The sequence below is a fragment of the Mustelus asterias genome, chromosome 14 (assembly GCF_964213995.1).
Source record: "Mustelus asterias chromosome 14, sMusAst1.hap1.1, whole genome shotgun sequence".
NCBI lineage: Eukaryota > Metazoa > Chordata > Chondrichthyes > Carcharhiniformes > Triakidae > Mustelus > Mustelus asterias.
This window is the reverse complement of record NC_135814.1, coordinates 40,329,174-40,451,069: the sequence shown is the minus strand read 5'-3', so window position 1 is coordinate 40,451,069 and position 121,896 is coordinate 40,329,174. Positions and strand designations below refer to the sequence as shown.

General features: G+C 42.2%; 2 protein-coding genes across 5 annotated transcripts; one reads left to right on the top strand and one right to left on the bottom strand.

Moving 5' to 3' along the window:
- Window positions 1-1,602: 1,602 nt before the first annotated feature.
- On the top strand, window positions 1,603-58,705 carry galnt3 (UDP-N-acetyl-alpha-D-galactosamine:polypeptide N-acetylgalactosaminyltransferase 3 (GalNAc-T3)). 3 transcript variants are annotated; one of them, XM_078228218.1, is made up of 11 exons: window positions 1,603-2,145; window positions 10,299-10,907; window positions 13,227-13,399; window positions 14,037-14,186; window positions 17,366-17,600; window positions 25,774-25,891; window positions 33,209-33,409; window positions 46,906-47,037; window positions 47,451-47,552; window positions 53,478-53,627; window positions 57,736-58,705. In XM_078228218.1, the coding sequence occupies exons 2-11, from the start codon at window positions 10,411-10,413 to the stop codon at window positions 57,847-57,849; spliced, it is 1,872 nt and encodes a 623-aa protein (XP_078084344.1). In that variant the 5' UTR covers window positions 1,603-2,145; window positions 10,299-10,410; the 3' UTR covers window positions 57,850-58,705. The 3 variants fall into 3 exon arrangements, with proteins under 3 accessions (XP_078084344.1, XP_078084345.1, XP_078084346.1); XM_078228219.1 differs by having other exon boundaries at window positions 1,706-2,003; XM_078228220.1 differs by having other exon boundaries at window positions 2,046-2,145; window positions 10,306-10,907.
- An 18,925-nt stretch (window positions 58,706-77,630) lies between these two features.
- csrnp3 (cysteine-serine-rich nuclear protein 3) lies at window positions 77,631-110,357 on the bottom strand. 2 transcript variants are annotated; one of them, XM_078229177.1, is made up of 5 exons: window positions 110,210-110,357; window positions 84,878-85,137; window positions 79,511-79,807; window positions 78,281-78,883; window positions 77,631-78,217 (listed from the first exon to the last, which is right to left on the bottom strand). In XM_078229177.1, the coding sequence occupies exons 1-5, from the start codon at window positions 110,355-110,357 to the stop codon at window positions 77,792-77,794; spliced, it is 1,734 nt and encodes a 577-aa protein (XP_078085303.1). In that variant the 3' UTR covers window positions 77,631-77,791. The 2 variants fall into 2 exon arrangements, with proteins under 2 accessions (XP_078085303.1, XP_078085302.1); XM_078229176.1 differs by having other exon boundaries at window positions 77,631-78,883.
- Window positions 110,358-121,896: the final 11,539 nt, after the last annotated feature.

The window sequence follows — 121,896 nt, the reverse complement described above, 5'->3', positions numbered from 1 at the left end:
GAAGGAGATCTCCCAGGCCTAGGTAATGGTGTTCCAAGAGCTTAGAAGCCAGCTTCCCCGGTGAGCTCGGGTTCCACTCCCCAGAATCGCATCCTGGCAGTTTTTTTGCACTAAGTGCTATAAGATTGCATTTTCAAACTTGCCCAAAAAGCAGGTGTAAAATTCTCTCATTTTCTCACTCGATCAGCACTTAGAATTGTTTTTGTTAAATCGTGCCTGATGGGTCAAATGGCCTCCTTCTGCCTGTAACAATTCTGTGGATTTGTGTAATGCTTGAAGAAAGCATGTAGCATTGTGACAAAAGAAAATGTTAGTTATTTACTGTAATCTTTATTGTAGATTGATTTACATAAAATACTACTCCGAACAGGAGGCGACTCCCTCACATGGTATTTCAAAACGTTAATGCTATTGCACCATCTTAGTCTGACTAAACACATAGGAATTATTGTCCCCTATTCTCTTTTCATGCAACCCTGTGTAATTCCCCGTGTCCTGCTGCTGGGTTCAGATCCGAGATATACCAGCAGGGGGCTTTTCAACTGGGCTTTTCCTCTGCCTGTTGGATGGCACACCTTTTGGATTTGTATCCGGAATTTTTAAGAGAATGACACCTGTAAGAGTGGAAATGTGGACGTGTTAGAAATATTGCAAACCAGATTCAACAACAATCATGAGCCATTCAGCTGGGATGCAGCCTGTTTTGTTTGGAAATTATCGATGACAAGGGAAAGAAATATGATTTTGATCAAGATAATCAACATTTGATTTGATTTATTGTCACATTTTGATTTGATTTTTTATTTGATTTGATTAGAATACAGTGAAAAGTATTGTTTCTTGCACGCTATACAGAGCATACCGCTCGTAGAGAAGGAAACAAGAGTGCAGAATGTAGTGTTACAGTCATAGCTGGGTGAGAGAGTTTAAAAGATTTAGAATGAAGTTTTAGAAGTATAGAACGAGAGTAAAAGATAGAATTGTAAGGTATGCTGGGCACAGCTTGTAAGAAGTCGCCTCGCTCAGATTTATTATTTGATTTATTATTGCCACGTTTTGAGTTGATTTATTGTCACATGTATGAGTATACAGTGAAAAGTTTTGTTTCTTGCACACTATGCAGACAAAGCATACCATTCATAGAGAAGGAAATGAAAGAGTGCAGAATGTAGTGTTACGGGCATAGCTAGGGTGTAGAGAAAGGGCAACTTAATAGGAGGTAGGTCCATTCAAAAGTCTGATGGCAGCAGGGAAGAAACTGTTCACACAAGCAATGCAAATAAATGGAGAGACATTGTGTGCTCAATAGAAAACTTTGCCACAGACTGTCGGAAGTAATCTGAAAGTTCCTCTCCAACGCTGTGAACTTGAACAAAGGGTTCTCTCTCTGAGCTCTGTGTCTCTCTGCCATTTCCTTTGCAGAAGCTGTTTCAATACCACACGTGGTCCCTTTGTACACGCACGCAGATTGTATCCAGTCCAGCCTGTGCCTGGCTAACTTCACCAAGCAGCTCTCTCCTGTTGGCCCCTTCCACCTGTTCAGTGTGGGGGGCTGGGGGGTGTTGTTGGTAGGGGTGGGGTCTGCTCCGCGGACGTGGGTTTGACAACAGCCAGCCTTCTTTTGGGCATGTGTAAAGGGAGAGTGCGGTGGCGCGGCGCCTTTAAATCTGCAGTGCCCGCGGCCGGCCAGCTCACCTGGCGGCGGGAGGGCGGGGCGCATGCGCGCCCACCTGAGCTGCACACACCTGTTTCCAACGAGGCGGAAGTTGGCGGTGTCCAAGCGGAGAGAGGGCGGCGGGAAGCCCGCTGCAGGAGCCGCTCACTCACTCAGCTCGCTTTGTTGTTCCGGACGAGCCGCCAGTCCCGGGGGCTGATGTCTCACCCTGATTGTACCCAGCACAGGGCGATCCTCCTCTCAGCCCAGCTCTGATAAGGAAGGAGTCACCTCACCTTTATTTGCTTTCATGTTTCCTTTTTGTCAACTTAAAGGAGCAGTCAGCCAGGTATATACAACTTCCCTGCTGATCTCCTGAAGATCTTTTGGAGCTGCAGGTCTTGAGGGTGTTTCTGGGACTCGGAGGTTTTTTTTTTGAGTCATTTCCCCTCTGTAAGTTGTTGAGGCTCTTCCAGAAACAAACACGTGGGGTAAGCCACCTTTTTATTCTGCATTAAGCATTAACATGCATTTTTAAAAAGACTTTAAGTAACAACTTTTACTATCTGTGGCGGGGTAACAGTTAATATCTCGAGTTGACGATGACTCGGACTGATTAGAAGGGTGTGTCTATGATTGCAACTTCCATCTCAACTGTGATGCTAGAATTACAGTAGAATTTGGATCCAGGAAGTGGTGTGGCACACATTAGGTTTGATACTTGTAGAGTGTACCTCAAAACAAAGGAAATGACTCAATTTCTGCACTGGATTTATCTGTTTTATGCTAGAGTACTGATATGACCGAAGCCAAATGGAGTTGCAGTGAACCCCTTTTCTGTAGCTGGTGTCATATCTGAAGCAAAGGATAATGGTTGTGGGAGGCTAGTTACCGCAGCCCCATTTCACTGATTCGCAAGTTCCTCAGTCTAACCATCCCTCTGTTGTAAGTCAGGAGTATGACTTTTGCTGGTGATTCCTACAGGAAATGTCGTGTATTCTGGTGCATGGGTAACATTCAGGTAAAGTTACCATAGTCCCAGATAACCAGAGACTGTTCTCCCCTTTTGAGGGGGAGAGTTAACTGGTGGTGATTTAAACTGAGGATCACCTATGGCAGTCCCTCAGGGTCGAGGATGACTTGCTTCCACTTTAGGGAGATGGGTTCTGTGGTGGCTGCATAGTCCAATCCTGGAGCCGTGGACTCTGCCACAGGTGGTGTTTGACGTGGGACTCAGGTGGGATCACCACACTTCAGGTGAGGAGCAAGGTTGAGCAGGCAGGGCCTTCATGAATAACCTCAGCCAGTAAGGGAATTAGACCAGCACTGGTGCCTTCACTCTGCATCACAAAGCAGCTGACCAGCCAACTGAGCTAAACTGATCTAGGATTGAGATGATAAAGGGTTTTGTTTTTAAAGTTTGTTTATTTATTAGTCACAAGTAGGCTTCCATTAACATTGCAATTAAGTTACTGTGAAAACCCCCTAGTTGCCACACTCCAGTGCCTGTACAGGTACACTGAGGGAGAATTTAGCATGGCCAATGCACCTAACCAGCACATCCTTCAGACTGGAAGGAAACCGGAGCACCCGGAAAAAACTCACGCAGACACTGGGAGAACATGCAAACTCCACACAGACAGTGACCCAAGCTGGGAATCAAACCTGTATCCCCGGTGCTGTGAGGCAGCAGTGCCGGCCACCGTGCTGCCCCATGTAAGATGCCATGCAAATGCCAGATAATGACAATGTCAAATAAGACAAAGCCCAGCCTTTCCCCATGACTTTCAGTAACAACACTGTCATTACATTCTTCAACATCAACATCATGAGGGTCAGATTTAGAATCCCTACAGTGCAGAAGGAGGCCATTTGGCCCATTGAGTCTGCACTGACTCAATGAAAGAGCATCTTGCCCAAGAGGTTTTATGGGGTGATGACTGTAGAATTAAAGCGGACAGTACTTGAGGAAGAGGGACCTGTATCGCTATTGGCTAATGTGATGGTCAGGAAGGAAAGTTGGCAAATCACGGGAGCCATCATAAGTCCCACCATTCACCAAGGTCCTTGATTTCCCATTGACCCCATTGAATTGTTAGCAATTTGTGATACTAATATTAGGTGCTATTCAAGCAAACAGACTACACAAAAGTTATCTGACCCTTTATTCAAATCGTTATAAACATTAATGGAAATGCATAACTCAGAAACAAGCTATTTACAATGGGCCTTCATTGCCATCATTTCAGATGGCACAGTGGTTAGCACTGCTGCCTCAGCGCCAGGGACCCGGGTTCAATTCCCAGCTTGGGCCACTGTCTGTGTGGAGTTTGCACGTTCTCCCTGTGTCTGTGTGGGTTTCCTCCCGCAGTCCAAAAGACATGCTTGTTAGTTGCATGGGCCATGCTAAATTCTCCCTCCGTGTACCAGAACGGGCACCGGAGTGTGGCGACTAGGGGATTTTCACAGTAACTTCAATGCAGTGTTAATGTAAGCCTATTTATGACATTAATAAATAAACTTTTAAAGATCCACAAGGATGCCATCAAGAAAATAATTCCAGATCTCTAATCAGCTGAGCAACAGAGTTCAGTTAATGCAGCTCATAACACTAACTCCCTGTGATTGCATGAGTCAGATTACCTGATCATCCAGATTGGAAAGGAATCTTTTCTTCCGATTTAGTTGTTGTCCAGGCAGTCCACCTAGGTTTCCAGCAGCTGTATGCCTGACACATTTCCCCTTCCTGGTTCTCTAGCCATGGTCTGAGGGTGCAAGCTGCTCTATTCCTGACTCTTCCCACTCTGCAACTCAAGTCCCTCTTCTGCTCCTACTCCTCTCCTCATGGCTTCAGGCTTCCCTGCCTCCTTCAGTTTACAGTAAGAAGCCTCACAACACCAGGTTAAAGTCCAACAGGTTTATTTGGTAGCAAATACCATAAGCTTTTGGAGCACTGCTCCTTCGTCAGATGGAGTGGAAATGTGCTCTCAAACAGAGCTAACAGACACAAAATCAAGTTGCAGAATACTGATAAGAATGCGAATCCTACAGCCAGCCAGGTCTTAAAGGTACAGACAATGTGGGTGGAGGGAACATTAAACACAGGTTAAAGAGATGTGTATTGTCTCCAGACAGAACAGCTAGTGAGATTCTGCAAGCCCAGGAGGCAAGCTGTGGGGGTTACTGATAATGTGACATAAATCCAACATCCCGGTTTAGGCCGTCCTCATGTGTGCGGAACTTGGCTATCAGTTTCTGCTCAGCGACTCTGCGCTGTCGTGTGTCGTGAAGGCCGCCTTGGAGAACGCTTACCTGAAGATCCAAGGCTGAATGCCCGTGACTGCTGAAGTGCTCCCCCACAGGAAGAGAACAGTCTTGCCTGGTGATTGTCGAGCGGTGTTCATTCATCCGTTGTCATAGCGTCTGCATGGTTTCCCCAATGTACTATGCCTCGGGACATCCTTTCCTGCAGCATATCAGGTAGACAATGTTGGCCGAGTTGCAAGAGTAGGTACTGTGTACCTGGTAGATGGTGTTCTCACGTGAGATGATGGCATCCGTGTCGATGATCTGGCATGTCTTGCAGAGGTTGCTGTGGCAGGGTTGTGTGGTGTCGTGGTCACTGTTCTCCTGAAGGCTGGGTAGTTTGCTGCGGACAATGGTCTGTTTGAGGTTGCGTGGTCCTTCAGTTTATACATAGGGCTTCAGGCTCTGCCCCAGCCTGCTGAAGTCTTGCTTCTTGTCCTGAGGGATCCAATAGGGATGGTCACTGCCCTTGCTCGGCAAACTATTAGGGCCATCTGCTGGCAGGGCCCAGTTCTCTTCCCCGACTCCCCAGGAATGCCTCAAAGTGGGCAGGGCCCAGCACAGGTCCATGCTGAAGTTGAGGTGCTGAAGTTCTGCTTCCCCCACTACATAAAATTAATTGGAGCTGAATAGTGAGGGGAAACCAATCATTGCAAGATGCACACTAGCAAATTCTGGGCCATTTCCTTGTCTTCATTTTATGATACTTTAATATTCAAATTAGTTGATATGATTAAAATTTGATATGCTGGGTTACATTGGTCTTGCAGCAATGTTTCAGACAAAACTGGATTTGTATGGATTGTATAATATAAAAATAAACCAATTCATTTGGTCTCAAATTCTCATTACTCAGCATATAATAATTACGTTACTTGGTTTACCCAAGTCAAAATGAGCTCTTGAGAAACTAATTTTTTTTCAAAATATTGAAGCCATTTCTCATTTTTCCCTCATTTTCCCCCCCTTATCTCCCCTCAGTTCCTCAACTGAAAACCCACACCACGGAGTGCGTAAGACCAAAAGACATGAGCAGAATTGGGCCACTTGGCACATTGAGTCTGCTCCGCCATTCAACCATGACTGATATTTTTCTCATCCCCATTCTCCTGTCTTTTTCCCATGATCCCTGATCCCCTTATTAATCAAGAACCTATATATCTCTGTCTTAATGACACTCAATGTCCTGGCCTCCACAGCCTTCTGCGGCACAGATTCACCACTCTCTGGCTGAAGAAATTCCTTCTCATCCCTGTTTTAAAGGATCGTCCCTTTAGTCTGAGGTTGTGCCCTCTGGTTCTAGTGGCAACATCCTCTGAACGTCCACTCTGTCCAGGCCTTGCAGTAACCTGTAAGTTTCAATAAAATCATCTCCTCCCCCCCCCCCCCCCCCCCCCCCCCTCCATCCTTTAAAACTCCGAGTACAGATGCAGCCCTCAACTATTCCTCATACGAGAAGCTCTTCACTTCAGGGATCGTTCTTGTGAACCTCCTCTGGACCCTTTCCAAGGCCAGCACATCCTTCCTTAGATGTGGGGCACAAAACTGCTCTCAGTACTCCAAATGGGGTATGACCAGGGCCTTATACAGCCTCAGAAATACATCCCTGCTCTTGTATTCTAGCCCTCTCGGCATTAATGCTAACATTGCATTTGTCTTCCTAACTGCCAACTAAACCTGCACGTTAACCTTAAGAGAGTCGTGAATTTTGACTCCCAAGCCCCATTGTGTTTTTGGTTTCCTAAGCATTTCCCCATTTAGAAAATAGTCTATGCCTCCATTCCTCCTTCCAAAGTGCATAACCTCACACTTTTCCAGATTGTATTCCATCTGCCACTTCTTTGCCCACTCTCCTAGCCTGTCCAAGTCTTTCCGCAGCCCCCCTGCTTCCTCAATACTAGCTGTCGGTCTACATATCTTTGTATCATCTGCAAACCTAGCAACAATGCCTTCAGTTCCTTCTTCCAAATCATTAATGTATATTGTGAAAAGTAGTGGTCCCAACACTGACCCATGAAGCACATCACTAGTCACCGGCTGCCACCTGAAAAAGACCCCTTTATCCACACTCTCTGCCTCTGCCAGTCAGCCAATCCTCTGTCCATGCCAGGATCTTATCCTTAACACCATGGGCTCTTAACTTTTTTAACAGTCTCCTTGTCTAAATCTAAATAAATCACGTCCACTGGTTCTCCTTTATCTAACTTCCTTGTTACCTCCTCAAAGAACCCTAACAGATTTGTCAGACATGACCTCCCCTTGATGAAGCCTTGCTGACTCAGTCCTATTTTATCATGCACTTCCAAGTACTCCGTGATTTCATCTTTAATAATTGACTCTCAAATCTTGCCAATGATTGAAGTCAGGCTAACCGGCCTATAATTTCCCGTCTGCTGCCTCCCTCTCCCCCCCCCCCCCCCCCCCCCCCCCCCCCCCCCTGCTTAAACAGTGGTGTTACGTTAGTTATTTTCCAGTCCTCTGGTACCCTCCCTGCCTCCAGTGATTCCTGAAAGATCACCACCAATGCCTCCACAATTTCCTCAGCTATCTCTTTTAGAACCCTGGGGTGTAGCCCATCCTTCCAAGTGATTTATCCACCTTTTGACCTTTCAGTTTCCCCAGAACCTTCTCCTTAGTGATGACCACTACACTCACCTGTGCCCCCTGACTCTCCTGGAGCCCTGGCATCCCACTGGTGTCTTCCACCATGAAGACTGATGCAAAGTAACTATTCAGTTCCTCTGCCATTTCATTGTTTCCTATTATTACTTCTCCAGCCTCATTTTCCAATGGTCCAATACCTTTTTTTGCTTCTCTCTTACCTTTTTATATATTGAAAAAAACTCTTCCTATCTTCTCTTGTATTACTATTTACTTCTGCTTTTTTAGTTGTCCTCTGCTTGCTTTTAAAGGTGAGCAGAGGACAACTTGCAATTACCAAGTTAGCTGTTTGGAGTGACTGCAAAGTTCTCTAGAGCTGGGTGTAAAGTTTTCCTACTGAGTCACATATGTTTCACATATACCTTATTTGCAATATGTTCCACTGTTAATTGTGGCAGTACAATTAGGCTTACATTACCTTCAAACATTTTTTTAAACTGAGGTTTACATTATACTGGAGGAAATTTGTTTGAAACTGCACGCCAATTTTGTCACTGTTTTAATTTTAAAGTTTAGTTGGCTGTAGAGAGAAAACAATTGATGGACAAAGGACATTTATATTTCTGAGGCTAGCCCTAACCTGCTATGTCAGATAAGCAATATAGGAATGAAACCTCTAAACTGTTAAGGTTTCAATAGGTGTTTGTTGTTGTTTGCTGTTTTCATGAAATAACAAGTAGATGCAAAATATTTTAATACAGCACAAAAAAGAGCATTGTGCTCCAACTGATCTTGTATTCTTCGTTGTCAGTCCTGAATAGCATTGGTTAGGGATCTAGAGCTTACTGGCTATATTGTGTGGCTATATTATACTGGCTATGTGGCAAGGAAATTGGACGTGCTTATTATATTCATGAAATAAATGACCAATTCTAGCTGGAAATTATAGCCCTTACAAAAATAGTGGCCCAGAATTTACTAGAGCACTTCCATGAGTTAGACTCTCCTCCCATTGGTTCAAAATGTTTGGAATGCAAATTGCTAGTTGAAGGAGGTCCAGTGTGGTTTGATCTCTTGGTTTAGAATATATCCACAGCACAATGCCTCAAAACAAATCACAGGGTGAACAATTAACCTTTATAGTATCAAAAACTCTGTAACTTGCTGCCTATAAGGGAGGTAGAAGCTGCGATGATTTCACAAAAATTAGATGGGCACTTGAGGAAAGTAAACTTGCATGGATATGGGAATAGAGCTGTAGATTGGGACTGACTGGATTGCTCCACAACAACGCCAGTATGGAATCTGGCCAAATGGCCGCCACCTCTACCATTATGACTTGATGACTATGTAAGCAATACACAGTGGATGAACTTCACTGGTTGTGCCAAACTGTCTGTTACCACACTTTGTCCACGTGTATGACATTTTACATAATGTGAATCAGTTCTGGCTTCTCCCTAGTGCTAGCTATATAAACATATGAATTAAAAGCACGAGTAGGTCACTCGGTTCCTTGAGCCTACTCTGCCATTCAATAAGATTATGGCTGATCTGATTGTAACTTCAGCTCCACATTCCTGCCTACCTCTGATAACCTTTCACCCTCTTGTTAATCAAGAATCTAAAAGTTAAAGTTTATTTATTAGCTACAAGTAAGCTTTACATTAACACTGCAATGAAGTTACTGTGAAATTCCACTAGTTGCCACAGTCCGGCGTCTGTTCGGGTCAATGCAGCTAACCAGCACGCCTTTCAGACTGTGGGAGGAAACTGGAGCACCCAGAGGAAACCCACGCAGACACGGGGAGAACGTGCAAACTCCACATACAGTGTCCCAAGCCGGGAATCGAACCCGGGTCCCTGGCATCCAGCTGTGTTTAAAAAATATTCAAAGATTCTGCTTCTACTGCCTTTTGGGGACGAGTTCCAGAGACACTCAATCCCCTGCAAGAAAAAAACCATCCTCATTTCTGTCTTAAATGGATGACTCCTTATTTGTAAGGACCCCTAGTTCTAGATTCTCCCACAAGAGGAAACATGCTTTCCTCATCCACCCTGTCATAATAACCAATATCGTGCAAATTATTTGGCCTGACTCCAAAACGAGCTGATAATTAAAGGAATTTTGCTTCACTCTTAATTTTTGTTCCATTTTGCTCTATTGTCAATAGAAAGCTAATTATGGGTTCACAATGCATTACTTTAAGGTGCACATCTTCCAGCAGTTCAAAACTGCGTCCTTTGAGTAAATAATTTTACAGGATGCACTTCATTCATTTATCTGCATACAGGGTGTGTGACTCAATCAACTGAGTGTCCCAACTCCAAATGCCATTGAAATTAGTGGGAAGAGCTCAAGTATGTTAAATGTTAAGACTGTGTCCAGAGGCACAATGCAGACAAAATCATTAACAAGTTTTATTTGTAATTTTAGAAAGTGAGAAATTTTGTTAAAGTGCATAAAATAGTTGTGTGGTTTCCCTTGCATTTAAGGCAATAATGTAAGCCGTATGGAGTAAGAGCATTTCTAATTAAGGTCTGCTTCTCTGTGTCTCTTGTGACTGCCTCTTTACAAATAGGAATGGATTGATTATGTATTTTTAACATTTATTTTGTTTTTCAAACAGATTTCTAGCAGTCATAGCTTTCATTTCTATCTAGAAAAAAATGATTGAATTGAGTCTGAAGGGGTGCCTAAGGCTTGAATGATATTTATTGACACTTTCCTTTTCAGGTTTAAGATTTTACAACCTCATGAAAGTTTGTGCAAACTTCTTGCTGTGGATAGCCGGATGTTCTTGTAAACTTCACAACAACATTTCTGGAGTGGATTTTTAAGACTAAGCATGCCTGTAATTAGAAGGCTCTTAAGAAGACGTTATTTGCCCTGGAAGCTCATGCTTGTAGCTCTTGTGTTTATCACATTTGTATTTCTGATGCATCGTGAAGTAGTTGGAACCACCACACAAGAGCCATGGCTGAAAGAAATGGCAGTAAAGAAAGACAAAGTGTTGCACATGATGATGGGAGCAGTGAACAATATAAGGGACTCAATTCCAAAAATGCAGATAAGAGCCCCGATCAGACAGCAAGACTCTACAGACATCAAAAAACCCTGTCTGCCGGGATATTATACAGCAGTAGAATTGAAACCTTCCATGGAACGACCACCTGAGGATCCAAATGCCCCTGGAGCTTCAGGGAAGCCATTTCACACTGATGATCTCTCCCCAGTGGAACAAAAGGAAAAAGAACAAGGAAATGAGAAACACTGCTTCAATGCTTTTGCAAGTGATCGAATTTCTTTACACCGAAGTCTTGGACCTGACACGCGACCGCCTGAGTATGTTTACTATTTGCACCTGATTTCAAGTAATCCAGTCATTTTTGTGAATTATGGTTTACTTGTTTAAACTTAATGATAGACTGTTCAATTTGAACTTGATGATGGTATTCACATTTAAATATTTTAATTGAAAGATGAACATGTGTGCATCAAACCTTTTAGAGAATGCATTGATGTTGCAGCTTTAACATCTTTGGCAGTTTAATATTGATTTGCAGTGTAAATCAGGAGGCAGAACCCAACCTAACTCCAGTGATATGGACTAAAATTCCCTGGAAAGGGTAATTTTCCTGGATAGAGTGTAAATCCAATGCAGATTTGAACTTGGGTTAGCCTGAGCACTTTGCAAATCATAATTTAAATTTTAGAATTAAAGAGATTATCTGCTCCCTGTTTTCCATATGTTTACATTCCTATCTTTTTGGAAGACCTCTCTGTCCATGCACGGATCCAGAGGTATGAAGAGCTCTCCCCTAAAGAGTATCTTTAAAGTTCCAGCTGGCATGAGCCACAACTGCGTTCTGGCTGAGTACAAACTGAACTACAGCGACTGCAGTTAAATGCACTCATGTATATCCTTTGAATGTAATTTGATTGTTTTCTGATCTTTAAAGAAAGCAATTAGAATTAATGCAAGTCTTTTGATGAGTAATCCATATATTGCTATTTATGACATATAACGATTTCTCACCAACTCAGTTCAAAGAAATATTTTATTATTGAGTTGCATTTCTAATGTAAACTGTTCAGCATAAGTAATTGATTTTACACATTGCATTAGTGAAGTGTCACAGTTCACAAATCTTATCATAGAATCCCTACACTCAGCCCATCGAGACTGCACTGAACCTCTAACTCTTGCTCAGGCCCCCTCCTTTGCCCTAACCCCGTAATCCCACACATTCACCGTGGCTAATCCATCTAACCTACACATCTTGGGACACTAAGGGGCAATTTAGCATGGCCAATCCTCCAAACCCGGCACATCTTTGGACTCTGGGGGGGGAAAAGGGAACACATGGAGGAGACCCATGCAGACTCTGGGAGAAAGTCCACACAGTTACCTGAGGCTGGAATTGAACCCGGGTCCCTGTCGCTATAAGGCAGCAGTACAAACCACTGTGCCGCCCTTTGTTTTGTTTTAATGTACTTTTTAAATAACTTGCTCATTTAGCAAAATTTTATATTTTGTTCCCTACTGTGAATGCAGCCTAATTATGTATTATAAGGACCTTTTTTATAGCATTGTTATTCTACCTCAATGACGTTTTTTGGCCTGAAAGTTTGCATATAGATTCAATAATATAAATTATGTTTTCTTTCCTTAAAACATCCAAAAATAATGTACTCCTGAATAAATATTATTTTCATTCGTATAAAAGGCCGAGCATTTTTTTGGGCATGAATGGAAAGTCATCCAGTTCTGAGGGCAGCACTGTGGCAGAGTGGTTAGCCCTGCTGCCTCACAGTGCCAGGGACCTGGGTTTGATTCCAGCCTTGGATGACTGTATGTGTGGAGTTTGCACATTCTTCCTGTGTCTGTGTGGGTTCACTTCAAGTGCTGCAGTTTCTTACCCACTGTCCAAAGATGTGCAGGTTAGATGAATTGGCTGTGCTAAATTGCCCCTTAGATTAGGGGGATTGCAGGGATAGAGCCTGGGTAAGATGCTCTGTCGGAGAGTCGATGCAGACTTGATGAGCTGAATGGTCTCCTTCTGCATTGTAGGCATTCCATGAATTGCAGCTGATTCATAACAGAAGTTTGGATGCAGAATAATTTGTTCTGGTTATTAAAGTGGGTAGTGCGACTTAGTATTACATTGAGTTTTACAAATATCAGGAAACGTGTTTATTTCTAATAGTTGTATAGAATGAAAGGCAAAATTCCATTTAATTGAACCTATCCTAAATTGTAAATCTGTTCTGAAAGCCTCCAATGAGAAATTAATGAAGTAAAAATGGAACTTAGTCAGATAGAGGGTTATAGGTAAGCCTAGTAATCGCTAAGGTAGGGACATGTTCGGCACAACTTTGTGGGCTGAAGGGCCTGTATTGTGCTGTAGTTTTTCTATGTTTCTAAATAAACCATCAATTTAATAGCTGCTGCTGTGCAACATTTGAAGAGATTGCCTCAGAAACAGATATACTAATCATAGAATGGAAGTGCTTGATCTTTTCCTGGAGTTGTGCTAGATATTCAAGTGAAAGAGCAAATTAGATAATGGCTCTGTCATAAATACGCAGTGGAAAATAACATTCTGATCTTCATGAAGTTCACTATATCTTCAAAACCCTCATCAAACCTTTTCTGTCTAGATGTATTGAACAGAAATTTAAGCGATGTCCTCCCCTACCTACTACTAGTGTGATTATAGTGTTTCACAATGAAGCTTGGTCTACGCTACTCAGAACTGTTTTCAGTGTAATGCATACTTCGCCCGCTATATTTTTAAAAGAGATAATTATGGTGGATGACGCAAGTACAGATGGTAAGTATAAGCTACGATCAAGAATTTTCTTTCATGAGTGTTTATATGTTGTATTTATTTTTGCATTATTCCATAATTTACAAAGTATGTGTGGTGAAATCGCCAATCTTCTTTAGCTTCAAAAATACTATTCAAATATTATCTTGAAAAATTTTAAACCTACTGTGTGTATCCTGAAAATATGAGTGAATAGTAATCTGAGATGAATGTTCATTATATAGTAATCTGAGATGAGTGTTCATTAGTTTACTTAAAGTATTTGTGACATCAACTGGTCATCAAATATTAATATTTAAACATTAGCACAAGAAGCTTTTATATTTACTTCGTAAGAAAAAATATTGTGAAAATAGATCAGTTTGTATGCAAACCAATTTATGATAAATGTCCTGGCTAACATTCCAATTTAATCATGATCATTTTGTATCTATTCAGACATTGGGTAATCACCAATATATTTTAATATTTTTTACCAAGTCTATACTACTTTCCATTCTTCTTTCACGAAGAAACAACTTTGGATATAGACCAAATGTCTTTGTTCAGTTCTTATGGTTGCGTTCTGGTTTCTTGATTTTTATCGGTTGATGAAATAGCTGCGTTGAAAATGTAAGGTAATTAATATTTCTATCTGCAGATTACTTAAAAGATCAACTAGATAATTATGTGAAGCCTTTTCAAATAGTTAAAGTTGTTCGTCAGCAGGAAAGAAAAGGGTTAATTACTGCAAGATTGCTTGGCGCCTCCATAGCGACAGGAGATGTCCTGACCTTCTTGGATGCCCACTGTGAGTTGACAAGTTTTGATTTTTAAAAATGTTCTTGCTCCATTTTTGAAGTTACAAAGCCAATGTGCAGAGTGGACTGGGCAAACCCGAATCCATCTCCTTGCTTGCTCCAAAAACCAAATTCAAATTGAATCCAATTTATGGTCCTCACAAGAGATACATACAAGATCCAAGCTGACAAGAAAAGGCTTTGCACCCCAACTTAGGCTTGATCTTAGCCAAGAATGTGATTGTAGCAATTTTGTGAATAATAATCATAAGCCTTACTTTTTGATCTGAGAAAGTAAGTTATCCCTTTAAAGTACTGTTTGTTTAGTCTAAGCCTTATTAAAGAGTGCACAACCTTAGATTGGTTCAAACTTAACAAATAGTCTATAGAAACATCTAAATTAAGAGCAGACAGCAATCATTCGGCCCTTTGAGCATGCTCCACCATTCAAATGACCATGACTGATCTGATTTGTAACCTAAACCTCACATTCCTGCCTACTCCTGATAGCGCTTCCCATCCCATAATCAAGGATCTATCTGGCTTTGCTTTAAAAATGTTCAAAGACTCTGCTTCCACTGCCTTTTGAGGAAGAGAATTCCAAAGACTTACAGCCCTCAGAGAGAACATTTTTCCTCATCTCTGCCTTAAGTGAGTAACCCCCCTTATTTTTAAACTATAATCTCTAGTTCTAATTTCTTCCACAAGAGGAAACCTCCTCTCCACTTCCACCTTGTCAAGAACCCTTCAAGATCTTGTATGTTTCAGTCAAATCACTTCTTACTCTTCTAAACTCCACTGGATACAAGCCTAACCTGTCCAAACTTTCCTCAAGACAACTCATCCATTCCTGGTATTAGTCCAGTAATCCTTCTCTGAACTGCTTCTCAAGCATTTGCACTTCTCCTGAAATGAGGCAACACAATCTCAATAATATGGTCTCACCTGTGCCTTGAACAACTGAAGCATAACCTTCCTACTTTTGTATTCAACTCCCCTCACAAACTATAATATTCTATTTGCTTTCCTGATTACTTGCTGTACCTGCATACTAGCCTTTTGTAATTCATGCACAAAGCCACCCAAACCCCTCTGAATCTCAGCTGTGCAATCTCTCACCATTTAGACACTTTTTTCTTGCCAAAATGGACATCACATTTTCTCTCACACTCCATTTGCCAGATCTTTCCCCACTCACTTAACCTATCAATTTCTCTTTGTAGCCTTCTTCTGTCTTCTTTGCAACTTAATTTCCTACCAAATTTAGCGATCAGACCTTCAGTCTGCTGATCCAAGTCACTTATATAAATTGTACAAATTTGAGGCCCCAGCACTGATCTGTGTGGCACACCACCCATTACATCCTGCTAACCACAGACTCATTTCCTGTTAGCAAGCCAATCGTTTATCCATGCCAGTATGTTAGCCCCCAAAACCCATGAGCTTTTATTTTCTGCAATAACTTTTGATGTGGCTCCTTATTAAATGCTTTCTGGAAATCTAGGTACAGTACCACTACACTTTATCCACAAAAAAGAATGCCAATAAATTGGTTAAACACGATTTCCCTTTTGCAATTGATTCTGTCTGATTGCCCTTTTTCCAAGTGTCCTACTATAACATCTTGAATAGTAACTTCTAACATTTTCTCTGTGACAGATGTTAAGCCAACTGGCCTGTAGTTTCCAGCTTTCTATCTCCCTTTTTAAATAAAATAGTTGTATTTGCTATTTTCCAATCCATTGGAGCCTTCCCTGAATCTGAGGAATTTTGGAAAATTAAAACCAACAAATCAACTATCTTACTAGTCACTTCTTTCAAGACCCTAGGATGAGGTAATCGGGACCAGAGGATTTGTCAGCCTACAGCTCCAGCAATTTGTTCAATGCCACGTCCCTGGTGATTGGAGTTCCTGCCTCCCTTCCATTTCTTCATTTATAGCTATGTCTGGGATGTTACATGTATCCTCAATATATCCTCAAAATATGGAATATCATAATATAGTCATTTTGTTTTTGAACTATCCATTCAGGAGACCTCCCCTAATGTTGGGGAGCTGAATTCAAAACCCACCATGGCAACTAGGAAATGTAACTTCAGTTAATTAAATAAGTCTGGAATAAAACGTGGCTAGTGTATATATAATGGTGACAATGGAACTACCGATTGTCATAAAAATCCATCTGGTTCACTAATGTCATTTAGTAAAGGAAATCTGCCATCCTTACAAAATAGCTGATACCAGTCCCACTGCAATTTATTTGACTCAACTGAAACAGTCTAGCAAGCCACTCAATTGTATAGTAATGGGCAATAAATGCAAGTCTTGCCAGCGATGCTCATCTTGTGAATGAATATGAAAACATTGAATTGCCTCCAGGACATTTGGAGCCACATTGGGCTATTACAGTTAAATTTTCTGTCTAGTTGTCATAAACCATGAATTATATTTACTGGCAACTATGACATTCCAAGTTATTCTTTTTGGGGGTTATAGAGCTGCTCCGAGTCCAACAGTACTCTCGAGGGAAGTGAACCTAAATTTTACAATTAAGCAGTGAGAGTAATAAGACAAACTAAATAAATCACTTGAAAATAAGCTGAATTTATGATTTACTTAATTGACCACATTTACTCATAGTTTACATCATTTCTGCTACTTAAAGGTTAGATATCATGCTGAAAGGACACTACCTTTTTGTCGAAACAGTGGGGAAGCTGTCAGAAAAAATCTGATCCATAAGAGATCAAGTGCAACATTTTATTTAATGGGAGATGCCTTGCATATTTTTTGTTTTTGTTAATTTAACCCAGAAGAAGTGTGCGTTATATGAAGAGTTTCCTTCTTTTCTTTCCAAATGTTTCATGCAGTTCATATGCTAATAATTTTTTATTTGTCCTATTTTCCAACTTGTTCGTTTTTCGATGTGTAACACGTGCATACACCATATTATGAAATGGTGAATATTTATAGAGGAAAAACAAACATTTAAACATTTTGCTGTTCATTAAGAAACCTGCAGAGAGCAGTTAAGCTACTTGGGATTGAAAGATAATTTGTTTAAGCAATATTAGAATATTAAAGCAAAATGGAGGTTATGCTTACTCAATTGGAATTATTTGCATTCAGCCAGATGTTTTCCTATAATCAACGCAATCTTTAATATGATCAAAATTTTTTTCCCGTTAGGTGAATGCTTCAGTGGTTGGTTGGAGCCTTTGTTGAACAGAATAGCTGAGAATTATACAGCTGTGGTGAGCCCTGATATCTCCAGCATTGATCTTAATACTTTTGAAGTGGTGAAACCAAATCCATATGGACAAAATCATAACAGGGGTAACTTTGACTGGAGTCTGTCATTTGGATGGGAACTTCTTCCTGACCATGAGAAAAAAAGGAGAAAAGATGAAACTTACCCCATCAAGTAAGTTCACATTTTCAAAATGCTAGTGTAGCATTAATTACATTAACAAGTTATCATGCAAGAGCTATCAAGATAAATATTCTGATATATATTCATCAATCCCTCATTGCATTACCCAAAGGATGTTGAGATTCTTACTGCGGAAACCATAAACCAATAGGTAATAGAAATTTACTACATAATTAAAAACAAACTGAATAAATTGGGAAACATGAATCACAGCAAAAAGGGCATTATTGGTTTTGTTTACCCAGCACAAAGTTCTAAGGGAAATGAAAACGAGAAATGTATAGAACCACAAGAGTGACAACTTATTTAAAAGAAAATGTGGACTTCTTTAGAACACTGTAGAAATAAATTAATACTGACCACCATAAAATAAAATTGATGGTGTTGGGGGGAAAAAAATAGAGCGATGGGTACAACAAAAACTAAAGTTCATTAATGGAACTGCAAATAGCAAGAAAATAATAAATCACCAACAAAGCTACACTTAAATTAACAAATACACAGAATGATGGTCAGTAGTGAATCAAAAACATAATAGATAAAACTAATTCCAGTTAGCTGATGGTGCAAGAATAAGGAAGCACAGACTTGATGTTTTGGGCAAGAGAGGTGTGGAAATGTGAAGAAGAACTTATTTTTACAAAGTGGTAATGACCTGGAACTCTCTGCCAATGAGGGTGGTGTAAGTGTAGATGCTCAATGATTTGCAAAAAAGAGGGAAATAAACTTGCAGGTATAGAGAGAGGTAATAAGAACAAAGAACAGTACAGCACAGGAAACAGGCCCTTCGTCCCTCCAAGCCTGTGCCGCTCCTTGGTCCAACTAGACCAATCGTTTGTATCCCTCCATTCCCAGGCTGCTCATGTGACTATCCAGGTAAGTCTTAAACGATGTCAGCGTGCCTGCCTCCACCACCCTACTTGGCAGCGCATTCCAGGCCCCCACCACCCTCTGTGTAAAAAACATCCCTCTGATATCGGAGTTATACTTCGCCCCTCTCACCTTGAGCCCGTGACCCCTCGTGATCGTCACCTCCGACCTGGGAAAAAGCTTCCCACTGTTCACCCTATCTATACCCTTCATAATCTTGTATACCTCTATTAGATCTCCCCTCATTCTCCGTCTTTCCAAGGAGAACAACCCCAGTCTACCCAATCTCTCCTCATAGCTAAGACCCTCCATAACAGGCAACATCCTGGTAAACCTTCTCTGCACTCTCTCCAATGCCTCCACGTCCTTCTGGTAGTGCGGCGACCAGAACTGGACGCAGTACTCCAAATGTGGCCTAACCAGCGTTCTATACAGCTGCATCATCAGACTCCAGCTTTTATACTCTATACCCCGTCCTATAAAGGCAAGCATACCATATGCCTTCTTCACCACCTTCTCCACCTGTGTTGCCACCTTCAAGGATTTGTGGTCCCTCTGTGTTTCTATACTCCTGATGACTCTGCCATTTATTGTATAACTCCTCCCTACATTATTTCTTCCAAAATGCATCACTTCGCATTTATCCGGATTAAACTCCATCTGCCACCTCTCCGCCCAATTTTCCAGCCTATCTATATCCTGCTGTATTGCCCGACAATGCTCTTCGCTATCCGCAATTCCAGCCATCTTCGTGTCATCCGCAAACTTGCTGATTACACCAGTTACACCTTCTTCCAAATCATTTATATATATCACAAATAGCAGAGGTCCTAGTACAGAGCCCTGCGGAACACCACTGGTCACAGACCTCCAGCCGGAAAAAGACCCTTCGACCACTACCCTCTGTCTCCTATGGCCAAGCCAGTTCTCCACCCATCTAGCCACTTCTCCTTGTATCCCATGAGCCTTAACCTTCTTAACCAACCTGTCATGTGGGACTTTGTCAAATGCCTTACTGAAATCCATATAGATGACATCCACGGCCCTTCCTTCATCAACCGTTTTTGTCACTTCCTCAAAAAACTCCACCAAATTTGTAAGGCACGACCTCCCTCTTACAAAACCATGCTGTCTGTCACTAATGAGATTGTTCCGTTCTAAATGCACATACATCCTGTCTCTAAGAATCCTCTCCAACAACTTCCCTACCACGGACGTCAAGCTCACCGGCCTATAATTTCCTGGGTTATCCCTGCTACCCTTCTTAAACAACGGGACCACATTCGCTATCCTCCAATCCTCAGGGACCCCACCCGTGTCCAAAGAAGCGACAAAGATTTCCGTCAGAGGCCCAGCAATTTCACCTCTCGTCTCCCTGAGCAGTCGAGGATAGATGCCATCAGGCCCTGGGGCTTTGTCAGTTTTAATGTTCCCTAAAAAACCTAACACTTCCTCTCTTGTAATGGAGATTTTCTCTAACGGGTCAACACCTCCCTCCGAGACACTCCCGGTTAACACGCCCCTCTCCTTCGTGACTACCGATGCAAAGTATTCATTTAGGATCTCCCCTATTCCCTTGGGTTCTAAGCATAATTCCCCTCCTTTGTCCCTGAGAGGTCCGATTCTCTCCCTGACAACTCTTTTGTTCCTAACGTATGAATAGAATGCCTTGGGATTCTCCTTAATCCTGCCTGCCAAGAACATCTCGTGACCTCTTTTTGCCCTTCTAACTCCCCATTTGAGATCTTTCCTACTCTCTCTGTATTCCTCCAGAGCTCCATCTGTTTTCAGTTGCCTGGACTTAACGTACGCCTCCCTTTTCATTTTAATCAGATCCTCAATTTCCCTGGTTATCCACGGCTCTCGAATCCTACCTTTCCTATCTTTCCTTTTTACAGGCACATGCCTATCCTGCAGCCTTATCAATAGTTCCTTAAAAGACTCCCACATGCCAGACGCGGACTTGCCCTCGAACATCCTCTCCCAATCAACATCCACCAATTCCTGCCTAATCCGGCTATAGTCAGCCTTCCCCCAATTTAGCACCCTGCCCGTAGGACAGCACTCATCCTTGTCCATTACTATCCTAAAGTTAACAGAGTTGTGGTCACTATTTGCCACATGTTCCCCTACCAAAACTTTGACGACCTGACCGGGCTCATTTCCCAGAACTAGGTCCAGTATAGCCCCTCTCTAGTCGGGCTATCTACATACTGTTCCAAAGAACCTTCCAGTACGCATTTTACAAATTCCTCCCCGTCCGGACCCCCAGCTCTAAGCACTTTCCAGTCTGTGCCAGGGAAATTAAAGTCCCCCACTACAACAACCCTATGTTTTCTGCACCTATCCAGAATCTCCTGACATATCCTTTCCTTCACTTCCCGTGGGCTGTTGGGTGGTCTGTAGTACACCCCCAGCATAGTGACTGCACCCTTCCTGTTTCTGAGTTCCACCCACAGCGACTCAGTACATGACCCCTCTAAGTTGTCTACCCTCTGGACCGCGGTAATATGCTCCTTAACTAATATCGCTACTCCCCCACCTTTTTTAGCCCCTCCTCTGTCTCGCCTAAAACACTTATACCCCGGAATATTCAGCTGCCAGTCCTGTCCTTCTTTTAACCAAGTTTCCGTCACCGCAACCACGTCCAAATTCCGCACAAGCATTAAGGCCCTAAGTTCGTCTGTTTTACCCGTTACACTCCTCGCATTGAAGCAGATGCACTCCAGACCTCCAGGCCCAGTCAGGTCCTCCTCCTCCAGAGTGCTCCTCTTCTTGGCTAGCCTTGCCCTGGCCCCCAGCTCAACCCCAGCCTCAGTATTTACTGACCTCCTGTTTTGTTCCCCACCCCCCTGCCACACTAGTTTAAATCCTGCCGAAACACTCTAGCAAAACTCCCAGCCAGGATATTTGCTCCCTTCCAGTTAAGGTGTAACCCATCCTTTCTGACCAGTTGCCATCCTGACTTGAAGATTTCCCAGTTATCTATGAATTTAAAACCCTCCCTCTTGCACCAGTCCTTTAGCCACGCGTTCAACTGTAGAATCTCCCTGTTCCGAGCCTCACTTGCACTAGACACCGGGAGCAGTCCAGAGATTGCTACCCTGGAGGTCTTACTTTTTAGCCTAGCACCCAACTCCCTGAGGACTAAATGGATAGTTTTACAGGGAACTGGCGTTATACTTGGGCTAAAATAGCTCCTATACTATCATGTGCTGACCCTGTGCTGGAGCCCTCTGGTGGAAACGGAGATGGATCACTTTTGGCTGAAGATAGTTCCAAATGTTTCAGCCTTGCCTTTTGCACTGATGTGCTGGGCTCCCTCATCATTTAAGGATGGGGATGTTTGAGAAGCCACCTCCTCCTCCAGTTTGTTTAATTGTCCACTGCCATTCATGACTGGATGAAGCAGGATACAGAGCTTGTACCTGATTTGTTGGTTGTGGGATTGCTTTGCTTTGTTATTACATGCTGCTTCTAATTAGTTGTTTTGTATGCATTCCTGGGTTGTAGTTTCATCCGGTTGGCACCTCACTTTTGGTAATACATGGTGCTGTTCCTGTCATGCTCTCTGCACTCCACACTGAACCAAGATTAACTCCTCAGCTCATTGATAATGGTCAAGTGAGGGAAATGTCAGGCTGTGAACAATTCTACTGCTGAGACCCATAATGCTTCTTGGATGCCTGGTTTTGAGCATCCTGCCCTGCTCTGAATCTATCCAATTTGACAAGGTGGTAATATTTCATAATATAATGGAGGGTATCCTCTGTGTGAAGATGGGACTTTGTCTCCACATGAACTGTGCAGTGATCATCCCTGCTTGTACTATATTGGACCCAATGAAGCTGAGACAAGTAGATTGGTGAAGAAGCAAACAGGTAGGTTTTACCATCTTGTTCTCTCACCACTTAGCCCATGCTAAGAGTTGGCCAGGTTGGTCAATAGAGCTGCTTCTGCGCCACTCTTTGTGATGGACATTCCCCCACCCATGGACGTTCTCCCACCCAGAGTACAGCCTTTTCTACCCTCAGTGCCTCTTCCAAGTGCTGTTCAATATGAAGTACTGATTCATCAGCTGAGAGACAGCAGTAAGTGGTAATCAGCTGAAGATTTTCTTGCTTATGTTTGACTTGATGCCATGAGATTTCCTGGGGTCCACTGTCAATGTCCAGGAGTTCCAGGGTGGCTCAGCTGTATATCAGTGTGCCACTATCTCAGACATTAGTGAGGAGAATTTTGCAGAGTTGACTGGGGAGGACGTTCCTTTGTTGTTCCCAATGCCTTGATCGATGCTGGGTGGGCTGTTGGCTTTAATTTTATTCATACATCTGTCATGGTTTAATACAACCATGGACCATTTCTGAAGTAGCCACATTGCTTTGGGACTTTGCAAGACAGGTAAGGATAACAGGGACATGTAGAGGGACAGGTAGTATTGGGGAAGCAGGGGGGCTGTGGAAGGGCTTGGACAGGTTAGGAGAGTGGGCAAGGAAGTGGCGGATGGAATACAATGTGGAAAAGTGTGAGGTTATGTGCTTTGGGGGGAGGAATGGAGGCATTGACTATTTTCTAAATGGGGGGGGGATGCTTTGGAGATCGGAGACACAAAGGGACTTGGGAGTCATTGTTCGGGATTCTCTTGGGGTTGACATGTGGGTTCAGTCAGCAGTTAGGAGGGCAAATGCAATCTGGCATTCATGTCGGGAGGGCTGGGGTGCAGGAGCGGGGATGTACTTCTGAGGCTGGATAAGGCACAATCGGACCTCATTTGGAGTGTTGTGAGCAGTTTTGGACCCCATATTTAAGGAAGGATGTGCTGGCCTTGGAGGGGGTCCAGAGGATGTTCACAAGAGTATCTCTGAAATGAAGAGCTTGTCGTGTGGGGAGCTGTTGAGGACTCTGGGTCTGTACTCATTGGAGTTTGGAGGGATGAGGGGGGAATTTTGTTGGAAGCTTGCAGGGTGCTGCGAGGCCTGGATGGAGTGGACGTGGAGAGGATGTTTCCACTGGTGGGAAGGGCTGGAGCCAGAGGGCACAACCTCCAGCTGAGGGGACGATCCTTTAAAACAGATGAGGGAGAGTTTCTTCAGCCAAAGAGTGGTGAATCTGTAGAACTCTTTGCCGCAGAGGGCTGTGGAGGCTAGGTCATTAAGTGTCTTTAAGGCAGAGATAGATAGGTTATTGATTAATAAGGGAATCAGGGGTTATGGGGAGAATGGGGATGAGAAAAAAAATCAGCCATGATTGAATGGCAGAGCAGACTCAATAGGTCGAGTGGCCTAATTCTGCTCCTATTTCTTATGGTCTAATAGATTTCCTTCCCTAAATGGACATTGGTGAATCAAATGGGTTTTTAATGACAATCTGGTCGTTTCATTGTCATTAATGAGGCTAGCATATAATTCTTTATTTTTGTTGATTGATGGAATTCAAATTCCCCCCGCTGCTGTGATGAGATTTGAGCGGTTGTCTCTGGAACGTTAGTCCTGGTCTCTGGAATACTAGTCCAATAACATTATGCTACTGTGCCCTTTAATACCATTTTTTAAACTACTTTATAAAGTGGCTTTGCTCTGAATAAGTGACGGTAGATAATATTTTACCTATTTTGCTTTTTAATGTATCACTATTCGGGGTACTATCACTGAAGTGACTGCTGCAGTTCACAAAGATGTGCCACCTTCTGGCACAAAAATGAAACCTTGTTTTTTTTAAAAAATTATTCATTCATGGGATGTGGGCTTTGCTGGCTAGGCCAGCATTTTATTGCCCTTGAGACGGTGGTAGTAAGCTGCCTTTTTGAACCGCTGCAACCATGTGGTGTAGGTACACATGATGTGGAGACGCCGGCGTTGGACTGGGGTGAGCACAGTAAGAGTTTTTACAACACCAGGTTAAAGTCCAACAGGTTTATTTGGTAGCAAATACCATTAGCTTTCGGAGCGCTGCTCCTTTGTCAGATGGAGTGGAAATGTGCTCTCAAACAGGGCGCTCTGTTTGAGAGCACATTTCCACTCCATCTGACGAAGGAGCAGCGCTCCGAAAGCTAATGGTATTTGCTACCAAATAAACCTGTTGGACTTTAACCTGGTGTTGTTAAAACTCTTACGTAGGTACACCTGCAGGGCTGTTGGGGAGGTGGTTCCAGGAATTTAACCCAACGACTGAAGGAACAGTGATATATTTCCAAGTCAGGATGTTGAGTGGCTTTAAGTGGAGCCTCCAGATGGTGGTGTTCCCATGTGCCTGCTGTCTTGGCCCTTTGTTGGTTTGGAAGGTACTATCTAAGGAGTCTTGGTTCGTTCCAACAGCGCATTTAGAAGAAAGTACACACTTGCCACTATATGCCAGTGGTGGAGGCAATGAATGTTTGTGGCTGGCGTGCCAGTGTAAGTGGGCTGCTTTACACTGGATGGTATCAAGCTTGAGTGTTACTGGCATTACATTTATCAAGTTTAGGAGGGAATATTCTGTCACATTCCTGACTTGTGCCTTGGAGATGGTGGACAGGCTTTGGGGAGGGCTCAGGAGGTGAGTTACTTGCTGCAGGATTCCTAGCTTTGCACCTTCTCTTGTAGCCACACTATCTGGCTAGTCCAGTTCAGTTTCTGGCCAATGGCAACCCAAGATGGTCATTGCCTGACACTTCCATGTGATGTGAATGTTACTTGTCACTTATCAGCCCAAGCCTGCATATTGTCCAAGTCTTGCTGCATTTGCATTATTTCAGCATCTGAGCAGTCACAAATGGTGCTGAATATTGTGCAGTAAACGTCCTACTTCTGACTTTATGGAATGAAGGTCACTGATGAAGCAGCTAAGATGGTTGAGCCTAGGACACTACCCTGAGGACCTTCTGCAGGGACTCTCCTCCAACCTTTTGTGTTAGATATGACATCAACCAGCAGGGGGCGGGGGGGGGGGCGGGGGGGGGGGGGGGGGGGGGGGGAGGGTGGGCTGGTTTCACTCCCTGATTCTCATCATCTCCAGTTTCACTAGGGCTCGTTGATGCCATACTCGGTCAGATGTGGCTTTGGTATCAGAGGCAGTCACTGTTGCCTCACCACTGGAGTTTAGCTGTTCTGTCCCTGTTGAACCAAGGCTGTAATGAGGTCAGGAGCTGAGTCATTGGCTCATAGTCTGCTACATAATAGTTCTAGATTCACAATAGTTAAACTGGATTACCTTTTATTGGTCTTGTCTTTTCAAGTGAGGACTGCCATAATCTCAGCAAGTTAAGCTTCGTAGCTCAGAAAATAATTTCTATTTTGTCTCTAATCTAATTTTGCAGATCTCCAACATTTGCTGGTGGACTATTTGCCATCTCCAAACAATACTTCGAACTCATAGGCAGTTATGATGACCAGATGGAAATTTGGGGTGGTGAAAATATAGAAATGTCTTTCAGGGTAAGCAGTTTTGTTCCAAATACTGCATTTGCAAATTTTCATTCAAATACTGCTAATGCTGTTTGTTTAAAAGCTGCAGCTTTGCCTAATTTTATTCTGCCAACAGATTGTACCTGGTAATGTGCTCTGTCAAGTATTGTCAGGCATGTGCAGAGGATATATAATGCAATGAATGCATTATTCCACTGGTTTTCCATTGCCAATCTGTAACCTATAACTTGTACTTATATAGCATTTTAAGTCCTGCAATGCTACACAAAGAACTTGGATAAATATTTGAAAATAAAATGTGAAGGACATAATGAGGAGGTCAGGAACTGGAAATGGATATCTCTTTGAGAACTGGCATGCTGTGACAGGCCAAATACCAGTTTCAGTGCTTCATAATAACAATGAAAGCAAACACTGAGGGGTTAAGCAAGTCGATCCAAGGTACACTTAAAGAAGAAGGCTTTAATGAGCCTTATGAAGGCACAAAAGGTTTGTAGCAAGGTGGATGGTAGAAAGACCATTCTGGAATGCAAAGATTGATGGCTAAAGCTTTGATACATAGAACATAGAACAGTACAGCACAGAACAGGCCCTTCGGCCCACGATGTTGTGCCGAACTTTATCTGAAACCAAGATCAAGCTATCCCACTCCCTATCATCCTGGTGTGCTCCATGTGCCTATCCAATAACCGCTTAAATGTTCCTAAAGTGTCTGACTCCACTATCACTGCAGGCAGTCCATTCCACACCCCAACCACTCTCTGAGTAAAGAACCTACCTATACTTATAAAGATGTGCAGAGAGGGCAACATGCACAATCATCCAGACTTGGAAAAGCAAAGGGTGCTGTAGCATAAAAGGTCAACATCAGAAGCACATGATGCTGATGTAATGATGATGTAACACCACATGTTTGAAAACCGAGATCTGGAGAGAGCAGAGGTCTCAATATGTACATGGTAGTTGGTTTTAACAAACTACGGTCTTTAAACAGTTTACTTTAGGGAGAATAGACAAACTACAAAGAGCCCCATCTAGAACCCAGACACGCAATGCAACAGACTAAATTTAGAATGGAAGAGTTCTCAAATGTAGGTTGTGAGACCATTGAGAGAATTTCAAAATTGGGCCCTGATGAAGCTCTGACAACGAGTCATCCAGACTTGAAATGTTAGCTCTGTTCACTCTCTGCATATGCTACCAGACCACCTGAGATTTCCTAACATTTTCTGTTGTTGTTAAAATGGGCCAGTTTGTTTTTCATAGAATCCTTACAGTACAGAATAAGTACTGTACATCGAGCCTGCACCAACAACAATCCCACCAAGGCCCTATTCCCCACCCACCCACTACATAACCCCGAGTATTTACCCTGCTAATCCCCTGACCCCTGAAGGGCAATTTTAGCATGGCCAATTCACCTAACCTGCACATCTTTGGACTGTGGGAGGAAGCCGGAGCACCCGGTGGAAACCCACGCAGATAGGGCGGGGGGGAATGTGCAAACTCCACAGTCTTTCGAGGCTGGAATTGAACCTGGGTTCCTGGTGCTGTGATGCAGCAGTGCTAACCACTATGCCGTGTTTTGGGAGCTGGGCAACCATTACAGGTGGGGAGAATAGTATGATGGGGTAAGTTGAATAGGTCAGCTAAGGTAGATGTGGGTGAGCAGCTTTGGAATTGGGTAGCAGAGGTTTGCATAGGATAGAGATTGTGAGAGAAATTTGAACCTGTGTGGAATGAAGGTGTGAATGAGTTTTAGTAGAAATGGAGCCAAGGTGTTGCAGAAAGTGAAAGTTGAGGTGTGGGATTTGAAACTTGCTACCCAGGGTCAGAAAGTATACTGAGGTTGCACAATATCTGGTTCAGTATGGGTGTACAGCTAAAGTTAGAAATGGAATCCTGGCTATATTGTATGGTTTCTGGTGGGATCTGAACAGAGAGCTTTTGGTTCAATAGATGGACAAGTTGAGTTGTACTGATTTTTACCAGATTTGATGTCAAACAAACAAGGCAATTTTTGAAACTGTAGTTTTGTCAATATTTTGTACTTTGTACAATTCTTTTAAACACCTTTAACTTTAATTTAAAGTCGTGTAGATATAATAGTTGAAACTGAAACCAGTGCAGGTACAGTTGTTGAAACTGAAACCAATCATACAACCTGATTCGCAAGTTCTCCCTAGTCCATTAAACAGTGTAGATGTGTACTCGTTATTGCATAACTGGGTACGATATTGTTTCACTTTGGCTTAATGTTTCCATTTGGAGCATATGATTGGTTTAGCTCAATTGGCTGGACAGCTGATTATTGATGCAGACCGACACCAACAGCATGGGTTCAATTCCTGTACCAGCTGAGGTTATTCATGACGGCCTGCTTGCTCAACCTTGTCCTTCACCTGAGGTGTGGTGATCCTCAAGTTAAATCACCACCAATCAGCTCTCCCCCTCAAAAGGGTAGAGCAGCGTATGGTCATCTGGGACTATGGCGACTACCTTTTACTCATTCTCTTGCAAAAGCAATGGGAGTTCTAGCATTAAGCTCAAGCTAAATTGGGCTATGCAAATCCTGAATTAAATCAAAATGGAATAAATGGAAAGGATTTCCATTCTGGTGTGATAAATTTGAGGTTAAACTTCATTCTGTGCTATGATATCCTGAGCTACTTGCTGGATCTGGTTAATGATGCTTGCAATGTCAAAAAGTGTGCTTTGACGACTTGTACCTTTTCAAATGTCTTCAGACAAGGTCTTTGGGTAATTCAAAGTCCTTAGCTCCTGTATGAAGCCGAAATGTGGTCTTCGGCAAATAGTGTATCTTGTTCTTTTTCTGTCCAGAAATATAATCAATCTCAATTTAACATAAGAACTTGGCTCCACTCCTAGGTTAGCAAATGAACTGACTGATCTGGTTACTGAATTACTGGTTACTGAATTACCCTAAACAATTTGATGCATGATTCTTTAACCGGACTGAAAATTCTTTCTCACTTCCATCTAGTTCAGGAAGTTTTTTATGAATGATCCTGTTGTGTTTTTGAAGATATGTTATTTCCACGATGCAGTTGTGAAGAAAGAATCTGAATTATGACAAAGCTTTGAATATGGGATGGTTCTGTCTACAGTTTTGTATATGCTTACGTTGAAACATGAATAAAATTATTGGCTGTTTGTACAGCATTCCGCTGTATGGCCACAATAAATGTCATGCCTGCACAACTGATTTTATGGATCTATTTAGTTCTCTGAAATAAACCTGGAGAATTTAAAGTAATATGTTTTATTGCCTAAATTCGATATATTCATTCCATTTCCAGTAAATTAAATGCTTTCCTATTCATCTTTGTCAGGGGTCTCCAAACTCTTCAGTACGAGGGCCGCATCGGATATTTTACACATTTTCGGGGGCCAAAGAAAAAATAATAATTTTATAAATGAATGAATAAGTTTTATTTGGATCATCTTTGTAATCAACATGATATGATTCAGAACAAAAGAGAAATGTGACAATTACAAAGAAACAATGCCGTGCTTACACTGAGAAATGATATATAATGAGTAAAAATGTCAAACATTAGCAAATGCTCTGACAAAATAATCAATTACTTAACTGCAGATGAGAAAAGCAAGCTATTTGTTTTTTAATTAATTTTATTTACTGAAATTTTACAATTGTTTACTTGAAATGAGAATGTGCCCAATTTTGTGGCACCCAATAAGAAAAATAAACACGCCCCAAGAAAGAACTTCAGTAAAACAAAGCAAAGAAATTCAAAATAAACTTGAACCATTAATAAAGGTCAAACAAAAGTAAATTCAGTCTGCACCTTTCTACACAATTCTGGCAATTGGAGTTTTCAATCATAACCATGAAGATTAATGGGAATGATGGAACTGCTTTTTTAATTTCAAAATATTGCTGAACTGAGGTTTCAAGCTTGAGGAGCCAATTATTAGAATGGACTTCAAATGCTCATCAGATAAATTTGCTAGATATTTGGACTTCACATATTTCATTTTTAAAAATGTTTGTTCACACAGGTACGTTGTACCAAAAACTGATACAAATCCACAAGCAAATCGCTTCAAATTTGGAAACTGCTCAGGCTGCAAAGATTTATAAAATTGGATCAGATTTCCTTCTTTATACTTGTCTTTCAGCATGTCATCTGATTGGAGATCAATAATTTCCATTTGAAACTGACTTGGGAGTGTTTCAGCATTGCAGCCAAATGGATTTTGAAACCGCTTTATTTCATCTGTGTTTCCATCAAGATCAGAAAATTGTTCCTGAAATTGTTTTTGCAAGTCCTTAATGATTTCTGTTGCAAATGAAGAAGGAAATTCTGCTTCACTTTCTTCATGAAATTTTTCACAACATGGAAAATGAACCAAGTTATGAACTTTCAGCTGTCCTTGAAATAGCATCAGTTTTGCCCTGGATGCCTTGACATGCTCGAATAGATCACCACAAATCAAATTTGTTTCACCTTGCAACCTCCGATTCAATTGATTCATATGGCCTGTCACGTCTGCAAAAAATGCCAATTTCCAAAGCCAGTCAGTGTTTGATAAAAGTGGTTCGGGTCAGTTCTTCTCTGTGGGAAAGGAATCAATTTCCTCTCTGAGCTGAAAGAACCGTGATAGAACCTTTCCACGCCTAAGTCATCGAACTGCTGTATAATAAGGCAAGTCACCAAACTCCGAATCAGTTTCTTTCAGAAAATCACAAAACTGGCGATGATTAAGCCCATGAGATTGAATGAAATTCACTGTTGAAACAACAGGTTTCCGAACGCAAAACATATCCACATATTTTCCGCACAATGATTGTTGATGGATAATGCAATGCAGAAACATGGGCTTTGAGAATCCACCAACCTCACAAGCTTTTGTGATTTGTCCAACCAAACCTTTCTTCACCCCAGACATGTTCTTTCCTCCATCAATTGTCACGCATTGCAGTTTATTCCACTCCAGGTTATATTCTAACAGTTTTTTGCAATTCTTTGAAGATGTCTTCTCCAGTTACTGTGCTGTGCATGCTATGCACTGATGCTAATTCTTGTGTCACATTAAATTCACTGTCGACGCCACGGATGACTACTCGGAGTTGTGATGTGTCACACACATCAGTCGATTCATCAAGTGCGAGAGAATACAACTGAAAATTTCTTGCTTTGTCTGCAATTTGATGAAATATATTGCTTCCTATATCCTCAATTCTACGAGCAACAGTATTTGGCGCAAGACTGATGATTTTGAACAGATTTGCTTTTTCTGGGCATAACTCTTCCACTGCTTCCATTATACACTCTTTGATGAGATCTCCATCGGTGAATGGCTTTCCTCTTTTAGCCAACCCATAAGCTAGTTTGTAACTGGCCCTGGTTAAAGCTTCATTTTCAGTTATCTTTTGCGTAAAAAAAGCTTGTTCGGAAAGCAACCTGCTTTGCATTGATTCAATTTATTCCGAACGCTTTGTTCCTGTGAATTGGGAATAACTTGGTTCATGTTTGGTCTCATAGTGCCGACGTACATTGTACTCCTTCAAAACTGCAACAGTTTTGTTGCATATGACACACAAGCCTTTATCACCTGCTTGTACAATGAAGTACTTTACACCCCATTCTTCATTAAACTGGCGGCACTCACTGTCCACTTTTCTTTTCTTTTTTCCTTCCATAACTGAATTGGTCTGAATTGCCGCCATCATTGTCATTGTTCTCGCTCATTTCAGACAGATGGAGCTTACGGATTGGATAAAGCAGCTATCACTCAGTCAATGCAGAGTGGCAATTGGATAACAGATGTCTCAATTGCTGATTCGTTTAATGAACTGTCAGTCACAGGACGGCAGCTCTGATTGGACAATAGGCCGGTAAAGAGGGTGGGGATTCCCATGGGTCCATCAGACACCGCGCGGAACGACAGCAAATGTCCGGCCTGTGGCATCCATCCCCGCATCCGGATCCTGAGTCAGCGGCGGGGTTCCGGACGCGTGAGTGTTTTCGGCAGCGGGAATCCCGTACCGCCCCACTGGCTGCGGGCCGGATGTGGCCGGCTGCGGGCCGGATGTGGCCCGCGGGTCGTAGTTTGGAGACCCCTGATCTTTGTCATCAATAACAGTGAAATTAAAAGAAAACAGCTTCTAAAACTTGAGTAGATGGACTGCAAGAACTCGCCCTCTTCCACTTGTAGAATGCTAAAATATCACCCTTGTTCACATCAGGGTACTAATGCTAATTTTAGATTTGAGTCTTGACATTTGACATTACCATAACCACTCATTTATATGTCTTTTAAGTTGGAAATTATCTCAAGGTACTTCACAGAACTACAATCTGACAATAAAAGTTAAGTTAAAGTTTATTAGTCACAAGTGAGGCTTGCATGAACACTGCAATAAAGTTACTGTGAAATTCCCCTGGTCGCCACACTTTGGCGCACGTTCAGGTCAATGCACCCCCCCCTAACCAGCACGTCTTTCAGACTGTGGGAGGAAGCCACACAGACATGGAGAATGTGCAAACTCCACACACAGTGACCCCAGGTGGGAATCGAACCCAGGTTCCTGGCGCTGTGAGGCAGCAGTGCTAACCACTGTGCCACCAACAGACCTGGGGCTATTAAGTTTTTACTCCATTCTTAAAGTTACAAAGTCAATACTCAAAGAACTAGGCAAGCCCAAATCCATTCCTTGCTTGCTCCAAAAACCAAATTCAAAATCCCATTGAATCCAATTCAAGGTCCTCGTAAGGGAGGCTGACAAGATGAGGCCATCTTGGGCTTGATTTGATGCTTGATCTCCGAGCCTTTGTCAAAGAGATGATTGTTAATCCTGTTTAGACCAAATCAGTTAATACAACTTATCAATTCGGTTTCCTGTGGCTCCTTGTTCCATGTGCATCGTGAACATTGTGCGCAAGAGTTTAGCTCACTCAAACCCATTCAATTACACAGAAATTAAATTTAGCTGAATATCTTCCCAATTTAAAGGGGGTTAGTCTTGAAAGTATTTCAGTTGTGAAGAGGAACTACACATCACTTATTACAATTAACTTGCACTAAAGAGTTACTATTTACTACATGTTTGTGTAACACTGATTTTTTTTTGGCAGAGATTCTCATGTCTGGGCAGGGTTTTTTTGAAAGATATATTTTTTTCAAAAGCATGATTTAAAAAAAAATCAAATTCATTCTCACTTTAATCAGTTAACAGACTGATTAACTGTTCCCAGCTTCTATGTATTAGAGTTAGTTGCACTGAACTGTCACTGCTTTGTTTATTAATATAACAGTGCATTTCCTTTTTACTGACAGGTTTGGCTGTGTGGTGGACAATTGGAAATTTTGCCATGTTCTGTAGTAGGTCATGTTTTCCGCACCAAAAGTCCACATACCTTTCCCAAAGGTACTCAAGTGATAGCTCGCAACTTGGTCCGCTTGGCAGAAGTATGGATGGATGACTACAAACAGATATTTTACAGACGAAATCAACAGGCAATGCAGATGTCTAAAGAGGTAGGTGACATTACTAAAACACATATTTGGGAATTACCTTGGCATTATACCAGTTTATAAAGATTTCCTACCAATTGCATTTAGCTTTCTTCATATTTTTGGGTTTAGAAATTTTGAAGATTTTCAAATGCAATGAGGAACACAAATACTTTTAGTTTCATAAATATTCAATGCAACTGTTCCTGATAGAATTTCTTGTACTTCTTGTTTGACCCTTTGCGAAGAAATCAAACTCAGAACATGTTGTATAAGGTACTGTGGAGAAACAGGTTTATAGCAATAATAGTGTTATAGATCTAGCTTGTCTGCAGGATGCGAATATTCTACCCTTTTATGAGGTTCAAGTAAGTGCATAACTGCAGCTAACTGAATTTGCAGAATACAATAATTCTGTAGAATCTCAACCTTGGTTTATAATTTAATTATATCTTAGTTGCAATCCATTTCAGTTAGAACATTTCAAAAGGACATTTTCTTTTTATGCGGTTATTCATTGTGGTCAGCATTTATTGGCCATCCCTGATTGCTCGAGAAAATGGTTATAATCTGTCAACTTGAATCTGCAGCCTATGTACTATTGGTTCTCCCAAAGTGCTGTTAGGTAGGGAGCTCTAGCATTTTAAGCCAGCAATGATAAAGGAACAATGTGTCACAAATAGAATGTACTTGGTTTTTACTGCCCATTTTCAGTATATTTTTTAATGAAAGGGATGTATATTACTTTTTCATATGTATTATCAATTAAATGGCCTTAAATCATGGTTATTCATTTGAATTTTCCAGAAGCTGCATAGTCTGCGTTGAATAGGAATGGCCACCTGCCCCCTTGACATCCATCTTAATAGTTTATAAATGTCCATTTTCAATAAATAAAAGTTTGTTCCAAAAGCTTCCATATGAGCTCAGTGCATGTGTAAAATTGTGAATATGATACGTCTTTGCTGAGAATGACAGGTAATATATGTCCAGGTCAGACTTGGTGGGGTGGGGAGAATGGAGATAATGGTACTTCGATGTGCCTACTGCTGATGTCCTTCACAATAGAAGTCATAAGTTTGGAAAGTGCTGTCAAACAAAGCAGTGGGTCTGGTAGATGGTACACACTGTGGCTATATCGCCACCACTGGTAGAGAGTGACTGTTTAAGGTGGTGAATGGGATGCCAATCAAACAGGTTGTTTTATTCTAGATAGTGTTGCGTTTCTTCAGTGTTCTTGCGAGGTGCATTCATCTAGGCAAATGGAGAGTATTCCATCACACACCTGATTTGGTCCTTGTAGATGGTGGGCAGGCCTTGGGGAGTAAGGAGGTGAGTTACTCTCACAACCCAAATTCTGATCCGTACTTGTAGCCACAGTATTTACATGGTTGATCAGTTTATGGTCAACATTGATGCCAGAATATGGATAGAGATCAATGAAACAGTGTTGGGATGTTGCTTTAGATGTTTGTTTGGTTAGTGTCCTGTCCCAACCATCTTCAACTGATCCCTTATTGACTTTCATCCAATACAATGTCAGAAATGAGAATTTTTTCTGATTGCACAATTTGCAACTTCTCCAATGCCAAAGCAGTCCATGACTGTCTGCAGCAAGACTTGCATGGCATTCTGGCTTGGGCTGATACGTGGCCTACAATATTTGCCAGGTAATGACCATCTTCAACAAGCAAGAATCTAACCATCTTCCCTTGACACTACCATTGCTGAATCCTTCTTCATCAATATCCCTAGGATTCCATTGATTAGAAACTGAACTGGACGAACCATATCTACTGTGGCAACAGCAGAAGATCAGAGGTCAAGAATTCTGTGACAAGTAACACTCTTTCTCACTCCCCAAAGCTTTTATACCATCGGCCTATGAGAGAAGTGTGATGGAGTGCCCTCCACTTGCCTGGATAAGTGCAGCTCTGAACCATCCAAAACACAGCAGCCAGTTTGATCAGCACTCCATTTACCACCTGAAATACACTCCCTCCACCACTAGTGCACAGTGGCTGTAGTATGTACCACCCACAAGATACATTGTAGCAAATCAAAGCTCCTTCAGCAGCAACTCCAAATTAGTGACCTCCACTATCTAGAAGAACAAGGGCAGCAGATGCATGAAGACCACCACCTGCAAGTTCCCTGCTAGAGAACACATCCTGACTTGAATATCCAGCAATATCAGAATCCTGGGAATATTTAAATTATGTTTTGAAAGGTTCAATGCGCCTTTAGTTGGTGATTTTCTCAAAATGATGTTACAGGCAGGGGGGTTAATTTAAACAGCATTGACTTCTCCTCTTACTATTTGTCCAAACGCAAAGTAGTTTGATTTGTTTCCCTCCTGTTCTAAGTGGTAGCCTATTTCCCAACCCCTCTGTTTTGGTATGATCCAATTTCTATTCGTAACTTCACAGCAGACTCATGATAGGGTGAACTCAAAGGATTCATTTGCATTCAAATGCAGGAGAAGGAAAGCACCATTGTCTACTTTTTGCTTGTATAATAAGAGAGGGATAGAGAAAGAAAGATTTGAAGGACAAAGACTACAGGGAAAACAATTGTTGTTTCATGTGTGTCCAGAGTCCAGAATCGCAAGTCCAATCAAGTATTCCTTCACTGAGGTCAGCATCTGAACTGTACAGCATCAGTTTTCATTTTCCAGTGGAGTTGACTTTACACAAGGTGTGCAGAGATAAGTCAGCCTAGTAGGCGATGGTACAGAAGTTCCAGTAGAAAGTGTAGATGGGGCCAAGTATTCTTTCTGGGCAGCACCCCTTTTCTGTGCTGCTTATAGATGGTAAAATGGCAGATTGAATTTTGCAGAACAGCAAAGCAATATAACTGTTTCCACTAGCAAGACAAATGACTCACCTCCTCACAATGCCTTTGACAAAGGGTGTATATCTCCTGTCTGGGTTCCTGAGGTAGTGTTGTACCTGTGAATTCTCAGATACTTTCAACCAGTTTACTTACTCCAAGGTTTTACCCCGGTGCCCTTATTTGCAAGGTGGACAAAGGACAAACACAAGTAAAGATTCAACAAGTTTATTAATAATAACACTATTAACCCTTAAATTACCCACATAAAACAAGAGGATACCCCAGCAGATTCAAGTATACTACCCGTAAAGATGGCTTGGTTAAACTGCAGGCCCGATTCTCTGAGTCCCCTCTGGTCTGTCGTCACGAAGGTGAGTCTCGATGGCCGCTTCTTCCTTCCTTCCTTGTCTGGTCAGTCTTCCGAATGGACACGGCTGTCTCCCCTGTCGAGTCTTCGCTCCTGTGCCTCTGAGTGTGAACCTTTATCCCCAGCCTGCTTGCCTTTCCAGAAACTTCTCTGGCTTCTGGCCAATGAGGTCCCAGGAGGGGGTTCCAATACCCAGTGGGTTTCTTGATGTCTGCCTGACAGGACACCAGGGTCCGCCCCCCAGGTGTCCATCTCCATGTTGTTAAACTTGTTATCAGGTAAGGTTTCTACAGGATCTCTTGGTGACAGAAAGTCTGGCCCGATCTGGGCTTCTAACAATAGACCGATGCATTTCAATGAGGTGCCATGATCTCCTGCTAAGTCTCAAGTAGAGTGTAACGACCTTTGATGGGTGGTTGATGGGTCAGGCCCAGACACATTTGTGTATTGTACAATTGGCCTGCCTGCGGTTTGACTGTGTTTGATTTCCATGTGCCCAATTCTTTAATTTAGGATATCCAATTTTATCAGCCTTAAAACTAGGCCCTGTTTATATCACCACAGTAGTTAAATGTTCCATCCAATAAGACTCAAAAGGAAGGTTGCATGGTCCTTTGTCCTAGCAAGGAAATAAACTCCAGTTGGCCAGACCTGGCTTATGAATTGCAGATGACCTTTATATCTTTCTCTTTGAATCTGGTCTCTGCAGCCCACAGGAGGTCTTTAGTCTGTTTTTGGAGATTACAAGCTGCAGATTGTCAGATAGCTCCTGTCATCCAAGGATCACAGACAGACATGGCTTCAGCCATTTTAAAAGGATCTTTGTCCAGTTTTTTAAATTTCAGAAATTAGCCATAAGGATATCTTAATATATATGTTTATCATCGAATCCTATAGAATTCCTACAGTGCAGAAGGAGACCATTTGGCCCATAAGTCTGCACTGACCACAATCCCACCCAGGCCCTATTCCTGTAACCCCACACATTTACCCTGCTAATACCCCTGACACTAAGGGACAATTTACCATGGCCAATCAACCTAACCCGCACATCTTTGGACTGTGGGAGGAAACCGGAGCACCCGGAGGAAACCCATGCAGACACGGGGAGAACGTGCAAACCCCACACAGACAATAACCCTGACAATGGTGTAACTTTTCCACTTTCCGAAACAATTTTTCATAGTTCCTTTTGAGTAATATCAATTCAATCCTTTGATCATTATACTGTTTTTTCTGCTACAATACTGACTTTTAAAGGAATTGATAAATATTTGAATCATTTTTATTTTAACTTGCTTTCTGTCTTATTTCTAATTTGTGTTTGAAAGGTACATTCAGCAGCCTTTCAATTATTGGAGCATTTGTTTGCTGCTGCTGCTGCTAGCTAAACTGCATTTGCTTTCTCTCCTAATTGTCTAACTTTTTAAATTCTTCAATCATTTTCTTTGTTTTAGAGAGTTGAAAAGCGTGTTTTTTTTCCCCCCACTCCTCTCCTGCATTTGCTCTCCTGAGTCTTTACTGCACAAACAATTCTATTTGCATGACCAGGGGTACCCTGGTGATCAAATTAGAAGTGTGCAGGCATGGATTGGGCTTAATATGCCTCCAATTAATTGTTCAAATCCTTGCATGATAGTACCTCATCTCTTTTGATTTCCCAAGTGGCTTGTCTTTCCACTCTCCTCATTCCTCAGATCAAGTTTAGGTGCTTAACAACGTAGAAAACTGAATTTGATCCAAGGCTCGATCCTTCTGGAGCCATACCAACAGGAACACTACTGTGTTTAGAATAAATAACGTTATGATTTCTGTTAAACTCCCCCTTTGTTCTCCACATTTCCTCAATCCCCTCTCCCCTGCCCCATCCATTCTTGTCTCCAATGAGTGTTCAAGTTTGTTTTTTTCCTAGCTTTTAATAAGGCAAGGCACATGTCAATTTGAATAGAATGTTTGCTCGTATATTGTCTCTGGCCTCACTCCGCCAGATTGATGGTGTAAATCCCACCCACTCATTTTATTTACTCAGCACAACAATGGCTATTGGACCACCACCTGTTCTCTACTTTTGCCTCGTGTCCATCTTTAAAGGGAGCCCCGATCAGCGCACAAACTGAATAGTCTCCGTCACCCCCTCCCCCAGGTAAACATTAGGAACCGCTCCCCCCGCCACCCTTTACAAATATTGGAAGTCCCCATCACCACCACAGCAGAAGCAACAGGGCTCTTCCTCCCACACACCTGCTTTCCCACAATGTCAACATCGCCCCCCCCCCCCCCCGCCCCCTTCGTAGGCATTAGGGCAATTCTCCCCCCCCACCCCCTCCTCCCCACTACCACCCCGACCACTGCAGTCTTGGGAGCACACTCCTCCTTGCAAGCACCAGGCCTCCACAACACACACAAGGGGAACATCTTCTGTGCGGCAGTCCAGAGTGATCACCCATGGCACTGCCAGGTTGGCACTGCATCAGCATGACCTTCTCCCCTGGGGGCTATACTTGGGGGTGAATTCCTCGACTGAGTCCCTGTCTTGTTGCTGAGGTTTGAATATTCAGTGAGGGGGGATCATTGGGTAGGATGGCTGGCTAATTACTGGGGATTAGCAATGATAATGAAATGGTTAAATGAGGTTCTTGCCCTTTGTGTGTGAATCTCGTGACGCTACCACGAGGGGCATGGAAACGCAATCTCTCTGCAGAAAATTGCATTTCCGATTCCCTCCAGATTCTCTGCTCACAGCAGCGATCCCATAGACTGCTAATGCTGGCTCAAAATCGCCCTCTATGTCAACAGCTCATGTTATCTGTTTATGTGCAAAATGACATGAAAGGCTCTTACTTTGACAGTACTCTTGTGTCTTTTATCTCCCATGGGACCTTCATATGTCCAGCAGGAGGCGGTTCAGTTAGCTGACAAATGAGGTGGTTACCCCCTTTTTAAGATGCACCATCACAGAACTCATGCAAACCATATAGTAGTGCAGTTACCTGTCACACCAAAAAGTGAATGTAAGGATTGAGTTCTCACCTGGTGACTCGCAAGTCACTAGTGGGCATGAGCATCTGATCGAGACATGGACAGTAGTGGAGTGAATGCTTCTGAGGACCCAGGACACTTGAAGCTCTACTCAGCTGGTTGTAAATGCTGAACTTTGGGGGGCTGCTGATGGATTATTCAGAAACAACAGCAGAGAATGCACAACGTACTGGTAAAAGTTCCAGCCACACTGTACTCTTGAAAGGAAATTGGAGGAGTTCATTTCAGGCATAATGGAATTTTCAATAAAATATCCTCAAAGATTTTGTATCCATCAATTCAAATTTCTAATTATTACGTTCTCTTCACCAGGTGAGAACTCAATCCTTATATTCACTTTTTGGTGTGACGGGTAACTGCGCGTTCTCTTCAAAAGAGTTGTTGAACTTCAGAAATTGGAATTTTTCACAGGTTAATAAATACTGCATAATTTCATGAGCAGAATTAGACAATTCAGCCCATCGAGTCTGCTCCACCTTTCGATCATGACTGATGTGCTCCTCATCCCCATTTTCCTGCCTTCGCCCCATAACCCTTCAACCCATTACCAATTAAAAATCTGTCCAACTCAAATTTACGCACTGTTCCAGCATCCACAGCACTTTGGGGTAGCAAATTCCACAGATTCACAACCCTTTGGGAGAAGCAGTTTCTCCTCGACTGTTTTAGATTTGCTACCCCTTATCCTGATACTAAGTGGTTACAATGTGCATTCAGTTTTAAACAGAAGAGTGTCAAATTATAACTATTATAACTATTATTCCCTTGCTGTGAGGTTTAAACAAAATCTGTTGAGCTCAATCTTTTAAATACAGGAGATCCATTGGATATAATTCATTGCCCTTCTGATTGCTACAAAAGATTTCTTGTTTTGCTGGCGCAAGTACAGAGGAATACGTTATAGTTCAATTCTTCTGTTGGTGAGCAGCAGTTTCTTCTGGGTCTTTGGGAGCGGGCTGGGGTGGGGGTGGTGGATCATTTTATCTGTTTTTCCACTGGTCAATTCCGAGGAAAATATAGGTTTGTATAGTTTTAAGTAGAATAAAACAAATTTTCTTTATTCTTTGGCAAAGGATGTGCTGAGGTTTTGTATTCATTTTCAGTCTTGATAGATTGTGGAGCTTGCCACCTGATCTAGTATATAAGATTGCTTCCATGTCTGCAAGGAAGCTAAAGATCAGGACCTTGGAGGAGAAGAAGATGCCAAACAGTGGAGACTAGGAAACTACTGTCTTACTCTATGCTTCAATTTGAAACTATCTCAAGTGGAGCCAGTTTCCAGATCCATATCTGTGGGGATCACAAGCTGACAGTAAACCAAGCTGCAAAACTGGATAGGTAACCCATCCCCAAAATAGAGGGTCTGTATGCGAAGTTGGCTGAGGTTCTGACATATACCAAATTGAGTAAGAAGTTTAACAACACCAGGTTAAAATCCAACAGGTTTATTTGGTAGCAAAAGCCACAAGCTTTCGGAGCCTTAAGCTCCTTCTTCAGGTGAGTGGGAATTCTGTTCACAAACAGGGCATATAAAGACACAAACTCAATTTACAGAATAATGGTTGGAATGTGAATACTTACAGCTAATCAAGTCTTAAAGGCACAAACAATGAGTGGAGAGAGCATTAAGACAGGTTAAAGAGATGTGTATTGTCTCCAGAAAGGACAGCCAGTGAGACTCTGCAAGTCCAGGCAAGCTGTGGGGATTACAGATAGTGTGACATGAGCCCAATATCCCGGTTGAGGCCGTCCTCGTGTGCGGAACTTGGCTATCAGTCTCTGCTCAGCGACTCTGCTGCAGGGTTAGCCCAGAGTCCACGAAGGAGGAACCTTAGACAAATTTGGACAAAGTTTTGCAGAAATTCCGGAAGGTAGGAGTGTGCCTAAAAGAGAAAAATGTACCTTCCAAGCAGATGAGGTGGGTTCTTGGTTATTCAGTTGATGCTTGGGTGTTAACATAGTACCATAGAATTGCTGCAATGCAGCAGGAAGCCAGTTGGCCCATTGGTTCTGCTCTGACTCTCCAAAAGAGCATCTTACCCAGCCCCCACCCTCACCCTATCCCTATAACTCTGCGCATTTATCATAGCTAATCCACCTAACCTACCTATCTTGAGACACTGAGGGGCAATTTAGCAGAGCTAATCCGCCTAACCTGCACATCTTTGGACTGTGTGTGTGGGTGTGTTTGTGGGGGGGGGGGGGGGGAGACTGGATGGATGGTGGGATAAGAGTGCTTCAGAGGAAATTAAGCTTCATCAGCTCAGGAAGCATGAGCTCAGTTGTGGGGATGGTGTCATCCTTTGGGGGAAATGAGAATCGTCATCCTCTTATTAGGAAAAAGGTTATTGCTTGAAGAATTGCATAGTGCCCATCCGGGCATGCCAAAGATGAAAATGCTGACGAGAAGCTATATCTGGTGGCCTGGCATTGATACTGATATAGAAAGACTTGTCAAACAATGTGCCAGTTCCAGCAAAAACTACTAACTGCAGCCTCCCTACACCCATGGGAATGGCCAGTTCGGCCATGAGTAAGAGTTCACATGGATTATGTTGGCCCATTTATGGGTGCGGTGTTCCTTTTGTTAGTGGACACCCATTCGAAATGGATACCAGACTTCTTCAAATGGATTGACCCACGCGCTGTTCAGACTTTCGTGACTAGTATGAAGAAGCAACCCCCTGTGTCATTAGAAATCAAGATAGCACGGTTTCTGTTAGCTATAAAACCACCCCTCGTACCAATACTGGAATAGCTCCAGCTGAGCTGCCGGTGGGTTGATGCTTGAGAACCAGGTTGAGCCTGGTAGTTCCAAATTTGGCAGGGATGATAGCGATAAGGTAGAGTTGTCATAAAAGGACCATGATTCGTCAAAAGTAGAATGAACACCTGAAATAGATGATCCAGTCTTTGTAAAGAATTTTGGAAGCAGACCAAATTTTGTCTTGGGAATTGTGGTGGCCAGGATGGGGCCATGTTTTATGGGGTGAAAGTGCAGGACAAGTTGTGAAGAAACATGAAGATCATTTGAGGTTGCAGGAGCTATCCCAAGGGCCAATGCTACTGCCTGATAAAATCGTGCCAGCAAGTTGTTTGTCCAAAGAACGAAGTGGCTGATCAGCCAGGGGCAGGCCAAAGTGCTGCTTCCAATTAAACTGAGGAAATAGTGGAAACCTGACTGCCCAATGGGGAACAAGCAAAGAGACCTAGAGCTGGAGGTGAGAACATTCATTTAATTAACTGATGGTCACCAAGCCTTGCAATTACTACAGTACTTATCAAGAAGAGGTAGCTTTATTGGCTCAGGTATTTCCACAGAATAGATGATTTCCATATACCTGAGTATTTTCTGTCTGCTAAGATAGCTAGAGCTAACTGATCAAATCGCTACCTCAAGAATGTTTGCAAACGTGACCTAATTACCTTAAACACCAATTATCACACCTGGGAATCTCCAGTTGATGCAAGAGGAACGTGGCAACGCCATCTATGGACTGACATGCCATGACCAGTGGCTACAGCAGCTTGGCAACAGATGCTGACACCAAAAACAACAACCCACAACGAAACTCAAGAACTTCATGTGTGATACTTGTTGGTAGAACGTGCCTCAAGGTTTGGTTACTTTAGACCTCGGGTGCGCCATACGTGAAGGTACCCCACCTGAATGTTTGCTGTTTGTCCATCTTTCATAGATGGAAGAATGCTGGCAACAATCTTTGGCAGAATTTTAGTCTGGAAATGGATTGTGGTTGGCTGCAGTGCCTTAAATACGAAGAGTATTTTGTTTAAAATGTTCACGTGATCATTGAAACCATTAAACTTTGTCAGCTTATTATTGGATCTTTGACCTAAACTGTTTCATTATTTTATGTCAAGGTTTGGCTGTTGAAAACCTAGATCATTGTTTCCATGGGATTACTGTGGAGCTATTTTGAATGATTTGATCCTGATATTAATCTTAAAATGTCTTATTTTCCACATTTCCATGTGGTTTGCTTTTTTTAAAGCAGACCAATTGAGATTTAACAATCAGATTATGAAGTGAAATGATTTATCCTATTGTTTTGAGATGTTAGGGGTTCATATTCTGAGAGCTATTTTTCCATAAGGTTCTATATCCAAAGGGTTCAATGTATAATTTTCAGACTTAATAGCTATTCTTTAAAATCAGTGATGAAGCAGAGCTTAAAAATATGAAAAATGGTTAGAGCCCTCTCAGTTGCATAAAATGCTGGAGCCATTGATTGGCAAATAGCACCTTAGCTAATGTTTTGAATCTGTGAAGCATCTTGTTAAGTAAATCTTAGCAGTATTTTAGCCTTAATAAAGTGGTTTAGTATTTTCCACTATCTGGGTGTGTACCCTACACATTCTCCAGTATGCATCTTGGTCTGATCAAGGTTAACTGTTACACCAGAGCTCAGCTTCTGTTCAGATGCATCCAATATTGGTAACTTACAATGACTCCACACAGTCACTCTTCATAGGAAATTTTGTCTACCTTTGGTCACAATATTTTTAGTTCTTGGAAGACTATAATTGGACAGCAGGAATGTGCCCATCTTTCCTAAACTATGTACTGCTTTAAAAATAGTATCTGATTGAACCAACCATCCATGGAATTTTTCTGCCTTTTTGCCAGTAAATGGCCCTGTGCCATAAAAGGACTATTTCAAGTACAGGTGCTAAAGTATGTGGATTTTTATTTGATCTATCTTTTTGATCTGCATTTGAATCTGAAATTAAAATTCAGTGTCCATGCTTATTTGTGATTTGCACAGGTATTGCTTCCTTTTGCTGCATTTCTTGGAAAATTGAGAAAGCAGAGCTTTTCCCTGTGTTGAATGAAAATTTAATTTTTACTCCTAGCTTGGATATCATTTTTTAAATTGGTTATGTTTGTTTAGTGTCCATACATGACACAGAACTAGAGCTGAGGAGAATACTAACTTTCCTTGTGCTACTTTATAATGGAGGTTGGGTGATAAATTGGCCACCTGACTTGGGTCAAGATTTGTACACATACGAGTTAGGGTGCGGAAGCTTTGGCTGAGAGGCAAATTATGTAGAAAGCATTATGGGACAGGGAAGATCCAAATAAATAGTGGACATCTGCTAATTAACTGATTGTATATCCACGATGCTTCCAGAGTGTTTGACAGCTTTGTATTTGGATTTCTATGAACTGGGATGAATTATAGATATTCCTTGCCTTCAGGACAATTTGCTTGCAAAGTTGAACTAAATGAAATTGATCTGAAGCAATTCTCACTAACAATGGATTATGATTTTTTTTTTGGTATAAAATGTACAATTATACCCAGTATGTACATGTCATCTTCCTTGTAACACCATGAATAAGACACTTATCTTTCAACATGCTCTTGAACTGGGCCATATAATTAGTCAGAGGAAGAGAAAAGTGTTCCTTTATGGCAGAAATTTAAATGTCTTTACTTAGCCCCCAACACACTGGTTGCACATTGTAACCCTGTCTACTCCTCATGATGCTGCAACCCTCCTGGAAATCCAGTCAGTCAAGGAAAGTTGACGTCTTGTTGTCCACTAAGACCTCAACACTACTTGAAGGTGCACAATCCCTTCTAGATCATAGAAATCATAGAAACCCTACAGTACAGAAAGAGGCCATTCAGCCCATCGAGTCTGCACCGACCACAATCCCACCCAGGTCCTATCCCCATATCCCCTACATATTTTACCCGCTGATCCCTCTAATCTACGCATCCCAGGACACTAAGGGGCAATTTTAGCATGGCCAATCAACCTAACCCGCACATCTTTGGACTGTGGGAGGAAACCGGAGCACCTGGAGGAAACCCACGCAGACACGAGGAGAATGTGCAAACTCCACACAGACAGTGACCCAAGCCGGGAATCGAACCCAGGTCCCTGGAGCTGTGAAGCAGCAGTGCTAACCACTGTGTTACCGTGTCGCCCTGTGAGCTTTATGAACAACAATCCAAATTCAACCCTGATGAAACTTGGAACATGGAATAAGGTTTTCCAAGAAGTCACAAACAATTACCTTGACAGCAACCTGCTAGAAAAGACCCATGTCTTTGATCTTCTATTAAGCTAGTGGACATCCATGTATATGATAGCAGATGTTGGACTGGGGTAAGCACAGTAAGAAGTCTCACAACACCAGGTTAAAGTCCAACAGGTTTATTTGGTAGCAAATACCATAAGCTTTCGGTATTTGCTACCAAATAAACCTGTTGGACTTTAACCTGGTGTTGTGAGACTTCTTACTGTGCTTACCCCAGTCCAACGCCGGCATCTCCACATCATGACTACCATCGACGCTGCAAACTGCCGGCTCCAAGTGGAGAGGATCTCCAAAAAGATCGCGCATATCGACTTTGAAGGAGCTGTGCTCCGAAAGCTTATGGTATTTGCTACCAAATAAACCTGTTGGACTTTAACCTGGTGTTGTGAGACTTCTTACTATGATAGCAGATGCAGATACTTGATGCATGAATGAAAAATGTAAAGCTCCTGTGTGGTTTTGCCCTTAGTTATTCCTGAAACAATTACCTGGCTTAATCACCTAAATATAATTTATACTTGCTGCTCTACATCCACATTAACCATAAGAAAAAAATTGTATAGAATAAACTGTCACCAGCAACTGGTGCATTGTCGTTAGCAACTTCTACAAGTCAGAGTCCACTTGACAACCAGTTGGCACAATCCTGTAGTATAAAGTTGTTATTTCTCCTGGCATTGGTATTCTGAAGAAGAGTTATACAAACTTGAAATGTTAATTCTGTTTCTCGTTCCACAGATGCTGCCAGACCTGAGCTTTTCCAGCATTATCTGTTTTATTTAGTATTCATGGCATTCTCCTGATGAATGTATGATGAAAAGCTTTGACAAAATGTCTGTACAACAAAACAACTTTTTTCTTCATTTATTCAGTAAAGTTGTAAATGGTCAACCTGTCATGCACTGAGGAAGAACTGTAGTTTCTAAAAGCATGGCCTTGAATGTAATGTGTCTTCAGGAGACGTAATTAAATGGTATTAAGTGTACTGAGGCCAGTTTAAATGTATTGAGGAAAAGCTGTTTAGGAATTGGATGGGAAATTAAAACCTCCTAATCTTTAGAAGAAAGCATTTTATAAAAGCATATTATTATTAGTCTTTGACCCATAGGCAACTGGTATTTTTAAGTCCTTTCCTTGATTGTGACAGTGTATTGATTCAGTTAGTCAGCATTCCCTTAGTAACTTAGTGCTTCATTTTAACAGAAAGCATATGGAGACATTACTGAAAGGCTAGAGTTGAAACAGCGTCTACATTGTAAAAACTTCACTTGGTATTTGAAGAATGTTTATCCCGAGATATTTATGCCCGATATGTCTCCTGCACGTTATGGTGCGGTAAGTACTATTTTAATATTGCACACTTGTCATGAATTAATTTGCTATTTTAAAAGAATTATTGTCCTGTTTTATGAATACAGGAAATCGATTTTGGTATGTAACATTTCCACATTTGTTTTGATTGTAACCTTGCTTTATTTAACAGTCCATTAGCATTTACATATTTCTAATGTTAGGCTTCAACTGTTAGTTTGTAAATTTGAGATTTTTACATATGGCCAATTATGCACTTTTGCAACTATTTAAATATCTTTAACTTTGAAACAAAATCACACTATAAAATAGTTAATGTTGGTTCTTTCATCAACAAAAAAAGTAAAAGGCAAATTACAAAAAAAGATTTTTAGTTGATCAGGATATAAGATTGCTTCTATGTTTCCAGTGATTTCTTTTCAATCCTTCAATTTTAGATTAAAAGCTTGGGTTCGGAAACTTGCCTTGATGCTGGAGAAAATAATCAGGGTGCAAAACACTTAATAATGTATTCATGCCATGGTCTTGGAGGAAACCAGGTAATAATATAAAGTATTCAATTTAATAATTCCAAGTGACTATAAATACCCGTATATACCAGTCTACCAGACAACCTTTCGGAATCTCATCGGCATGCACAATTTTCCAATTTTGTGTGTGATGGCCTGGGATAGATAACCACAGAGAATCTGGCCAAACAATGCAGCAAAAATGGCCTCCTGCAGCCCTAAAGCACCCTTTGGAGTGGGTAGGTCAACTATAGGTGTGACTACACATTGATTTTTGCGGGTCCATTCGTGGGACCAATGTTCCTGCTCGTAATAGATGTGCACACCCAAGTGGTCGGACATACACAAAATCGAGTCCACAACCTCTTCAGCAATGGTAGAGAAATTGTGACAGCCATTCATCACCCGTGGATTGCCTGTGGTGCTAGCATCTGACAATGGAACTATTTTCACTAACGAAGAGTTCCAGTGTTTCAGGATAACTGGAGGTATTCAACATATTCGAACTGCACCCTATCGCCCTGCTTCAAGTGGACTGGCTAAGAGAACTGTCCAAACGTTCAAAGCCGCCATGTAGCAGTCATCAATCAGCCTCTCTATAAACCAAACTGGCCTACTTCCTGATTACCTATAGAACAACACCTCGTGTCACCACAAGTGTTACACCTGCTCAGTTACTAAGGGGCAGATGTATTAGCACAAGGTTCGATCTGGCATTTCCGAATTTGAGAGTAGCAACTACTGACTGAAACATGGAGTGGGAGAGGGTTGCTTCACCCATGGGTAAACAGACTGCTGGATGGAAATGGTCTGCATGGCTAAGTCGCCCTCGTGGAGCCATATCAAAAAGCTATAAAGGAGTGAGTGGGAATTGGGCATTGGGAAAAGGTGATGTTGAGTGAGTGAGAGGAGGGGGTTTGGGAAGAGTGGCTGCTGAATGAGTGGGGAGGGGATGATTTGTTTGAAAAGAGGTGCTGAGTGAGTGGAAGGGGTGGTTTGAGAATAGGGGCTGCTGAGTGGAGGAGAGGGGATGGTTTGGGAAGAGGGGTAAGTGAGTGGAGGGAAGGGGCTAGTGAGTGAGTGGAGGGGATGGTTTGGGAAGAGGGGCTGCCATGTGAGTGGGGGAAAGGGGTTTCATTTGCTGGGAAATCTAAAACTTGGGGTCACGAGTCAAGCTTCCTCTAAGCTGCACTGAAAACCAACAGTCTCAGCGTGGAGCGGCACAAATCAACCTCAAATCGCTACAGGTGCGCAGTAGTACAAAAAAAATTAAAGGGATACCACTTCAGTTTGTTTATTTATTAGTGTCACAAGTAGGCTTACGTTAACGCTGCAGTGAAATTACAGTGACAATCCCCTAGTTGCCACACTCTGGCGCCTGTTTGGGTACACTGAGGGGGAATTTAGCACGGCCAATGCAGCTAACCAGCACTTCTTCCGGACTGTGGGAGGAAACCGGAGCACCCGGAGGCAACCCACCCAGACATGGGGAGAACATGCAGACTCTGCACAAGAATCAAACCCGGGTCCCTGGAGCTGAGACACAGCAGTGCTAGCCACCGTGCCGCCCTTCAATAAGTCACCTGCAGGCATCACAAACAAAAATAGGAGTAAATGTTGGTCACTGTCTCAGAATAAAGGGTTGGCCACTTTGGACTGAAATTAGAAATTTATTCACTGAAAGGATTGTGAATTTTGGAATCCTCTACCTGAGATTGCTGTGGATGCTCAACATTTGAGTACATTCAAGATGGAGGCCTTTATGGATAATAGAATTAAAGCAAGTGCTTTACACTTGGGACAATGGGCCATATCTTCCAAGCTCCCCTGCGACGTATTTGAGGAGTAGCTCAGAGATGTGCAGCAGAATCCCTCGTGGAACTTCCCAAGTTAGGGTTTGCACGACAATTGTCCAGAAGTGCAAACTTCCTCTGGGTAATTGCCTTGCATTGGTAACTATCCAACAATGCAATTTAAATCAAAATTTGGATTGTTCCGGCTGTGTTGCACAAATAGTTACCCAGAAAAAGTTAGCACTTCTGGATAACTATTGTAATGATCCAGATGTAACTCCCCCCACCCCCCGCAAAGACCTGGTCAGACCCCTTGCTCCAAGGTGTAACCAGCCCCTCCCCCAGCCAAGCCTTTGTTATACTCGAGAAAACCCCAAAACATAAGCCGTTAAGTATTCACTGATTTTGGCTAGCATGTCCTTTTCAAACAAACCTGTTGCAGTCAAACAAGGAGGGTGGGAAGGAGGGGTGGTGGGGGGGTGTAGGGGGGAAGAGGGCAGCCATTCGATCTCTCCTCACTTGGTCATAAGATTATAGATAATTAATACTTCATTAAAATTCTGATAATTGGCTAAGTTGAAAATAAACTTTAAGTTACACTAATACCTAACAACATTACTAGGATTACGTATTGGATATTGTAGTTAGTTTTTGGTTGTTTTACTTAAGTTTGAAGGGCAATCAATATGGCTTCAAATGATGGAAAGTAGCTCGGAGAATCAAATCTGCTTAGAAATAATTGTAGCTAATGTAGCTGAAGGCATTCAATAAATTGGGTGTAGAAGGGTTTATTTGTGAATGGAATAATTAATTGTGGATGGAAGCTACTAGTTAAACATCATTGAATTATTTCTTCACACTAGGGGCACTTGACTTTTGGAATTAAGTGCCACTTAACAAAATGATTGCTGATTCGACTATCAAATCTGTGGCTTAGTACGTTGAGAGGCAAAAAAGCTATTTCAAGATCTGTGCTTTAGTAGCAGGATAGGAGAGAGATGAAAAATAGTTGTGTGAAAGAGGACAGTAAATTGGGAGGGTGAGGTTCTTTTGGAACCTTGTTTAGCTAAAACATCAATAAAAGCCCTGGGATTAAAGGGGCAGCAGTAGCAGAGATATGAAGTTTGCTCAGGTAGAGAAAGCCAAGTAGTGCTGAATGGTTGTTTATGAGACTGGAGAGAACTACATAGTGGTGTCCCTTGGGCACAGTTGCAGGATCATTGCTTTTTTAAATAAATATTAATGACTTGGGCTTGGGTATAGAATGCAAAATTTGTAGATGACACACAGCTTGCAAATGTACAAAACAGTGAAGAGGATAATGGCAGACATCAGGTGACAAGAGACCGGCTGGTGACATGGCTGATGATTTAATGCAGAGAAGTGTGAAGTGCTATAATTTGAGGAAGAAATTATACAATTTTAAAGGGGAGGAAGGAACAAAAAGACCAGAAGGTTTACAAACGCCAAGGTGAGGGCTCAAGTTGGTAAGGCTTCTTATTTTTATTATTTTTAAAAAAGGATCCACAGCTTTATGAATAGAAGCAAGGAAGTTTTTATAAATCACAAGTTGGTCCTCAGAATTGTGTCTGATTATGAATATCATACTTTTGAAGAATATAAAGCACTTTGAGAAGATGCGGAAGTGATTTACTAGGATGGTGTCAGGAATTAGGGACTTCAGTTATGTGGAGAAACTGGGGTTGTTATCTTTTGAGCAATGGTAGTAAAGAGCAGAATTGATAGGGTGTTCAATATCAACAGTAGTTAATAGAACAAAATCATAGAGTAAATAAGTTTAGTCATAGTAAAAAAGGAGGAACTGTTTTTAAAGATTAAAAAAAGACAGACTTGACATGAAACATTTTTCAGCCCATCGAGTCTGCCTTGACTCTCCAAAAGAGCATCTTGTCCAAGCCCACTCCCCATCCTATCTCTGTAACCCCACACATTTACCATGGCTAATCTACCCAATCCACACGTCCATGGCCACTAAGGGGCAATTTAGCATGGCCAATCCACCTAACCTACACATCTTTGGACTGTGGGAGGAAACTGGAGCACCGGAGGAAAACTGCGCAGACACAGAGAGAATGTGCAAACTCTGCACAGTCACCCAAGGTTGGAATCAAACCTGGGTCCATGGCGCTGTGAGAGAGCATTGTTAACCACTGTTGTGATGACAAATAATTTAAAAGTAGCATTCCAATGGAAATTATGCCCTTTTCCCTCCCTAAGCAATGGGAACCTTCCCATGATGACAGTTGGGGTAATTTTAGTGCAGTAAATGTCAGTTGCAAATCAACATCATGGAGAAGACGACTTTGGGTGTATAATAAGCGGCTGATCATCAAACGTTAATTGATGCTTATACTCAACATGAATATTATTGACTATCTCGAGAAGGAAAACATCATGAGTATTTAAGATTGTGTTAGAGGGACAAATGTTGCTAAAAGTCATTGCATTTAGAATATGTTTGCAATATTGATTGAAAATTGTGCTGACATATGAACAATTCATATGCTCTTATTCAATTTAAGATCATTGAGTTAGGAAAACAAAGATAGTTTTAAGGGATTTAATTTTGTATTGGTAAATACAATTGGTATTGGTTTTAAGTGGTTTAATTTAATGCTCTGTGCCTAGATGGATAAAACCTACAGTTAGATTCATGCATATGTAGGGGTTGGTTTCAATTCCAAATGTTTCTATTGTGCTCAGATGCTACAGCATGAGGAGTAAATAAAGTAGCAGTGGCTGCTTAGCAACTGGGGGCTTTGGAAGGTAGAAAAGCTTTGAATTTAGCTTTAAGCTGATTGTTGTTTGCAGTTGGAGATAGGACACTGGCTGGAGATTTTTTTGAGAGGGTTGATGAGAGTAATATTGTTGATGTGGTATGCATGGACTTCTAAAAGGCATTTGATAGACTTGTGAGAAAAGAAAAAGCTCCTGGAATAAAAGGAATAGTAGCAATCTGGAAACAAAATTGGCTGAGTAGTAGGGAACTGCGAGTAATGTTTAATGGGTATATTTTTGGGCTGGAGGTAGGTTTGTAGTGGAGTTCCACAGTGGCTGATATTGGGACCCTTGCTCTTCCTGATCTAAGTCTTGGTGTGCAGGGGACAATTTCAAAGTTTGTAGATGAAATGAAACTTGGAATCATTGCAAACTGTGAGGAGGACAGTGTAGAATTTCAAACGTCATAAACAAGTTGGTGAAATGGCAGATGAAATTCAGTGCAGAGAAGTATGAGGTGATTAATTTTGGTAGGAAAAACATAGTGTAAAATAAAGGGTACAACGTTTTAGGGTGTGCAAGAGTAGAGGGACCTGGGTGTATCTATGCATAAGCCATTAAAGGTAGCAGAGCAAATGTAGGCTTTATCAATAGAGGCATAGAGCAATGAGGTTGTGTTGAACTTGTATAGGACACTAACTAGATCTCAGTTGGTGTATTGTGCACAGTTCTGGATGCCACACCATAGGAAGGATGTGAAGGCATTGGGGAGAGGACAGAAGAGGTTTTTACAAGAATGGTTTGAGGGATGAGAAACTTCAGTTATGAAAATAGATTGGGGAATTTGGGACTGTTCTCCTTGGAGAGTCGAAGGCAAAGAGGAAATTTGACAGATGCTCAAAATCATGAGGGAGCTGGACAGAGTAGACAGGGAGAAAGTTACTGCTCATAAAAGGGTCAAGAAGGAGAGGACACAGTTGTAATGTGATTTTACAAAAGAAGCAAATGTGGTGTGAGAAGAAGCTTTTTCACACAGGTGAGTGGTTCAGATCTGGAATGCACTGCCTGAAAGTGGGGTGGAGCAGGTCCAATTAAGGCATTAGATGATTATTTGAATAGAAACTATGTGCAGGATTATGGGGAAAAGGCAGGAGAATGGCACTTTCAGAATGCTCATTTGAAGTACCAGTGCAGTGATGATGGGCCGAATGACGACCTCTTGCACATACCAATTTTGCGATTCCATATCAATGCAAGTCATGTCATTTTTTTTGAACATAGGATTGATGTTTCATTTTGTATTTCAGCACATTTCTCAAAACTAACTATTACTATAAGGTCAGGTGAATATTGAAGATTTTGCCTGAATTCACGAAGTGCATTTACATTGCAATTTATTGACATGAGCTTGTTTTTTTTCCAGTACTTTGAATATACCTCACTGCACGAAATTCGTCACAACATTAGAAAGGAGTTGTGTATTCATAATTTAAAAGGCGTAGCTTTTCTTGAGGAATGTGCATATAAAGGTCCAAATAGCTTTGCTTCAGAAGAGCAGAAATGGGAATTTCAGGTGATGAATCAATTTTCTCGCTGAGATTTTAAATTGATCTAATTTAACGCGTGATGTTATATTTTGGATCTAGCTTTAAATCTGTTGCAGTTGGTGAAGTATTTATTGAAGTTTATTCTTGCTATGGTAATTATTGAAATTTATTGTTGTAAGACACTTTTTAAATTAATTATAGCTATGTTATTACAAAGTACGTAGTTTGTCTATATCTATTGTTTTGAATACATGATAAATGAGCAGCTGTGGGACATTTTGCCTTGAGGGAGATGCCTCTTCTTGCAATTTAAAATTCTAATCCAAAAGGCCCCCTAATGAGTTAGTGCAGGAATGCAGTAATTTATCATGATGATGAATCATATAGAACAGGAACGTACCCAGTTCTAACCCCATGTCTGTGCTGATTTAGCTGATCATAGCCAGAATGGTAGTAAAGGCTAAATACCTTAATTCCAAAGATGAATGATTGAAGAGCAGAAAGTAGTCAACACATAGGTCTAAACATAATTCAAGATATTCAGGAACCTATTGGGAATAGCTGGTAAACACTAGGGGAAGAAAAGGAGCATGAACATCAGAAGCCCCAGTAAACATAAAATGCTTCAATTTGAAGCTGCTGTGGCAATAGGGAGCAATAAAGTTGCAGGAATTTCAGAAATATGGCTGACAATAAAAGATACTAATCAATAGAACATAGAGGATTATAGAATATTCAGAAAAGGCACTATGGAGTGAAATAGACTAATTTGATTTATAATGATTATCGGAAAATTTTGATCAAAAGATACTATGGGAGATTGAAAACCATGCTGCAATTACTTTGGAATCTTTAATATTAAAACAATACAATTAATACTAAGGACATATGAAAAATCAGCATAATGAGGGGAACAGTTTGTCCTATGAGGGAATAATCGGGGACTTTAGTCAGTCAGATATAAATTGGAAGTACCAAATTGGTTAGGTTCAAGTTGATTAACTTAACATATCGTACTTTGTGACACAGTGCATTTTAAATATTGAATGCTTTGACTTAGTGAGCTAACAGGATGTCATGCAGGAAATGAATTCTTGCTACTCCTCATGGGTGTCAAGTACAAAACGATAGTTCAGCACGATCGAAGATGTGGAAATACTGAGCGCTCTAGGTGTTGTTTTGTAATTTTAGAAAAAGCTAGCTTGAAACAATTGACAAAATTGATTTTAAAAATTGGTAGTTGTTTGTTAGGGGGTGATGGTGGCGGGGGGGGGGAGGTGCTTGTTCAACAATATTTAAACATTATGCCTTTGGTGTTCCACTTGTCCTCTACTGAAAGATTAACAAGCATAGAATGAACGAACATAACACAGTTGAATTAATGAGTAAAAAAACAAAATTAGGAGGGGGAAGAAAGCTTCCATAGATCCTGCAGTGAAATAGTTTCAGGGGTTCACTGTGAAGAATGTAAAAACCTGCAGAACTATGTTAAATGGGCAAAGGAAATACTAAAGGGCATAACTGCAGGTGGTTAAAAATGTCTTTCTGTGCTATAACAGTTAGATCAGCTTTGAACATTTGTGAACCCTGCTAATGAAATAAAAATGGAGGATGACAAGATATTTTAAAGGCTAATATGTTTACCCTAAGTATTCACCAGGGAGGACAAGACCTACACGGCCGTCCTGAATGATAATCCAAGTAAAATTAACATTTTTTTTCAGAGCTGAAAGGATTCACAAATTGCCATTACAGATGGTATTATCCCTCAGTGTTAGAGAGATGAGGGGGTGACATTTGTGAAGGACAAATGATCGTTATGATGGAATTGATAAATGTGTGAAAGGTCCGGTTTCAGATTTGGAACAGCTTCATAAAGAGTGACAATACAGGAAACTACACATCTATTCATCTTGTATCATTACCAGATAGAAACATTGAATCACATCCCTACAGTTTCTAATTTACACCAACAAACGTTGGACTCGGACTTTGAAACAAACTAGTCATATTCACTGATGATGCCAAAATATAAAGGGCAGTTACATCTCAGAAGGCAACTCAGAAAATGCTAAATAACTGATACAAAATGTATAATTTAGTGGAATAACAGTCAAAATCTAATACAAATACAAAAAGTAGAAAGTGCTGCATATTGTAATTATAATCAGGACATGTAGCTACTCAAATGCTGCTGAAATAGCTAAGGATGAAATTAAGAGATTTAGGTGAAATAAATTTAATGCTCTACCAATTCAATCTGCAAAGGCAGAATCATAAATTGAAGCTGATCTTTAAATCAAAATCAAGAGTGTGGAAATCCTATAATTATTCAGCGTAGAAGGAGGCTACTTGTCCCATCGTGCCTGGACAAGCTTTGTAGAAGCAATCTAATGAATCCCATTCCCTGCTCTATTTCCATAGCCTTACAAATTTTACCTGTTGAGTATGTATCCAATTCTCAAAGGATACTTTTGAATCTCCTATGTAGGTTGGTAGCACACGTGCCTCTGAGTCAGAAGGTTGTGGGTTTGTGTCCCACTTTGGGACTAAAGCACAAAAATCAAAGCTGACACTTCAGTGCAGTACTGAGGGAGTGCTGTACTGTCAGAGGCCCTGGGCAGGGTTTTCCGGCCATGCTCGCTCCCAAGATCGGAAAGTCCCACCCAAGGTCAATGGACCTTTGCATGGTACTGTCCCTCCCTTCCAGTGGCGAGCGGGATGGGAAAATTTCACCCCCTGATTTTCTGATGATACATTAAACTTAAGGTCCCTTCTGCCCTTTCAAGTATGTAAAAAAAAAATCCCACAGCACTGCCTCAAAGGGAGTTTACCCTGGTGTCCTGGCCATTACTTATCCCTCAACCAACATTGGGGAAATGGATCATCTGGTTATTGTAGCACTGCTGTCTGTGGGAGCTCTTTTCTGTAGACTTGAGAGGGCAGAAGGAATCATAGTTTAACACTTCATTTGAAAGGCAGATCATCTGACCATGCAGCACACCTTCATTACTGCACTGGAGTGTCAGCTTTGATTTTTGTGCTCAAGTCCTGAAGTGGGATGTGTGCAAATTTGGAATATCTTGTGGTGCTGTAAGGAATGCATGCTATTTCTTTCTTGATTCCAACACCATTTTGGCGGAGTGCACTCTGGATCATAATAACTTGCTCTGCAAAAAATGTTTGCTATTTATTAATCCAAAAATTCCATGTGCCTTTTAAACAGCTCCTGGCACCTTTAAAATCTCTTGTATGGATATCCCCAGGTTTCTGATCTTGTGATGGAAGTCAGAAGAAGTCTTATGCTGCCTGGATACAACTTGACTATTATGACAAGTTTTATCCATAGCTAAACACAAATATCTTCAGTACCTGGAGGTGATGAAGGCGAGACCTGTGTAACTGCTCCTTAGTTTTATAGCACTGAGCTATGAAGAAAGATGGAAAAACATGGGCTTTCTAGCTTTAAAATGAAATTGCTTAAAGGTGATCTTGGGAGGAATGTATGGTGATGATTTAGATCTGAAACAGAACTTCAGACTAAACTTTGACTGCAGAAGCAGGCAGCCCAAGTTCAGACTAGTAAATGGAAAATTGAGGATAGTTTCAGGGGCTTCGCAGAGTGATCAACACGTGGAATGGACTTGTGGAAAGAGCAGTGGAGATAAACTAATGTCAGAAACACTTGAACACTTTCCTTGGGGAGGGGAAAAACTGGTGTGTTTTCTAGACAGATAAGCTAAATTGTCCTCCCTATCCGCAATATTTTCTGAATTGGGCACATTGCTTATGGGCTGAGGAGGGGAAAACACAATCTGGGTTATTGCTGATTACAACGGAGTAATTAAATGCTGAAAAGTGCACTTTGTGTGGACATTGGTTGAATTTAGTTTTCAAAATGGATGAGGAGATCCTCAGTTTCTATAGTAAAACACTCACTGGACTTATTTGTCAGTTACTTGAGTGAGCTATAGCATAACCATTGATGTTTCTGAATCCACAGCAAAAGGTTAGTAGTGCCTTTAGAGTGGAGATAAAACGGGAAGGAAAAAACTTCAATTTAATTTTTATGATAAAGGCACTCAGGAAAAGATGATGCAAATGTACCTCTTATAAATATATTTTATGTTACAGGACATGCTTCTGGTAAATCAATTTTCAAAAGAGTGCTTAACTGCAAGAGGGGAAAAACCGAACTTGGTGCCATGCAATCCTTCTGATCAATACCAAAAATGGATTTTCAGCTAACATACAATATTGTTCCAAAAAAAATGAGGATTAAGTGCATTTTTATATACAAGTCAGGAAATAGTTGCATGGGTTGTAAAGCAAAAGAACAGAAGAATTATAGTTATTGTAATTGAAACATATTTTGAAGACATTCTTAAAAATTTGAAATGAAGCATATTTGCACTTGAATGTATTAGATGGTGCTAGGGTATCTTCCTATTTTTCTCTACTGGCAATGAACATTTTTAAAATTGTTTTACAATATTTTTATATCGTGCATAAAAATGAATGCAGAGGGATGTATAAGGTTTGATTACTGAGTTATGATTACACATGCTAGTAATTTTAATGTGGATAAATGATGAAATAAATTACAATTTACGTAGGTAAACAATTTATTAGAAACTTTTACTATGTATATATTTTTGGGATTTGGGTGCATATTGGAAATAATTCTTTCCCTTCATGAGATACAAAAAAAATGTGCTTGGGAATGTTTTTGCCACATGAACAAGAAGAACTCCATTAAAAAAGAGTCAGTACAGATTTCTTTTTGCAATCCCTGATTTGGTTTCTCGGAGTACTTGTATGCTTTGATTTTGGTTTAATGAAATTCATAACTTTAACAATTAATAAAAAAAAGACACCTTTAGAACTATCTCATGTCACTGCCAGGTTATTTATTTTAATGAGGTTACTGGAAAAGGGTTGCAATGGTCATTGTCTTTTTTTACTGCAAGGCAACTATGGTTGCAGGAACCTTCTGTACAGAGGTGTTCAAATTTCTTTGGTATGATGTAAAATCACTCTCCAGAAACTCTATTTATAATGCTCTTTCAAGCCCTATTTTCAATAAAATGTATTGACTTTTTACAATATTAGTCCAAGATTTATTTCCTTATGATATTCCAAGTCATGACTGATGAGCAACCAGAGAACAACCAGAGCCTGTGAAAATGCATCCTAGCAAGGAGTTTAAAAAAAAAATTCATGGGATGTGACCATCGCTAGTAAAGCCAGCATTTGTTGTTTATCCCCAATTACCCTTGTCAAAGTGATGTTGAGCTGCTTTCTTGAACCACTGCAGTCCATCCGATGTATAATGTTAGGATCCCCATGGAAACAGAGTTCTTTTTAAAAAGTTTAAACTTCCAGTGAATGCTAGAAAGATCATGCAACAGAATTTCAAGTTTTAAGACTTCTGCTGTAACAGGCAAACTAAAAGCTACATTTATTAAACACTATTTCAGTAGGTAACCTATACTCTATAGAAAAGATCACCCCCATGTGAGGTAACTGAAGATTGCCCTCTATATTTCTAATTTACCCGTCAGCAGATACTTCATTCTTCAGGAACCAATCCAAAGTGATTCATGGACCTTTCTTCTAGCCTGCTAACTTCCGATTCCCCCTGAACTAATTTTCACAATGTGGGTTACCTGGAGAACCTTCTGTCTGGCCAAAGCTAGGAAAATCTTCCATTTTTGGTTAAACCCTCAGGACCTTGGTGTCTTCAATCTGAGCGTCAGCTCCCCCCTACATTTTGGGTGGTGGACGATAGACTCTCTGCCTTTCCACCTCGACCCAATCATACAATGGCTTTCTATGGACTCTGCATGAAGATGACTGAGGGGAAAATGTCAAATACTAATTAACTATCCTCTAGATCCTTAACTCCGTCTCCTTTGGAATTAAATAATTGAAAATATACGCCGGAACTCCACCACCTCACCCACCATGGAATCTGAGTGGGTGACAGTCTGACAACAGAAATCTCCATTGACCTCGGGTGGGTATTTCTGGTCTCGCCCGAGCGAGGCCATAAAATCCTGCCCTAACAGTCTATCCTGTCAACACATTCCGCAGGTCATTGTAGGTGTGAATATCTTGTACCACTTTCTCAGTCAAACAACCTGGGCCTCTTTGTTAGCCTTTCAGTACAGGCTTGTTACCAACAGAATTCCAAACTGGTCATATGATTCTTCACCCCCTTTCCTCCATTTTATTCTAAATTGAAGACACAGTTGCAAATTTAATCATTTAAAAATCTCACATTTACATCAGAAGGTATCCTTGGACTCTAGTTTGAACTTTAACACCTTGACATTGTTCCCAAACAGGAAAGTAGGTAAGGGTATGTGTGTGTGTGTGCGCGCGCGCGCGCATGTGTGGGGTGGAGGAGGTGTTGGTAGAGTCACAAGGCAATTCTTGTCTCTTGGGCAGCTGGATTCTACTCCCAATGAAGGTATGGATTCTTTCTTTCTTAGACCGTTCTCCTTTGCTTTGCTGGCTTACTATAAAAGTCTGTATATTTATACTTTTTAGTATAGACATTTTTGTGGCAGTATAGATGCATTGGGCATCTAGGTGCAATTTCCAACAGGAGGCAAGCATTTTTTGTGGAGAAGTTTAATTTTGTCTTTTTTTGCCTGTTACTTTAGCATTCTTCGTGTCCTTTATAATCTACACATTTCGTCAACTGACTGAAGAAACTGATATTGAGAAGCGTTGTGAGCATCAAGAGAAATAGGATAGAACAGAATCATAGAACAGAACAGAATACCTACAAGGCAGGAGCAGGCCAGTTTGCCCATCAAGTCTACACGACTCTCTGATGGATGGAGCATACCACCCAGGCGCTATCCCTGATATCCCACGTATTTACCCCACTAACCACATCTTGGGACACTACGGAGCAATTTAGGATAGCCAATGTACCTAACCTACACATTTTGGTTAATTGTGCTATTAGAAAAGCAAAATATTGTAGATGCTGGGATTAACTGCTGTTTTGTTCCAATATAAGCCTAGTAATGGAATAAAAGATTTCTGTTTGCTTTAAAAGTCCTGTATGGAGTTATAGTATAACTTATATTAATAGTATACAGAAAACTACTAAGTTGTTAATAATGTTTTGTTCCGACAGTTGAAATTGAAATATTTATTTTTCAGTGTGAAGACACATTGCTTGAAAGCTTTCAAACTTGAATAGTCACTGGCATTGAGAGCAATGCTTACTTGGTGCTTTGTGTCATTTGAATGATTGAAATTGATGTTTTGAGATGAAATGGACAGATGTTGAAGGGGAATCTAGTTTCACAGCCTGGAGAAATTCTGGGTCAAGTGTTGAAGTTTTTGCAGCATGTTTGACCATTTAAAAAAAATAATCACAAGTCGTTATTTAAATTTTCAGCCCAGGTATGAACTTGCACAAACTTTGCACAATGTGACTTAAAATGTCTTGGTGCTGTAACTCATAGAAACTGACATTGTCCAATGAGACCAAGAAGAGTCTTAATAGAAGCTTTAAACATTATCAGGGGTTTTGTTAGGCTGGATAAGAAAGGCCATTTCCTCCGCTTGGGAAGTCAGTGATCAAGTTTCATCAAATTAAAAAGTGACCGAGTAGAAAGGTTGGGCAAATTTTTTTATATCCAGCAAGGTTTTGGACCATTTGAGGGCGTGTTGAGGCAGAGACCATTGCTCCAAGACAAATATAGATAAAGTGTGAAATAAATGGAAATATAGAACTCTAGTGGAATTGGTTCTGATTGTTCTCACAAGAAGCTGACGCACATATGGGCTGTCAGACCTGCTGAGACTTTCCAACATTTTCTGTTTTTGTTTCAGATTCCAGCATCCACAGTAATTTGCTTTTAACAAAGATGGGCTGAATGGTCTTCCTTCTATCCTGGTTGCTCTGCCATTCAAGATCATGGCTTGTCTGATTTTGGCCTTACCTCTACATTCCCGCCTTTCTTGTCAATCACAAATCTAACTTCACCTTAGCTGGAATGAAAGAAAGACCCAGGCTCTGCTACTCTTGGGGGAAGAGAATTCTCATGAGTAACCACTCGCAGAAATTCCTCTTCATCTTTACCTTTAAATGAGAGACCCCCTTTTAAACTATGCACCCTACTTCTAGATTCCCTCATGAGAGGAAACATCATCTGGGCATATACCCTATAATATCCTTCAGTATCTCGTATGTTCCAAAAAGATGACCTGTCAAAACTCCAGGGCCCATAGGCCCAACCTCCTCAACCTTTCCTCTTAAGACAAATCTCAGCACAGGAATCAGCCATCTCTGAACGGCTTCCAATAGAGAGAGAGAGTGTGTGTGAGTGCGTGTGTGTTCACCGATGCCCCATACACCTATAGCAAGATTCCCCTAATTAAGTACATAATTCCCCCTTGCAATAAAGTCCAACATTCAGTTTACCTTTCTAGTTAGTTTTGCCTGCATGCTCATTTTTTTCTGATTCGTGTACAAGGACACTCCGAACACTCTATGCTGCAGTATTCTGCAGTCTCTCTATTTAAATAATATTCCACTTTGCTATTCCTGCCAAAATGGAAAAATTCAAATTTTCCCATGTTATACTGTCTCTGCCAAATTTGTTGCCCAATAACGTATCCACATCCCTTTGTAAATGCATATTTTGCTACAGCAGTAAGTCTCTTAAGCCCCTGCACTGATCCCTATGGCACACCACGAGTTGCAATTTACCTGAAAATGACTTTATGCCAACTCTCTGTATTGTGTTAGTCAGTCCTCTAACCCTGCTAATACGTCACCCCAACACCATAAGATCATTATCCTGCACTAATGCCTTGTCCTTTCTGATTAACTTTCCAAACCTCCCCTCACATAGTGGTCAGTTTTTTCATCCTTCTTGAAGTTTTGAATTGCACCAGGATCACTTAGCCCCTGAGCTCATTACAGCGTTGGTCCAAGCATGGATAAAAGAGTTGAACTCTAGGGGTGAGTAATACTGACTGCCTTGCTGTCAAGAACAGCATTTGACCAAGTGTGGTATCAAGGTTCCCGAGTAAACCTGTTGTTAATGGGAATCTACAGAAAACTCTCCATTGGTTGGAGTCATACCCAGACAAGGGAAGATGGTTGCAGTTAGTGGGGTTTGTTGGAGGACAATCATCATCTCAGTTCCAGGATCTTGGTGTGGGAGTTCCTCAGAGTAGTGTCAGCTTCATCAATAACCTGTCCATCAAAGTCAAGTGAGGATGTTCATTATTCAGCACCATTTGTGACTCCTGGAGCAATCCGTGTCCATATGCAGCATGAGCTGGACAAAATTTATGTTTGGGCTGATGAGCAGGAAGTAACATTCGTGCTACACAAGTGCCAGGCAATGACCATCTCCAACAAGAGAGGATCTTAGCATCATCCCTTGAGATTCAATGGTATTATATTCACTGAATATCCCATTATCAAAATCCTGTGGTCACCATTGACCAGAAAGATAACTCGACCAACCATATAAATACCATAGCTGCAAGAGCAGCTAAGAGGCTGCAAATTCTGTGGTGAGTAACTCTGGTCCTAACTCCCCAAAGTCTATCCACCATCCACAAGGCAGGGGTGTGATGGAGTGTTCTCCTCTTGGCGTGGATGAACGCAGCTCCAACAACCCTCAAAGTTGAAGCTCAGGATTCAGCTCATCAATTCTGAGCCAAAGTTCCTCAGCTTGCAGACACTTACTTGTAGATGTGGTTGCTGTGGATTATGGAAGTGTCCACCAGCTATATAACACCATATTATGTATAAGTCACATACCATCTGTACTGTGTTTTATTTAATAATTTAACTTTTAAAATAATTTAGCTTTAAAAATATCACACTGTGGTTATTACAAGTGGTTTAATTAATTAAAATATGAAACTAAAACAATACCTATATCACCACCATTACCAATTTTTAAACTACCGCCCTCATTTGCAGACAAAAAGCAACCTTAAAACTCAATGGGCAGGACTTTTGAGCCACACTCACTCCAAAACCGGAAAATCCTGCCCAAGGTAAATGGACCTTTGCGTGGCCCGTGTCCTGTCCACTACAATTCCCGTGGCAGGCAGGATGGGAAGATACCGCGCAATGAGTTCAGCACCATAACTTGAAAGAACTGACGTTTCAAGTCGAGATGACCCTTTGTCAAATGTTTGACAAAAGATCACCGAGACTCGAAATGTCAGCTCTTTTCTCTCCTTATAGATGCTGCAAGACCTGCTGAGATTTTCCAGCATTTTCTCTTTTGGTTTCAGATTCCAGTATCCACAGTAATTTGCTTTTATCCAGCACCATGACTTGTTGGCCACAGAATAATATGGTTCATCAGGCTGATAATCAGCATTGGAATCCTTCCACCACTTTCCCCGCCCCCGCCCCCCCCCCCCCCCCATTCCCCAAAGGGTAAAAAAGGTGTGGGTGTGAAGATATGCTAAAAAAAAACACTCACCTACCTACTTACCTAATTAATATTTCTGGGCTCCCTCTCTTTGACTGCTCCCATTTTGTAAAAGATCCGAACAGCACCAGCTTCCTCATTGCACTAAATTCCCTCGTTTACCAAATTCCCAAGTTTATGCTCTGTCTTGAGTTGGACTCAGTCATGAGCTGCTATCTTCATGCTGTCTGACTTCATGTGCTTGGTAAGAATTTATATGAGCTGAAATTCTACTGAGCAGGGTCAGGCACTGCTGACTCAATAATCCAGTTTTGAACTAGCTACCTGATGAACTGTGGCTGTTTCTCCAGCAGAGAGCTTGTCCAGCTCTGAGATGGAAAGAAATTTAACTTTAACTGTAAATTGTAGTTAAGTGTCAGATGCAATCGTAACTAGATTTTAGAAAGAGATTAACTGTTAAAATTCCCTAATTTATTAAATTTCTAAGCTTACACACTGTCTCAAGTTACACTCAGTCATGAGCTGCTATCTTTGTGTTTGCTTACTGAATTTTCACTTTTTAATTCATGAAGGATTTCAATTCAATTAAAAAATCTTTTAGAGTCTATAGAAATATCTAGGGAGAGGTCTGCAAGATTGGTGTGTTCTTGACCAATTACAATCTAAAACAGCAGTTTGATCCTGGGTATATTTAATCAGTTTGTTTTTGTCAGGAAAGTGATGTAAATATTCACCCTCTGTAATTGAGATTTGATTCAAATAACTTATTGACCATTTCCTTGAATTTCAGGGAGGGAATACTTTACAATTAAATTTCACATATTTTGTGATTTGACTTCTTGGTGTTTTCATTTTCCAAAATGATTTTTATTTCCTTCATTTTGATTTGTTTTCCCACAATGGATTACTTCAATTTTCTTGGTTAAATATACAAGTTAACATGCTTCTGACCAGTTGAGCTCAATAAAGCAGACCATCCCACAGAAATTGTCCCTTAAATTTTAGGGAAGTAACATTTTTACCTTTGGTTCATTAAATCCTTTTTGGTTTTCCATTTATTTGCTAGAGATATTTTTAAATTGGTACACAATGGTTCCCTTATTTCTTAAATTTTGAGATTCCTAATTTTTTTGATGTGATTTTTCTTTTCTTCTACTTTATTTCCATTTAGCCTCCTTCTGCACTGTAGGGATTCTATTAGGCCCATCGAGTCTGCGTCGACACAATCCCACCCCAGGTCCTATTCCTATAATCTTACTTATTTACTTTACTAATCCCCCTGATAGTAGGGTCAATTTAGCATAGCCAATCAACCTAACCCGCACATCTTAAGACTGTGGGAGGAAACCGAAGCACCTGGAGGGAACCCACGAAGACTCGGGGAGAATGTGCAAACTCCACGCAGACAGTGACCCGAAGTTGGAATTGAACCCGGGTCCCTGGCACTGTGAGGCAGCAGTGCTAACCACTGTGCCGCCCACATTTCACATGGTTTATTGAATTTCTCAAAAATATATTTTTGCAGCAGAAATTTTGCAAAATTTGTCAATCCCTATCTACTTTGAACATGATTCTGACACAAAATTGAGATGAATTTGCCAATTATCAAAAATTAAAGTATAGAATTTTGTGAATTTCACATTTGCTTGCCTTCATTTTGATGAAAACTAAAAGTTTACAAGAATGTCTGACTATGTTTATACATATTATAAACAAATAATTCTGTCATCTGTGTAATTACAGCATCATTCACATAACTGTAGGCATTGGATATATTCCAATCCAGTTAAGAAGGTGCAGAATAATAGTAGTATTGTGGTGAATTATTTAAGCACAGTGCAGTTCTTGTTATCTGAAGCCACAGTGCATAGACTCGAGGCTCCCTCTGCTGTCAAAGCATGCAAACACCAATATCAATAAGGCAGGAAAGCTATACTGAGGGCGGTGGTAGCTTTACATGGGTTTAGGATTGTGTTCCTTTCTGGATTAACTCTGGATCTGAATGTAGCATTAGAAAATGGGATTTATTATCCTTAAAAAGAGACGGCTGCACATTTCAATGTTTTTAACACTTGTTAATAATGCATTAGGTCCTAAGTTATTTCATTCTGATTTCTGAATGATGGTGAGTTTGTGCACTCAGACCTAGCCTCAGTAACCATTTTGTTAGGTGTACATTTAAAGTACATACACTGTACCAAACATCATACATACTTGAAATTATACAGCTGGTTTAGCCATTCATTAATATAGTTGGTCAACATAATATGTTATTAGACCCTGCTCAGCTCTTGTCAAAAATGTTCACTGCTACAGCATAATTCTGACATGAAAAGATATCTCCCATTCCTCACTGTCTCCTTAAACCCCTCTCCCCTGCTCTCTCCACCTTCACCTTCACAAATGCAAGCAGCTCATGGATCCATTTATTATTCAATTACCTTCTCAGCATCAATCCCCTCACATATCCAGCACATGAATCTTTCCTGGGTTTCTCTCATATCCACCTCCTCCTCATGCCTTCTGAGCTTCTCTTGTCCTAGAGACACATTTCCTGTTCTCTGAACCCTATTTGCACTAAACAGCTGACCAGTCAACTTTTTCTCCCTGGCTGCCATGCTAAATAACATTGTGAACAGTTCCCTCTCCTTAGGACCTGTCCCCACCTCTTTCAAATCTACCACTATCATTCCCTCCACAACTGATCATTGTATTTTTGATTCCATTCCCAACCTCCATTTTCTCTGCAAAGTGTTTGAATGTTTTGTCACCTTCCAAATTATTATTGTCAATCTCTTTCTTTCAACTTCATATAAACATCTCCAATCCCACCCCACCACAGCACTAAAAAATGCTCTATCGAATTACTATTGAAGCCTTGTCTCAGTTGTCTAAGATCTGGATTGCTGTCCCTTAACCTCTCTGCTCCTATGGGATGCACTTAAATAAGGATCGTGCATCCCACTAGGCTACCTGCAACCAGAGTGAGGAATATCAGCAATGGAGTGGGAAAGTCCATGTTGGGAAAGACGAGGCAAGAAGTTCTGTTCTGAGAGTACCACAATATAGGAGCCCTATTGGAAAAAAAGGACAACTGAAGGTTATAATCTTTGGGTTATTACCCAAGCCAAGTGTAAATTAGCAAAGGGATAAGCAGATTCGGGAGCTGAACACATGACTGAAGAAGTGGGGTTGCAAAGAGAGATTTTGTTTCATGGAACATTGGCAGCAGTATGGGACAAAGTGCACTGTTGGGACGGTCTGTACCTGAACCAAGCTGGGATCGGGTTCTTGGCAGAAATTATGAATAAACCAGTCACAAGAATTTTAAAACAGTAAAAGGTGAGCAGGCTCAAGTGGAAAAGCTAGTATAAATAATGATTCTAAAACAAATAAGAGAGCAGAGATTAGAGTAATAATCAGAATTATGCTTTAGGTATGATAGGTAATTGGAAAATTAAAAAGTTATGTAATTAAATCAGGAGAGAGGAAAAAAGAAATGTAAGAGAGAAACATTAGAGCAGAAAGACAGATGTGTGGGCTAAGTAAGTGTTCTTGATACAAACACATTGATGTTTCAGGAACTAATTAAATGAATTGCAAGTGCAAATTCAACCCGCATAGTAGCTATTACACAAACAAGAATGCAAGATGGTCAGCACTGGAAATGAGATATACGAGGTTTGAAAGTCTTCAGGAAGGATCAGGAAACAAATGGAGGAGGAGTGAGTGGAGGAAGAGGAGCCTTAGTGATTAAGGATGAAATTATGTCAACGGTAAGAAAATATATAAAATAGGTGAGGCACTTATAAAGAAGATAATGAGTAAAATTAAGAAATAGAAATGGATTTAAGACTATAGTCCAATTGTATAATGACCCACTGATAGCAACTGTGAAGTGGTAACTTGCATAAATACTGAGATTAGACAAATACATTGCAGAGGAGTGGTTTTAATGAGAGAATTTGGGCAGAATTTAATGTCCTCTACCATGGCAGGTTTGGTGACAGGGTTGACATTTAACCAAGTGGAAAGGTGCCACCCTTGCTGCCTTCATGTCTTTACTTGGGTTAAGTCTATGCTGGGAAGTCCTGTGGATAGCCTTCCTGCCCGCTACTAAATTGAGGCCCTTAAGTGGGTAATTAATGCCATGGATATTAACACAATGGTGGATGCTTGCCATGCAAGGAGTATGACAAACACATGTAAGGTTGCTTGCAGGTTCCCAGTGGCGTCCCTCATTCGAAAGGGACTTAGTGTCTTATTGAGATACCTGGCATCAGAAATATGGGGATCTGCTGTGAGTCACCTCACTATCCTCACTGCTTACCCTTCTATCCCATGACACCCCTCTCACTAAACTCCGGCCTGGAATCCAGTAATGATACTAGGCCTCTGGTCTGTGTCTTACCAGCAGCGGGTACTGCTTCCCCATTGGTGTTGCTATTCAACCTCTGGTTGGCCAGCAGGTCTTGGTCCTGGGATAGGCCAATGGTCGCCCAGTTAAGTACTTCAGTAGCACTTAATACAGCAAGCCTTTCATAAAAGAGGTGGCGTGGGATTTTCTGGCCTCGCTCGTCGCAAAACCAGAAAATCCCGCCCGAGGTCAATGGACCTTTCCATGGTCTGCCCCTCACCTGCTCAGATTCCTTTGCGGGTGGGCAGTAAAATTCACCCTGTGATGTGGGGCTTTTGCTGACTCTCCACCATCGCCTCCATTAAATACTGCCTTAAAGTTTCATTTAGATTGGGATAAGCATTGTATCAGAAAGGGAGTAAATTCCTTCCATGAATTCAGTATACCTTCCTATAACGTGTCTTAAAACCAGCAAGTGCTGTGGCAGATTTAATCATGAACAATGAGGCAGATTTGATTAACATAAGAACATAAGAAATAGGAGCAGGAGTAGGCCATCTAGCCCCTCGAGCCTGCCCCGCCATTCAATGAGATCATGGCTGATCTGAAGTGGATCAGTTTCACTTACCCGCCTGATCCCTATAACCCCTAATTCCCTTACCGATCAGGAATCCATCTATCCGTGATTTAAACATATTCAACGAGGTAGCCTCCACCACTTCAGTGGGCAGAGAATTCCAGAGATTCACCACCCTCTGAGAGAAGAAGTTCCTCCTCAACTCTGTCCTAAACTGACCCCCCTTTATTTTGAGGCTGTGCCCTTTAGTTCTAGCTTCCTTTCTAAGTGGAAAGAATCTCTCCACCTCTACCCTATCCAGCCCCTTCATTATCTTATAGGTCTCTATAAGATCCCCCTTCAGCCTTCTAAATTCCAACGAATACAAACCCAATCTGCTCAGTCTCTCCTCATAATCAACACCCCTCATCTCCGGTATCAACCTGGTGAACGTTCTCTGCACTCCCTTGAAGGCCAATATATCCTTCCGCAAATAAGGGGACCAATACTGCACACAGTATAACAACCTAGCATTGCATGAACATCGATCCAATAGCAATCATAGTGGGCGGGATTTTACAGTCTTGCTCATCCCAAAAACTATAAAATCCTGCCCGAGGCCAACAGAGCTTCCCATTGTCCGCCCCTCGCCCACTCTGAGTCCCGTGGCAGGCAGGATGGTAAAATTCCAGCCAATATGTCTGGGGTCAATGTTAGTTTAGAAATGGAGAAACATGGAACAGCTATGAAGATTCCAGATTTAAGTAAGGCTGACTCAACAGGATGAGACAGAAGCTGTCCACAATAAACATGGAAAATCTTTTAATGCGTTAATTAATACAGAACTAGTTTTTGCCTCTCAGGAAAAAGAGCTCGAATTGCCATAACATGAAGCTATTGAGGACAAGAGAGGTCAGAGACAACATAAAACCAGAAGGAAAAGCAGATAGGAATGGAAAAACTAGCAAAGATGTTTCTGATTGGACAGTTATAACAACAAAAGATCATAAGACAGCTAGACAAGAGTTATGAACAGGGAGTATGAAAGGCAACCTGCACGTTATGAAAATCAACACAATCTTTTTACAATTACATTAGGGAAAGTAGGGTGCTCAGGAGCAATGCAAGTCTCTTGACACCAATGATAGAGACATTGCAAATGAAAATAAAGGAAAGATAGACATGTTGGAATAATTACTTCGTGTCGATATTTACAGTGGAGAAACGTATCTGATACCCCAAGGAAATTAATATGGAAGTGGGAACACAGACTCACCAAAAATAGCAACAAAATAAAAGTAATGAAGGAAATAATGGCACCAAAGAGTGAGAAATCTCCAGACCCAGTAAGTTTCCATTCCAGTGTTTCTAAAGGGAGTAGGTGAAAGCATTGCAGATACCCTAACTATAATCTTCCCAAGATCTCTCGTTTCAGTAAGCATTCCTTTGGACTGGGAAGTTGCATCTCACTCTGCTACTTTAGAAAGGTGTGAGAGGGAAGACCTTGTTGTTGGGAAATTATTAGAGTTCATAAGGATAGGGTAATTGAACATCTCAAAAATGTTCAGCTAAACAAGAGAGCCAACATGGATTTGTAAAGGTAATGCATCCCTAATGAACCTAACAGAATAATCAACAGAGGTAACTAAAATATTGGACTGGGGAATGTTTATGGATGTTATTTACATGGACTTCCAGAAGGCATTTGGCGAAGCCCTTCATAAGATTCTGTTCACTAATAGTTGGTGAAATTGGAGGAAAATGATTGAACTAGTTTAAAATTGGCCAAGTGGCAGGAGACAAAGTTGAGATAACAAGGAGGTAGTTTTAATTTCAGAACACGATTTGTGGAGCTGAATTTTCATGCAGCTGCAGAGGCAGAACCGGTGACAGATAGGCCAAAAATTTGCCACCACTGGCTGGTGTCCTGGCAACCTTCTGCCTCTGAGCCCTTTTAAAACAGACTGGAGAGAGCGAGGGGCTATGGGTAGAAGGGGAGATAGAGGATTGGCTGCCACCTACCCACAAAAGGCAGTTAGTCAATTAGGCCACCCAAAATGTCTATTAAAGCCACTCCACCAGTGCTGACTGGGATTTTCTTATCGACATGCCGGTCCTCCACTGAGGCTGAAATATGGCTTAGGGATGGGGGCAACCTCCCATTGGCAGACCAGGGGGTCAGCACTCCATTCAAGTAGCAATACCAGCCACTCACCCTCACTACTGCCATATCCACTTGGCCAGAGATAGTGCTGCTGCTGCCCAGTGAAAGGATTGAACCTCCTCATTGATGGCCTGGCAGCTGTAGCCTCTTTATATTCATATATTTATAAAAGATCTTCAGTAGGGACCCCCATCGTGAGGAACCGTCTATTTCTCCAACCAATATCAGCAACACTCATCTTGCATGGTGAGACTGCTGACCTTTCATTGCTGAAGGGCCCCCTCTATTGGCCCCCCAGCCTCAGAACCTTGCCCACAGGCCTCAACTGGTTGGGGCAGCAGAAGGTGGCCACTTAATTGAACGCCTCCTTCAAAATCACTTCCAGGTTCCCGTCGCCTGGAATTCATCGCAGCACAGGGATCAGACTCTGGAACGAAGAAACAGCCCTACGGGGTGTACTATAGGGATCTGTACGGGCCTCAACTATTTGCTGTACTTACTGTTGACTTAGATGACAGGATTGAGAGGGAGGCACATATCCAAGTTTGCTGCTATCATGAAGATAGGCACTATAAGTAGTGTAGATAAAAGCAGGAAATTACAAAGATAGATGACAAAAACGTGGTAAAATTGATTTAGATATGTCATCTGCTTTGAACCCGAAACAGATTATTTTCCAAACTGTGGAAAATTGGACGCAATGGGGTCCAGGTCAAAAGATGATACAACCTAAATTTTAATTCCTGGGAATTTAGAAGGCTAAGGGATGATTTGATTAAAAGTTCCAAAATATTAAAGGGAACTGATGTGATAGATAGAAAAACTATTTCTATGGTTGGGAGTGTCAGACATACGCTAAAAATTATGTCATTCGGGAGTTTCGATACACAAATAGTGGTAGAAATTTGGAAATGTCTTCCACAAAGTTTAAAGTTAAAGTTTATTTATTAGTGTCACAAGTAGGCTGCAATGAAGTTACTGTAAAAATCCCCTAGTCGCCACACTCCGCTGCCTTTTTGGGTACACTGAGGGAGAATTTAGCATGGCCAATGCAGTTAACTAGGACGTCTTTCAGACTGTGGAAGGAAACCAGAGCACCCGGAGGAAACCCACGCAGACACGGGGAGAACGTGCAGACTCCGCACCAACAGTGTCCCAAGCCAGGAATTGAACCCGGGTCCCTGGCGCTGTGAGGCAGCAGTGCTAACCACTGTGCTATCGCGCTGCCCAGTTTAAATTGTAAGCCTGAGACTGATGGATATCTATTAACCAAAGTTATTAAATGTTATGGAAAAAAGTGAGTGGGAGATAGGTCACAGATCAGCAATGCTCTTATTAAATGACAGGACAGGCTTGAGGGGCTGAATGGCTTAGTCTGGTTCTTAGGTTATAGATTGGCCAAATAGGCTTCTAATATCTCCTCCTTTGGCTTAATGCGAATTTCCTGTGAAACACCTGGCTGCTGTGATGTGCACCATCTTAACGTTTATGTATTGGCATTGCAAATGTTTAAGAATAACGAGAAGAATTTTAGCCTAGAAACGATTGTTGCTGAAAATTGAATCAAGTCAAAAAAGGACTAGTTGGCAATGGTGAAAATTCAATCAGTACTGTATTTTGGCTTCATTTCTACAGCAATGTGGAATAATTAAAACATAGAATTTTCACATCCTGACCATCTATAAGCAACAACTGTATGTGCAAAGAAGGCAAAGAACTTCAGAAACAATAGATTGTCCAGTTTTACAGACCCCAAAGGTGCAAGTTAGTTGGACAAATATTAAACCTGCACCTCTCAATAGCTGGAATACAAACAAGCAGACATCAGAAAACCAAAGCTCATATAATACAATTCAGCCTTAACAATTAGCACTATTATACTAGCAACAAAAAAGATATTACAGTAAAATTTGAGAAAAAAGTTTGCAATATATTGTTGCAACAAACCACAATAAATACATCAAGTGTTTGTATCGTCATTCATAATAAATACTGCACAGATGAATACTACCAAGGAGACATCTACTGTGAAAAAGTTTATGACAATATATAAGACCCAGATTGAATTCGGTTGTTGAGATTTTGTGGCTTTGTAGCCTACTTTCCTCTTCTCTTTTGGCACAACTAGGGTCACAGGTAGACTATATAAATTCTTGCAATATCCACAGTTTTAAAAATAGCAATGCAAAGTACTACCTTAATGGTAGGATCCTGGATGAGACAACTAAACTATCTGTCAAGTGCGAGTTGAGAAACTTCCAGTGTGCGTTTTAATTTCTCTTTCAATGATGGGAAATATTATTTTAAATAATTTTCAAAAATTAATGCTGACATCGCAACCTGCCCGAAAAGTAATTGCCTATGTAAACCTTCAAAGCTGATTTGGACCAAAAACCTCTCATTTCTTTGAATAGGATTCATAATAGCTGTTTTGCTCAATTTTCTTCAGGGATAAATTATCACGCAACTAATTTTGATCAAACTGAAGAGCTTTTATGATTATACAACTCTATATTACTTGTGCCTTCACCAAAGCTGGAACTGGAGATTTTTTGTACATCGTGTCTGTTACCTGATGATATTTTCTCAATATACAAACAGCCTCAACATACCAAGTCTATTTAAGCCTCAGTGCCTCATGTGTTTCCACACGATTTCTGATATTCAATATAGTTTAAAAATGAACTTAATTCCACTAATCCTATTTACATGAAGCAACCAATGTCATCCAGAACTATTGATTAACTTGAATTTTTACTCATTGTATTTTGTTTATATGCCTAGTTACCACAAAGCCTGACAGCAGCAAATAATTTTATACTCCCTCGGGGTTGGGTTGGCAGGCAGGCATAAAATTTGATGTAATGCCATGGGTGTCCTTCCTGGCACCTGCTCACTTGCCTGTCCCTGACCCCACCACAATTGTACACACAGTGGGGGTGATGTCAGGCAGCCTAACTGCCAATAGGTCAAATGAGGCCTCAAAATGGTTAATGGGTGGCACAGTGGTTAGCACTGCGACTCACATCACTAGGGCCTTGGATGTCTGTCTGTGTGGAGTTTGCATGTTCTCCCTGTGTCTGCATGGGTTTCCTCCGGGTGCTACAGTTCCCTCCCACAGTCCAAAGATGTGCAGGTTAGGTGGATTGGCCTTGCTAAATTGCCCCTTAGTGTCCAAGATATGTAGGTTAGTTGGATTGGCCATGATCAATGTGCAGGATTACAGGGTTAGGGCGGGGGATTGGGCCTAGCTAGGGTGTTTTTTTGGAGGAACAGTGCAGACTTCACGGGCCAAATGGCCTTTTCAGCACTTGTGGGGATTCTATGATTAATGGTCACTTAAAGGTCTCTATGTAGCCTGCCACAGTTATTCCCATGGCGGGCAGAAAATTGAAGTTTGCCAGATCCAATGCCTCAGGCTATTGGTGGAAAAGGGAGGGAGTTCCTCCTTTGTAGGTCCCCTTGGTTTATTAGAGCCTCTCAATGTCTGCCTACCACCTGTGCTTCCCCTGTTCCTGGCCAGTGCACACTGGCCCCCACCACCTCGCCGGGGCCTTCTAGCCTAGCCCCAGTGAAACTCCCCCACCTTCCCAATCTGGCTCCAGGGACGATCATCATCAGGGATTGACTGCAGTCCCAACAGTGGCCACTGATGCCGCTCCTGGGGTCCAGAGAGCTGCCAATTATTTGATTAGCCAACAGCGCTCAAGATGGCACTCCCTTCCCAAATGGAGGCAGCAGTCTTGCCCTGAGCCAATTAATATCCTACTGGGTGTTAAATGGTTCTGCAGGGCAACTCACTGGAGAGAGAGGGAGGGTGGGCTTTTCACTGACTGATTTGCTGGTGGTGGCATCCAGCCAAAATGTAATATTCTGCCCAAAAGCATAATCTCACCTTTACTGCTATATGATCAGATCCAAATGGCCAAATATGTTACTGATATCTTTTTCAAAAACTGCAATACTTTCATGAAGAAAAGCCTTTGTGTTGTTAAAAATGTTATTGCCTTGGTAGAATAGTGTCCAAGGAAGTACATGAAGGATTCTGCTGGAATAGATTAACCTAAAGTCTCAAATCCTTGAGAAATGAACAGGCATTAATATATAAACCCAGATGACTGATGTCTCTGTAATATCAAAGTATACATGAAAGCATTGGTAGAGTATGTTGGATGTTGAAGTATTAATAAATTATCTGTCACACGCCTTTATATGGAAAACACTCCAGTTACTTCAACAAAGAATATATTAATAAGTATTTGAACCATCTAAAGACATTTCTATTACCAATATTTGCAACTTTAAGTCAATTGATAAAGAACAATTATACTAAAAATTTGAATTGCAATTTTGCAGCATACAGTCCCAAGACTGTACAATTCTAAATAATAACCTACATTACTTTTTGGTCCCAACAGCCACATGTTGAAGAAAGCTCAGAATGAAAGGAAAAGGTCTCATATATTTTGTATTTTGGACATAGATTGTTCTAATAGAGTAATTTTGGAAATTTCTTTTTGAAACTAAGCTCAAACCTGTAGTAAACACACCCATATTCAGCCTTTAACAACCAGTACTTCTAATTCTAAGCAAATTTAGGTTTTAAATTTTACAGTCCTGCTGATTGCAGTACGGAATCTTTATTTTGATATGGAGGTAGAGGTGGTGTGTAGTGAGAGGCTGGTTTTCGGAGCCTTTCCTTCATTATTATATAAACATGTTGCATGCTACAAGTACATTTAATCCAAATGGACAGTTGTGATTTATATTCTATTTACATGACATGACTTAAAATAAATTTCAAGTAGATCAGTACAAACCCGCACAAAATGAAACCACTGGGCTTAAATTTCTACAGTGATCTGTAATAATTACCATATGATAAGACCATGCATTAGCAGAGTACCTCAGGTGTCCTGCTGGAATTGATGAAATGTGAGGCTTCAAATTATTATTTGAGTAAAATCACACTTGGACTTTCTGAACCTTTCATTTTGATACTTGTTAAATTCAAAATCTGAAATCCAAACATTTGTTCAGTAATGTAGCTGCTGAACAGGAGCAGAATTTAAAGTAAGATGCATTGTGTAAAATGAACATTCAACCAGAGAATAATATAGCATGACTTACACCCTCTGATTGCCGTCAGAAGATATGAGGAACTATTTAATGGAGCGTTAAAATGAGGTTCTGATGACTAATGACCTTTACTATGGCTGCCTGAGTATTTTTTCCCTATACCTAAGCACATTCACATCCTAATGGGAATACATGAATGAAAGTAAAGTGTTTTCCTAGAATGCCTTTTCAAAGTCACCACTAGATTTCTACAGGCTGTAAGGACTGCTTTTGACTATTTTTTTTATCCCACTGAAGTTGAGTCACTGCACTATTCCATTTTGGCAGCTGTTTCCTGGAATAAGAAGATATTGGCAAGTAAGGGGCGAAAAATTCAAATCATTAGTGTAGAATGTCTGAACACAGAAAATAAATTCAGACCCTCAAATGTGTAGACTGACAAAACATCTAGATTCCTCTTACAAAGAAATATTTAATTTTAACTGGATAAATGCACAGTACTTATAAAGAGCCCACAATTTTTTTTTTTCTGTAGTAAAGATTTCACTTTAGTCTGCTTGATAGGACGAACATGTATTTCCTTTAGCTATTAGTGGTAACAGAAGTGGATTGTCTTTACAGTCCCTCCATTTTCACGCAGTTGAGAGTATGGATTTTTTTTTCTACAGTAGATCTTTTTTCAATATATCCAATGTAGTCAGTAGAGGAATGGCAATACTGGATTCCTCATTCGTTACAATGGAACTAGCTCAATTGCACATGCTACAGGTCAAAAAACACAACACCCTGTTTGAGGATAATTCCTCCAGCTGCAAGATACATCCACACAGCTTTTTTTTTTGTTTTACATCGGCTGTTCTGGCTCCACAACTCTATAAAGTAGTGAATAAAAAACACAGTAAAGAAAGAACTGCCCACTGATATCAAGCTCAAAGTATCACCTTAATTAAAAATGAAATCTATATAATTTCAAACAAAATCTTCCGCTGCTAGCCATGGATCGGATCCTCAGTCTCCCATGTATACAGCTGTCAACAGGAATATTTAACATATACTTCACATAATTGCACACTAACTGGCATAAATAAATTCACAGATGAAACAATAAAATTATTTTTCATAATTTTCACATGTACAGTACGTAAAGTTATATCCACACAATGTGTTGAAAACTGGGACCTTATTCAAATTTTTGAGAATATGTGATGCAGACTAAAAGCCAAGAGCAAAGCTTGTGATATAATTCTTCAATCTGGCTGGGTTGGTATCCTTCACCAGTAATGCTTGTTAAACAGTTAAAATGCTTCTGAAGCCATATAAATTATTAATGACTAGGATGGCTTATACCAAATCACGCAATGTCTAATGCAGCATTTCATCGCTGTGGATAAAGAATTGTATAAAGTCTGCTTCCGATCATATCCTGCAGTCTTTAAAGCATTGAATGCTAGTGGCATCAACCATCATTACTGACCAGTTGACCTAAAGACGGCAGCTGTTTAAAAAAAAACATGTAAACTATTTAAGTTATACTCCTTTCCATTCTAAATAACTGGTAAAATGTAGTAAAGAACAAATAAATGGAGTGACTGAGCACACTAAACAAACACAGTTTCCACTACTGATGTTTTAATAGTCTCTTCTAACAGTCCGTTGCCCTCTGGGAGGATGACGGTATTTTCCAGTACCTGCTTCGGTGCATAAACATCACCATTTGAAGCAGCAACATAGTCATCTTGAACATGGTTATTTAAATAGCTTTGAAGCTCTGCTTCAGAGTGGTTAGGTTGTTGCTCAGCATATAAACTGTTGCACTGAGTATTATTTTCATGTGCTGAAGGACAACAAACTATCACAGAAGGTGTTGTTATGGGATAGTGAGCACTGGTAAAGCTTCCCTCTGGCTGGTGTGCATATTCAATATATTGCTCTACAGCTGAGCCGTAAGGCACCAAAGAAAGTGCTCCATTCTCCTGACCCCCCTCTGTATAATTTGATGTTAAAGTGGCTTCTACACAGAAAGGCTCATTGCCACAATCTGTAGTAGCAGTTGTAGTGCTGGTAGTAGCAGTAGTGGTAGCAGCAGCAGTATTACCCTCTATCTGATAATATAGTGTTGAAGAATTAGTGTAATAAGTGGCATCTTCCGGTGGCGTGCTATCATGCGCAGAAGTGCCATCGGCATAGCATAGCACAGAGGAAAGGGGAATAGATTCAGTTTGTGCCACAACAGGGGCAGCCAATGCTTCGCTAAAGCTTTCAGCTTTGCTGTCCGCCTCTTCGTCCGACTCACTGGCTGCCAAGCTCTGAACGCTGGAGTCTGTTATGCCACTGCACAAACTGCTCCCATCATCATCGTCATCCTCCTCCTCATCTTCCGCTTGCCAGTCCAGCTCCTCTGCTGACTGAAGGTGCATCACTGCCGTTTCGGGTTCATTTTCAATGTCAAAGCTGTCCGCAACAGAATATTCGTGGGGCTGCTGGCTTTGTATCAGGTGACTAGCGTGAGCATTCATGTCTGCTGAGAAACCATTCTCCATCCCGAGCTGCTGCTGATTTTTCTCCAACTCGAGCTTCATTATTGTGTGCAAAAAATGTGTCCGTACTCTAATAGGGTTGAACTCAATCCTGCCTGCAGTATTACTGCAGCCTTCCTTTGTGCACCCACATGGGAAAGACATGCGGTCCACCTAGAGGAAAAGTGCACAGACCAATTATTATATAAACTAATGCATACATTTCATCCCAGGTTCAGATGCCAATTAATGTTGTGGTGTCTGATTATGTTCAGCCACAAAGTGCCTAACATTCACTATTTCCCTGATTTTATTTATTGGCATAGAATGTTATACTGCACCACCAAATACATATACAAAGGTCGTTCTTCAACCATTTGTAATTAAAACAGAAGGCTTCGGAGTCAGCATGGGGAGGAAACAACCTCTTGTGGTGCAGAACACATACAAAGACTATTTACTCCTCATGATGAAAATATAAAGATAATTTTAAAAACATGCTGAGGGGTCAGCAGTGTCCATTATTTCCAAATTATTTTATTTAATGAAATGAAGTCCCAACAGTGATCGTATATGTTTGTTGTTAGCACAGGAACCACGCTAAAGCACTCTCTCAACTCCCCATGCAACAAGCCACGACAATAAATATTCTGTGACAGTCAGGAAGGGAGAGGGAACAACAGCTCATTCAACTTGAATCATGACAAAATGTGTCCAGAAGTGGGACAGCACTTGATAAAAATACATTTGCAACCAAATAAGATCTAGGCTTCATATAAATGACACACGTTATCCACTTACCTGGCATTTAATCCCTGCTTGGCTGCAAGCACAAAGCTCAGGATCACAGTATATTCGGCAATCACAGCCACAATCCTCCCTGGATACACGAATCGCACGGAGCTCATGCTTCTCCTCTCCGTCAATTTTTTTAACCCCAGATGCCCGTAATAATGCCCTTCTCTTTTTGGTTGGCAACGGTTGTAAGAAGAAGTAGTCATCAACTTCTGTATTATCTAGATCAATGTCATCATCAGAAATATCATCTAATGTGAGTGTGTTGGCTTCCTCAGACTCTACTGTGCCATTTTTTGTTAGCTGCAAATGAAAAGATTGACAAGATAAAAATGAAAAGATTAGATAAGTATTGCCAATACTTACCTGAAAAAAAATTCAAGTGCAGTTACAACATTTATTGACTAAGTGACATTAATTAACAAAATAATAATATTTAATTTAAAATATATACTTTTAGTATTTGAGAGCAAACAATTGTTCAGTGCAATAAATTCTGGAGAAAAGTGTTTGAACTTAAGAATGGAAAGAATATTGGCTAATATAGAAAAAGAACCAAATAATTTTCATCATGATGACATAGAAAACAAGGAATTATATTTTGGATTCAGAAAGGGTAAAATACAGCTTCACTGGGGTGAAAAGTTGGCTCTTTTGGGGTAAAACAGCACAGATTATTGGGCAATATACAGAATTTTTACAAACTATGAAAGAATGGGCTTGAGTAGATAGAAGCAAACTGTTTCGAGTACCAGAGCGTCAAAGTCAAAACTGAAATGCAGCAGACACCTCGTCTGTAAAATCTGGGAGCAATGTACATTAACATGATATTGTACTTTGACTCACTTGTTGAAGTCAGTACACTGTGGAGTATTAACTTATTATCTCCAATAACAAATGCACAAATTCTCAAAACACATGCTGGATAAAGGAAATATATTTCTTAAACAACGAATACAACAAGCAGCGGCTGTTGCAACGGCAAAGCTTTCAAGCTGTGGGCTACTGCCAGGATGAAATAAAAATCATACTTGTCTGGACAATGACTGCTCTAAAGCCACGAGTCTCTTGGGTTTCACTACATCCTAAGTTTTAATGATTGTATTTATAATCCATGATGTAGCGTCTTTATTCAGTCTACATTTTTCACAATTTCCTCCCAGGCATGCTCGTGCTACTTAATACCCAGAACTAGAACAAATGGCTTATGACACTTGTTATATTAGTTTGAAGACCAGGTAGAGAAAATCCACCCAAATGCAAGTTCTCTGCAATCGCTTTTCTATTGACCTAATATATGTGGACATCTATAGTAAGAAAAGCATAAAATTATATTATACAACAGTGACACTGGAGCAGATCCAAGAAGCAATATTGATGTTAAATTGCAGTTAGATCAATGCAAATGAATTTTACTTTCACTAGCACTGTGATTACTCAATTGCCTGTGCAAAACTGACTGAACAGTTAGACCTACTGTGGTGCTTTCAATTCAATGAGTTGATGTGGCAGTTATTTTATACAAATGGAGCTAATTAGTTGTTTTTTAAACCAATTTCAATATGTACTATTAAGAGTGAAGGACATCAGTCAACCAGTTGGACTTTTAAAGTTTTAAAGTTTATTTATTATTGTCACAAGTAGGCTTACATTCACACTGCAATGAAGTTACTGTGAAAATCCCCTAGTCGCCACACTCTGGCACCTTTTCGGTACACTGAGGGAGAATATAGCACAGCCAATTCACCTAACCTGCACATCTTTGGAGTGTGGGAGGAAACCGGAGTATCCAGAGGAAACCCACGCAGACATGGGGAGAATGTGCAAACTCCACACAGACAGTGACCCAAGCCAGGAGTGGAACCCAGGTCCCTGGTGCTTTGAGGCAGCAGTGCTAAACACTGTGCCACCGTCTAGCAGCTTTTGTGGCTACTTCCTTTTTCTGGTGTTGATGCACTAATTTACAAAGTTTGCCAAACTCAGTTTTGCAAACACAGTGGTGTCAAAGCTCATCACCATGCCACTTGAATGTGGTCTGACTTCTCAGGCTTTTCTGCTTCCAAAAATACTGCTTATAAAAACAGTGACCTTAATGCTTAGACAGTCTAGCACTTTTAACTTTTCAAATTGCTGTTTAAAAATTCATCAGTTAATAGTTTGATGGCATTCCAATTGGATGCATTGCTGTGGGTGCTATATTTAGGATTAATTTGGTGAAACCCAAGCAAATGACCTTTTAAAGACCATAAGCATATAAATTCATGGATCCCCAGTGAGTCAGAGTAATTGCAGTTCTATGGGACTTGCATTCACTAATATCCAAAGACCTCAATTCACTCAGAAATACATAGAATCATAGAATTCCTACAGTGCAGAAGGAAGCCATTCAGTCTATCAAGTCTACACAGACACTTCGACAGAATATCTCATCCAGGCCCTCCCCCTCGCCCCATACCCGTAACCCCACACATTGCTGATCCACCTAACCTACACTAAGGGGCAATTTAGTATGGCCAATCCACCTAACTTGTACATCTGTGGACTTAGCTAATTTCAATAATATTTGTGGAATAAGAATATGAATTCTATCCACTAGAGGTCACATACCTAGGGCTGTACAAGCTCTTGGACGAGACTTGCAACACAAGGGAAAAACCAAGCGTGCAACTTTCAGAGACGCGTGCAAGCTCTGCAACTTCACATTTGAGAACAGAGAGATGCCTTTTTTGGGGTACTAAGAAAGAAACAATCACGTGCAGCAAAATGAGGCATTTGCAATGAAATTGCTGGGGATGCGATCGCCATAAACCCCAAGGCCCTCTTGCATTGTTGTAACTACTTAGTTGGCCTTGTTGGGTCAGCAAAGATAATACTTTCATAGAACATAGAATATAGAACAGTACAGCACAGAACAGGCCCTTCGGCCCACGATGTTGTGCCGAGCTTTATCTGAAACCAAGATCAAGCTATCCCACTCCCTATCATCCTGGTGTGCTCCATGTGCCTATCCAATAACAGCTTAAATGTTCCTAAAGTGTCTGACGCCACTATCACTGCAGGCAGTCCATTCCACACCCCAACCACTCTCTGAGTAAAGAACCTACCTCTGATATCCTTCCTATATCTCCCACCACGAACCCTATAGTTATGCCCCCTTGTAATAGCTCCATCCACCCGAGGAAATAGTCTTTGAACGTTCACTCTATCTATCCCCTTCATCATTTTATAAACCTCTATTAAGTCTCCCCTCAGCCTCCTCCGCTCCAGAGAGAACAGCCCTAGCTCCCTCAACATTTCCTCATAAGACCTACCCTCCAAACCAGGCGGCATCCTGGTAAATCTCCTCTGCACTCTTTCCAGCGCTTCCACATCCTTCTTATAGTGAGGTGACCAGAACTGCACACAATATTCCAAATGTGGTCTCACCAAGGTCCTGTACAGTTGCAGCATAACCCCACGGCTCTTAAACTCCAACCCCCTGTTAATAAAAGCTGACACACTATAGGCCTTCTTAACAGCTCTATCCACTTGAGTGGCAACCTTTAGAGATCTGTGGATATGGACCCCAAGATCTCTCTGTTCCTCCACAGTCTTCAGAACCCTACCTTTGACCCTGTAATCCACATTTAAATTAGTCCTACCAAAATGAATCACCTCACATTTATCAGGGTTAAACTCCATTTGCCATTTTTCAGCCCAGCTTTGCATCCTATCTATGTCTCTTTGCAGCCTACAACACCCCTCCACCTCATCCACTACTCCACCAATCTTGGTGTCATCAGCAAATTTACTGATCCACCCTTCAGCCCCCTCCTCTAAGTCATTAATAAAAATTACAAAGAGCAGAGGACCAAGCACTGATCCTGTGGCACTCCGCTAGCAACCTGCCTCCAATCCGAAAATTTTCCATCCACCACCACCCTCTGTCTTTGATTAGACAGCCAGTTACCTATCCAATCGGCCAACTTTCCCTCTATCCCACACCTCCTCACTTTCATCATAAGCCGACCATGGGGGACCTTATCAAACGCCTTACTAAAATCCATGTATATGACATCAACTGCCCTACCTTCATCAACACACTTAGTTACCTCCTCAAAAAATTCAATCAAATTTGTGAGGCACGACTTGCCCTTCATGAATCCGTGCTGACTATCCTGGATTAATCCGCATCTTTCTAAATGGTCGTAAATCCCATCCCTAAGGACCTTTTCCATCAATTTACCAACCACCGAAGTAAGACTAACTGGTCTATAATTACCAGGGTCATTTCTATTCCCTTTCCTAAACAGAGGAACAACATTCGCCATTCTCCAGTCCTCTGGCACCATCCCCGTGGACAGTGAGGACCCAAAGATCAAAGCCAAAGGCTCTGCAATCTCATCCCTTGCCTCCCAAAGAATCCTAGGATATATTTCATCAGGCCCAGGGGACTTATCGACCTTCAGTTTATCAAAACTGCCAGGTCATCCTCCCTCCGAACATCTATTTCCTCCAGCCTATTAGCCTGTAACCCCTTCTCTTCCTCAAAAACATGGCCCCTCTCCTTGGTGAACACTGAAGAAAAGTATTCATTCATCACCTCGCCTATCTCTACTGACTCCATACACAAGTTCCCACTACTGTCCTTGAACGGCCCTAACCTCACCCCGGTCATTCTTTTATTCCTCACATAAGAGTAAAAAGCCTTGGGGTTTTCCTTGATCCGACCCGCCAAGGATCAAGATGAATAACAGGCCATATAAATGAATCCCAGCATATTATACACTCAAGTAGTAAGACTCATCATTGCAAATGATATGCATATTTGGGAAGGGAAGCCTTTGCAGTTCACATGTTTTGAATAATGTAAGAATTCAGAATGAGGGCCACAGATTCATGATTTAATCCTAAGAGATTTAGAACAGAGAGCAGAAGTAGCTTTTTCACATATAGGGTTGTGGAATTAACTTCCAGAATTAGTGCTAGAGGCAGACCTTGGTGATAACTTTCCCTGAGCTTCTCCCATTTCGCCATAACTTCTGAGAGAAACTCTATTTGCATCTTCCAACTCAGTAGAATTTACACCATGGCATTTCTCAATGGAACACAGCATACATCAGCCCTCTCAAAAATTCCCACCAAGTATATTTGCAATTGCTGACTTGGAGCCTTCGCTAACCCAGGAATTTCAGGGCTTACTGGATTACCATTACTAATCAGTATCAAAATTGAAATTCATCAAGGCTCTGCCTCTGGTCAAACTTGACAAATAAGTCCATGGAATTTTAAAACCATAAGCTCCACATTCTGTGGTCTGAATTGAGGCTGTACTCACCACTGTCAGCTATAAGTGTTTCCGAGTGTGGATAACAGAGTGTGGAGTCATCTTACCTTCAATTTCAGTGAGTTGAGTTTTTCCTCCTTCAGGTGCTCTTTCAGCATCTCTCCATGGAGTCTCTCTTGCTCCAAGGCAAATTCCCCCAGTGTGTACTGTCGTACACATTTGTGCCGATTGGACATACCCAGTGTGCTGCCACCCTGACTGGGGACACTAGTGAAGCCCTGTCGCCGTGTGAAGTAATAGACAGTCACGTAGTCAAAGCGAACATTCTTTGTCCTCATCCGCTTCTCCCTTTTCAGGATTGATGATGCTGTAGAGATAAAAAGATAAACTAGCTCAGATACTGTTCTATACTAAGCGTGCTTCTAAAAATATACCAGCGTGACCATTGGACAGGAGAAAAGAATATTCAGTGCGGACATAAATGATTGAAACAAGTACAGAAAATGCTGGAAAATCTTAGCAAGTCTGACAGTATCTGTGGAGAAAGAATAGAGCTAACATTTCGAATCAGGATGACTCGGAAGAGTTCTCAGATGCTGTCAGACCTGCTGAGTTTTTCCAGCATTTTCTGTTTTTATTTCAAACTCCAGCATCTGCAGTATTTTGCCTTTATATAAATGATTGAGCCTTGCTGGCAAACGTTACCATTACTTTTCCAAACTTCGCAATCAATATTCATAGGGATTTTTATAAAAATAGTGATTTTCTTTTGTTAAAGTACTGTACATTCCTTGATTTTTAGTGGATATATATACCTCCCAGGGAATACTATAAAGACCAGTTCAGCCCTAAGCTTAATATCTGGTTTGTGCTGAGGTCGATGACCTTAGTTAGGATTGTAATATGGGATATAATTGACTACTATGCTCTTTGTCCATGGAGAGGAAAACTCCCCAGGATTGTTAGTTAGGGGTCCGTGCTGGAAAGTATTCTTTTATGGGCTTCATGTAAGGGCAGAATCTGACACAGCTAATACGTTCCGTTCTTATGTTTGCACAACCTGTTAATAACACGCATCACTATAATTTCTGAAGTATGGCTGCTTCTGTTAGATGTCAAAGGTGACTTGCACCCATGAACAATACCAAGATATGAATCGGGAAGGAAAACACAATGAAAAGGATAGTTACAAGGTAAAAAGTGCTTAGTAGTGATCTCTAGTGGTTTTTGTTTTATTCATTCGTGGGACATGGGCGTCGCTGGCTGGCTGGCCAGCATTTATTGCCCATCCTTAGTTGCCCTTGAGAAGATGGTGGTGAGCTGCCTTCTTGAATCGTTGCAGTCCACGTGCTGTGGCTTGACCCATTAGGGAGGGAATTCCAGGATTTTGACCCAGTGACTGCGAAGGAGTGGCGATATATTTCCAAGTCAGGATGGTGAGTGGTTTGGAGGGGAACTTGCAGGCGGTGGTGTTCCCATGTATCTGCTGCCCTTGTCCTAGTAGATGCAAGTGGTCGTGGGTTTGGAAGGTGCTGTCTAAGGATCTTTGGTGAATTGCTGCAGTGTATTCCGTAGATAGTACACACTGCTGCTACTAAGCGTCGGTGGTGGAGGGATTGAATGTTTGTAGACGTGGTGCCAAATGCTTCTCTAAAATGTATAAATATTCCCATCAACAATTTTATCAATCAGAAATAGATTTATGTAAATCTAAATGATTATTGATTAATTGCAGGGATTGTGCACTCCTACATTTCTGATGGCCAGATCCATAACTGGTGCAGAGGGAAGTGTTGAACTTGGATCAGTATAACTATAACTTCCTCTGCTTAAGATTCTGTGTGCTTCTATTTATAATGAGCTGAAGTACTTGCATCTATTTCTGGTGTGAGCCTCATTAAGGCTTCAGATTTTCTGCAAAAATATTCAAACGAACATCTCGCACTATTCAGTGGCATTTGTGTGCCAGATTTGCTCTTTTATATTTGGCATACCTTTCTTGGAATGCCAGCAAAGGAAGTTCCATGGATGCAGGAGCTCTTAAATAGTCTTTGGAAAGATTTTGTTTTGTAACGCATACAGAAGCTCTGGCGAGCAATTATTTTGTTGGACTTTTTTTCTGTAACTTTGTTCAAACATGCTCACTTCTTAAGCCAAGTTCATTTTTAAATCTCTGAAGAAGAGTCATACTGACTCAAAACATTAAATGTTTCTCTCTCCACAGATGCTGGCAGATCTGTTGAGTTTTTCCAGCATTTTCTATTTTTATTTCCCTTTTTCAAGTGCCTTACGTATAGTAATTCATGGTTTACAAAATGTAAAGAAGCATGCTGGGGAGATCAGCAGGCCCCCATCATTGTATAGGTATTAGCACACCTAATTACTAGTATGGTATAATAGAACAATGCTTAATAAATGTGTAGGATTAGGTCCCATGTTATACGATAGCTTATAAAGGGAATTCTATAACAACACAGAATCTGGGAGATTCAATTTTGGGGAAAGAATATACTGGCAATGTTTTCTTGGAAAGTAGAAAGCATCTGAAAACATGTCAATAAAGTTATGTTGTGATTTCTCTTGTGCTGAGGCCATCTTGATATATATCCATAATGCCTTTTTGGTTCTATACAAGGGCAATCAGTAATAGAGCAGTACAGCTGATATTTTCTATACATTCAGCTATGAGTTTAATTTAATAGTTTGAGAGTTTTTTTCACCTACTTATTTATTAAAAGAGCTGTTAAATCTTATTTTCCACTCTGAGCCCTGCCCCAACTTATAGGGACAGAAATATTTCAGGCAGTACACCCGTGTTTTTCTAACAATCATTTGTATGTGAGCTGTGCCAGTGACGTGAAGTCCCATGGAAGTTTGTGCTCTCTGTCACAATTTTACCAACACCGTGGTAAAATTAAACAAAACAAATTGAATAACCTCCTACTCTTCTTCTGAGGCTACCGTTTTCAATGTGAGTGGGTTGTAGGAACTGTGTATCCCTTGTTCTGCGGCAGTGTGAATGCAGTGACAGGGGCAACAGATGCAGCACCCCGTCTGTCGACTGACCTGGTTCAAAGATTGGATGGGAGGTACTGAGAGAAGAACTAATTGGGTTAAGGAAGCATGGGGCTAATTTTAACCTTTGGCGATTGTGCAAATGAGGTGATGCTGAATTGGCCACCTGTTATACATTGGTGCCAATTTTTGTTCCACAATGGAAACGTATACATAACCGATGCAGCACTATGTACCGGCTGTTTTTTGATATAAACCTGCTGATGCAAATCCACATTCCCACCGTATAAAAAAACTGCAATCAGTGATAAATAACACAGACAGAACACAACTTTTACAACCAATCTTTCTGCCGGTCTATATTCAAAGAAATGTTAACACACTGTACATTTGACCAGACTTGCGGTACTAGTGTAACTATTTGTATCTATAAACTGAAGTTCTTTAAGTGCGCATCTAATTTATAATACTTTAGTTATACTTTCTACATTTTAAGCAAAAAGTCAATATGGGAAATACAGCGGGGTGTTGGGTGGGGGCAGTTAGGGGGATGATATCAGATTCTGCCAGCTCCTTTTCTCAGCAGTGTCACCGGCGGGGCAGTGGGCTATTGCCAGAATGACACCCAGCTGAAGCTTAGGATTGAGAAGCGACCCAGACCACAGATAAGTAATGACATGAGGGGTTTTGTGGGCTGTCGGTTGCGGGGAAAGGAATCGAGATAGATTGGCAGCAAAGTCAGGTGGTTGGCCCTTAGCAGCCCCCCTGTCTGATGCCAGGCCCCTGGATCAGGTCCCTTCAAATGGGGAACCTACCCTCCTCCAGGAGCTTGTCGTGCTACCTGCATGGCAACAGGGTGACCTGTTGCTCGGTTAATATTGGTGGCAGTGGGATCAGGCCCTTAAGTGGGCATTAATTGCCCACTTTGTGTTGGGGATACAAAGTTCGGCCATGGGTCTTCCCACCCAGACTTAAATTTAATGGAGTTGGGAACACACATGTTGAGAGAAATCTTAAAATTCCATCCACAATAGTTCCTTTAAAATAAATAAATGTTTAAACTGGATTTTAAAAACATACACGTGTGTTTAAAATTATTTGAAAATCTTTACAGATCTTAATTTCTCCTTCATCCCTTTTGCTACTACAAATAACTTAAATGTTTAATGTCTACTTTGAAAGAAAACATTCATAATATAAAGATGCAAGCATAAGAAATAAAGGTTGGAAAATGGCCAGCTGATCCATTGAGCCTGGTCCCAACTATTCATGTCATCTATAGCATCATGGTATCCAACACACCCTGCCTACCCACAGCCATATGCTCACCTGGGTGAGGAAAACCCTAGATTAAAAAATGAAAGGTCATCCGAGGGAGATAAAAGATCTCGGAATGTCTTTGCTGCTTTGACAAAGGGTTGTCTGGACTTGAAACGTCAGCTCTTTTCTCTGTTTATAGGTGCTGCCAGATCTGCTGAGATTTTCCAGATTGGTTTCAGATTCCCGCATCCATAGTAATTTGCTTTTACTCGGAATGTCTTCTTTGAAAATCACAAGATAATGCAGCACAGAAGGAGGCAATGTGACCCACTGCGCCTGTACTAGCTCTTTGGAAGAACTATCCAATTGGTCTCACTACCCTGTTCTTTCCTCACAGCCCTGCAATATTTTTTGTCTTTCAGTATTTATGCAATTTCCTTTTGGAAGGTATTATTGAATCTGCTTCCATCACCAGTGCATTCTGGATCATAACCCACGGCATAAATTTATTTTCTTCTCTTGCTGCCTCTGGTTCTTTTGCCAATTACCATAAGTCCTGTTCCCTTTGGTTTCTGACACTGCTGCCAAATAATCCATCTATATGAATACTGTTCTGTACCTTCTTTATTTCAATCTCTCTTTTTACATAAAGTAAATAGCCCCAGTTTTGAAACTCTACTAGGCTAATGCAGGTGTTTCAAACCAGGCATCCTTCTCATGACCTTTTACAGAAATTATATATCAGCAATTACACAAGAGAACCAAATTGGACACATTATTCTGAGTAAGGCCTAACTAAAGTCCTGTATATGTTGCTTTTATTTTATAATGAATAATCCTGTTATAAGGTTGAGGTTAGTAATTTGTTAGTAATTTGAAGCCACAAGATTTCACCATTTAAGCAAAAGAATTTTTAATGCACAAGAGCCCAACTAAATATTATCTTTGCTAACTACCCATACTCTAAAATCCCAGAATCAGTTAATCACAGGCTGTCGATTCTAAACTATAAATTTCACTTTGGAGAGCTGATACAATTAAGACAGAGTTACAAATTGGCTTGGCAGTCCATTCAACATATATGTCATCAATCTCAGTCACAAAGTCCTTCAAAACTCCATCCTCCTCACAAAGAATTTCAGTTCCTCTTCTTCTAGGATTTAACCTGTTCTCCAGTCAACAGCAGCACACACCAAACCATGTTTCCCCAGCACAGACTTCACAAAATATAGCACATCGCGGAACGGGAAGATGGTGACCTAGTGGTACTATTATGAGACTATTAATCCAGAAACTCAGCTAATGTTCTGCAGACCCGGTTTTGAATCCCACCATGGCAGATGGTGGAATCTGAATTCAATAAAAAAAAATCTGGCATTAAGAATCTACTGATGACCATGAAACCATTGTTGATCGTCGGAAAAACCCATCTGGTTCACTAGTGTTCTTTAGGGAAGGAAATCTACTGTCCTTACCTGGTCTGGCCTACAAGTGACTCCAGAGCCACAGCAATGCGGTTGACTCTCAATTGCCCTCTGAACAAGGACAACAAGGGATGGACAATAAGTGCTGCCCAGCCAGCGACGCCCATATCCCACAAATGAATTTTTTTTTAAATGTCCTCAACTCTGCTTACAATGGTCTGGATGGCACACATCACTCAATGTTATTTTAAGTTACAAAAACAAATTCTCCAACAGGTCGATAGAAAGTTGGGGATTTGGGGAGGTCAAACAGTAAAGGGAATACACAATAAATGGGAATATACTGAGAGGGGTAGATAGAAACATAGAAGATAGAAGCAGGAGGAGGCCAATTGAACCTGCTCTGCCATTCATGGCTGATCGTCCAACTCAATAACCTAATCCTGCTTTCTCCCCATAACCTTTGATCCCATTCGCCTCAAGTGCTATATCCAGCCACCTCCTGAATACATTCAATGTTTTGGCATCAACTACTTCCTGTAGTAATGAATTCCACAGGCTCACCACTCTTTGGGTGAAATCATAGAAACCCTACAGTACAGAAAGAGGCCATTCGGCCCATCGAGTCTGCACCGACCACAATCCCACTCAGGCCCTACCCCCACATCCCCACCCACTAATCCCTCTAACCTACGCATCTCAGGACACTAAGGGCAATTTTTAGCATGACCAAGCAACCTAACCCACACATCTTTGGACTGTGTAAGAAATGTCTGAAATGAGAGACCTTAGCGTGCAAATACACAGGTCCCTAAATGTAGCAGCACAGGTAGATAAGGTTGTAAAGAGGCATATGGAATGCGCTCCTTCAGTGGCAGAGGTATAGAATACAAAAGTAGGGATATAATGATGAAACTGGTGATAACTGGTATAAGACACTGGTGAGGCCACAACTGGAGTATTGTGTGCAGTTCTGGTCAACACATTACAGGAATGATGTAACTGCACTGGAAATAGTGCAGAGGAGATTTGCTAGAATGTTGCCAGGGCTGGAGAATTGTAGTTACGAGGAGAGACTGGAGAGGTTGGAGTTGTTTTCCTTGGAACAGAGAAGCCTGAGGGGTGATATGATTGAGATATACAAAATTGTGAGGAAGAGAGTAGACAGGAGGAACCTGTTTCTCTTGGCAGGAAGTTAAAAAACCCAAGGATCATAGATTCAAGCTAACTGGCAGATTAGAGGGCATATGAGGAAAAACTTTTTTATGCAGGTGGTGGTGACTGGAATTTGCTGCCCGAGTTGATGGTGGAGGCAGAGACCCTAAACTCATTTTTAATGTACCTGGTTCTGCACCATAAGTGCTGCAAGTAGCAGGGCCACATGCAGGAAGATGGGATTAGAAAGGGCACCTAGGTGGCTTCAGGTTGGCATGGACAAGATGGGCTGAATGCCCCCCTTCTACACTGTAACGTTTCTATAGCTCTATGAACTTTGCATCTTTTATATGCTTCCAACCATCCCCACACTCCTGAGAAGTTCTGATTTCCAGTCACAATTTCAGTCTTAAGTTTCCTTGGAAACAGGAAGGGCCAGTTTCCTTTCTCTGTTTCCCTTTTCCATTCAGGCCCCGTCTGAAAAAAACTACCAGCTTTGAAATCACAATTTCCATCACAAACTTAAGACTTTGGGCCCAATTTTACCAAAACTTTGCACCCGTTTTCAGGCACGAAATCGCGGTAAAGTTGGGCGCTGGGCCTATACCACGATTTGCACCCAATTCCGAGCAGATCGCGGCTTTACTGCCACCCGATGCGGGCGCGGAGAACCGCGTGCCCAACCCTACCACCAAATCCCATTTTACCGTATTCTGGCCCGTTCCACATCCACGCTGTAAGCGACCTGCAAAATAAAAGTCTGAAGTTGTCGCTGCAGCTTCTGAAGAGCGGGGTCAGAGCCTGCAACGGCTCTCTGACCCAGATCATCCTCTGGTCGGGGGGGTGGGGGGGGTCCGCTGCCAGTCGGCGGCCGATCGGTGGGGAGGGAGGGGGCAGAGGGGTCCGCCGCCCCTCTGCAGGCGATCCCTCCTCCCCACCGGAGGAACGAATCACTCCTGCCGGAGTGGACGTGCGGCCATGCCATCCCACAAAACCTTCAGGATGAAGCGATTCCTCGCTAAGAAGATGAAGCAGAACCGGCTTCTCTACAGACTTCAATTCTAAACCCTGTAGGGCGTAAGTCTACATTGCTCTAGTCTGATTCTGTGCAACCCTACATTTAGATATATATTAAATGGTGCTTGCCAAACAAGGACTCTTCTACCCGTCATGGTAAGATTCATTTGCAGTAGATCATTTTTACCCATGGTGCTACTGCTCAGCAATCTTAGAATCATCATCAAAATCGAGAACCACTCCCCCAGTTAATCCAGGTCACTGATGAAGTCATGGTTTTAACACCAGTTTCCAAGCAAATCTACAACCTTCAATAACCACTTTCCACCTACTGGAATACAGCGTCCTATCTATCAGCTTTTCACAACTTTCACAAGATCGTATCTTGTGGAGTAACCTATTGTGTGGCAGCTTATCAAAAGCTTTCTGCAAATCTACCCATGTGATGACTTCTGGGCCAAGTTTATCCACCAAACTAGTAACCTCTAAAACATGAAAACAGATCAATATGATATGGCCTTTTTTCCCCCCAGAAACAAATTGCATTTTTGAAAAAGCCTATCAGCAAAAGTGCTGAATCTGTAAACATTTTTATGATAATTGGATAATTGTCACATATTCCCATACTATTCTACTCCTGCAAACTGTATTCAAATTGCTATGACATACCTTATGCAAATAAATTGTACCAAAAACCCCACGTAGATAAATATATGGGCTGTTTATGCAATTATCAGGGTATCTTTTCTAGTTCAATAAAAGCAAAGTGCTGCGTCTGCTGGAGATTTAAAATAAAAATGGAAAATGGTGAAAAACTCAGCAGATCTGGCAGCATCTGTGGAGAAAGACACAGAGGTTGAGATCTTTTTGTCCCAGTACGGCAAGTGCTGCCGATGCCAGTCAAAAGTCCACTGTCTTCGGTAGGGCTGGAGGATCCCGACGGCAGGCAGGGCTGGAGAATCCCAGCCAGAGTCTGCGTTTTGAGCCCAATATGACTCTTCTTCAGTACTTATCCTTCCTACTTCTTTCTGTTGTGTCAATGTTGTCCAGATAAATGTACATCCAGAGGCACTTTGCTAATTTATCAGTGCGCAAATCTTTCTCTTCTTTCTCAGAAGTTAATTATTTGAAGTGAACAAACACTTCAGAATTTTTGATCTGACCTTGAACTTTGGGGCACAGGTTCAAGGAGGGAGGGGGTAAGTTTAAGGGACGTTTTTCTTGTAGAGAGTGTGGGTACCTGGAACATGCTGCCAGAGGAGGTGGTGGAAGCAGGCACATTAGCAACATTTAAGAGGCATCTGGATGGGTACATGAATAGGGAGGCAATGGAGAAATTTGGACCGAGTAAAAGCAGAAGTTTTTTTTAGTTTAGTTAGAGCATCATGATCAGCACAGGCTTGGAGGGCCGAAGGGCCAGTTCCTGTGCAGTACTTTTCTTTGCTCATTGTTCATCCTAAAACTTTACTTGAAGGTGAAGCTGTCAATACAATTTTCACATCGTTGCAAAGTTATCAGGTTCTTGGGTTCTTTAGTACTTGAGAGCTGAATACTCATTCGCGAGACTGGAGTTCAAATCCCAATGTCGACTGATAGCGATAGGGCGGCACGGTAACACAGTGGTTAGCACTGCTGCCTCACAGAGTCAGGGACCTGGGTTCAATTCCCGGCATGGGTCACTGTCTGTGGAGTTTGCATGTTCTCCCCGTGTCTGCGTGGGTTTCCTCCCACATTCTGAAAGATGTGCTGATTAGGTGTATTGAAGCGAACAAGCATTGGATTGTGGCAACTAGGGGAATTTCACAGTAACTTCATTGTAGTGTTAATGTAAGCCTTACTTGTGACCAATAAATAAACTTTACTTTTTTACACTTGCAGATATTTTATCATGGGAATGAGTGCATCCACTGCACTCTGGGGTAGAGAATTCCACAGATTCACAATCCTTGGAGTGAAGTAATTCCTCCTAATTTCTGTTTTAAATCTGTCACCCCTTAGACTAAAACTATGCACTCTTGTTCTAGAATGTCCAACAAGGGTAAATATCTGCTCTAAGTCTACCCTCAAAAGATTCCAGGTTCGACTCTTGGCTGGCTCGGTGTCAATTTTTAAGGGCAGCACAGTGGTTAGCACTGTTGCCTCACAGCGCCAGGGACCCGGGTTCGATTCCCAGCTTGGGTCACTGTCTGTGCAGAGTCTGCAAGTTCTCTCAGTGTCTGTGCAGGTTTCCTCTGGGTGCTCCGGTTTCCTCCCACAGTCCAAAAGACGTGCTGGTTAGGTGAATTGGCCATGCTAAGTTCTCCCTCAATGTACCCGAACAGACGCCAGAGTGCGGCGACTAGATTTTCACAGTAACGTCATTGCAGTGTTAATGTAAGTCTACTCGTGATACTAATGAATAAACTTCAAACTTAAAACCCTGTCAATCCCAATTAGCATCTTATATATTTAAAACTAAGATGAGGAGGAATTGCTTCACTCAGAGGGTGGTGAGTCTTTGGAATTCTCTAACCAGAGGCTGTGGAAACTCAATCACTGACCATGTTCAAAGCAGAAATCGATAGATTTCTGGATAATAATGATATCGAGGTATACCAGGACAGAGAGAAAAATGGTGGAAGAGGTGGATGGTCAGCCTTGACCGGCTGAATCTAAATTGCCTAAGTGTAAAAAAAATCTTTTGAACAAGGAGAATTAAGGAACCTGGAAGAAATAACATCTGGTAAATATAATTAATAACAGACCTGGCTGAACTGAGGAACATAAACACTTTCTAATACTCCCTCAGTCACATGAAAAAAAAAACAGAGCATGTCAAAAGATTGATTAAAATAAATATAAACATCTGCTTTCTATCTGAGCTTCATCAAATATTCAAAACGAGTTCCAAGATTACAAACTGTACATCCTGTGTGTTCATTAACAAACAGCACAGTGTGAATTCAAAGCTCAGCCATCCCGAAGCTACTGTTGAGCAATGTGTGAGGAAACATCTGTTAACTGGTTCAAGAGTCAATGTTGTCCTATCACCTATGTAGTATTAGCATTTCCTTCCCTCTCTTCCAGGGATATCCCAGCAGAGAGCAGCAGTTTCACTCTCAAGTGCGAATACATTGGAGGGGAATTCTCAGCGCCCCCCCCCCCCCCCCCCCCCCCCCCACCCCCGCAATGGGTTTCTCGCGACTGGAGGTGATGGGATCTTCTGATCCCACCGCTGACAATGGGATTTCCCACTGACTGCACCCCCCATGCCGCCGCGAAGCCCGCGGTGGGGATACCCCCGTCGCCGGGATCCGGCGCGAACAGCCGGAAGATTCCAGCCATTGAATTCTTAACCAGGAGTTCAAATTGCAATGTCGCTGCAGGCCTTGTAGCTTCTCAGATACATTGTTGTGGCCTAATGTTATTAACACTTCATTGTGGGCCTACGCAATCATCCACCTACAATATTTTGGAGAACTGTATTTATAAATGACCAAAATTGAGAGCGGGTTTGCTCACCCACGGGATCTTCCAGCCCCGCCAACGGCTCACCCCTGCCATGGGTTTCCCAGAGGCATGGGTAGGATTCAATGGGAAATCCCACTGACAGCGGTAGAACCAAAAGATCCCACTGCTGACCAATGGCAGGCCACCTCCCAGCACCGAGAAACACGCTGCGGGGGCAGCACATTGTATCAGGATGTTTTCCCTTGTGGGAGAGACAGGGACACAGCTTAAAAGCAAGGCGTCTCCCATTTAAGATAGAGACGAGGAGAGACTTTTTCTCTCAGAGGGTCGCAATTTGTGGAATTCCCTTCCCCAGAGAGCAGTGGAGACAGAATTATTGGATTTTCACAGTAACTCCATTGCAGTGTTAATGTAAGACTACTTGTGACTAATAAATAAACTTTAAAACTTTAAACTTTTCATTGAACATTTTTCTGGCTGAATTAAGTAGATTCTTATTTGGCAGCAAAGGCAAAGTTTAGGGTGCAGACAGGAATGGAGAAGCCACAATCAGATCAGCCGTGATCTTATCAAATGGTGGGGCAAGCTTGAGGGGCTGAATGGCCTACTTCTGATTCACGTGTTTGTATATATTTTTTAAATCATTGAGTCCCGACCTGAGGGGCAATGTCGAGCAGACTCAAAGGGCTGTGTGATCCGCTCATGCTTCTGATGTTTTTAGGAGAGTCGTAATTTAATTTAAAACACTGGACTCACTGTAAACTTTACGAGTTGTTTTACTACAAAACATTGAAAAGTACATGCTAACCAGGCTCATTATTTACTTTGAGGTGAGAAGGCTCATGTTCCTTGTTCAAACAATACTTGCGTCTTTTTACTTGGTAATGTGCCAATTGTACCTGAGTGACCTGCTGCCACGTCTGGGCCAATGCTGATGGGAATCAGCTGTTAAAACATCAGGAAAATAGCTTGAGGAATATCTCCTCCGAGTGCAAGTTTCAGTGCTTTTCCATAGAGACATTAAAAATTCGTGGCGAGATTCTGGGTCCACCCGAGACATTTCCTTGGAGGCAGAACAGGTGGATGGGAGGGTAGGCGGGCCAGAATAGCTTCCTGCCCACAAACAGAGTGTAAGCATAGAAACCCTGCAGGAGGCGGCCATTCGGCCCATCGAGTTTACACTAGCAACAATCCCAAGTCAAGCCCTATTCCCACAACCCCTCACATTTACCCCACTGTTTCCTCCAACCTACACATCCTGGGACACTATGGGCAATTTAGCACAGCCAATCAACCCAACCTGCACATCTTTGGACTATGGGAGGGAACCGGAGCACCCGGAGGAAACCCATGCAGACACGCAGAGGATAGCCAATTGTGGGTACTTAAAGACCAATTGAGGTCCACTCTCAGAGACCAAACTGAATTTTACCTCGAGGCATCAGGAACAGATCAACTCCCTGGGGACAGCGTGCCAGCAGCAGACTGGGGAGTCAGTGTTCCCAGCAGATTCTGGGTCCCTCTTCCTCCTGCCTGCCTGGCCTCAGTTGCAGCCTCAGGCCGCCCTGTAAAGCCCGCCTCCACAATAGTGGCCAGGTTGCAGGGCATATTTTTTGTTTAATATTTGGAAGAAGTTGGAGAGCGGGTTCTCCCACTTTTGGATACTCTCTCTCTCTTATTTCTGTAAAGGCAGCCTGCTGCTTTGCAGTGCTGGAGAACCAATACTAGACCTTGCCCACTGTCCTTAATTGGATGGCGAGCCCTCTCTCTGCCCATCAATTGGTCAAATCAGGGAAAATTATTGCTCGGTCCTCCACACACTGTGGGGTTCTGACCCTGATGTTGGGATCCCAAAGCCTGTGGCAATAAAGCCTGCCCATTCTCTTGTCCATTAGTGTTTTACACTGCCAGTCAAAACTTGAAAATAATGTCAACCCACTTTCCCATAAACCACAAAAGAATCTTAAAAATCAAGTGATTGATACAAAAATTATGATTTGCTGATTTTTTCCCCAAACATAAACCAATATAAATTGACAGATGTTTTATAATCTTCAATAAGTGGCATAATTAATCTCTAACAGGTCCCGGCTCTTTACAAAAGCTATATGAATTCATTCGAAAATGCTTCGCAAGTAACTTTTCTTTTTTAAGCCTATCTACCTCGTAACTGGGCATGATCGCAATCCCACCTGAGGTGGAGGGTTCAATGCCATGTTCTCTTCTCAAAGGCCAATGAGCCTGCAGCATAAAGTACTGGATACAGAACTCAGGTCTCTACACACAGCTACTGGATGCTGGGCAGCGAGGGCAGAAAGTTTATCGTCATATTAATGTACTAGTATGCAGCAGTCTGTTAGTTAGATCAGGGTACTGTCTTTTGCTTAAAAGTTTGTAATTATTAGTTTTTAGTGTCTTTGTGAGGAATTGTGTTTGCTACCATGTACTCATACAAAAATGCTTTTATAAATAACAGATATATGTGTTTATTAGTTTTATAAGTATTTGATTTGATCTATGTATGTACTGTTCATAAATATATTTATAACTCTATTTACAGCATTTATATGTATAAGTATTTACACCATAGACGTGCCTGGCAACAATAATCTCCAAACAATAAGAATCTAACCACTTCCCATTGACAGTGTCGCTGAATCCCCCACTGTCAACATTCTAGGGTTACCACTGACTGCAAACAGGACCAGCCATATAAATACTGTGGCTACAAGAGCTAGTCGGGGGCTGGGAATTTTGTGGCAAGTAGCGGACCTCCTGATTCCCCAAAGCCTGTCCACCATCTAAAGACACAAGTCAGGAGTGTGATGGAATACTCTCCCGTGGCCTACAAGAGTGCAGCTCCAACAATATTCAAGATGTTCAGCACTATACAGGACAAAGAAGCCTACTTGATGTGCATTCCATTCACCATCTTAAACATTAATTCCTTCCACCACTGATGCCACCCCACAGCCATCTACAATAGGCACTGCTGCAACTCACCAAGACTCCTTCAGCAGTACCTTCCAAACCCATGACTTCTACCACCTCAAAGGAGAGCAGATACATGGGAATGCCGCCACTCGCAAGTTCCCCTTGTCCCTCAAGATACACACCATCCTGAATTGGAATTATATTCTGGGTCAAAACTTCCTCCCTGACAGCACAATAGTTATACCTACAGCAGAAGGACTGCAGCTGTTCAAGTGGGCATTTACCAGCACCTTCTCAAGGGCAATTAGAGATGAGTAACAAATGCTGGCCCAGCTAGTCACACCCACATCCCATGAATTAATGTAAAAATAATTGTGCTATTGATCAGTGTATTTGCATATCGCACTGTCATTGTAATGTAACTGTGTGATGCCCTGTTCCCAAATCACCTGCATTTTAAGGATATCCCATGGTTTGTGCACTATCCTATTTGCTATAGTTTACTTCCAATATATACTTCCTTTTCATTGAAACTGGCCTGAGTAAAGTATAATTATCATTGACTGTTCCACCTCCTTTTCAACATAATTACGTTATAGAGTCATAGAGGTTTACAGCATGGAAACAGGCCCTTCGGCCCAACTTGTCCATGCCGCCCTTTTCTTTGAAAACCCCTAAGCTAATCCCAATTGCCGGCATTTGGCCCATATCCCTCTATACCCATCGTACCCATGTAACTATCTAAATGCTTTTTAAAAGATAAAATTGTACCCGCCTCTACTACTACCTCTGGCAGCTTGTTCCAGACACTCACCACCCTTTGTGTGAACAAATTGCCCCTCTGGACACTTTTGTATCTCTCCCCTCTCACCTTAAACCTATGCCCTCTAGTTTTACCTATGCGAAAAGATATTGACTATCTAGCTGATCTGTGCCCCTCATTATTTTAGAGACCTCTATAAGGTCACCCCTCAGCCTCCTACGCTCCAGAGAAAAAAGTCCCAGTCTATTCAGCCTCTCCTTATAACTCAATCCATCAAGTCCCGGTCGCATCCTAGTAAATCTTTTCTGCACTCTTTCTAGTTTAATAATATTCTTTCTAGAATAGGGTGACCAGAGTTGCACACAGTATTCCAAGTGTGGCCTTACCAATGTCTTGTACAACTTCAACAAGACATTCCAACTCTTGTATTCAGTGTTCTGACTGATGAAACCAAGCATGCCAAATGCCTTCTTCACCACTCTGTCCACCTGTGACTCCACCTTCAAGGAGCTATGAACATGTACCCCTAGATCTCTTTGTTCTGTAACTCTCCCCAACGCCCTACCATTTACTGAGTAAGTCCTGCCCTGGTTCAATCTACCAAAATGCATCACTTCGCATTTGTCTAAATTAAACTCCATCTGCCATTCGTCAGCCCACTGGTCCAATTGATCAAGATCGCGTTGCAATTGGAGATAACTTTCTTCACTGTCCACTATGCCCACCAATGTTGTTGTCATCTGCAAACTTACTAAGCATGCCTCCTATATTCTCATCCAAATCATTAATATAAATGACAAATAACAGTGGACCCAGCACTGATCCCTGAGGCGTACCGCTGGTCACAGGCCTCCAGTTTGAAAAACAACTCTCTACAACCACCCTCTGGCTTCTGTCAAGAAGCCAATTTTGTATCCATTTAGATACCTCACCCTGGATCCCATGAGATTTAACATTATGCAACAACCTACCATGCGGTACCTTGTCAAAGGCCTTGCTAAAGTCCATGTAGACAACATCAACTGCACTGCCCTCATCTACCTTCTTGGTTACCCCTTCAAAACATTCAATCAAATTTGTGAGACATGATTTTCCACTCACAAAGCCATGCTGACTGTCCCTAATCAGTCCTTGCATCTTTAAATGCCTGTCGATACTGTCTCTCAAAATACCTTCCAACAATTTACCCACCACACATGTGAGGCTGACTGGCCTGTAGTTCCCAGGCTTTTCCCTGCAGCCCTTTTTAACAAAGGCACAACATTTGCCATTCTCCAATCTTCAGGCACCTCACCCGTGACTATCGATGATTCAAATATCTCGGCTAGGGGACCCGCAATTTCCTCCCTAGCCTCTGACAATGTCCTGGGATACACTTCATCAGGTTCCGGGGATTTATCTACCTTGATGCGCTTTAAGACTTCCAGCACCTCCTTCTCTGTAATATGTACATTCCTCAAGACATCACTATTTATTTCCCCAAGTTTCCTAACATCCATGCTTTTCTCAACAGTAAATACTGATGAGAAATATTCATTTAGCATCTCACCCATCTCTTCTGGATCCGCACATAGATGACCTTGCTGATCCTTAAGAGGCCCTACTCTCTCCCTTGTTACTCTTTTGCCCTTTATGTATTTGTAGAAGCTCTTTGGATTCTCCTTTGCCTTATCTGCCAAAACAATCTCGAGTTCCCTTTTTGCCCTACTGATTTCTCTCTTAACTCTACTCTTCAAGGGATTCACTTGATCCCAGCTGCCGATGCATGTCATGTGCCTCTTTCTTCTTCTTGACCAGGGCCCCAATATCTCAAGTCACCCAGGGTTCCCTACTTCTGCCAGCCTCGCCCTTCACTCTAAGAGGAATGTGTTTATCCTGGACCCTGGTTTGAAAGCGTGCCACTTACCAGATGTCCCTTTGCCTTCCCACAGACTCCCCCAATTAATTAACTTTTGAAAGTTCCTGCTTGATACCATCAAAATTGGCCTTGCCCCAATTCAGAATTTTAACTTTTGGGCCAGACCCATCATTCTCCATTGCTATCTTAAAACCAATAGAATTATGGTCACTGGTCCCAAAGTGATCCCTCGCTAACACTTCTGTCACCTGTCCTTCCTTATTTCCCAAGAGGAGGTCAAGTTTCGCCCCCTCTCTATCGGGCCATCCATATACTGAATGAGAAATTCCTCCTGAATACACTCAAAAAATCTCTCTCCATCCAACCCTCTAATACAATGGCTGTCCCAGTCAATGTTGGGAAAGTTAAAATCTCTGACTATTACCACCCTATTTTTCTTGGAGCCATCTGTAATCTTACATATTTGCTCCTCAATTTCCCGCCGACTATTTGGGGGCCTATAAAGTGATTCTATAGGCCCCCTATCAAAGTGATTTCCCCCTTCTTATTTTTCAGTTCTACCCATATAGACACAGTGGCCGAACCCTCAGATATATCCCCTCTCAGTACAGCCAGTTCTGATCATTGTGTCCCGAGAGAAAACTGTGAATTCCAAGTTCCCTTTTAAAAAATGGCACCAATGCTATGTGTGCACCAGATTACCAGGTGTTTAAGAGTTAGGGATCCAGTGGATCCCTGTCCATATATCACTGCACATCTACCTCCCCAACTCTCAGTCACCCAGATGGCTATATTCAACCTGTCACCTACAATCTATGTCCCAGTTCAATACTCACAAATTCAGCAACTTAGAGTGCAAGGAAAATGTCAGATCACCTGCTGGGTTGTTGATCAGTAATACCTTTGACAAGGTACCGCATAGTAGGTTGTTGCATAAGGTTAAATCTCATGGAATCCAGGGTGAGGTATCTAAATGGATACAAAATTGGCTTCTGGTTGTAGAGAGTTGTTTTTCAAACTGGAGGCCTGTGACCAGCGGTGTGCCTCAGGGATCAGTGCTGGGTCCACTGTTATTTGTCATTTATATTAATGATTTGGATGAGAATATAGGAGGCATGCTTAGTAAGTTTGCAGATGACACTAAGGTTGGTGGCATAGTGGACAGTGAAGAAGGTTATCTCCAATTGCAATGGGATCGTGATCAATTGGGCCAGTGGGCTGACGAATGGCAGATGGAGTTTAATTTAGACAAATGCGAGGTGATGCATTTTGGTAGATTGAACCAGGGCAGGACTTACTCAGTAAATGGTAGGGCATTGGGGAAAGTTACAGAACAAAGAGATCTAGGGCTACATGTTCATAGCTCCTTGAAAATAGAGTCACAGGTGGACAGAGTGGTGAAGAAGGCATTCGGCATGCTTGGTTTCATCGGTCAGAACACTGAATACAGGAGTTGGAATGTCTTGTTGAAGTTGTACAAGACATTGGTAAGGCCACACTTGGAATACTGTGTGCAATTCTGGTCACCGTATTCTAGAAAGGATATTATTAAACTAGAAAGAGTGCAGAAAAGATTTATTAGAATGCTACCGGGACTTGATGGATTGAGTTATAAGGAGAGTCTGGATAGACTGGGACTTTTTTCTCTGGAGCGTAGGAGGCTGAGGGGTGACCTTATAGAGGTCTCTAAAATAATGAGGAGCACAGATTAGCTAGACAGTCAATATCTTTTCCCAAAGGTAGAGGAGTCTCAAACTAGAGGGCATAGGTGAGAGGGGAGAGACACAAAAGTGTCCAGAGGGGCAATTTGTTCACACAAAGGGTGGTGAGTGTCTGGAACAAGCTGCCAGAGTTAGTAGTAGAGGCAGGTACAATTTCGTCTTTTAAAAAGCATTTAGATAGTTACATGGGTACGATGGGTATCGAGGGATATGGGCCAAATGCGGGCAATTGGGATTAGTTTAGGGGTTTAAAAAAAAGGCAGCATGGACAAGTTGCGCCTCTATGAATCTATGACAACTTTCCACTGCAACAACAATGCAACATTGAGAAAATTACAGGCCAATAGTGTTAATCAATTTTACAGAGAAATTGCATTTCCACAGGAGTTAACATGTCTGTCAGTAAACTTGCAAAAACACTGTCCCAAATCTTCTGGTTCTCAGACTGTCGGAGACTGGACATGTGACTGGAGATGCACACTGGAACTCTGTGATGTCCTCAACCACTGACCAAAAGTTCCTACTTTTAAATGGCATTTCTGTTGCTCCTCGAGACCTACACAAACATGTCTAACTCTGAGTTAGAGTCAGAGACTTCTGCAAGTTCCACAGTACTTCACTGAATATTAACCCAGGAAATGTAAAACAGATTAAAACCTAGTCTAACTCCTGGGTGACTACAGAACTGACCTTGTCTCTACCCCAACATCCTGAATCGCTCTCAGTGACCCCATGAATATCCCCAACCCAAGCGGACTACCCCCTCAGACCAACACCCTCCCTGAATCAACTACTCCCTCGCTGACTTGATCCAACAACTACCCTTCCAATTGACATGACTTTCACCCCCAACCACCCACCTGCTACCACATCCAGCTGATCCACCTTCCACCACATGCACAAGTCAGCTCACCCATCTGCCCCTATTCACTTATCCATCCTACTTACCTCCTTCATACCAGAAATAGAATCCCTACAGTGGAGAAGGAGATCATTTAGCCCATCGAGCCTTCACCAACAACAATCCCACCCAGGCCCTATCCCCGTAACCCCACGTATTTATCCTGCTAATCCAACTGACGCTAAGGGACAGTTTAGCTTGGCCAATCAACCTAACCTGCACATTTTTGGACTGTGGGAGAACATGCACACTCCACACAGACAGTCCCCTGAAGCCGGAATTGAACCTGGGTCCCTGGCGCTGTGAGACAGCAGTGCTAACCACTGTGCCACCGTGAGGTATGTTAATGCTGAGGAAACTATTGTTCTTTTTCCATTTATGGGTTCCAATGTCAATAACAAATACCTCCAACTGTATACAGTTTTCGTCTCCTTACTTGAGAAAGGATGTACTGGAGAGGATGCAGAGGAGATTAACTAGGTTGATTCCAGAGTTGAGAGGGTTGAGAGACTTAGTAGACTGAGACTATACTCACTGGAATTTAGAAGAATGACAGGGGGGTCTTATAGAAACATAAAATTATGAAGGGAATAGATAAGATAGAAGCAGGGAGGTTGTTTCCACTGGCGGGTGAAACTAGAACTAGGCGGCATAGCCTCAAAATAAGGGGGAACAGATTTAGGACTGAGTTGAGGAGGTACTTCTTCATCCAAAGTGTTGTGAATCTGTGGAATTCTCTGCCCAGTAAAGTAGCTGAGGCTATCTCGTTAAATGTTTTTCAGGCAAAGGTGGATAGATTAAGGGTAAAGGAATTAAAGGCTCTGGTGAGCGGGCGGGTGGAGCTGAGTCCACGAAAAGATCAGCCATGATGTTATTGAATGGTGAGCAGGCTCGAGGGCCCAGATGGCCTACTCCTGCTCCTAGTTGTTATGTCCTTATGCCCAGCAAGGGTAGGTATAGGAACAATGTAGAATACAATATCCTCTACACATTATATTTTAACCTCCACATTGAAGGCCATCTGCCCAAGTGTACCAGTGATAATATTTTTGCTTCCCAATACAGCTAACTTTGTGGCCACTCTTGAGCTCACTTGTGAGCTGTCCTGTGCTATGAATTAGCTAATAACTTGCGCCATTTAACAACTGGCTCGGGGTGCGCAATGTGACGACAATGACTGCAAGCAAAAATATCATCCTTAACTTGTGGCTTCTTCTGCCTTTGCATAGACAAGCCTCAGAATGTTTTTAAAATCCGATTTGCATTTTTAAACCCGGAAAATATGTTGTTTTCACTGTTTAATTAAATGTATTTATAATCATTTTAATGCAATAAGTTAATATAGTGCAAAGCTTTTCCACAAGCATAAATTCCTGGGCCTGGAGACATTGTTTTCAGACACGCCACCAGCAGGGGTGAGAGGGAGATTCAGTCCCATCAGAAATACCAGCATGCTAAGGGTGATCAGAACAGTCCAGATTGTGCGATCAGAATAATGGTTATCAGCATTCATCGTTATTATGGAGTAAATCAGATAGCAACTTGCGAGGCCTGCAGATCCAGTTAATTGGGGAAACTATGTTCAAGTTGCCTCATTAGTACATCAAATTTATGGTGCAGAGGCAGGCCATTCAGTTCAACAGATCCACACGTACCAGCCTCCTCCCACTCTTCTTTGTCTGACCCAATCAACATATTGTTATTTCCTTTCTCCCTAATTTGTTAATCTAGCTTCTTCTTAGGTCCATCTAGGGGATTTTCACAGTAGCTTTATTGCAGTGTTCATGTAAGTTTGCTTGTGACAATAATAAATAAACTTTAAACTATGCTTGGCATTTCCTTACACAGAAGGGCATAAGTTCATCAGATATTGGAGCAGAATTAGGCCATTTGGCCCATCGAGTCTGCTCCGCATTCAATCATGGCTGGTATGCTCCTCATTGCATTTTCCTGCCTTCTCTCCATAACCCTTCAACCCATTACCAATTAAAAATCTGTCTAACTCATCCTTAAATTTATTCACTGACCTAGTACCCACCGCACTTTGGGGTAGTGAATTCCACAGATTCACAACCCTCTGGGAGAAGTAGTTTCTCCTCAACTCTGGTTTACATTTGCAACCCCTTATTCTAAGATGATGATCTCTTGTCCTAGAATGCCCCACAAGAAGAAGCATCCACTCCACGTCTACTTTATCCATACCTTTTATCATCTTGTATACCTCAATTTGATCTCCCATCATTCTTCTAAATTCCAGAGACTTTGGGCATAAACTGTTCAATCTCTCTTCATACGACAAACCCCTCATCTCTAGAATCAATCTAGTGAACCTCCTCTGAATTGCCTCCAATGCCACTACATCTTTCCTCAAATAAGGGGACCAAAACTGTGCACAATACTCCAGGTGTAGTCTCACCAATTCCTTGTATAGTTGCAACAAAACTTCCTTACCTTTACATTCTATTCCATTAGCTATAAATGCCAACATTCCATTTACTTTCTTTATTATCTGCTGTACCTGCGTGCTATTTTTTTCTGAGACTCATGAACGAGGATGTCCAGATCCCTCTGCATCGGAGCACCCTGAAGTCTGTCCCCATTTAGATAATAGGTCACCTTCCCATTTTTCTGACCAAAATGCATGACCTCACACTTAAATTCCATCGGCCATATTTTGCCATGAATTTGCCGTCTCTGCCGACCCAATACCCATTAAACATGCCAGCAAAGGTCAGAGTTTGTCTATTCAAGTGGAAATGAATTTTCAACTATGATCAGTATTAATTTCTACCAAATAACAACTCTGACACAAATAAATTATTGTGCAGTCTCATTACATTTTAATTGCTGTTGGAAATATATATATTTTTAAAAATTTCTTTGTCTCATTATCCCATCTTTCCTTCCCATGCATTAATTTGCTTCCATGGAACCAATGTGGCATTGAATTAAATATTCTAATTTAAGTTTCGTGTGTCTCAGTAAGGATTCTTCATTCTAATTGGGTGAAGAGATACACCGCTGTTTGCTCTGTTCACATGTCTCTCAGAGCGTCAAGCAGAAGATGCTGAGTTGTTTTAGCTTTCTAATTAACACTAGATGTAGTATTAAAGCCAATGGAAATGTAAGGAATGGCTAGTGCCCTTTGTTCACTGTTGAGCACAAAACTTGAGCCTACGGCTCAGGATGTGGACAATACTGAGGAGGCCACAGCCTTGTGAAGGTTATGGTTGGCCTTCTAATGAAAATTTCTTTTAGAGTCGATAGGTTTGCTCCAACGCACACACCCACATTCCCCCCTACACCCCCCTCCACCCCTACACTCCCCTCCACCCCTACACTCCCTCTTTACAACCCCCATCCTCCACCCCCTTCCTACACTACCCTCAACCACCCTCCTATACCCCCACTCCATCCTATACCCCCAGACGCACACTCCCTCCTACAACCCCCCCCAACATGCACACTCCCTGCTACACCCCCCCACGCACACTCCCTCCTACACCCCCCCACATGCACACTCCCTCCTACACCCCCTCACACACACACTCCCCCACGCACACTCCCTCCTACACCCCCCCACATGCACTCCCTCCTACACCCCCCCCATGCACACTCCCTCCTACACCCCCCCACGCACACTCCCTCCTACACCCCCCCACGCACACTCCCTCCTACACTCCCCCCTACACCCACCGCAACCCGACACTCCCTCTTACACTCCCCACCTACCCTCCTTTATACAACCCCACACACACATTCCCTCCTACACCCTCCCACCCACACACTCCCTCCTAAACCCCACCACCCACACTCCCTCCTACACGCCCCCCCCACACGCACCCTCCCTCCTGCACCCCACTCCCTCCTCTACACCCCCACCCTCCCTCCTATACACCCCCACCCTCCCTCCTCCCTCCTATACACCCCCACCCTCCCTCCTACAGCCTCCCTCCTCCACCCGCACATTCCCTCCTCCACCCCTCCCCCTCGCACATCCCCTCCTCCACCCCTGCCCCACCTGCACACCGCCTCCTCCAGCCCTGCCCCACACCCCCTCCCCCACCCTTGCCCCACCCACACACCCCCTCCACCACCCGTACACCCCCTCCTCCACCCGCACACCCCCTCCTCCACCCCTCCCCCACCCACGCACTCCCTCTTCCACCCCTGCCCCACCTGCACACCCCCTCCCCCACCTGCGCACTCCCCCCAACAGCCCTCCCCCACCCACCCACCCACACTCCCTCCTCCACCCCTCCCCCACCCACACTCCCACCTCCACCCCTCCCCCACCCACCCACCCTCCCTCCTCCACCCCTCACCCACCCACCCACCCTCCCTCCTCCACCCCTCACCCACCCACCCACCCTCCCTCCTCCACCCCTCACCCACCCTCCCTCCTCCACCCCTCCCCCACCCACCCTCCCTCCTCCACCCCTCCCCCACCCACCCTCCCTCCTCCATCCCTCCCCCACCCACCCACCCGCCTCCACCCCTCCCCCACCCACCCACCCACCCACCTCCACCCCTCCCCCACCCACCCACCCCTCCCCCACCCACCCACCCTCCTCCACCCACCCACCCCTCCCCCACCCACCCACCCTCCCTCCCCCCCTCCACCCCCCACCCTTCTCCACCCCTCACCCACCCACCCTCCCCCCCTCACCCACCCACCCTCCCCCCCTCCTCCACCCCTCCCCCCTCCTCCACCCCTCCCCCCTCCTCCACCCCTCCCCCCTCCTCCACCCCTCCCCCCTCCTCCACCCCTCCCCCCTCCTCCACCCCTCCCCCCTCCTCCACCCCTCCCCCCTCCTCCCTCCTCCACCCCTCCCCCCTCCTCCACCCCTCCCCCCTCCTCCACCCCTCCCCCCTCCTCCACCCCTCCCCCCTCCTCCACCCTCCCCCCTCCCCCACCCCTCCCCTCCTCCCCCACCCACCCACCCTCCCTCCTCCACCCCTCCCCCACCCACCCTCCCTCCTCCACCCCTCCCCCACCCACCCACCCACCCTCCTCCACCCCTCCCCCACCCACCCACCCTCCTCCACCCCTCCCCCACCCACCCACCCTCCTCCACCCCTCCCCCACCCACCCACCCTCCCTCCTCCACCCACCCACACTCCCTCCTCCACCCACCCACTCCCTCCTCCACCCACCCACACTCCCTCCTCCACCCACCCACACTCCCTCCTCCACCCCTCCCCCACTCCCCCACACTCCCTCCTATACACACACACACCCTCCTACACCCACACACGCACACTAATATTCCCTCCTGCTCACCCACTCATTCACTATCAGCAGCAAATGAAGGGGAGGAATGTTCTGTGAATAGAGGAGCTGCCCCTTGTAGAATCTTTCATCTCAATTTACGCGTCCGATAGGCATTTTGAAAACTGGTTCTGGGAGCAGAGAGAGGGGCTTTGCGGGACACATCCAGCCCATGGGCTACTGTTGCACGAGCCTCGTCTATACTGTACAGAACCAACAATTTAGAATCATACAATTTAAGGTACCAAAGGAAGCCACTGATTCTATTTGTACCTCTGCCAGTTTATGAAAAATCTATCTTTGTCCCAATCACATCATTGCTCTCAATTCATGAGATTATGTCAGAAAGTCAGCTGCAGCAAATGACTCCAGCAAGAGCTAAGGTGTGGTCGTCCTCGTGGCTTGAGTACCCACAGGTCATTAACTATGAACATCATATCTGACCCAGCATGAGCCTTCCTTCAGCTTTCCTGAGGCCACTAGGGGAGCACCTTGTAGGAGTAATAGACTGAACCATTCCTTCCCTGGCACAAGCAGAGAGCGAGGGGACAGCAAAAATTAGGCTCGTCACTTACTCCTTCGGATCCTTTGCTGCTGTATTGCAACTCTGCAGATGTAATTACAATTACATCTTTATCATAACATCGGACATTTAAAAAATACACTTACGGGTAAAGTGGCTGGAAGTAGATGGATTCACGCTGTCACCGCTCTCTGCACTCTCACTTTCGGAGATCTCATCATCCGACTCCCTGATAGAGGAACATGGTGAGGCTCCTTCAACATCTTCAAACTTTCTCTTCAAAATCCCACTCATGGTGTTCTCAAATTATTAACAGCAACTGTAACAAAAGGTATATCAAGTTGAATAATGTTTTATATAAAAAAACACACTGAACTCAGCGCTGGTAATAACTGGAACACGGGAGGTTCTACCTATTGAAGAAGAACTGAAGTGACCCCCATACATTTCTCAATTACAGGACAAATTTAACAAGTTTACCTTCAAAGTTAATGATCTGCTCTCGGGCCATCAATTTTTCAGATACGTAGCTGGAGCTAGAGTTTGTTAATGTAGGTTTGGACACATGTTGCATGTTACCCTTTATTCTGGTTTCAGATTCCATAATTAGGGAAAACTGCAGGTTAAATGCAGAGGTCAGCAGTATGAGTACGCCAACTGTGTTCCACTGTTTTCATTCCCTGTGCAAAAAGTTAAAGCTCTTAAAAATGATTAACGCAGTAAGCAATTATTCCTGCAGAAGTCATCTAGTGCTCCAAGGAGAAATGTGTATATCTGTTAGGTCTTGCCATTTTTTATTCAGAAAGTCCCGATTATTCTCTCGCTGGTTTCACACCAGCACGTACAAAAGCATAATACTGAGTTTACTATTTTTATATCACAAAAGCACATATTAGGTTGAATCAATAAAAAAATGACTATAATTCTCTGATAATTAAGTTTACGGTTGGGACATATATTTGGATAAGGAGCTGATTTGTGTTTCATACTATATTTACAAGGGTCGCACTTAAAAAAAAACACCAAGTTGTACCAGTAATTAAACGATTATGTCTGCTGCTATTGACTTGGTTTTAAGAAACCTTCCACATATTGCTTACTCAGCAACAAAAGCCATTCTCGATGCGATGTTTAAAAGTGCTCATGTGCACATAAATCCCAAAATAAGAGGGGGTTGTTCAATGTTTTTCTTGAAACTAAACATTTTCACTAAATGTTTACTTCGAGCTTCTGGATGTCATTTACACTTTTCAAAATAGAAGTTTTTGATCACACAAATCTATGTTCCTAAAATACTCTGAATTCACAGCAGTTTCATAAAATAACTCACACGGACTAAAAACTGGTACTCGAATAATAACCTTTGGAACTACAATAATAAAGGAAGTAATTAAACCAACCGTGCTTGATCACTCTGCATTGGAACTATGTACTCTAATCATTTTACTCAATTCTTTCTAACCTTTAATGCTCTTTTTTTTAAGTACTGCATTCAACTGATTCTTCTTCAATGTTGAGACAGAATGGTACAAACCAGCATACCGTGGGTAACAGATGTAGCTCCTTGGGTCTCTCAGAGAAGTACTGTCTGAAGACTAAGGGTGGTTTGTCTGAGAGATGCCATTTAACCAAAGAAGCTTTGAAGAACAGCCAAACACCACTGCCAGTGACAATGTTACTAACTTTGTAAGTAACTGAATTTAACCTGAATTTGAGCACCTCAGGGACCTTTCAACCATCCTCTGGAAGTCAATGGTTTGCTGGGTACCTATAAGATTGTTGAAGCTTTGCTCTTTCCACGGACTAGGACGATCTGCGCCAGGTGCGGCAAGGTCAGAAAATCACCCTCAATATTTGTAGGCAACTTATACTTTAAAACAGTTTTTTAAAAAAAACTCGCTTCACAGGTATACATGACACAATCCATGAAGTAGACATTAAATTCTTCTGAAAACAGTCTAATTGATTCTCAGTGCCCGAGGGTTTTCTTTTCTTCTTCTTTCTCAGTCTGGTAGCTTCTAACCAGAAGTTGTCCTTCATGGTGAGAGTATTACTGGAGATCCTTTGCCTAGTGTAAGTCTTCCAGCCTCATGTTAACTCCTCATGAATTTTGTCTTTTCAATTTGAGCCTGAGTTTCCATCTGCTGTGTACTATGGTGAACCATCGAGACTTTCAGCCTGTAGTTGTTCTTTCTCTTCTGGACCCAGGGCCTGTTCCTGTGCTGTAATTTTCTTTGTTCTTTCTTTGTGGATGCTGGAAATGTGCGTGGGGGAGTAAAGAGATGTGTTACTTACTACAGAATTTCCAGCCTGTGACCTGCCTCTGTAATTACAGTATTTATACGGCGGTCCACTTCAGGTTCTGTTTAATGGTAACCCCCAGGATGTTGATGGTGGATGATTCAGTGATGGTAATGCCATTGAATGTCAATTTGGGTAGTCACAAAGTGCTATAGGCCATCAGCAGGACTAGACTGTGGTTGAATAAGATTCTGTTCCCCTGCTGATGGCCCACAGCACTTCATGACTACTCACTTTGGGCTGCTGGATCTGTTCCGAGTCGATCCCAATTTGCACAGATGTACTGTCCCACAATATGACAAAGAGCATGATGATGGGGCTTTGTCTCCACAGTGACGGAGTGATGATCATTTCTACCAATATCATCATGGACAGATGCATGCAGATTTATTGCTAAGGGCAAGTTCAACAGGTTTGTCCCTTGTGTTGGTTTGCTCCCTACCTGTTGCAGGCCCAGTCTGGCAGACACTTCCTTCAGGACTCAGCCAGATCTGTCAGTAATGGGGCTGCTGGGCCATTAGTACATTCTGTGCCCTTGCTCTTCTCAGCCTGATTGCTCCACTATTGTGATGTTGGATCCTTCTCCAGCAGCACTCCAATCACAAGCATGGCATTCTTTCAGTGTCACAGCCTGCAGAAAAGCCTGTCAGACTGCCAGAGATCCAGCATCGTCCGATTGCCCCCAAAGGGTGTAATTTTCAAGTCACAAATGGGCAGAAAGATGGTGGAGCAGCCAGTCCACTTGTTTGCCGGTGCCACTGTAAAGACCTGAACCAAATTGAAACCCAGGCCTCATTCATAGACTGCAGCTTGTGGATACTGGGAGAACAGGAAACGAATTGCTTTTATACTGAGTCAGTCGAGAGGTCAGGCCACATTGGGAGGAGTCAGTAATCCTGAATGGGTCGCATCAGGCTGGACATTTTGTGAAGGTCCAGGAGGAACAGAAACATTTCACAGTGAAAAGACTCAAAATGAGCTGTGGTCGGTACAGACTTGATGGGCCGAATGGCCTCCTTCTGTACTGTAGGGATTCTATGACCCAGAACGGCTAGAAATACTTGTTTCTAAGGAGCCAACCCAACAGTTCCTTTTAACTATACAAGCTAACATTAGCAACCTGCCAAAAATTAAAAGTATGCAGCACTTAGAGGATAGATAGCTCCGTTCATTAATATTTTCTCTAAAAACACAAGTTATATTTTATTGATGAGTAATTATTGAGTTCTTTAGCTATGCATTGTTTAACAGGAATCCTTTTAGAACATAGAACAGTACAGCACAGAACAGGCCCTTCGGCCCACGATGTTGTGCCGAGCTTTATCTGAAACCAAGATCAAGCTATCCCATGCCCTATCATGCTGGTGTGCTCCATGTGCCTATCCAATAATCACTTAAATGTTCCTAAAGTGTCTGACGCCACTATCACTGCAGGCAGTCCATTCCACACCCCAACCACTCTCTGAGTAAAGAACCTACCTCGGACATCCTTCCTATATCTCCCACCATGAACCCTATAGTTTTGCCCCCTTGTAATAGCTCCATCCACCCGAGGAAATAGTCTTTGAACGTTCACTCCATCTGTCCCCTTCATCATTCTATAAACCTCTATCAAGTCTCCCCTCAACCTCCTCTGCTCCAGAGAGAACAGCCCTAGCTCCCTCAACCTTTCCTCATAAGACCTACCCTCCAAACCAGGCAGCATCCTGGTAAATCTCCTCTGCACTCTTTCCAGCGCTTCCACATCCTTCTTATAGTGAGGTGACCAGAACTGCACACAATATTCCAAATGTGGTCTCACCAAGGTCCTGTACAGTTGCAGCATAACCCCACGGCTCTTAAACTCCAACCCCCTGTTAATAAAAGTTAACACACTATAGGCCTTCTTCACAGCTCTATCCACTTGAGTGGCAACCTTTAGAGATCTGTGGATATGGACCCCAAGATCTCTCTGTTCCTCCAGAGTCTTCAGAACCCTACCTTTGACCCTGTAATCCACATTTAAATTAGTCCTACCAAAATGAATCACCTCACATTTATCAGGGTTAAACTCCATTTGCCATTTTTCAGCCCAGCTTTGCATCCTATCTATGTCTCTTTGCAGCCTACAACAGCCCTCCACCTCATCCACTACTCCACCAATCTTGGTGTCATCAGCAAATTTACTGATCCACCCTTCAGCCCCCTCCTCTAAGTCATTAATAAAAATCACAAATAGCAGAGGACCAAGCACTGATCCCTGTGGCACTCCGCTAGCAACCTGCCTCCAGTCCGAAAATTTTCCATCCACCACCACCCTCCGTCTTCGATCAGATAGCCAGTTACCTATCCAATCGGCCAACTTTCCCTCTATCCCACACCTCCTTACTTTCATCATAAGCCGACCATGGCAGACCTTATCAAACGCTTACTAAAATCCATGTATATGACATCAACTGCCCTACCTTCACCAACACACTTAGTTACCTCCTCAAAAAATTCTATCAAATTTGTGAGGCACGAATTGCCCTTCACGAATCCGTGCTGACTATCCCGGATTAATCCGCATCTTTCTAAATGGTCGTAAATCCCATCCCCAAGGACCTTTTCCATCAACTTACCAACCACCGAAGTAAGACTAACCGGCCTATAATTACCAGGGTCATTTCTATTCCCTTTCTTAAACAGACGAACAACATTCGCCACTCTCCAGTCCTCTGGCACTATCCCCGTGGACAGTGAGGACCCAAAGATCAAAGCCAAAGGCTCTGCAATCTCATCCCTTGCCTCCCAAAGAATCCTAGGATATATTTCATCAGGCCCAGGGGACTTATCGACCTTCAGTTTATTCAAAACTGCTAGTACGTCCTCCCTCCAAACATCTACTTCCTCCAGCCCATTAGCCTGTAACCCCTTCTCTTCCTCAAAAACATGGCCCCTCTCCTTGGTGAACACTGAAGAAAAGTATTCATTCATCACCTCTCCTATCTCTACTGACTCCATACACAAGTTCCCACTACTGTCCTTGACCGGCCCTAACCTCACCCTGATCATTCTTTTATTCCTCACATAAGAGTAAAAAGCCTCGGGGTTTTCCTTGATCCGACCCGCCAAGGACTTCTCATGCCCCCTCCTAGCTTTCCTAAGCCCCTTTTTCAGCTCATTCCTTGCTAACTTGTAACCTTCAATCCAGCCATCTGAACCTTGTTTCCTCATCCCTACATAAGCTTCCCTCTTCCTTTTTACAAGACATTCCACCTCTTTTGTGAACCATGGTTCCCTCACTCGGCCATTTCCTCCCTGCCTGACAGGGACATACCTATCAAGGACACACAGTATTTGTTCCTTGAAAAAGTTCCACTTTTCATTAGTGCCTTTCCCTGACAGTTTCTGTTCCCATCTTATGCCCCCTAATTCTTGCCTAATCACATCATAATTACCTCTCCCCCAATTATAAACCTTGCCCTGCTGTACGGCCCTGTCCCTCTCCATTGCAATAACAAAAGACACCAAATTGTGGTCACGATCTCCAAAGTGCTCTCCCACAACCAAATCTAACACTTGGCCCGGTTCATTTCCCAGTACCAAATCCAATGTGGCCCCACCTCTTGTCAGCCTATCCACATATTGTGTCAGGAAACCCTCCTGCACACACTGCACAAAAACTGCCCCATCCGAACTATTCGACCTACAAAGGTTCCAATCAATATTTGGAAAGTTAAAGTCCGCCATGACAACTACCCTGTGACCCCCACACCTATCCATAATCTGCTTAGCAATTTCTTCCTCCACATCTCTATTACTATTTGGGGGCCTATAGTAAACTCCTAACAACGTGACCGCTCCTTTCCTATTTCTAACTTCAGCTCATATTACCTCAGTATGCAGATCCCCTTCGAAGTGCCGTTCCGCAGCCGTTAAACTATCCTTGAATAACAATGCTACTCCTCCACCTCTTTTACCAGCTTCCCTACACTTACTGAAACATCTATACCCCGGAACGTCCAACAACCATTCCTGTCCTTGTTCTACCCATGTCTCCGTAATGGCCACAACATCGTAGTCCCGGATGCTCCTTGCATTGAAGTAGGCACACTTCAACCCACCTTCCTGTCTACCGGTACCCACCCTTGACCTTGATACCTTCCCCAATACCTCACTACCCTCAACACTGACTTCTGGACTACAACTTCTTTTCCCACCCCCTGACAAATTAGTTTAAACCCCCCTGAAGAGCCGTAACAAATTTCCCTCCCAGGATTTTGGTGCCCCTCTGGTTCAGGTGCACCCCGTCCTGTTTGTACAGGTCCCACCTTCCCCAGAATGTGTTCCAATTATCCACGTAGCTGAAACCCTCCCTCCTACACCATCCCTGCAACCACATGTTTAACTGCACTCTCTCCCTGTTCCTCAACTCGCTATCACGTGGCACCGGCAACGTACCAGAGATGACCACATGTTTTGTCTTGGCTCTCAGCTTCCAGCCCAGCTCCCTAAATTCCTGTTTTAAATCCCCGTCCCTTCTCTTAACTATGTCGTTGGTACCAATGTATACCACGACTTGTGACTGTTCCCCCTCCCCCTTAAGAATCCGGAAAACATGGTGCGAGACGTCAGGGACCCTGGCATCCGGTAGGCAACATACCATCCGTGAGTCTCTTTTGCTGCCACAGAACCTCCTATCTATCCCTCTAACTAACGAGTCCCCAATAACTATTGCCCTCCCGCTCTGCCCCTTACCCTCCCGAGCCACAGGGACGGACTCAGTGCTGGAGATCTGCCCACTGCGGCTCACCCCTGGTACGTCGTCCCCCTCAACTGCATCCAAAGCGGAATACTTGTTGCTAAGGGGAACGACCACAGGGGATCCCTGCACTGACTGCTTCCTCCCAGCCCCTCTCACTGTCACCCATCTATTTTCCTTTCCTGGAGTAACTATATCCACAAAGCTTCTGTCTATGGCCACCTCTGCCTCCCTAATGATCCTAAGTTCATCCAACTCCAGCTCCAGTTCCCTAACACGGTTTTGGAGGAGCTGCAGATGGGTGCACTTCCCACAGGTGTAATCAGCAGGGACACTGACAGCGTCCCTCACCTCAAACATACTGCAAGAGGAACATTGCATTGCCTTCACACCCATCCCCTCTAGATACCTTGCCAATACCACTAGCAGATAGAGTTGCTCCGATGGAACAATGAGCTATTTTCCCCCCCCTTTTCCTCGGAATCCACACGGACTGAACTTAAGATTTGCAATTGAGGAGACAACAAAACGAATTAAACTTACCCCGCCTCACCCTTTCGGCCTAAGCCCTTAGAGCCAAAGCCCTTACAGCTCTCACTCTGCTCCCTTCTTACTCCGCTGCCTGCTACAACGCTGCCCGCTCAAAAGTGCGGCCTGCTTTTAAACCCACCAAAAACCTTTTAATAGATTGTAGATTGAATTTTGGTAACAAGGTGAACCATAATAAATGCATTTGTTCTGGATCACCATGATGCATTTTGGAAATATAAATAATATGCATCTTTACTTAAGGTTTTAGAACACTGGGAACAGGTGTGAGGTAAAGCATTCAGATATACACACATCTCTGAAGCTATTACTGTCATTATGTTGCAAGCATGATTACTCTTACTTGCTTGTATGTTTCTGAATTTATTGCAAGTTACAATCTGTAATCGTTTGACTTTCAAATTGTACTCCCGGTACCAAATAATAAAAGACTCTATGGATATTGAGTTTTACAATAGTTCGCAACCACACTTGTTTAGCTGTTCATAATTTAGTTATGAGAATGGTTGACAGGGTTCCTATCAGACCAATGATTATTCATTACGACAACCAGCTATCACATCATTACACAATTATCGTACAGATATATCGAAGGAATCACCCATGAAGGTGGGGGTTATGAAAATGCATGATGATACTGGTGTTAAAAAGATTACACAGAGGAAGAAGCAGCAATACAATTGCGTTCAACAGATTACATGCAACCACATTATCTTATCGCACCATTCACCGATGGAAAATGGAAATGTTGATTATGGTCAACAATATTCAGATTTACATTTCAAAACGATTAATTGAGATTATAATACTTCAAAAATATCACGGCTTCTGGAATATGATTTTTCGATCAAGCTATTCTCTGGAGTATTTCTTAAACGTAAAACATTGGACTGGTACATCATCAAGTACCTTGGATCTACATTAGTTTCAAAATTAAGTAATTAAATTTCTTGTGATCAGTACAACATACACTTTTGAACTCATGACCATATATTTTCTAAAAGTTAGGTTTTTGAAAAATGTCAACATCTTTGGGGTTCCTCTCATTGAATTGTCAAACTCATCAAAACAAGTTCTTGTTTTGATGAGTTTGTACAAATGATGTTAAATTATAAAAATGAAACTTAAGACATGACAACAAAAAAATGACATCTGTCCCCAAGCTGTTAGCCCTGGTCACTTTAAAAGAGTAATGTTTTTTTATCGTGATTATTGGCAGTAAACGCCATTATGATGTTTTGACCACAAGTAATTTACCAATTCAATTCTTCTTTAAGAGGGCATTTATAAGGAAGTGCTTACACAAGATAAAATGCCACAACAAGCATTTTTGATCCCACAAGGCAGAGTAGACAATCGCTGTACAGTCTTTTCCATTTGAGCTGATTGTTCCCAAAGCAACGTACGTGATGGCGTTGGTGGTAGCAGCCTCACTACCATTACTGTAGTCTCATCTGATTTACAACAGAATACAATTGGCTAGACTAGACCAGTTGCTTTAAAAATTATAGATTTTGAACAGTATCACTAGCGGGATAAGAGGACAGTTATTTTTTAAAGTCATGCAATTGCTTTAAAATGGAATCATTAAGATGAATGAATCCTTTGGGTCTGCTTTATAATCACCAAGTTATTCCCATGATGAATGGCAATTAGTTGTGATCTTGATCACTGTAATTCAAGCAGAAAACTGCAAGGAACATTTAAAATTCTACTAAGCTACATGATTGTCAGTGTATGCAAAAACTATATTTTACACAGAAAATCCTATTAGTTGTAAAGTAAGTAAAATAGTTGTTTTAACACTCCCTGTGCAGCAATTGGACTGTCACTGATTTTGCTTCATGTTTCGGAGGTCAGGTACAAAAATATGACTTTTTCCCAGCTCAGCTCCCCTAATTTGCATGGGGGTTATAATTACCACATTTTAAAACACAACCTTAGAAGCATGATAAAGATCTCACTTCCCAAATTAGAGGTCAAGTGTCATGTTGTGAACTTTTGAATAAAGAATTTTAAAAATAAATTCTAAATGAGACAGGCGGCATGGTGGCACAGTGGTTAGCACCACTGCCTCACAGCTCCAGGGACCTGGGTTCGATTCCCGGCTTGGGTCACTGTGTGGAGATTGTACATTCTCCCCGTGTCCGTGTGGGTTTCCTCCGGGTGCTCCGGTTTCCTCACGCAGTCCAAAGATGTGTGGGTTAGGTTGATTGGTCATGCTAAATTTCCCCTTAGTGTCCCGGGATGCGTAGGTTAGAGGGATTAGGAGAGTAAATATGTGGGGATATGGGGATAGAGTCTGGGTAGGATTGTTGTCGGTGCAGGCTCGATGGGTCAAATGGCCTCCTTCTGGACTGTAGGGATTCTACGAGTCTAAGTGGAGTTCAATTCTCAAATACCTGAGGATAGAACCATTAACAGGCCTTTCCATGAAATATTCCTTCAATGGCTAAATTTCTCAATTTTCAGTATTTATTGTAAAACACTCAAAGGCAAATCTTTAGAAAAACAGGTAACTCGCCAGACAGAATTACATGGAAAACATTGCCAAGCTAACTTGTTTGAAGCATCTTTTATAATGGAGTTAACAAAATTGGAATGAGCATTTGCTATCTGAACAGTATAATGGATACAGCAGATGAGTGATCAACATTGTTCTCACTATGCATCACATCTGTGGCAAAATGCAAGCTCATCAGTCTGCAGATAATGAAAAAAGTGGGGATACATACAGTAAGTGAAAATAACACAGACAGTGACTCATGGCATTTCCCCTTGGGTTTAGATGTTAAAACACAGCAAGAACAGTGTCTGTCGAATGAAAACATTTGAAGGTATTGTGAAAAACTTACATGAAATGTGCAGTATCATTTTTCTAACACCTAATACATACTAATTGTCTGCTTTCTACTGTACTTCTGCTACAGAATTGCTACAAGCTAATTACTGTCAAAATGTTTTAATGCCAGCATAATCTTGGTTGTACCTAGATACATTCAAATTGCACTCCATGAAGTCCTACTTCTTTCAATAATACTGCATAACACTTACTACAGGTAGAAAATAGCACCTGTACTTCCAGTGGTTGGTTGTCCAATACAATCTTTTGCTTTACCAGATAATGGGCAAAAGAGATGTACCTTGTGTAACATACATTAATTTAGCAGTACCCGTGTCTCCTCAGATCTGAAACAGTTGTGCTTGCCAGCACTGCGAGAGAAATACTAGCACCATATGCTTTCATTGTTTGATGACAACAGCACACTCTACAAAGGCTCATTAGCTTCTGCTGGCTGAATAGTTCCAGTCTGACTCAGACCCCCTGTGCATTCACATGGGAGGGATATCTGAAGCATTCAGACATGCCAGTGTTTTACTGTCTGGGGAATTTTTTTTTTAAATCAGCTGAGGGAAAGATATGGCCCCATGCCAGCCTGACTTCAGCTATTATTGCATCTGAATTAATGGCTTCTTACAATGTGTATGAACCTTGGAACCAGTCACTGGTAGACAGCCTGATGCTTGTATATGAAAGTGGGGGTGTATAAAAGAAGAGGACCATCATCTTATATTGCTTTTGAGAGAGAAAACTCGGTTATCCGGTTTCATATTTACATCATTTTATTTTCTTTCTACCATATTTGCTGGATGGTAATGTGGGCCAATAACCATGGCACCCATTATCCCTGTTAAACAGCTCAGGAATCAGTTGTTAAGAATAGATTGCCAAATGGTTTGCTGGAGATGTTTCACAGAAGACAAACAAAAATAGGAGTTCAGTGGTGTTTTCTCTCACTCATGTATTCAGGGTCAGAACTTTACTGCGATCATTTACTATTTGGTTACAAAACTGCACCTCAGTTTCCCCAATGGTAGAAGCCACTGGACCAAGCAGGCCTCAAGCTCAAGTTTTGGCCTATGTTGAATTAGCTGGCAACAAATGGAATTCCTACAATTGGTCTCAATTTTCTTCAACTAAGAAACAAATTGATCAATTTGCATTCCAGCTTCCCTACAGTGGGTGGGTGAGCCTGTGGGAGGCAGTGAGGGAGCAAAAAAAAACCTGCTTGACCTCATCCTCGCCAATGCAACCATCTGTGAAAGTACTGCTAGGAGTAAGCACCACACAGTCTGTGTGGAGACAAAATCCTATCTTTACCTCGAGGACACCCTGTATCATGGCAATACCACTGTGCTAAATGGAATACATCCAGAACAGGACCAGCAGCTAAAGTCTGCATATCCATGGGACACTGT

Excerpts from the sequence above, each read along its gene's own strand:
- galnt3 (XM_078228218.1), top strand. The coding sequence starts at position 10,411 with ATGCCTGTAATTAGAAGGCTCTTAAGAAGACGTTATTTGCCCTGGAAG. Across the intron at positions 10,908-13,226 it reads CCTGACACGCGACCGCCTGA|ATGTATTGAACAGAAATTTA; the intron begins GTATGTTTACTA and ends TTTTCTGTCTAG. Across the intron at positions 47,038-47,450 it reads CTCCTGCACGTTATGGTGCG|ATTAAAAGCTTGGGTTCGGA; the intron begins GTAAGTACTATT and ends CTTCAATTTTAG.
- csrnp3 (XM_078229176.1), bottom strand. The coding sequence starts at position 110,357 with ATGAGTGGGATTTTGAAGAGAAAGTTTGAAGATGTTGAAGGAGCCTCA. Across the intron at positions 85,138-110,209 it reads TACTTCCAGCCACTTTACCC|CATCATCAATCCTGAAAAGG; the intron begins GTAAGTGTATTT and ends TTATCTCTACAG. Across the intron at positions 79,808-84,877 it reads TCAACTCACTGAAATTGAAG|CTAACAAAAAATGGCACAGT; the intron begins GTAAGATGACTC and ends TTTCATTTGCAG.